The following is a 144,179-nucleotide window of genomic DNA, read 5'->3' as shown; positions in this document are numbered from 1 at the left end:
ATATATTTATATATAGTGATCATATCCCCCTTATATATTTATATATAGTGATCATATCCCCCTTAACTGTCTCTTCTCCAGTGTAACCAATCCCAACTTGTCTTTCCCCATAACTGATCCCTTCCATTCCCTTTATCAGCTTAGTCGCTCTTCTCTGTACTTTCTCTATTTCATTACTGTCCCTTATATATTTATATATAGTGATCATATCCCCTTATATATTTATATATAGTGATCATATCCCCCTTATATATTTATATATAGTGATCATATCCCCTTATATATTTATATATAGTGATCATATCCCCTTATATATTTATATATAGTGATCATATCTCCCTTATATATTTATATATAGTGATCATTTCCCCTTATATATTTATATATAGTGATCATATCTCCCTTATATATTTATATATAGTGATCATTTCCCCTTATATATTTATATATAGTGATCATATCCCCTTATATATTTATATATAGTGATCATTTCCCCTTATATATTTATATATAGTGATCATATCCCCCTTATATATTTATATATAGTGATCATATCCCCTTAAATATTTATATATAGTGATCATATCCTCCTTATATATAGTGATCATATCCCCTTATATATTTATATATAGTGATCATATCCCCTTATATATTTATATATAGTGATCATATCCCCTTATATATTTATATATAGTGATCATATCCCCTTATATATTTATATATAGTGATCATATCCCCCTTATATATTTATATATAGTGATCATATTCCCCTTAACTGTCTCTTCTCCAGTGTAACCAATCCCAACTTGTCTTTCCCCATAACTGATCCCTTCCATTCCCTTTATCAGCTTAGTTGCTCTTCTCTGTACTTTCTCTATTTCATTATAGTCCCTTATATATTTATATATATTTATATTTATATATAGTGATCATATCCCCTTATATATTTATATATAGTGATCATATCCCCTTATATATTTATATATAGTGATCATATCCCCTTATATATTTATATATAGTGATCATATCCCCTTTATATATTTATATATAGTGATCATATCCCCTTATATATTTATATATAGTGATCATATCCCCCTTATATATTTATATATAGTGATCATATCCCCTTATATATTTATATATAGTGATCATATCCCTTATATATTTATATATAGTGATCATATCCCCTTATATATTTATATATAGTGATCATATCCCCTTATATATTTATATATAGTGATCTCATATCCCCTTATATATTTATATATAGTGATCTCATATCCCTTTATACCTTTCTATTCAGGCCTCTCCTATTCATATTCCAGTCTCTTATTCAAATCAGTGCATGGTTGATGGTTCAGATGGCTGAAATTGCAAACTGGAGAGCTGCTGAATAAATAGCTAAATAACTCAAACACCACAAATTATAAAAAATTAAAACCAGTTGCAAATAGTCTCAGAATATCCCTCTCTACATCATACTAACAGTTAATTTAAAGGTGAACATCCCCTTTAAAGGGTGTTTAGTGCATGGGCCACCCCATCTGTGAATGTCCATCAGTAAATGAGGTGCTAAGCAGCTGAAGGCAGAAGGAACACACACGACCCCAGTTATTATCAGCCGGATGGACCATCCTCTCTCTTTCTCTCTATGAACCATCCAGCTGTTTTCCTAATTTACAGGCAGGAGAAGAAAAATGCGACACCCCCCAAACCCTTTTCTCTCCCCACATCCTCTGCCTCGACATGGGGTTCTGATTAAAACTGGTTTATTTCCAACTAGGGCTAAGAGCAGCGAGTGGGGGGGAACAATAATGGATGGACTCAGGAGTGACCCAGGATTTAGGGGACAAAGGTGAGATTTTATAGGCGAGCTTGTTGCTTTTAGCAGCAGTGCATATTAATAAGAATATATACCATTAAAGTCATAGGGGCCGATTCATCAAGCTCGAGTGAAGGATTCGAAGTAAAAAAACTTCGAATTTCAAAGTGTTTTTTGGGCGACTTCGACCATCGAATGGGCTAGTTCGACCTTCGACTACGACTACGACTTCGAATCGAAGGATTCGAAGTATAAATCGTCCGACTATTCGACCATTCGATAGTCGAAGTACTGTCTCTTTAAAGAAAACTTCGACCCCCTAGTTCGGCAGATAAAAGCTACCGAAGTCAATGTTAGCCTATGGGGAAGGTCCCCATAGGCTTGCCTAAGTTTTTTTGATCGAAGGATATTCCTTCGATCGTTGGATTTAAATCCTTCGAATCGTTCGATTCGAAGGATTTTATCATTCGATCGAAGGAATAATCCTTCGATCGTTCGATCGCAGAATTTGCGCTAAATCCTTCGACTTCGATATTCGAAGTCGAAGGATTTCAATTCCTAGTCGAATATCGAGGGTTAATTAACCCTCGATATTCGACCCTTGATGAATCGGCCCCATAGTGTTAAATAAGATTGTGATTTACATGGTAAGCTCTTTGGATCAGGGCCATCTCTACTATAATTCCACTTTCCTCCATTTTCTCAATAATTAGACCACCAGAAAGGCCACCCAAGTGGTGGGTCAAACTCATCTATTCTGATATTTGGCCCACAACCTAAGTAGCCACAATCCAATGATTTCCTTGACAAATGGGACTTTCCCTTCTTATGAGCTAAGGGGGGCCCCACCTGAAGGCCAGTTAGGGGACGATTTGGGGTGAGTGCTTATTTGTACCCTGGAACTATAGCAGGGTGACTGTTACCCCAATGTTTCTATATATCTGTAACCTTGTTATGAGCTAAGGGGGCCCAGTCTGAAGGTCAGTTAGGGGGGGATTTGGGGTGAGTGTTTATTTGTGCCCTGGGTACCCCTGGAACTATAGCAGGGTGACACCCCAATGTTTCTATATATCTGTAACCTTGTTATGAGCTAAGGGGGCCCAGTCTGAAGGTCAGTTAGGGGGAGATTTGGGGTGAGTGTTTATTTGTGCCCTGGGTACCCCTTGAACTATAGCAGGGTGACACCCCAATGTTTCTATATATCTGTAACCTTGTTATGAGCTAAGGGGGCCCAGTCTGAAGGTCAGATAGGGGGAGATTTGGGGTGAGTGCTTATTTATACCCTGGGTACCCCTGGAACTATAGCAGGGTGACTGTTACCCCAATGTTTCTATATATCTGTAACCTTGTTATGAGCTAAGGGGGCCCAGTCTGAAGGTCAGTTAGGGGGAGATTTGGGGTGAGTGTTTATTTGTGCCCTGGGTACCCCTGGAACTATAGCAGGGTGACACCCCAATGTTTCTATATATCTGTAACCTTGTTATGAGCTAAGGGGGCCCAGTCTGAAGGTCAGATAGGGGGAGATTTGGGGTGAGTGCTTATTTATACCCTGGGTACCCCTGGAACTATAGCAGGGTGACTGTTACCCCAATGTTTCTATATATCTGTAACCTTGTTATGAGCTAAGGGGGCCCAGTCTGAAGGTCTGTTAGGGGGAGATTTGGGGTGAGTGCTTATTTGTGCCCTGGGTACCCCTGGAACTATAGCAGGGTGACACCCCAATGTTTCTATATATCTTTAACCTTGTTATGAGCTAAGGGGGCCCAGTCTGAAGGTCAGTTAGGAGGAGATTTGGGGTGAGTGTTTATTTGTGCCCTGGGTACCCCTGGAACTATAGCAGGGTGACACCCCAATGTTTCTATATATCTGTAACCTTTTTATGAGCTAAGGGGGCCCAGTCTGAAGGTCAGATAGGGGGAGATTTGGGGTGAGTGCTTATTTATACCCTGGGTACCCCTGGAACTATAGCAGGGTGACTGTTACCCCAATGTTTCTATATATCTGTAACCTTGTTATGAGCTAAGGGGGCCCAATCTGAAGGTCAGTTAGGGGGAGATTTGGGGTGAGTGCTTATTTGTGCCCTGGGTACCCCTGGAACTATAGCAGGGTGACACCCCAATGTTTCTATATATCTATAACCTTGTTATGAGCTAAGGGGGCCCAGTCTGAAGGTCAGTTAGGAGGAGATTTGGGGTGAGTGTTTATTTGTGCCCTGGGTACCCCTGGAACTATAGCAGGGTGACACCCCAATGTTTCTATATATCTGTAACCTTTTTATGAGCTAAGGGGGCCCAGTCTGAAGGTCAGATAGGGGGAGATTTGGGGTGAGTGCTTATTTATACCCTGGGTACCCCTGGAACTATAGCAGAGTGACTGTTACCCCAATGTTTCTATATATCTGTAACCTTGTTATGAGCTAAGGGGACCCAGTCTGAAGGTCAGTTAGGGGGAGATTTGGGGTGAGTGTTTATTTGTACCCTGGGTACCCCTGGAACTATAGCAGGGTGACACCCCAATGTTTCTATATATCTGTAACCTTGTTATGAGCTAAGGGGGCCCAGTCTGAAGGTCAGTTAGGGGGAGATTTGGGGTGAGTGCTTATTTGTGCCCTGGGTACCCCTGGAACTATAGCAGGGTGACACCCCAATGTTTCTATATATCTGTAACCTTGTTATGAGCTAAGGGGGCCCAGTGTGAAGGTCAGTTAGGAGGAGATTTGGGGTGAGTGCTTATTTGTGCCCTGAGTACCCCTGGAACCAGTGTCAGACTGGCCCACCAGGATACCAGGCAAACTCCAGACGGGCCCAGGTGTCAGTGGGCCTCTTGCTTCTAACCATTTGGCCAATTTTATGGCCATTCCCTATTTCTTTATGGGTAAAAATGCTTAATAATGGAAGAATATAATAAGTAGATATAAAAGACTAGGAGAATAAAGAGGTTGAGTGAGGAGAGGAGGAATAATAGTTTGGAAAGTGGGCCATGGTCTAAGGCAGTGATCCCCAACCAGTAGCTCGCGAGCAACATGTTGCTCTCCAACCCCTTGGATGTTGCTCCCAGGGGCCTCAAAGCAGGTGCTTATTTTTGAATTCCAGGCTTGGAGGTGAGTTTTATTGCATTAAAACCAGGTGCACTGCCAAACAGAGCCTCAATGTAGGTTGACAATCCACATAGGGGCTACTAAATGACCAATCACAGCCCTTATTTGGTACTCCAGGAACATTTTTCATGCTTGTGTTGCTCCCCAACTCCTTTTACTTCTGAATGTTGCTCACGGGTTGTAAAGGTTGGGGATCCCTGGTCTAAGGTCTTCTGGTGGGCCCCTGGCATCCAAGTCCTACACTGCCTGGAACTATAGCAGATGATTTAATGATTTCCCAGGACCCATAAGCTGCAAAACAGCAGCTCAGATCACACTGAGCATGTTCAGTGCCACTAACACATAAAAGACGACCTAACAAGAATCAAGATGGAGAGCTCCTATGAACAAATTTGAAGACCTGGGTCATTACTGTTATGGGGCTGCTGAACCTTTGGGCTGGTGCATTAAGTTCAATGTATAAAATAACTTTGAACCCATATAAATACAGTATGTATTATATTACATTTTATTTCATTAGACAAAAAGCAGTTTGTGGGTGGAGATTTAATTATTTTTCTTTGTCTTCAAGAGGGTCTTGATGGCACATTTTTTGGACCCCAAGCCTCCTGCAGAGCATTCCCTAGTTTTACTGCATTTGCTGTGGCTGTTGAATACCCAAATCCTTAAAGAGGACCTCTTGGAAAAACTGCTTGCCCAGCACTAACCCTGGATATTACAGAAGGCCTCTGAGGACCATTGGGGTGGGCCATAATGTCCTTATCTGCTTTCAGTCCAGTCTCCGGTCACTAACAACCACAACAAGACATATATATATATATATATAAATACAGATTTATAAATCTGCCAAACACTTTTTTATTATTCTCTTATCTCGTCGGATCAGTTGAGACCTCTGAAGGACAAGTCTAACTAAAACAAGATATATTACCGTAAATAGGCTTTTTATTGACACAGCCCCATGGTTGGAGGTGTGTAATAGTGATACTGCCTTAAAGAAAAGTCAAATAAACAGAGAAGAAAAAAACCCAAACATTGAGAGCTTTTCAATTGGTGGCCTGGTGTCCTAGATATTAAAGGAGGTCTGCACCCACAAACTGTTGTTTGTCTAGCAATATTCATATATATATATATATATATAATATATATATATATATATATATATATATATATATATATATCTTTAATTAGGCAAATAATGGACCCCTTTAAACAAGTCAGTCAGGGACCTAGGTCCTCGCAAAGCAGAGGCAGTCAATCATCTGTGGGTAGGGTTGGGTAGGGTTGGAGGTCAGTAGATGGGTAGACACTGCTTTTTGTGGCCAACATCAATTTGTCTGGAGAGGCCTAGTAATGTGAAATGCGTGGGGCTCAGTGGGATGAGGCAGTCCCCTCCGCGGCTCTTTGTTGAGCTTGTTCTGCGGTGAGGGAACCAGGATCTGGTGTTGATAGAACAGTGTTTGTTTTAATCCTTACCTTTGATCTGCGCCTTCTCTGTATAATCCTGAGACTGCATTTACTGCTGCTGACAGACCCATAAGCCTTCCCCGTAATTATAGTCTGACCCTGCAAAATATCATACAAATTGGACACTTGGAACTGGAATCCCTAATTCCCCCCCCCCACAAAAAGAAGTCAAGGGAACGGCTGCAAATTTAACAGATAAGTACTACTATAGTTTAAATAAACAAGCTGCTGTGTAGCCATAGGGGCAGCCATTCAAGCACAGGATACACAGTAGATAACAGATAAGTACTACTATAGTTTATATAATATAAACAAGCTGTTGTGTAGCCATGAGGGCAGCCATTCAAGCGCAGGATACACAGTAGATAACATATAAGTACTACTATAGTTTATATAAACAAGCTGCTGCGTAGTCATGGGAACAGCCTTGTTATATACTGTGTATCCTGTGCTTGAATGGCTGCCCCCATGGCTACAGAGCAGCTTGTTTATATAAACTATGGTAGTACTTATCTGTTATCTACTGTGTATCCTGGGCTAGAATGGCTGTCCCATGGCTACACAGCAGCTTGTTTATATAAACTATAGTAGTACTTATCCGTTATCTACTGTGTATCCTGTGCTTGAATGGCTGCCCCCATGGCTACACAGCAGCTTGTTTATATAAACTATAGTAGTACTTATCTGTTATCTACTGTGTATCCTGTGCTTGAATGGCTGCCCCCATGGCTACACAGCAGCTTGTTTATATAAACTATAGTAGTACTTATCTGTTATCTACTGTGTATCCTGTGCTTGAATGGCTGCCCCCCATGGCTACACAGCAGCTTGTTTATATAAACTATAGTAGTACTTATCTGTTATCTACTGTGTATCCTGTGCTTGAATGGCTGCCCCCATGGCTACACAGCAGCTTGTTTATATAAACTATAGTAGTACTTATCTGTTATCTACTGTGTATCCTGTGCTTGAATGGCTGCCCCCATGGCTACACAGCAGCTTGTTTATATAAACTATAGTAGTACTTATCTGTTATCTACTGTGTATCCTGTGCTTGAATGGCTGCCCCCATGGCTACACAGCAGCTTGTTTATATAAACTATAGTAGTACTTATCTGTTATCTACTGTGTATCCTGTGCTTGAATGGCTGCCCCCATGGCTACACAGCAGCTTGTTTATATAAACTAAAGTAGAGTTTCTGAAACAAACACACCAGTTTTACCAATGCAGAGCAACAGATATATTGTCGTTCATTTAAAACATTATAATGACAGAGAATGCCAGCTCCCACTCATATGTATAATGGAAAATATACATTTTAATCCTGAGCACTGCTGCTGTACTGCCTAAAAACTGGACGATAGGATTTATGTCTTGTGTATACTTTCCCTTTGACCTTGAAACGGTATTCCTCAGTTAACCAACATACCAAACCTCTGCAATCACAGTCATCCCCGGAGCTGTGTTTATATCATTTATCTTCTTTCTAAAGCCATAGTCCCAGACACAGTTTGGGAGATGCGGTGGAGACTGTGCAGAGCCTGCAATTCATTAGCCATGTCTGGTGTGTTCAGTTTTCTGTGGGTCCTTCCCCACTTCTCCAGGCAAGGTCCCTACTGGGTAAGAGGTGATGGAGTCAGATGGAGACTGACCCTGTAGGTTATATAGTTTAACCCTAGTTCTTCTGGAACTCTTCAGCAATCCTCTTGTCTTCCTTTATTCCATCATCATATTCATATTCTTCCACAATGACATATTAGCTGAGGTTGTAAAAAGAGAGTCATCAAGTTCAAAGGAATCTCATCCTTCCATGGGAATAAAGTCCACATTGGGAGGCACATTTATTAAAGTTCCAATTTCCAATTCATGTGAGTTTATTAAAGTCTATTAAATTCGCTTATACTCGAAATTTGAATGGGGGGTTATATATATATAAAAAAATTGAATATCTAAAACTTCCCGACCCATAAAATCAAATTTGATTAAAATTCGACTAAACTCGACTCGAATGTCAGGAAGGCTATTAACAGCATAAAAATGGTCACTGGACCTCTCCCATTGACTTATCCATGAACTCGGCTGGTTATAGGTGGCAAATAGTAAAATTTGAGTTCTTAAAGGGCCAGAGTAGGATAAATCTCAAAATTCGAATTTGAATTAAAACTCGAATCGTGATTGGATAATTCACAATTTGAATTTGAGAGTTTTGACCATATTATAATTTGAAAATTGGAATTTTCAATTCGACCCTTAATAAATCTGCCCCTAGGTGTATTCCTCCATATTGAAGGGGAAGGTTGGAGCACATGCGTGCAACAGTTGGGAGAGCTATGTTGGCTTCCAGCTTTAGCAGTACAGCTGCAAAGGATTTTGGGATTCCGAGGGTTTGCACCCCAAAGTGTAGACTTTGTGATTACATCCAGAAGAGCCCCACAGACAGGGGCAGAGTTGGCCAGTAATTCCCCTGGCTGGAGATACCTGATCCATAAAGAGACTTATTGATGCCAGATGATGGCCCAGAGAACAAAGGTTGTTTACCCCCAAACCTGACCCTGGGGGGCCCTAATGTCTTGTAATGACGTGAGTTCCATTTACAGGTGTTTCTTTTTATGCCGTTTATCCCCTTCCAGTCAGCAAGCAAGACGCTGTCACTTTAACTCCCCCCCCACCATGAACTGCACTGACAGCTTTGTGGTGCAGGATACCATGACATGTTTTTATATAAATGGAATTTAGGTTGTTCCTCCTCATAATGCCTATAATTGCTCTGTCGTAATAATCTCTATTACCCCACAAGCAACCGCGGACGACTCCTTTGAAGGCATTGATATTGGAAGACAGTTCTCAGACTTTGAGTTTAAACTACTATCTGGTTGCTAGGGATTAAATACCCAAGAAACCAGGCAGCAGCTAGAAACGCGGATGATTTCTCTGAAGGCATTGATATTCGAAGACAGTTCTCAGGCTTTGAATTTAAACTACTATCTGGTTACTAGTGATTAACTACCCAAGAACCCAGGCAGCAGCTAGGAACTTGGACGACTTCTCTGAAGACATTGATATTCGAAGACAGTTCTCAGGCTTGAAATTAATACTGCTATCTGGTTGCTAGGGATTAAATACCCAAGAAACTAGGCAGCAGCTAGGAACCAGGACGACTTCTCTGAAGGCATTGATATTCAAAGACAGTTCTCAGGCTTTGAATTTAAACTACTATCTGGTTGCTAGGGATTAAATACCCAAGAAACTAGGCAGCAGCTAGGAACTCGGACGACTTCTCTGAAGGCATTGATATTCGAAGACAGTTCTCAGGCTTGGAATTTAAACTACTGTACTATCTGGTTACTAGGGATTAACTAACCAAGAAACCAGGCAACAGCTAGGAACTCGGACGATTTCTCTGAAGGCATTGATATTCGAAGACAGTTCTCAGGCTTGGAATTTAAACTACTATCTGGTTGCTAGGGATTAAATACCCAAGAAACCAGGCAGCAGCTAGGAACTCGGACGACTTCTCTGAAGGCATTGATATTGGAAGACAGTTCTCAGGTTTTGAATTTAGACTGCTATCTGGTTGCTAGGGTTTAAATACCCTAGACACCAGGCAGCAGCTAGGAAGTTAGACTGAAAGATCAATAAGGGAAGGTTGAGAATATAGGTAAGCATTGGAAAAAATAGAATAAACATGAGGTTTGGTTGCTAGGGTCAGTGACTCCAACAAGCAGATATTAAGCTGCAGCGAATAAAGAGGCAGAAAAAGAAGGCTAATACCACTTATATTGATCAATATCATACTCCTATTACCACATATACTTATCATTGAACTCCTTCCGTTAATGGCCCATATTACTCCATATAACACTCACTATGTCCTGTCCTCCAATCCCTTCCCCATACTTCCCTGTTTGTTCTCTTCCGTCCAATAGATTCTGCTCGACTACTAACATTTGCCAATATAACAGACCCATCCTGTTACCTATGCAATGTATTCACCCAATCAGAGAAGAGCAAGTTTATTCCCAGGATATAAGAGAACTGTGTATTAGACATGGGCACCCCCAGTCTGTGATCCTTCATGTGACAATCAATCCTGTGAGTAACTGGTGCCTCTTTGTATAAATGTTGGTTCTGCTGGAGCCTTCATGTGGTTTGGGCCAGACTGTGTTTTTCAGGGCATAAACACAGAAAGTAATGTATAAAGGATGCACAAGGCTGAGTTATACAGGGAACTCTGAGTATCACTCATGTATTATAAGGGATAATGTACCCCCTACTGTAAATGATAAGGATATTAGAAGTCACTGAGGGGTTGTTCTGTGACCATATAAAGGCACAAGGCTGCAGGCTGAGTTATACAGGGAACTCTGAGTATCACTCATGTATTATAAGGGATAATGTACCCCCTACTGTAAATGATAAGGATACTAGAAGTCACTGAGGGGTTGTTCTGTGACCATATAAAGGCACAAGGCTGCAGGCTGAGTTATACAGGGAACTCTGAGTATTACTCATGTATTATAAGGGATAATGTACCCCCTACTGTAAATGATAAGGATATTAGAAGTCACTGAGGGGTTGTTCTGTGACCATATAAAGACACAAGGCTGCAGGCTGAGTTATACAGGGAACTCTGAGTATCACTCATGTATTATAAGGGATAATGTACCCCCTACTGTAAATGATAAGGATATTAGAAGTCACTGAGGGGTTGTTCTGTGACCATATAAAGGCACAAGGCTGCAGGCTGAGTTATACAGGGAACTCTGAGTATCACTCATGTATTATAAGGGATAATGTACCCCCTACTGTAAATGATAAGGATATTAGAAGTCACTGAGGGGGTCTGTGACCATATAAAGGCACAAGGCTGCAGGCTGAGTTATACAGGGAACTCTGAGTATCACTCATGTATTATACGGGATAATGTACCCCTACTGTAAATGATAAGAATATTAGAAGTCACTGAGGGGGTCTGTGACCATATAAAGGCACAAGGCTGCAGGCTGAGTTATACAGGGAACTCAGAGTATCACTCATGTATTATAAGGGAAAATGTACCCCCTACTGTAAATGATAAGGATATTAGAAGTCACTGAGGGGTTGTTCTGTGGCCATATAAAGGCACAAGGCTGCAGGCTGAGTTATACAGGGAACTCTGAGTATTACTCATGTATTATAAGGGATAATGTACCCCCTACTGTAAATGATAAGGATATTAGAAGTCACTGAGGGGTTGTTCTGTGACCATATAAAGACACAAGGCTGCAGGCTGAGTTATACAGGGAACTCTGAGTATCACTCATGTATTATACGGGATAATGTACCCCTACTGTAAATGATAAGAATATTAGAAGTCACTGAGGGGGTCTGTGACCATATAAAGGCACAAGGCTGCAGGCTGAGTTATACAGGGAACTCAGAGTATCACTCATGTATTATAAGGGAAAATGTACCCCCTACTGTAAATGATAAGGATATTAGAAGTCACTGAGGGGTTGTTCTGTGACCATATAAAGACACAAGGCTGCAGGCTGAGTTATACAGGGAACTCGGAGTATCACTCATGTATTATAAGGGATAATGTACCCCCTACTGTAAATGATAAGGATATTAGAAGTCACTGAGGGGTTGTTCTGTGACCATATAAAGACACAAGGCTGAAGAATTATTGTTTAGCAAAGGCAGGATGGGTTGGACAACTCTAGTCACACACCCTTATGACTATCACTGCACGAAATATATCCCACCTCACCTCTTTCCAAGGTAAAAAGAGCAATATTAGGAAGGGCAGAACAGTCTTCTTCCTTCAGAACAATTCACTGCTGTCATCTTGTTCTTCCTGAGGAAAGATGAACTATAATGAAATCATAATTATGTGTTTAACGCGCCAGACAACCAGAAAATGCTCCAAGGATTAATGTTTTGGGAGAGGAAGCAGAAAAAAATATAAAAATAATAAATAAATAAAATAAGCCATATTTTGCTTCCCTGGTTCAAAGACATACAAATAAAATGACAGGTAAGTGGGAAGAGCCTGTAAGAAATTATTTAAATTAGCTGTTCCTCATATTTAGTGTCTGACCCGGTTGTATTTTAAGGGGACAAATACCCAACACAAACTGAGCAGTGTAAGAGTTGCTTTCTACGTTGCCTGGACACACCAGCAGGGGGCAGACCCATTACACATTCATGAAATTAGCAGTGTACAACTGCTAATATCATGAGAACTAAAAGAATAATAATGAATGTACTCGGCAAATGGTGTCGGTGTATGTCCCCTTTAATCCTACACACTGTAAACAGCAACAAGTTTAACTGCCGACAGTCAGTGGAAAAAAGAAAACAGAAAGTCAGGGGGTTCTCATTCGCTGGAAAGAAAGACGATCCCGCCCCTGTGCCAAATAAAATTGCAATGTTTTGCAATCTCGTTTAACCGCTGTTGTGTGTGATCAGTAAATCGTTTTGTGGCACCGCAGCAAAGACGGAACATAGAGCGAGACAGAACTGGGGCAGAAAGTCTACCAGAAGAGGGGTCACTAACAGGCTCTGACCCTTGGAGGGTTCTGTCTGGACCCACACATATATACACACACAAATATATATACAGTATATATACAGTATATACACACACACACAGATATATATATATATATATATGTATATATATATATATATATATAAAACACAGCCCGTGTCTACAATTGACTCACGTATCCATTACTAGAGAAGTAACTGTACATATGGGAAAGAGAACAAGATAAAGGAAAATAAATAAAAAACACAGCATTGATCCAGTCAAGGAGATGATAAACGATTTCTATCACTGGGTAGAAAGTAACAGCATTTCACTTGCTTCGACTCAGGATCTGGATTTCATATGCATTACGTTTTAAAAGGGATGAGAAACAATGCTCAAATAAGATACTAGGACTATGTGACAAATTGGGTTGCCACCTGGCTTGTGTATCACCACCGGCCTAGCCAATAAAATACAGCCAAGAGCGGAGCAATAGGTGGAATCAGCTTGCTTTATACTATTGTATTTTGTATAACACCCCAGAACCCACAGCAGATAAATACAGGGCCAATTCCATGTATAATACCCCAGAACTCACAGCAGATAAATACAGGGCCAATTCCATGTATAATACCCCAGAACACACAGCAGATAAATACAGGGCCAATTCCATGTATAATACCCCAGAACCCACAGCAGGATAAATACAGGGCCAATTCCATGTATAATACCCCAGAACTCACAGCAGATAAATACAGGGCCAATTCCATGTATAATACCCAGAACTCACAGCAGGATAAATACAGGGCCAATTCCATGTATAATACCCCAGAACTCACAGCAGATAAATACAGGGCCAATTCCATGTATAATACCCCAGAACCCACATCAGATAAATACAGGGCCAATTCCATGTATAATACCCCAGAACTCACAGCAGATAAATACAGGGCCAATTTCATGTATAATACCCCAGAACTCACAGCAGATAAATACAGGGCCAATTCCATGTATAATACCCCAGAACTCACAGCAGATAAATACAGGGCCAATTTCATGTATAATACCCCAGAACCCACAGCAGATAAATACAGGGCCAATTCCATGTATAATACCCCAGAACCCACATCAGATAAATACAGGGCCAATTCCATGTATAATACCCCAGAACCCACAGCAGGATAAATACAGTGCCAATTCCATGTATAATACCCCAGAACCCACAGCAGATAAATACAGGGTCAATTCCATGTATAATACCCCAGAACCCACAGCAGATAAATACAGGGCCAATTCCATGTATAATACCCCAGAACACACAGCAGATAAATACAGGGCCAATTCCATGTATAATACCCCAGAACACACAGCAGGATAAATACAGGGCCAATTCCATGTATAATACCCCAGAACACACAGCAGATAAATACAGGGCCAATTCCATGTATAATACCCCAGAACCCACATCAGATAAATACAGGGCCAATTCCATGTATAATACCCCAGAACCCACAGCAGGATAAATACAGAGCCAATTCCATGTATAATACCCCAGAACCCACAGCAGATAAATACAGGGCTAATTCCATGTATAATACCCCAGAACCCACAGCAGGATAAATACAGTGCCAATTCCATGTATAATACCCCAGAACACACAGCAGATAAATACAGGGCCAATTCCATGTATAATACCCCAGAACCCACAGCAGGATAAATACAGGGCCAATTCCATGTATAATACCCCAGAACCCACAGCAGGATAAATACAGAGCCAATTCCATGTATAATACCCCAGAACCCACAGCAGGATAAATACAGAGCCAATTCCATGTATAATACCCCAGAACCCACAGCAGATAAATACAGGGCTAATTCCATGTATAATACCCCAGAACCCACAGCAGATAAATACAGGGCCAATTCCATGTATAATACCCCAGAACACACAGCAGATAAATACAGGGCCAATTCCATGTATAATACCCCAGAACCCACAGCAGATAAATACAGGGCCAATTCCATGTATAATACCCCAGAACCCACAGCAGATAAATACAGGGCCAATTCCATGTATAATACCCCAGAACCCACAGCAGATAAATACAGTGTCAATTCCATGTATAACATACCTCCCAACCGTCCCGTTTTAGGCGGGACAGTCCCGCTTTTGTCCCCCTGTCCCGCTGTCCCGGAATGTGGCCTTGATTGTCCCGCACTGTGCTTGTGTGAGAGCGGCCGCCCGGATAAGCTCTCGGCCGGGCTTGGTTCTGGGCGGATAGGCATAATGAGATTAACAGGGACATTTGGGAGCTTCCTTGGGATCAGTTTGGGGTGCCCTATTGATCCGGTAGCGGCTAATTCCTATGCTTTCAATCACGTTCTTGCGATCACTCACTTCCTGTTAGAGAGGCGACACTTCCGTTTCCCTTCTGGTCACGTGGGTGCGAGATCACAAAGTGGCGTGTTTAGCGAAGCAGGAATATCGGCAACATGTCTGCGGCATTTAGAAAAGCTCTGAAGTCCCGGCAAAGGGATCACAAGGAGAGATCTCAGGTGGGAATAGGATGGGCAATGGGAAGGGTTCCGGAATGGGGAGATACGTTCTAAGAATGCGGTTCTTTGGGGGTGGGAGTTGTAGTTTAGTGACACTTTGAGACCATGTTATTGGGATAAGGGACCAGTGAAATTGATTGAACTATTCTGCTGTACATCTATTCCAGTTCACCTGTCCCCATTATGGCGTATTGTACTTAGAAATGACTATCGTTTTCACACTACTAAGTTACATTTATTGCAATTGGAACATGTATTTGCTAGAAGAAGCCGGACTGAAGAACACAACATGATAGATGAATACTATCATTTTAAGCTTCCTTTAACTACCCACTGTTTGTTGATGGCACACACTATAAAACGTCACTGTGTGTGTGTCATTATATGTATGTGTTTCACTGTGTGTGTGTATCTGTCTGTATGTGTGTTTGTATGTGTGTGTTACTTATTTACAATTTGTAAAATGAACATGGTAATTAGGGGGTGTGGCCACAAAAATGGGCGTGGCCAAAAAATTGCCGCGCTACGCACGGCACTACTTTTTGTCCCTCTTTTCAGTTCCAAAATGTTGGGAGGTATGGTATAATACCCCAGAACTCACAGCAGATAAATACAGGGCCAATTCCATGTATAATACCCCAGAACACACAGCAGATAAATACAGGGCCAATTCCATGTATAATACCCCAGAACTCACAGCAGATAAATACAGGGCCAATTCCATGTATAATACCCCAGAACTCACAGCAGATAAATACAGGACCAATTCCATGTATAATACCCCAGAACCCACAGCAGATAAATACAGGACCAATTCCATGTATAATACCCCAGAACACACAGCAGGATAAATACAGGGCCAATTCCATGTATAATACCCCAGAACACACAGCAGATAAATACAGGGCCAATTCCATGTATAATACCCCAGAACACACAGCAGATAAATACAGGGCCAATTCCATGTATAATACCCCAGAACCCACAGCAGGATAAATACAGAGCCAATTCCATGTATAATGCCCCAGAACCCACAGCAGATAAATACAGTGTCAATTCCATGTATAATACCCCAGAACCCACAGCAGATAAATACAGGGCTAATTCCATGTATAATACCCCAGAACCCACAGCAGGATAAATACAGTGTCAATTCCATGTATAATACCCCAGAACACACAGCAGGATAAATACAGTGCCAATTCCATGTATAATACCCCAGAACCCACAGCAGGATAAATACAGAGCCCATTCCATGTATAATACCCCAGAACCCACAGCAGGATAAATACAGTGTCAATTCCATGTATAATACCCCAGAACCCACAGCAGGATAAATACAGGGCCAATTCCATGTATAATACCCCAGAACTCACAGCAGATAAATACAGGGCCAATTCCATGTATAATACCCCAGAACACACAGCAGATAAATACAGGGCCAATTCCATGTATAATACCCCAGAACCCACAGCAGGATAAATACAGTGCCAATTCCATGTATAATACCCCAGAACCCACAGCAGGATAAATACAGGGCCAATTCCATGTATAATACCCAGAACACACAGCAGATAAATACAGGGCCAATTCCATGTATAATACCCCAGAACCCACAGCAGATAAATACAGGGTCAATTCCATGTATAATACCCCAGAACCCACAGCAGATAAATACAGGGCCAATTCCATGTATAATACCCAGAACCCACAGTAGGATAAATACAGGGCCAATTCCATGTATAATACCCCAGAACCCACAGTAGGATAAATACAGGGCCAATTCCATGTATAATACCCCAGAACACACAGCAGGATAAATACAGGACCAATTCCATGTATAATACCCCAGAACACACAGCAGATAAATACAGTGCCAATTCCATGTATAATACCCCAGAACACACAGCAGATAAATACAGGGCCAATTCCATGTATAATACCCCAGAACACACAGCAGATAAATACAGGGCCAATTCCATGTATAATACCCCAGAACCCACAGCAGATAAATACAGGGCCAATTCCATGTATAATACCCAGAACCCACAGTAGGATAAATACAGGGCCAATTCCATGTATAATACCCCAGAACCCACAGTAGGATAAATAGACACCTCAGACTGCCCTCCCTGCCCCAGTTGCCCCAGTTGCCCCAGTTGCAACCTCCCTCAAACCCCCCCCCCCCCGCCTCACACCTATCTTTTTGCCTTCTTGAGGGGGAGGTTGGAGAGTGCTTATAAAGGGGCCCACAAGGGCCAGGGGGGCTCAGCTGTTTTTTCCCAGTGTCCTATCAGTCCAGTCCTACTCTGTTGTCAATCAAAGGCCTGCATTCACACGAGCAAAGACAAGCTTCAGTTCCCTATCAGGTCCACCGAGTTGGTCCAACAGTGCAGTGTAATGAGTGTCGCCGGCTCCACAGCACAGACTAGGAAAGGAGCCAGCGGGGAGTGGAACAGATGGATGGCATTAGTAGGATTTTTGGAGACATTTTCAATAAATTCCTTCTAGGAGTATAATGTACTGGCACGCTGGCACATTCTTATTTGATACAGTATATGTCTCCTTTAATTTAAAAGTATTGTGTTTGGCTGTACAGAAACGGGTGCAGTCTGTACCATATCTTTTCTGCTAATTGAACGAGCTAGTGTAAATATGATTCTAGGCATATATATATATCAAACAGACAAGTAAAATAGACAGATAAAATAATCTTTTGGCATAGAGATGATTTGAGTAATAGTAGGGTAATGGTTTCGAAAGGAGTATCTGCCTGGCGGTTTATTTTCTCCACACTGCTGTTTGTGACTCCTGAAAAAATGTAGCAGAAGCCAGCTGATTAACAGGCCTGGAGACTAACTGGTAATTGCTCAGGGAATCTTTTAGTTTTATTTTCACCTATCCTTGGCCGAGCGCCACATTTTATCTCCATCCTGCAAGTCAGAGACTCTAATTCCGTCAGCCACTCCTGATAAGTGAGGTGAGCTCTTTTACTTGTCAGCTTTAATATAATGGGAAAAAAACCTTCAAACTGCACATTCCTTCATTAATGTCTTTAAATATATGGCACCTTGCCAATAACCTTCTCCACTGTTCCGACATTGCAGGGCCCCTCTCCTTGTCTCCCCTAAACTCCCAAATCTATCTGACCCAATCGCTCAACCATAACGGGTCTCTTCAGATCTTAGGGAGCAGTTACAGTCATGCCAGATGCCCCCCTCAATGAGAATGAATTTTGTAAGTAAATAAACCAGGCCGCCAGCTCCTCTAAGTCTGTGACATTTGGAGAAACAGATGACTAATGGAATGAGCAAACAGGACCACATTACTTTGCGTCTGACATTTGTTTGTCCATTAGAAGCTCTTAAGTAAAAAGGATAAGAAAAAAACAAAGATAATGGATATGAAGAAGATCTGGGACAGTCTTTGATTAATGGTAAGCTTTCTGGGACACTCAGGGCAAAATCTCGCCAGTGTGGGAGTTGGTGAGCTTCTAAAGAGAACTTTTGTTCTGAGTCAGCCTTCGTTGGTCATCTAATATGAGTCTCCATCCCAGCTGCTCTGCTCAACCCCCCTCAGACTTTCTCAGAAATAGAAGGGGAGGGCAGCCAAAAGACAAGAGACAGCTGGACTTCAGGGAGAGAAAAACGAGTAGGCATGTTCCAAAAAAATTTGTATTTTGTATACATCCCAAGCCACAGAAGGACCACCGGGGCAAATTTCCATGTTTGAATCCATCTAGAAGTCATGTTCAACCTCATGGGTAATTAAGCATCAGTTAAGGACAACCTATTATCTCCCTAACAATCCCTGACATAGCCTTGTTTTATTTCTCTACAAGAAGAGCTTTCACAGCAACATCCAGAGGTGCTGCACACAATTTGAAATGATTCATGGATCAGTCTGGAGTAGAAAAGCCTCCTCTGTTCACTCAAACAAACTTTGATTCTTTTGGTTAACATCTTGAGTAAAAACAGAACAGCTGGACAGTGACTCATCCACAAACCAGGTAATGACACACAACCCAACCGTGAGATCAACGACCTCTGACCAAGAGCTTCAGATCTTCTGGGATTGATCACTGGTTTGGAGATAGATGTCTACGGCGTCTTGGCTAAAGTCCTGTATGATGGTTTGCAGAGGAAAGGTTAATAAGCTCTAAGCTGGATCCATCTTAAAAAAAAAGGGTTACATGGAAAAATATTTATATATCCACAAATCCCCAAGAAGAAAGGGATCAACCATCCATAGGAGAGTCTACTACAACAAGAAAGGAAACAACATTCCACAAAGTCCAGGACATTTATTTATCAAAGACTGAGAGGTTCTCCCTGAAACCAATCTCAATTAAAAGAGATTTTTCTGTCATTTATCAATATACATCCATATTTTCATAAGCATATGTTCTTTCTCAGAGGTGACAGTGGACTTGGCTCTTCATGATGGCCAATATGGGGAATTAGTAACTTGCTCTATTCATTGAGCCTAGGTAAATAGTAATAGCAATCATCGTATTGGCTGTATATTATGGGCCAGAAGCCTGCAGGGGGGGGCAGGAGGTACATGGGGGCCCATGAGACCCTAGTTAATGAGCAATTTCAATATCTATTTGTCAGGGGGCCTATCGGCTCCCAGCGGGAGAAGTCCGGACCAAGGAGGAAGCCCAGGGATCAAAGTCCAAGTTCGCAGTACAAATAGGAATCAGGAACAATCATAGTAAAAATCCAGGCAAGAGTTCAATAGGCAGGCAGAAAGGTAGCAAGGTCAAAGTTCAGGCAGGGTCAGAAGTCCAGGAATCAGTAATACTTGAATTATAAAGCACCCAGGAATGCACACAGGAAATTCTATAATCAGGCATTGAACCCGTGACCTCTGGGTTTTTTTAACTGGGCACCGCCATCTTGGACACGGCGCAGACGGAGGTGGGAGCACCATTGGGCACTCCTGTCAGTACCCCCTCCCCCAGGGGGGCCATTGGACCACCACATCGTGGTTTCTTTGGAAACTGCTTGTAAAATTCCTGCACCAAACGAGGAGCATGGACGTCAGATTGCTTTACCGAGGAACACTCTTCGGGGCCAAAACCTTTCCACTGGATCAGGAACTGAAGGGACCCTTGAGTCCAAAATCTTCTCCACTTTGTATTCCTGTTGACCATCCACGGTGACAGGAGAGGGAGGAGATTCAGAAGAGAAGTGGTTAGCTATAGCTGGTTTCAATAAAGAGAGATGAAATACATTGGGGATTCGCATCTCAGGAGGGAGTTAAAGTCTGACAGCCACAGGGTTAATAATCTCTTCAACGGGGATTGGACGACCAAACTTTGTATCCAACTTTGGGGAAGGCACCTTGAGATGAATGTTCCTTGTTGAGAGCCACACTTTGTCCCCAACTTTAAATGAAGAAGCAGATCTCCGACTTTGATAGGGATATTTCTTGTGAGAGAGGGTAATTTTCTCCAAACTGGCTTGGGTAGCCGACCAAATGGCAGACATGTGGGCTACGTGATCATCTGCTGCTGGAACATCGGACAAGAGGAAGTCTTGTGGGAAGGCTTGCGGATGCTGCCCATACACTGTCAAAAACGGTGATCTACCAGAGGAGTCATGACAAGCATCGATATGAGAGAATTCCCCCCCAAGGGAGTAGATTGGCCCAATCAACCTGACAAAGGGATACATGATTTCTCAGGAACTGTTCCAGCACCTGGTTTACTCTCTCAGCTGCCCGTTGGGTTGAGGGTGGTATGCAAAGGAGAACTGAAGAGTGATACCCAGGTTTTTATACAAAGAGTGCCAGAACTTGAATACAAACTTAGAACCTCTGTTAGATACAATCTCCGCTGGAAAACCATGAAGTCGGAAGAAGAATTGGATAAACAAGTTCTACCGCTGAGGGGAGTTTCCGCAGAGGAATAAAGTGTGTCATCTTACTGAAGCTATCTATAACCACCCAAATGACAGTGTTCCCTTTTGAGGGTGGTAACTCTAAAATAAAGTCCATAGCTAGGTGAGTCCATGGACGAGAAGGAATGGGTAGAGGTTGTAATACACCACTGGGATGGGTATGGCTAGCTTTGGAGGTAGTACAAACAGTACAAGCTGCAACAAAGTCTTTGACATCTTTTCGAATAGTTGGCCACCAGACTAAACCTGGTAGGAGTTCTAGAGTCTTTTCAGGACCGGGATCTCCGACCTGCCGAGAACAATGGGTTTGTTGCAAAATGGGGAGGTGAATCTCAGGGGGTACAAATGCCATTCCGATAGGAGTATCCGAAGGGGCAGATGACTGACCGGACAAGATTTGACTGGCAAAGTGAGAGAACAATGAGACAATGACTTTTGCGGGAGGAATAACAGGTTCCAACACTTCAGTTTTTAACCGTAATTCTATTAAGTCCTCGGTAGTCAATACAAGGACGCAGACCTCCATCCTTTTTTTCCACGAAGAAGAAACCAGCCCCAGCCAGTGAGGTAAAGGGACGAATAAATCCCCGCTGGAGATGCTCCTGGATATAGTCCTTCATAGCTGAGGTTTCCGCAGGAGACAGAAAGTGCGAGAAGAAGATTGATGGGGCAATCGTATTGACAATGAGGAGGAGGAATTCTGCAGACTTTTTACAAAAGACATCGGCAAACTCCCTGTAGACTGTCGGCAAGTTCTGTCGATGAGATGGTCACCCGGTGGAGAGAAGTAGCAGGTAAAATGAACTCCAACAAGAGATCTGATTGGAGGCCCAATCAATGGAGGGATTGTGCAGATGATGCCAGGGTAATCCCAACACCACAGGAACAGAGGGGCAGGTAATAATCAGGAACGACAATTTCTCTTTATGTAAAGTCCCAACCTGCACAGGTAAGTCCCCTGTTGTCATGGAGATTATCTCAGATATTAATGGTCTACCATCAACTGCTGTAAACCGTAGGGGAGTAGTCAAGTGATACAGAGGAACATCCATGTATTTGGCAAAGAGAGCGTCCATGAAATTCCGACAGCCCTGGAATCAAGGAATGCAGAACCGATGAACGTCTTAGTAGCCAGATGGATCTGTAAAGGCAGAAGGAACTTGTGAGAGTTCTCTTGGGCTTTTGGTGTAACGCCACCCACATGTGACACCCCAGGTTTACTTTGAAGAAGAGACCCTTTTGGCTTCACAGGGCAGGCGTTGGCAAAATGAGCTTGGCCGTCACAGTACAAACACAGGCCGCCTCTGAAGTTTCTCCTGCTCAGAGAGATGTTCCCTTCTGACCTGCATAGGTTCCTCCGGAGGAATAACAGAGGGCAGCTGGGAAGGAGAAGACAACAGGGGTATTTAGAAGCATGGAGCCAATGTAAGCTGAAGTCTCTTGCTGCTCTCCCTGTCGGATTGGTGTTCCCTGAGCCGTGTATCCACCTTGATAGTAAGAGCAATTATGTCTTCCAATAATTCAGGATGATCCCTGGAGACTAAGTCTAAATCTTTGAGTCTGGATGACAAGCCTTGATAGAACACTGCTGTGTATGCCTCATTGTTCCAGCCAGTCTCAGCCATCAAGGTTCTGAAATCAATGGTGTAGTCAATGGCACTGCGGTTCCCTTGCCGAATCTGTAGAAGTCGAGAGGAGGCATTGGCGACCCGACCAGGGGCGTCAAAGACAGTGCGGAAGGCCTGGAGGAAAGCCTTGGCATCAAAGGTCAGCGTAGAATCTTTCTCCCAAAGTGGTGTTGCCCACTCTAGTGGTTTCCCCTCCAAACGAGACATCATGTACCCCACCATGGCTCGTTCACTGGAGTACTGAGGAGGCTGAAACTCAAACTGGATCAAGCATTGCATTGCGAAACCTCTGCAGGCTTGAGGATCCCCATTGTAGCGGGGTGGTGGAGGAATGCGGGGCTCACCACCCGATGAGGCCGCTGTAGGAGAATTACCAGCCGCATGAGGATTATAGGTGAACGGAGACACAGGAGGCATATGGGATAATAGAGTATCAAGTACTTGCCCAATCTAGAACTGCGGAGCTTCATAATCTTCCATGCGGGATGCTAATCCCTGGAGAGCTCTTCCGACATCAGGCACAGCTTCCTCAGAGGGATCCATGGCCCGATTATAATGTCAGAGGGCCTATAGGCTCCCAGCGGGAGTAGTCCGGACCAAGGAGGAAGCCCAGGGATCAAAGTCGCTACCCAAGGCCCTGGGCACCACCATCTTGGACGCGGCACCAACGGAGGTGGGAGCGCCATCGGTCGCTCCGGACACTATTAACCACTGGATATGTTGGGGGCCCTAAAATTATCATTAATAGTTATCAATCATCTAGTTAAGCCACTGGGCTTTAAGGAGAAGTTACACAGTTTATGCCCCTATTATTTTTATTCACTCCTACCCTCTACTGCCCTCTCTCCCCTATCCTAAAACCAAAGCTTCCATACCAGTTACTGTACATATTATAATATGATCTTTTTACTGTTATCTATTCTTCTCCCCTACTGTTCTCTCCTCCCTACCCTAAACCAAAGCTTATAAAGCTGTACATAGTCTGGCTTAGCAGCAGTTAACCAAAAGAAAATAATACTAAGTTAGTCTAATGTGATTTCCAAAGTCTTTTAAGGGCTCACTAGACAAATCATCAACGTGATACAAAACACAGATGCATCACACTTGGCATAAACCATGTGGCTCAGCTGGGAAGGCCAATGGTCCCTACTGGAATCCAAAACAACTCAGAATAAAACAATTGATTAAACAAATGGGTTTCACATTACAGAGTCTCCTCTTTTCTATTACAGCTCTTTCCAAGCTCCGCCCAAGAGGAACGCATTAAGACTGCACGGTTTTATCTTTCAGATTTTAAGGTTAGAAGAAGGTTCGCTCAATTAGAATCAGCTGCCATGGGATGTTGAAGCCCCATTACTGTTATTGTTGTATTTTTGCTGTTACGAGGGGCTGGTGTTGCTGCCTCCAAATAATTGAAACAGCAGAACAGCTGTTCCGATGTCTTTTTTTGTTTGTTTTTGCCTCGTTGGCAAAATTTCATAAAACTTTCCAGCTCTGATGTGGGGGATTGGGAATTTGCTGTAGATCTGGGAATAAGGTGACCATGTCATTTGAGGTCACATGATTTTTATAAAAAGGACAGTCCATTGGCAGTCCAGTGTCCAAAATGGAAAAACAGAGGGGGTTTTGTCTCTTGGGAGGGATCGGAGCTCTCAGGCCGGCCAATCTCTCAGTGGAATTGGATATTCTCATGTCCAGATGAATTCTCGCGGGAAGTCAGAGGCCTTGGGTCTATGGTCCACCCTCAAATTAAACCCACATATCAGACAACGCCAGAACATTTCCTTCCCAATATTATGACAAAGAAACCTGTCAAACCCTGACACTTCATTAATAAACACATTGGAGATTGGTGACACAAACAGGGTTTTTTTTTGGGATGATGGCCCGGAGTGATTGATAGTGTGAAACGGTTAAGAACACTTGGAGTGAGCAGTATTTAAAGCATAAATATTCATCTTGTCTGTGTAATGGCAGACTCCTTGCTTTATAATTTAAACCACATGTCCATATATTTGACATTTTCCATGCATTTTTGCTGAGCTGAAGGGGCAATGTTTTCAGGTTGGGATGTGTAAGAAAGAAATGTTAGTTTTCAGGGATTTTTTTTCCCCAGGGATGTAGTTCTGTCTGGGACTTTGAGAAGAAAATTATGTCTCTTTATCTTCTGATATGATTCATTAGGCATGAAGCGACCATATTAGTTATGAAGCCTTAGAGGCCATATTGAGTTGGGAATAAGCCCAGTGACGTTTTTATTAAGGGAGGTACAACCTGCAAAGGCAGTTGCTGGGAGTTGTAGTGTGACGAGAATCGGAAGACCACAGGTTGTGCGCTCTATCGAACCTATACCCTATAAAAAAACAAAAACATTTTATCCCACCCACCCCTGGAATCCCCCTAACAGGAACCACATGTGAACAATGATACCTAGACACCGCGGGGTGAATTAAGGACAGGACCGTGGTCTTAATGTTAAGCCCCTTGGTGTTTGTGGGATTTATTTTCCTTTATTTTTTTGTGCGTTTCTTTGGCCAATCTCCTGCTGAAAGATTGTTTTTAGACACATTCAGAGGTAGACTCCTTGGTTTTTCCCACTTTTGTTTTACATTATTCATTTTCACAACGGGCACAGCTTCAACAATGCCCACGCGCGCTGCTAAGAGGAGGAATATAGATTCCAGGGTGCATGCAGGGACAGCAGGGTGGGGGTGGTGGGCCTTAAGCATGGCAATTAGCATTGTACAAAATGTGCCGGCTAACAGACATCTCTGCAACTAACCAAATGTTACTTCATGGTGGGCAAGAAAGGCCAAATGGGGGACCGGTGATGAATTTGTCTACAAGGTCCCAAGGAACCAATGAAGTGACTTAAAACCATCAAGAGGCGAAATGAAGATCTTTCCAACACAGAAAGCGGAGGTTAGATATACAGTATTAAAGTCTCCCTAATCATAGTGCTGCACTATTGAGTAGTCAGGCATTGCCATCAGTAGGGGAGCAATATGATTGGTCAGAGGGAGTCAATTGTGCCTGGGGGATGCTGGGAAATCCTAGAGGATCCAGAGGTGTCTGGGTTTGGTGCACAAACCAAGGTTATGAAGGACTAAAGGTCGCCAAACGAGTGGATCTTAACCTTATATGTCTACCAAAGGCAGGGCGATACCGGGTTAATCTGATCATTCAGCCCTAGGGCCAAAAGGGCCAAACAATCATTACAACTAAGGAAATGGGCACCAACAGGACTTGGCTAGTTGATGAGGTCCTCCATTGCCAAAAAAAAAATCAAACCTGCTTAATCGATTTTTGGCCTGATAATGATTGGGAAGACCAGTCGGAACGCCCCCTACATGGGCATATACACTGCCAAGTTGGTCTAACGGACTGATATCAGCAGTTTTAATCTGCCCGTGTATGGCCACCTTAACTCCCCCAAGCACTGCCGACCAGGGCAATGGTGGTGCGTAGAGCACAATTGTTGTGTCAGTGTAGAGTGAGTGGAGTGGCATTGTACCAGGACAAATGGTATTGCCGAGGGCACCAATACTACTTGGCCCTGCTCTGTTGGTCACATTCCTTGATGCAGTCTCATGTAGGTGGGCATTGGGAGACACTTTCCTTGGGTCCTCTTTCCCCAATGATATTAGAGACTGACAAAAAGGGTGCCTGGGCAGCTTGTTAGGTAGGCATGGCCAAGAAAGTATTATAAACTCTAAGCTTTCAATGCACTCTGGACCTACCCCTGTATCTATACCCTGAGAGAGTAGAAGGAGCAGGCGTGGTTGAGGTCTAACTGGGCATGTGGTCTTTATGGGGTGACAGATGTGTTTTCCTTGTTCTAACGTCTCCATAACAGTAAATGTTATCAATGTTACTCAGAGCCAACATGCAGCCTCTAACTGTTCCTAAACCACAACTCCCCGCAGCCTTGCATTTTCTGAGTGGTGCTTGACAGATATCCCACACCAAGCCTTTCCATCTGAATTTGCCTAGCGCTAGCCCTAGCCCCATGGTGGACATAGAAACCAGCTGCAGGCTGAGCTCATGGCCGTAAACCCCTGACTCACAAAGGTATTTTCCATAGCAGTGAATGGTGAGTGACAGCTCGGGGCCCTATGGGGGATACTCAACCTACTTTTTCCCAACCCTTCATTCTTTCACTCCCCTTAATGCTGGGAATCATATCTGATATAAAAACTTATTTTTTCCCACCACCTACAACCCCCCTTATTTATCCTTTTATTGTACAGTATCCCCCCATCCATAATATTATTATTACTTTTTTCATGTTACATTGAATTTGCTGACACACAGCAAAAGGCACAGCTGGAAACAATTCCTCTTGTAAATAGAGACAATTCCTCCCTTTCCAACATGGTTAGAGTCAAAGGGAGAGGGGAGAGGATACACACAGGGTTCTCCTATGACAAATGAGTTTAGGGACATAAAAGGCCGCCTCGGAGATGGTCCCACTAGCTGTGCCAAAAGAACGCAGAGTTATGTGCCCTCCTGCCTTTTCACTCAAATACAGGGCTAATCAGAACTAATCTGCATTTTCTATCAGCTTTTGGCACCACGGAACACAATTATCAGCCGTAACAACGTCTTTTGCCAAAACAATATGGCTGCCAAGTGTTACCGGCCAATAGGAAATGGCTATATTGTCAAGAGCAGATGCTTAATGCTTGACATCCTAATAAGTTACTGATAAACTTGGCAGATGTTAGCGCAGTGGATTACAGACATCTGATATTGGACGTCTGTGATTTAAAGGCAAAATACACCCTTGTTATTCTTCATCAAATGCCGTTCGAATAAAAACAAAATGACTGCAGAACTCACCAATATCTGTTGCATTGTCTTGCACTGGTTCTTGCTTAGAGCCTGCACCTCCCCATCTCTTCAACCAGGGCAAGCAACTGATGTACTGCTTGAGCCAGGGCAAGGGAGCCATGCTCTTCTTGAGCCAGGTCAATCAATATGGCTGCAGTACTTACTGATATCCAATCAAGTGTCCTGCATCTAGCTTGGAGACTTAAACACACTTACTGTTCAGCAATTGGTGCACTGCTTCAGCCAGGACAACTAATAAGGCTGCAGTACTCACTGATATCCATTGCATTGTCCGGAGTCTAGCTTGGAGACTTAGCCCTGTCCATTTCTCAGCTATTGGGGTACTACTTCATTGTGTGCAATCAATATGGCTACAGTACTCACTGATATCCATTGCATTGTCCGGAGCCTAGCTTGGAGACTGAACCCCATTAATTTCTCAGCTATTGGGGTACTGCATCATTGTGTGCAATCAACAAGGCTGTAGTACTCACTGATATCCATTGCATTGTCCGGAGTCTAGCTTGCAGACTGAACCCCATTAATTTCTCAGCTATTGGGGAACTGCTTCATTTTGTGCAATCAATATGGCTACAGTACTCACTGATATCCATTGCATTGTCCAGAGCCTAGCTTGGAGACTGAACCCCATTAATTTCTCAGCTATTGGGGTACTGCATCATTGTGTGCAATCGACAAGGCTGTAGTACTCACTGATATCCATTGCATTGTCAGGAGCCTAGCTTGGAGACTGAACCCCATTAATTTCTAGCTATTGGGGTACTGCTTCAATCAATAGTGCAATCAATATGGCTACAGTACTCACTGATATCCAGGCCCGGATTTGTGGAAAGGCCACCTAGGCTCGGGCCTAGGGCGGCAGGATTTTAGGGGGGCGGCATGCTGCCCAACCACACCCATATTTATTCAAAAACACTGGGGATGAGCAGTAGATACAATCATTTTTTAAATTTCCCCATTTCTCCAGTGCAGATGATGAAAATTTGCACGAATAAAGGGGTGGGGACAGGGGCGACGAACGGCAGTGGGCCTTGGGGTGCCCACTATGTAAATCCGGCCCTGCTGATATCCATTGCATTGTCCAGAGCCTAGCTTGGAGACTGAACCCCATTAATTTCTCAGATATTGCGGTACTGCTTCAGTGTGTGCAATCAATATGGCTACAGTACTCACTGATATCCATTGCATTGTCCTGAGTCTATCTTGGAGACTGAACCCCCTGCTAACTGTTCAGCAATTATTGCACTGCTTCAGCCAGGACAACTAATGCGGCTGCAATACTCACTGATATTCATTCCACTGTCCTGCTTTCAGCTTGGAGACTGAATCCCACTGCTCTCGGTGTGCTACTTCAGATTGGTCATAATCAACATCATCATCAACACAATAGCTTTTCAGGGATCTGCAGAAAATAATTAGAAACACAATGTCAGGGCAGCACTGGGAAGGTTAGTATAGGGTAAAACCAACCAATATGGCAGCAAAATCAAATATACAGATAAATAAAACGTATAGGGCACTGCAGGGGATAATTTTGCCATTAGCCCCCTTCACCCCAAGTGAATGAATTCAATCTAATCCTGATATTGTTGCACATTATCCCTGGGAACACGCAGGCTTGCCTTCTGTAAATTATTTGCATTAGGACTGCAGCACCGGATATCCATTAATAATGGAAGGCAGGATGTCCCCAGATCTCTGGGAGGAGCTGCCATACATACTGACTGCTGTGAATTAGGGACAGATGTGCAAGCTGCACTACAGCTGGAATAGAGAAACTGGGGATTATTGGAGAGGAGGCCTGTCGTGTTTGTATCTGGGTGCATGTGAAGTCTCTGCAGGCTGGAGAACTGACCATTTCCTCCCAACTAGCGGATAAATATGGGATTCCAGAACCTGTATTTTCATTTAACAGGTGGGTTAAAAACATGCCCACCCTCTTCCCCCATGACGGGACTGTCAATATTAATTGTACTAAACCCCATCTCTATCCCACAGACGATCAGTTCAGACTTCACCATAGAAGGAGAGAACACAATGATAAATTGCCATTTCAATCCCCCTGCCTGTATATTTCCATAAAAAGTCTGTCTCTTTCTATTAGCTTGCAAGGCTGCCGAATATATTCAATTTGCTGTAATTATTTTCCTGTCTCCAGCTCATTACAGCAAGAAATGAATAATCTCTCTGTTGTGGGGTCTGATCGGTCCATGCTAGTCTTGGCGTGTCTTCCTTATATACAGTTGGACTGTCCTATGGCCTCTCAGCAGTCACTCAACTAAACCCATTAGACAACCCTCAATAAGGCTGCAGCTGAACTACAATGTTACTATTGTAATCTAGTCCTACTGTCAGTGACGGAACTGGGTGGGGGCGGGCCCTGGTGCGAGCCGTGCCCCGCCCCCACCCTCGTCTGTGCGGCGCTGCAGCCAACTCCAGCCAGCGTGACTGCAGGGGGGCCCTGCGGGGGTGCGGACCCTGGCCCATTGCTCCCCCAGTAGTTACGCCACTGCCTACTGTAGCCATCTTCTGCTCCTGTCACCGACCTGCCCTCCCTGTTTTGTCCTATTGTCTTGTCCTACTGTCTCCATCTTTCCTTACTATCTCTGCAGGCCTGGACTGGGAGTCAAAATAGGCCCTGCCATTCCAAGTACACTACCAGCCCACTATATGGAACCATACAGCAGCCCCTCTGGTATTTGCCAGAATCCACAGATTGCCAGTCTGGGCCTGTATCTCTGTCTCCATCTAGCACTACTATAACCATCTTACTCTACTGTCTCCATCTTGCCCTACTGTCTACATCTTGCCCAACTGTCTCCATCTTTCCCTACTATCTCTGTCTCCATCTTTCCCTACTATCTCTGTCTCCACCTAGCACTACTATAACCATCTTGCTCTCCTGTCTGAATCCTAACCTACTGTCCCCATCTTGTCCAACTGCATGCACCTTTCCCTACTGTTTCTATCTTTCCTATCCCTACTATCTCTGTCTCCATCTTGCCCTACTGTCTCCATCCTGCCCTACTGTTTCCATCTTTTCCATCTTGCCCTACTGTCTCCGTCTTGTCCTACTGTCTCCGTCTTGCCCTACTGTCTTCATCTTGTCCTACTGCCTCCATTTTGCCCTACTGTCTCCATCTTGCCCTACTGTCTCCATCTTGCCAAACTGTCTTCATCTTGCCCAACTGTATTCATCTTGCTCTACTGTCTCTCTTTCGTCTTACTATCTCTGTCTTCATTTTACCCTACTGTCCCCTGCCCTACTGTAACCATCTTGCTCTACTGTATACATACTCTCCTACTGTCTCCATCTTGACTGCCCTGCTGTCTCTGTCAATGTCTCCATCTTGTCCTACTGTCTCTATTTTGTGCTACTGTCTCCATTTACCCTACTTTATTCGTCTCTATATTGCCTTTTGTTGCCAGCTTGCTCTCCAGGTCTTGTCTTACCATCACCATCTTGACCTACTCTGTCTTGACCTGCTGTACCGACTCAATCTTTCCCTACGTTCTCCATCTAGTTTTACCATTGCCAAATTGTCCTACTCCATCTTGTCCTGTTATCTCCATCTTGGACTACTATAACCATTGGTGCGTATATCATCAGCTTGTATTATTGCTGTCCTTTCTCAACATACTATCATCGTATTGCCTTACTATAACCAACTGTTATCCTCTTCCTATGCCAACACTGTCTTTCCTACGGTCTTCATCTTGACCAATTGTCTTCATTTGCATTCTAGTGCCAACTTGCCCAATTGCCACCACCTGGCCAAGTATACTTAGTTATTGCAAAGGGTGTGCAAAAAACACCTTTATTCTGCCCTAATTTTACTAAGTTAATTAGCATGGTGGCATCACCTGCTTACTTAAGAGAAAAGAAGACAATGTGATTGAACCCAACCCCTTCACCATTTACCCCCTTTCCAAATTCATGTAGCGTTTGTTTCATTGAATTATTCTTATTATGTATATGGCACAGACAAGTGAGGGTGCGGGGAGTTGCAGTCTGACACTGCTGGTTCTTATCTTCCCCTGAAGCAAAGTTTTCCTTTGTTGTCAGAGCTAGAGCAAACACATGGGATTCTCAGAAAAGCATGTGGTGGGGGTTGAGAGCCCAACTCCTTTATCTGCCTGAGATCTGAATTCTAATTGCTGTTGTGAGTGGGGATTATGGGGGAAACTGCGGCTTTGTACCATATGATCCTAATGAATTCCCATACAGGGAAAGGATTTCAATGGCTGAACGTTGGGATCTGGCTCCCAGCACTGTATAACATTTTAAATTCCGAATTGTAGATGCTGGGAACTGTAGTTCAATCACAGCTGTGGGAGAGGGCATTGGCTGGACATTTGCCATTAAATTAATTTTATCACCAGTTTTGAGGCCTCAGCTTTTCTGCATTGCATTGAGTTAGGGTTAGCATTGGGCCTCCTCTGCTCCAACATCTGTATTCCAGGGAGAGCAGCACCCTCCCTAATTGTGCTGATTTAAGACCTTTTCCAAGCAGTTCTCCACCATGGAAGTCTCTTCACAGTTACTACAAGAAGGTTTCCAGGGTTCAAGAGCACAGCTGGAAGAGAGAATAACACACTGTCATAAAGACAACACAATGCACTGAAAAAGCTCTTTGGGAGAGAACTCCGGAGGATGATTCTTGGTGAACCAGCGCCTCCCTGAGGAAAAAACATGAACTACAACAAAAGTATAACAGCAGGATCTGCAGCAGATTTAAATAATCTTAAACTGGCCATAATCGTTCTAATTGTATTCGCCATTAATGTTCGAATATCAATCGTACATTTTATTGTAAAACTGACATTTAAACTGTAGGATAAAAGTAGGAAAATAAATCAGACGAAGTTTTGGCCATTAAATTGAAAAACAAATTTATATGAAAGTTATGTCCCAATGTGACACATGGATATTTTCACATACACAAATATTATCATTAGTCAACAGAAACTTTCTAACCCACTGAATGACTAACCAACCGACCACCATGGTACAAAAATAGTCAGGGATGATTATTTGGTGACACTGTCAGAAAATCCTGCAAAATCTCATTTCATAAATTTATAGAATCTATGGCCATCTTTACACATGGGACCTACTAACTGCTCTTCTGCTTTATCCATTTCTCTTCTCTCTTCCTTCTGTTAGAAATACATATTCACTTCTCTATCTACTTCTATCTATCCCTTCCATCTTTTCCTTTAGCTCACGGTATCCTCTTTCTCATATTTTTCACATTGGTCAACAGTGACTGATATGGGAAAGAAGGAGACTTGGTGGGTTGTTCTCTCCCTATGGAATTATGGGATAGGGAAGATGAGGCTTACTTGGCACAGCTCAACACATGGCTGTGTTGGAATGTCAGATCTTATCATGGAAGGGATTGGAAGGGATTGGGTGATGTCAAATTGTCATAGCGTCTAGACAAAGGACTAGGTGACTGACAGCTCTTGTGATCGATGTGGGTCTTTCTATTCTTTTTGTATAGAGGGGGGTAATCTATAATAGGCAAAGGGCTATGTTGTTGACAGGCAGTCTTTGACAAAGTTTTGGAAAGACTTCTTGTGATTGGTTAACTTTGACTGATATGGAAATGAAGGAGACTTGGTGGGTTGTTCTCTCCCTATGGTATTATGGGATAGTGGCGATGTCAAATTGTCATAGAGTCTAGGCAAAGGGCTATGTGACTGACAGCTTTTGTGATAGATGGGTGTGGGTTTTCCTATTCTATTTTTTGGAAGGGGGTAGTCTATAATAGGCAAAGGGCTATATTGTTGGCAGGCAGTCTTTGACATGTGTTGGAATGTCAGATCTTATCATGGAAGGGATTGGGCAATGTCAAATTGTCATAGAGTTTAGGCAAAGGGCTATGTGACTGACAGCTCTTGTGATAGATAGATAGATGGGTGTGGGTCTTCCTATTCTTTTGTATGGAAGGGGTTAATTTATAGTAGACAAAGGGCTATGTTGTTGATAGGCAGTCTTTGACAAGGATTGGAAAGTCCTCTTGTGATTGGTCAACTTTGACTGATTTGGAAATGAAGAAGACTTGGTGGGTTGTTCTCTCCGAATGGCATTATGGGATAGGGAAGTTGAGGCTTACTTGGCACAGCTCAACACATGGATGTGTTGGAATGTCAGATCTTATCATGGAAGGGATTGGGTGATGTCAGATTGTCGTAGAGTCTAGGCAAAGGGTTATGTGACTGACAGCTCTTGTGATAGTTGGCTGTGGGTCTTCCTATTCTTTTGTATGGAAGGGGGTAATCTATAATAGGCAATAGGCAAAAGGCTATGTTGTTAACAGGCAGTCTTTGACATGGATTGGAAAGTCCTCTTGAGATTTGCCAACTTTGACTGATTTGGAAATGAAGGAGACTTGGTGGGTTGTTCTCTCCCTATGGTATTACAGGATAGAGGCAATGTCAAATTGTCATAGAGTCTAGGCAAAGGGCTATGTGACTGACAGCACTTGTGATAGATGGGTGTGGGTCTTCCTATTCTTTTATATGGAAGGGGTTAATCGATAATAGGCAAAGAGCTATGTTGTTGATAGGCAGTCTTTGACAAGGATTGGAAAGTCCTCTTGTGATTGGTCAACTTTGACTGATATGGAAATGAAGGAGACTTGGTGGGTTGTTCTCTCCCTATGGTATTACGGGATAGGGAAGTTAAGGCTTACTTGGCACAGCACAACACATGGCTGTGTAGCAATGTCAGATCTTATTATGGAAGGTATTGGGTGATTTCAAGTTGTCATAGCGTCTAGGCAAAGGACTATGTGACTGACAGCTCTTGTGATAGTTCATTGTGGGTCTTCCTATTCTTTTGTATAGAGGGGGTAATCTATAATAGGCAAAGGGCTATGTTGTTGACAGGCAGTATTTGACAAGGTTTGGAAAGACCTCTTGTGATTGGTCAATTTTGACTGATATGGAAATGAAGGAGACTTGGTGGGTTGTTCTCTCCCTATGGTATTACGGGATAGAGGTGATGTCAAATTGTCATAGAGTCTAGGCAAAGGGCTAGGTGACTGACAGCTCTTGTGTTCAATGGGTGTGGGTCTTCCTATTATTTTGTATGGAAGGTGATAATCTATAATAGGCGAAGGGCTATATTGCTGGCAGGCATTCTTTGACATGGATTGGAAAGTCCTCCTTTGATTGGTCAACTTTGACTGATATGTAAAAGAAGGAGACTTGGTGGGTTGTTCTCTCCCTATGGTATTACGGGATAGGGAAGTTGAGGCTTATTTGGCACAGCTCAACACATGGCTGTGTTGGAATGTCAGATCTTATCATGGAAGGGGTTGGGTGATGTCAAATTGTCATAGCGTTTAGGAAAAGGGCTATGTGACTCACGCTCTTGTGATAGAGCGTTGTGGGTCTTCCTATTCTTTTGTATAGAGGGGGGTAATCTGTAATAGGCAAAGGGCTATGTTGTTGACAGGCAGACTTTGACAAGGTTTGGAAAGACCTCTTGTGATTGGTTAACTTTGACTGATATATAAATGAAGGAGACTTGGTGGGTTGTTCTCTTCCTATGGTATTACAGGATAGTGGCGATGTCAAATTGTCATAGAGCCTAGGCAAAGGGCTATGTGACTGACAGCTTTTGTGATAGATGGATGTGGGTCTTCCTATTCTTTTGTATGGAAGGGGGTAATCTATAATAGGCAAAGGGCTATATTCTTGGAATGCAGTCTTTGACACGGATTGGATAGTCCTCATGTGATTGGTCAACTTTGACTGATATGGAAATGAAGGCGACTTGGTGGGTTGTTCTCTCCCTATGGTATTACGGGATAGGGAAGTTGAGGCTTACTTGGCACAGCTCAACACAAGGTTGTGTTGGAATGTCAGATCTTATCATGGAAGGGATTGGGTGATGTCAGAAAGTCGTAGAGTCTAGGCAATGGGCTATATGACTGACAGCTCTTGGTATAGATGTTAGTGTGTCTTCTGATTCTTTTATATGGAAGTGGCTAATCTATAATAAGCAAAGGGCTATGCTGTTGACAGGCAGTCTTTGACAAGGATTGGTGACTGATATGGAAATGAAGGAGACTTGGTGGGTTGTTCTCTCCCTATGGTATTACAGGATAGCGGCAATGTCAAATTGCCATAGAGTCTAGGCAAAGGGCTATGTGACTGACAGCTCTTGTGATCGTTGTGGGTCTTCCTATTCTTTTGTATAGAGGGGGGGGTAATCTATAATAGACAAAGGGCTATGTTGTTGACAGGCAGTCTTTGACAAGGTTTGGAAAGACCTCTTGTGATTGGTTAACTTTGACTGATATGGAAATGAAGGAGACTTGGTGGGTTGTTCTCTCCCTATGGTATTTATGAAGTTGAATAGCAGTTGGAATGTCAGATATCATGGAAGGGATGATGTCATAGAGTCTAGGCAAAAGGCTATGTGACTGACAGCTTTGTGATAGATGGGTGTGGGTTTCCTATTTTTTTGTATGGAAGGGTTAATCATATAGGCAAAGGGCTATGTTGTTGATAGGCAGTCTTTGACAAGGATTGGAAAGTCCTCTTGTGATTGGTCAACTTTGACTGATATGGAAAAGAAGGAGACTTGGTGGGTTGGGCTTGTCAAATTGTCATAGAGTCTAGGCAAAGGCTATGTGACTGACAGCTCTTGTGATAGATGGGTGTGGGTCTTCCTATTCTTTTGTATGGAAGGGGGTAATCTATAATAGGCAGAGGGCTATGTTGTTAACAGGCAGTCTTTGACATGGGTTGGAAAGTTCTCTTGTGATTGGTCAACTTTGACTGATATGGAAATGAAGGAGACTTGGTGGGTTGTTCTCTCCCTATGGTATTACAGGATAGCGGCAATGTCAAATTGCCATAGAGCCTAGGCAAAGGGCTATGTGACTAACAGCTCTTGTGATAGATGGGTGTGGGTCTTCCTATTCTTTTGTATGGAAGGGGGTAATCTATAAAAGGCAAAGGGCTATGTTGTTGACAGGCAGTCTTTGACATGGATTGGAAAGTCCTCTTGTGATTGGTCAACTTTGACTGATATGGAAATAAAGGAGACTTGGTGGGTTGTTCTCTCCCTATGGTATTACGGGATAGGGAAGTTGAGGCTTACTTGGCACAGCGCTACACATGGCTGTGTTGGAATGTCAGATCTTATCATGGAAGTGATTGGGTGATGTCAAATTGTCATAGAGTCTATGCAAAGATCTATGTGACTGACAGCTCTTGTGATAGATGGGTGTGGGTCTTCCTATTCTTTTGTATGGAAGGGGGTAATCTATAATAGGCAGAGGGCTAGGTTGTTAACAGGCAGTCTTTGACATGGGTTGGAAAGTTCTCTTGTGATTGGTCAACTTTGACTGATATGGAAATGAAGGAGACTTGGTGGGTTGTTCTCTCCCTATGGTATTACGGGATAGGGAAGTTGAGGCTTACTTGGCACAGCGCTACACATGGCTGTGTTGGAATGTCAGATCTTATCATGGAAGTGATTGGGTGATGTCATAGAGTCTAGGCAAAGTGCTATGTGACTGACAGCTCTTGGTATAGATGTTTGTGGATCTTCTGATTCTTTTGTATGGAAGTGGCTAATCTATAATAAGCAAAGGGAAATGCTGTTGACAGGCAGATTTTGACAAGGATTGGAAAGTCCTCTTGTAATTGGTCAACTTTGACTGATATGGAAATGAAGGAGACTTGGTGGGTTGTTCTCTCCCTATGGTTATTACGGGATGGGAAGTTGAGGCTTACTTGGCACAGCTCAACACAACGTTGTGTTGGAATGTCAGATCTTATCATGGAAGGGATTTGGGTGATGGGCTATGTGATGACAGCTCTTGGTATAGATGTTAGTGGGTCTTCTGATTCTTTATAATGGAAGTGGCTAATCTATAATAAGCAAAGGGCTATGCTGTTGACAGGCAGTCTTTGACATGGATTGGATAGTCCTCTTGCTGATTGGTCAACTTTGACTGATATGGAAATGAAGGCGACTTGGTGGGTTGTTCTTCCCTATGGTATTACGGGATAGGGAAGTTGAGGCTTACTTGGCACAGCTCAACACAGGTTGTGTTGGAATGTCAGATCTTATCATGGAAGGGTTTGGGTGATGTCATAGAGTCTAGGCAAAGGGCTTTGTGACTGACAGATCTTGGTATAGATGTTTGTGGGTCTTCTGATTCTTTTGTATGGAAGTGGCTAATCTATAATAAGCAAAGGGCTATGCTGTTGACAGGCAGTCTTTGACAAGGATTGGAAAGTCCTCTAGGTATTGGTCAACTTTGACTGATATGGAAATGAAAGGAGACTTGGTGGGTTGTTCTCTCCCTAGGGTATTACAGGATAGCGGCAATGTCAAATTGCCATAGAGCCTAGGCAAATGCTATGTGACTTACAGCTCTTGTGATCGTTGTGGGTCTTTCTATTCTTTTGTATAGAGGGGGTAATCTATAATAGGCAAAGGGCTATGTTGTTGACAGCCAGTCTTTGACAAGGTTTGGAAAGACCTCTTGTGATTGGTTAACTTTGACTGATGTATAAATGGAGACTTGGTGGTTGTTCTCTCCCTATGGTATTATGGGATAGTGGCGATGTCAAATGTCCATAGAGTCTAGGCAAAGGGCTATGTGACTGACAGCTTTTGTGATAGATGGGTGTGGGTTGTCCTATTCTATTTTTTGGAAGGGGTAGTCTATAATAGGCAAGGGCTATATTGTTGGCAGGCAGTCTTTGACATGGATTGGAAAGTCCTCTTGTGATTGGTCAACTTTGACTGATATGGAAAAGAAGAGACTTGGTGGGTTGTTCTCTCCCTATGGTGTTACGGATAAGGAAGTTGAGGCAACTTGGCACAGCTCAACACATGGCTGTGTTGGAATGTCAGATCTTATCATGGAAGTGATTGGGTGATGTCAAATTGTCATAGAGTCTATGCAAAGAGCTATGTGACTGACAGCTCTTGTGATAGATGGGTGTGGGTCTTCCGAATTCTTTTTATGGAACGGGGTAATCTATAATAGGCAGAGGGCTATTGTTGTTAACAGGCAGTTTTTGACATGGGTTGGAAAAGTCCTTCTTGTGATTGGTCAACTTTGCCTGATATGGAAAGAAGTAGACTTGATGGGTTGTTCTCTCCCTATGGTATTATGGGATAGGGAAGTTGAGGCTTACTTGGCATAGCTCAACACATGGCTGTCTTGGAATGTCAGATCTTATCATGGAAGGGATTGGGTGATGTCATAGAGTCTAGGCAAAGGGCTATGTGACTGACAGCTCTTGGTATAGATGTTTGTGGATGTTCTGATTCTTTTGTATGGAAGTGGCTAATCTATAATAAGCAAAGGGCTATGCTGTTGACAAGCGGACTTTGACAAGGTTTGGAAAGACCTCTTGTGATTGGTTAACTTTGACTGATATATAAATGAAGGAGACTTGGTGGGTTGTTCTCTCCCTATGGTATTACGGGATAGTGGCGATGTCAAATTGTCATAGAGCCTAGGCAAAGGGCTATGTGACTGACAGCTTTTGTGATAGATGGATGTGGGTCTTCCTATTCTTTTGTATGGAAGGGGGTAATCTATAATAGGCAAAGTGCTATATTCTTGGTAGGCAGTCTTTGACATGGATTGGATAGTCCTCTTGTGATTGGTCAACTTTGACTGATATGGAAAAGAAGGAGACTTGGTGGGTTGTTCTCTCCCTATGGTGTTACAGGATAAGGAAGTTGAGGCAAACTTGGCACAGCTCAACACATGGCTGTGTTGGAATGTCAGATCTTATCATGGAAGTGATTGGGTGATGTCAAATTGTCATAGAGTCTATGCAAAGATCTATGTGACTGACAGCTCTTGTGATAGATGGGTGTGGGTCTTCCTATTCTTTTGTATGGAAGGGGGTAATCTATAATAGGCAGAGGGCTATGTTGTTAACAGGCAGTCTTTGACATGGGTTGGAAAGTTCTCTTGTGATTGGTCAACTTTGACTGATATGGAAATGAAGGAGACTTGGTGGGTTGTTCTCTCCCTATGGTATTACAGGATAGCGGCAATGTCAAATTGCCATAGAGCCTAGGCAAAGGGCTATGTGACTAACAGCTCTTGTGATAGATGGGTGTGGGTCTTCCTATTCTTTTGTATGGAAGGGGGTAATCTATAAAAGGCAAAGGGCTATGTTGTTGACAGGCAGTCTTTGACATGGATTGGAAAGTCCTCTTGTGATTGGTCAACTTTGACTGATATGGAAATAAAGGAGACTTGGTGGGTTGTTCTCTCCCTATGGTATTACGGGATAGGGAAGTTGAGGCTTACTTGGCACAGCGCTACACATGGCTGTGTTGGAATGTCAGATCTTATCATGGAAGTGATTGGGTGATGTCATAGAGTCTAGGCAAAGTGCTATGTGACTGACAGCTCTTGGTATAGATGTTTGTGGATCTTCTGATTCTTTTGTATGGAAGTGGCTAATCTATAATAAGCAAAGGGAAATGCTGTTGACAGGCAGATTTTGACAAGGATTGGAAAGTCCTCTTGTAATTGGTCAACTTTGACTGATATGGAAATGAAGGAGACTTGGTGGGTTGTTCTCTCCCTATGGTATTACAGGATAGCGGCAATGTCAAATTGCCATAGAGCCTAGGCAAAGGGCTATGTGACTAACAGCTCTTGTGATAGATGGGTGTGGGTCTTCCTATTCTTTTGTATGGAAGGGGGTAATCTATAAAAGGCAAAGGGCTATGTTGTTGATAGGCAGTCTTTGACATGGATTGGAAAGTCCTCTTGTGATTGGTCAACTTTGACTGATATGGAAATAAAGGAGACTTGGTGGGTTGTTCTCTCCCTATGGTATTACAGGATATTGAAGTTGAGGCTTACTTGGCACAGCTCAACACATGGTTGTGTTGGAATGTCAGATTTTATCATGGAAGGGACTGGGTGATGTCATAGAGTCTAGGCAAAAGGTTCTGTGACTGACAGCTCTTGTGATAGATGGGTGTGGGTCTTCCTATTATTTTGTATGGAAGGATTTAACTCATAGTAGGCAAAGGGCTATGTTGTTGATAGGCAGTCTTTGACAAGGATTGGAAAGTACTCTTGTGATTGGTCAACTTTGACTTATATGGAAAAGAAGGAGACTTGGTGGGTTGTTTTCTCCCTATGGTATTACGGGATAGAGGCAATGTCAAATTGTCATAGAGTCTAGGCAAAGGGCTAAGTGACTGACAGCTCTTGTGATAGATGGGTGTGGGTCTTCCTATTATTTTGTATGGAAGGATTTAACTCATAGTAGGCAAAGGGCTATGTTGTTGATAGGCAGTCTTTGACAAGGATTGGAAGTACTCTTGTGATTGGTCAACTTTGACTTATATGGAAAAGAAGGAGACTTGGTGGGTTGTTTTCTCCCTATCGTATTACGGGATAGAGGCAATGTCAAATTGTCATAGAGTCTAGGCAAAGGGCTAAGTGACTGACAGCTCTTGTGATCGATGGGTGTGGGTCTTCCTATTCTTTTGTATGGAAGGGGGTAATCTATAATAGGCAAAGGGCTATGTTGTTGACAGCCAGTCTTTGACAAGGTTTGGAAAGACCTCTTGTGATTGGTCAACTTTAACTGATATGGAAATGAAGGAGACTTGGTGGGTTGTTCTCTCCCTATGGTATTACGGGATAGGGAAGTTGAGGTTTACTTGGCACAGCTCAACACATGGCTGTGTTGGAATGTCGGATCTTATCATGAAAGGGATTAGATGATGTCAAATTGTCATAGAGTCTAGTCAAAGCGCTATGTGACTGACAGCTCTTGTGATAGATGGGTGTGGGTATTCCTATTCATTTGCATGGAAGGGGGTCATCTATTATAGGCAAAGGGCTATGTTGTTGACAGGCAGTCTTTGACATGGGTTGGAAAGTCCTCTTGTGATTGGTCAACTTTGTCTGATATGGAAATGAAGGAGACTTGGTGGGTTGTTCTCTCCCTATGGTATGACAGGATAATGAAGTTGAGGCAAACTTGGCACAGCTTAACACATGGCTATGTTGGAATGTCAGATCTTATCATGAAAGCGGTTTGGCGATGTCAAATTGCCATAGAGTTTAGGCAAAGAGCTATGTGACTGACATCTCTTGTGATACATGGATGTGGGTCTTCCTATTCTTTTGTATGGAAGGGGGTAATCTATAATAGGCATAGGGCTATATTCTTGGCAGGCATTCTTTGACATGTATTGGATAGTCCTCTTGTGATTGGTCAACTTTAACTGATATGGAAATGAAGGAGACTTGGTGGGTTGTTCTCTCCCTATGGTATTACGGGATAGGGAAGTTGAGGCTTACTTGGCACAGCTCAACACAACGTTGTGTTGGAATGTCAGATCTTATCATGGAAGGGATTGGGTGATGGGCTATGTGACTGACAGCTCTTGGTATAGATGTTAGTGGGTCTTCTGATTCTTTTATATGGAAGTGGCTAATCTATAATAAGCAAAGGGCTATGCTGTTGACAGGCAGTCTTTGACATGGATTGGATAGTCCTCTTGCGATTGGTCAACTTTGACTGATATGGAAATGAAGGCGACTTGGTGGGTTGTTCTTTCCCTATGGTATTACGGGATAGGGAAGTTGAGGCTTACTTGGCACAGCTCAACACATGGTTGTGTTGGAATGTCAGATCTTATCATGGAAGGGTTTGGGTGATGTCATAGAGTCTAGGCAAAGGGCTTTGTGACTGACAGATCTTGGTATAGATGTTTGTGGGTCTTCTGATTCTTTTGTATGGAAGTGGCTAATCTATAATAAGCAAAGGGCTATGCTGTTGACAGGCAGTCTTTGACAAGGATTGGAAAGTCCTCTAGGTATTGGTCAACTTTGACTGATATGGAAATGAAGGAGACTTGGTGGGTTGTTCTCTCCCTATGGTATTACAGGATAGCGGCAATGTCAAATTGCCATAGAGCCTAGGCAAATGGCTATGTGACTTACAGCTCTTGTGATCGTTGTGGGTCTTTCTATTCTTTTGTATAGAGGGGGGTAATCTATAATAGGCAAAGGGCTATGTTGTTGACAGCCAGTCTTTGACAAGGTTTGGAAAGACCTCTTGTGATTGGTTAACTTTGACTGATGTATAAATGGAGACTTGGTGGGTTGTTCTCTCCCTATGGTATTATGGGATAGTGGCGATGTCAAATTGTCATAGAGTCTAGGCAAAGGGCTATGTGACTGACAGCTTTTGTGATAGATGGGTGTGGGTTGTCCTATTCTATTTTTTGGAAGGGGTAGTCTATAATAGGCAAAGGGCTATATTGTTGGCAGGCAGTCTTTGACATGGATTGGAAAGTCCTCTTGTGATTGGTCAACTTTGACTGATATGGAAAAGAAGGAGACTTGGTGGGTTGTTCTCTCCCTATGGTGTTACAGGATAAGGAAGTTGAGGCAACTTGGCACAGCTCAACACATGGCTGTGTTGGAATGTCAGATCTTATCATGGAAGTGATTGGGTGATGTCAAATTGTCATAGAGTCTATGCAAAGAGCTATGTGACTGACAGCTCTTGTGATAGATGGGTGTGGGTCTTCCAATTCTTTTTTATGGAACGGGGTAATCTATAATAGGCAGAGGGCTATGTTGTTAACAGGCAGTTTTTGACATGGGTTGGAAAGTCTTCTTGTGATTGGTCAACTTTGCCTGATATGGAAAGGAAGTAGACTTGATGGGTTGTTCTCTCCCTATGGTATTATGGGATAGGGAAGTTGAGGCTTACTTGGCATAGCTCAACACATGGCTGTCTTGGAATGTCAGATCTTATCATGGAAGGGATTGGGTGATGTCATAGAGTCTAGGCAAAGGGCTATGTGACTGACAGCTCTTGGTATAGATGTTTGTGGATGTTCTGATTCTTTTGTATGGAAGTGGCTAATCTATAATAAGCAAAGGGCTATGCTGTTGACAAGCGGACTTTGACAAGGTTTGGAAAGACCTCTTGTGATTGGTTAACTTTGACTGATATATAAATGAAGGAGACTTGGTGGGTTGTTCTCTCCCTATGGTATTACGGGATAGTGGCGATGTCAAATTGTCATAGAGCCTAGGCAAAGGGCTATGTGACTGACAGCTTTTGTGATAGATGGATGTGGGTCTTCCTATTCTTTTGTATGGAAGGGGGTAATCTATAATAGGCAAAGTGCTATATTCTTGGTAGGCAGTCTTTGACATGGATTGGATAGTCCTCTTGTGATTGGTCAACTTTGACTGATATGGAAATGAAGGCGACTTGGTGGGTTGTTCTCTCCCTATGGTATTACGGGATAGGGAAGTTGAGGCTTACTTGGCACAGCTCAACACATGGTTGTGTTGGAATGTCAGATCTTATCATGGAAGGGATTGGGCGATGTCAAATTGTCATAGAGTCTAAGCAAAGAGCTATGTGACTGACAGCTCTTGTGATAGATGGTTGTGGGTCTTCCTATTCTTTTGTATGGAAGGGGGTAATCTATAAAAGGCAAAGGGCTATGTTGTTGACAGGCAGTCTTTGACATGGATTGGAAAGTCTTCTTGTGATTGGTCAACTTTGACTGATATGGAAATAAAGGAGACTTGGTGGGTTGTTCTCTCCCTATGGTATTACGGGATAGGGAAGTTGAGGCTTACTTGCCACAGCTCAACACATGGTTGTGTTGGAATGTCAGATCTTATCATGGAAGGGATTGGGTGATGTCATAGAGTCTAGGCAAAGGGCTATGTGATTGACAGCTCTTGGTATAGATATTTGTGGGTTTTCTGATTCTTTTGTATGGAAGTGGGTAATCTATAATAAGGAAAGGGCTATGCTGTTGACAGGCAGACTTTGACAAGGATTGGAAAGTTCTCTTGTGATTGGTCAACTTTGACTGATATGGAAATGAAGGAGACTTGGTGGGTTGTTCTCTCCCTATGGTATTACTGGATAGGGAAGTTGAGGCTTACTTGGCACAACTCATCACATGGCTGTGTTGGAATGTCAGATCTTAGCATTGAAGGGATTTAGCAATGTCAAATTGTCATAGAGTCTAGGAAAAGGGCTATGTGACTGACAGCTCTTGTGATAGATGGATGTTAGTCTTGCTATTCTTTTGTATGGAAGGGGGTAATCTATAATAGCCAAAGGTCTATGTTGTTTACAGGCAGTCTTTGACATGGATTGGAAAGTCCTTGGTCAACTTTGACTGATATGGAAATGAAGGAGACTTGGTGGGTTGTTCTCTCCCTATGGTATTATGGGATAGCAGCAATGTCAAATTGTCATAGAGTCTAGGCCAAGGGCTATGTTTCTGACAGCTCTTGAGATCTTTTCTTTTTCCATCCCCCCCCCCCCCCAACTGTTTGGCCTTACTCTCCCCTATCCTCCCTTTTCTCTCCCTTTCTATATTTCTCTTCTCCCCCATTTGTCTCTCCACTCCCTAACCCCCTCTCCTCTCCAACTGTTTGGCCTTACTTTACCCCATCCTTCCTCTTTTCTCCTCTTCTCTATTTCTCATTTTCCCCATTTCCCTTATCTCCTTCAGTCTCTCATCCCCTCTTCTTTCCTTTTCTCCCCCAACTGTTTGGCCTTTCTCTCCCCCCATCCTCCCTCTCCCCTTCTATATTTCTCCTCTTCCCCATTTGTCTCTCTATTCCCTAACCCCCTTTCCCTTCTCTCCTTCTTTCTCTCATCCCCTCTCCTTTTCCATTCTCCCCCAACTGTTTGGCCTTACTCTCCCCATCCTTAATAAATATCTGATGTTCTCTCCATTTTTATCCACAACTCCCTTCCCTTCTACTCTCTTCTTCTCTGTTATCCCGGCTGCTTCCCCTTCTGCCTCTGTTAACTTTTTCACCCTCCTCTTTCATGTCTGACTCAGTTCTCCCTTCCCAGTCAATAAAGAAAATGTAATTTGAGTGGAGTTTCCCTCCAATGTTCTGTAAGATTTGGGGTGAAAATTTACTATCCTAGATACTGTATACTTTGGGACCATGAAAAATTCATTTTGATATACATCTTAAAATCCTGTTATGAACTAAGAGGGTCCTAACCAAGTGGGGGCTTTCATGTAAGAAGTCTAACTCCCTTCTAAGAAATTGATTGACTCTCTATCTAAAAAATTCTGGAACAATTATGGATCAGACTCGCGCCCATTACTAAATAGTCTAAATTTTTAGAAAACCAAGCGCCCCCCCTCTGATTTGGTGAAATCTATATACAATTATAATGAATTCGTCTTAGCAGGGAGTTGGAGGATACAGCAGTTCAAGCTAGCCCACTTAGACTATGGAGAAACTTTTACTAAAGACCTTACTAGACCTTTTCCATTTTGTTCCAAATGTGATGAAACCAATGTAACCCTATTTCAATATCTATGGTATTGTACAACGGTCAGCCATTTTTGGAGAGAAGTCACCAGTTTCTTGAACACTAGATTGAAATTAAAAATAACATTATTGAATCTTAAAAAACCTATTTCCCAAGAAACAATGTAATTTATAACTTTATTAGCTTCATTTAATTACTGGCTAAAACAAAGTCTCCCTCAACAACAGATACCATCTCATACTTAAACGTTAATACTTAAATCAAAAGAGAATAGTTCCAGGGAATCCTTCAGACTTACATGATCTCCTTACTTTGATGCCTGCAAATCCAGTAACAAGATCAAATACTGAGGTTCCTCCGTATGTAAAATAACGACAACCAAGCATTATAACTATTCCGAAAACAACGGGTCTTTTGTTTTTCTTTCTTTTGATTACTTTTACACCCACTGGCTTAGTTAACGTTTAGTTAGTTATTTTTATGTAGTTTCTCCATTTAATGTTATTGATCTTTTGAAAAATAGCATGCCATTGTGTCCATTTTTAACATGTTTTCTGAGTCTGCACGGTATTAGCTGTCATGTTGATTTTTCCTGCTTGTGTTTAAATCAAATAAAATATTTTAAAGGAGAAGGAAAGCTACCGAAGCAGTTTATTGCCAATAGATTAACCACAATAGTGCAAGCTATAACACTATTTATTCTGCAGAATGCTTTACCATAACTGGGTAAACAGCTCTAGAAACTCTATGTTTGTTTGGGATAGAAGCGGCCATATTAGCTTGGTGTGACATCACTTCCTGCCTGAGTCTGTCCCTGCTCACTCATAGCTCTGGGCTCAGATTACAGCAGGGAGAGAGGAGCAAACTGAGCATGCTCAAGCCCTAGCCCTGGAGGTTTAAGCTGAAAACAGTTAGTCTGATACAGAAGCCCATGAGTACACAATAGAAGGAAAGAAATGTGCTGTTTCTTTTGACAGAGGACTCAGAGCAACATTACTTTGAGGGTTTACTGGTGTATTTATATAGACCTTTCTGATCAAGCTTATTTAGTTTTAGCCTTTCCTTCTCCATTAAACATGGAAGAAGTCAGAATTAACCCTTGCAGTGCCATTTACAAACAAGAAGAGTTCATGGTTTCCTAACAGCACTGTGGGAAGATAGGATTTGTGCAATTCCAAGCATGATTGTGGGTTTGGGGGGTTTCCAGCAGCTGTTTGTCTGGGGGGCTGTAGAATTGCAGATGTCTCTCCCATATCCACACAGGGTTAGTAGTGTTCTGCACTGTTGCTTTTCTGACTACCCCCTCAAAAAGAAAGTTATGGAGGAGTATCCCGGGGCGTTCATAAATGCACTTGTTTTGCTTTGAGTACCCCCAATACATCAGCTGTGCACCTCTTAAGTCCCAGCACTAGGGAGGGGTGCATGGAGAATATATTGCATTTCCTCTCTATTATTTGTATCAGCCCCACAGAGCTTTGTACATTGACCCGTAGCATATCCATAGTGTGCTACTGCTTCTAATAAACTGTCTGCTCTGTTCTATTTATTTGTCCTGTTATTTTCTGATCCCTGGCCAAGATGGAATTCCTGGGTCTTTTCCCAATGCATCCCTGGAATTCCAGCAGATTTCAGATGGAGACTCTAAAAACTGTTATGAGAAAGGCAAAGTCCCCCGCGCTGAATTATGTATTTAGGGAACCGAATCCTGATTGGAATTACAGGAAAAAATGAGGAAAAATACTATATTTATAGGCCATTGGGAGTTTTAGTTCCAATGTACAGTTTCAGATTCCAAACTTTAGTAACCAATTAACTTCTAGTATGTTATATAATGGCCTTTCCATGCATCTTTGCAACAGGTCTTCATTATTTTTTTTTTTAGCTTTTTCATTATTTCCCTTCCTCTTCTGCTTCTTTCCAGCTTTTAAAGGAGAATTCAACCCTTTATCAAAAAAACCCTACCCCCCCACCCCTTGTAGACCCGGAAGATGACTGCGGTGAACTCCAATGCGGGGGGAGGAAAAAAATTAGGGGCATTTCCCCGAAGGCAGCTAGGCTGGGGGGAGGAGGGAGGTGGTCTACGTGGGGTGGGGGGGTAGGGTTTTTTTTTGGCAAAAGGTTGAATTCTTCTTTAAATATGGGTCACTGACCCCATCTATTAACAAATGCTCTCTAAGGCTACACATGTATTGTTATTGCTACTTTTTACTACACATTTCTATCCAGGTTTCTCCTATTCATATTCCAGTCTCTTATTCAAATGAATGCACGGTTGCTAGGGGAATTTGGACCCTATCAACCAGATTGCTGAAATTGCAAACTGGAGAGCTGCTGAATAAAAAAAACTAAACAACTCAAAAACCACAAATAATAAAAAATGAAAACCAATTGCAAATTGGCTCAGTATATCACGTTCTACATCATACTAACACTAGTTAATTACTAAGTTAATTTAAAGGTCAACAACCCCTTTTAATAGCTGAAAAACCACAAAAAATTGCAAATTGTCTGGGAATATCAATGTCTACATCATAATAAAAATTAATTTAAAGGTAAACTACCCCTTGTATGAAATTTCAGGCTACACCCTTTGCCCCCACTATTTGACTGTCACTGTACAGTTCCTGTTCCAAATGCCGCTCCCTGAATTGCCATCCTATTTTCAATCCTACATTCAGGAAAAAGATAACCAAAAGGGAAAGAACCCTGTTTGGCAAGAAAATGTGAAATGCACAATCATACCTCCCAACATTTTGGGAAAAAGAAGAGGGGCAAAAAAGTTGACGCGCAAGGCACAGCGACATTTTCTACCACGTGCATTTTTGTGCCCACAACCCCTAATTACCATGTTCATTTTACAAAATTTGGCAGGTTATGAAAGTTTGAACATATTTCTGTGTTTTTATCTGTTATTACAGTTTTGCTAATGAAAGTGAATTGCCCTTTAAAGGCAGGGGCACACCGGCAGATTCGGGGATATTTAGTCGCCTGGCGACTAGTCGCCTCTTCTTCGGGGCGACAATCTCCCTGAACTGCTTTCCCCTGCCATAATGAGAGGAAACTTCAGGCAACTTCGAAAATCGAAGACCCACGAGTGTATTGCCGCATGCGATTTTTCGTTTTAGCAGACGGAAGGCAGGGGGAAAGCAGTTCGGGGATATTGTCGCCCCGAAGAAGAGGGCAACTAAATCTCCCCGAATCTGCCCTTGTGCCCCTGCCCTAAACTGTGAGTTTATCATTTCCCACGGGACCTGCAATCTTATATTTATACAATTACTTATTTTCTTATCTCAAAATGTTTACAAATGTTTCTTATCTTCTGCTCTGGCTGTTCTGGGCTCTCTGCCAAAAGCCAATTAAGTTAGAAACTTTGCTTCTTTTTCTGGCTGTTCAGTGAAGAGAAAAACTGGACTTTTCAGTACAAATGAGGGACAGTAGGTTGAGCTGTCAAAAGAGGGACTGTCCCTCTAAAAACAGGACAGTTGGGAGGTATGCAATGGATTCAGAATTGCACCATTAAAGGGGTTGTTTATCTTTGAGTTAACTTTTAGTATGATGTAGAGCTGCGCTGTCCAACTCTGGTACCGATTTTTTGTCTCCACAACTAAATAGTTGCCCCACCTTGACTTCTCCAATTACTTACACAAAATTGAATTCCCAACAACACAAACCATCTTTTTATACTTCCAACCCCCAAGGCAAGAGGGGTGTAACTACAGGCAGGGAAGGGGCAGGAGGTATAGGGGCCCCACGAGGCCCTTATTCATATACAATTTCAATAAATATTGATAAAACAAGTCAACCTCTAAAAACCTCCCAAAAATAATTTGCTGTGGGGTCCAGTAACATCTAGTTAAACCACTGGTTATTTTCTGCATTGTCATGAATAGGTTTATTGTCAATGGGATGCTCCTCTATGTGATATTAGCTTACTTGCCCACCCTGGAGTGATGTGCGGGCCGACCCAATACCCGCTTGTTTACCCGTGGGTCGGGTGGGTTCGGGTCGACCTCGCAGTGCTCCTTGCGGATGGCGGGCAGGTGCGGGTTGAGCTCTTCTCCTGCTCTACCCACCCGCCACCTTCAAATGCCGGCATTTGACTTCCGGGCTTCCAGTTTTATAGTGACGCATCTGCTCGCCCCGCCCCTTTTGTGATGACATCGATGGGGTGGGTCTATAAAAGGACCCCCGGAAGCGGGTGCGGGCGGGCGCAGGTATTAGCAGGGCGGGTGCGGGTCAGGGGCACATCACTAGTGGCCAGGCATGCAAGGGTCATGGGCCGGCAGTTGGACAGCACTGAAGTAGAGAAGTTTTCATTTTTCAGCAGCTCTAATTGGTTTTCGTCTTGATTTTTCAGCAGCTCTACAGTTTGCGATTTCAGCAATCTAGTTGCTAGGGTCCAATTTACCCTAGCAACTGATGAAGAAACAAATCTGTATAAGAAAATTTTACATGCAGCATTGTCCATGCACTGATGTGAATAAGAGACTGGAATATGAATATGAGAGGCCCTGAATAGAAAGAGGAGGAATAAAAAGTAACAATACATTTGTAGCCATACACAGCATTTGTTTTTTTAGATGGGGTCAGTGAACAACATTCGAAAGCTGGAAAGAGTCAGAAGACGAAGGCAAATAGTTCCGAAATATAAAAAAAAAATTAAGCCCAATTGAAAAGTTGCTTAGCTTTAGCCATTCCCTCACAGAATGACTTTAATACCTCACAAAAAACGAATTCCCTCACAGAATGACTTTAATACCTCACAAAAAACGAATTCCCTCACAGTCACAGAATGACTTTAATACCTCACAAAAAACGAATTCCCTCACAGTCACAGAATGACTTTAATACCTCACAAAAAAACGAATTCCCTCACAGAATGACTTTGAACAACTCAGAAAACGACCAAATTCCCGCAGAGAATGACTTTAATACCTCACAAAAAAGGTAATTCCCTCTCAAAATGACTTTGATACATCACAAAATAACTAAAAGCGGTGGCTTTATAACATTAGCATGCCACTGTACGATTGCATTTGCTTGCTGAACCCGATTACTCCAAAAAAGAATGAATGACTAGATCACCTCACAGAACGAATAAGGGACTGGAGGTTTTATATTATTATTACACCGCTGCCCACATGTAATATGTCACCTCAGGATTCCCAGCCGCGGAAATCAGTCAGCGCGCCCTTTCCCGCTCTAAAGATGGCGGACGATTAAGTATTTTTCTATATTGGCGTGAAGTCATTTGCCTTTCCGGAAGTTCCCAGGTGGCAGTTCTCCGGCGCTGTCAGGAAAGATGGCGGCGCTCAGAGCCTTTGGAAGGCTGCGGGCACCTTCAGGGCTGTTAGGCGGCCGGTGGTTGAAGCTCCCCCAGCCTGTCAGGTGAGAGGAGTCAGGGGGCTCGGCTGTGGCCCGTGTTTCAGGGTTCAGTAGAGGGAGGCGGGTGCTCGGGGCCCAACGTCCTTTCAGAGGTGACCCTGCTGGCAGAGTGTGGTGCTGCTGTATTATATATCCCTGTGTGTTATATATCCCTGTGTGTTATATATCCCTGTGTGTTGTTATATATCTGTGTGTTATATATCTGTGTGTTATATATCCCTGTGTATTATATATCCCTGTGTGTTATATATCCCTGTGTGTTATATATCTGTGTGTTATATATCTGTGTGTTATATATCTGTGTGTGTGTGTGACAGGAATAGTGGATAATACTGACATAGTTACATAGTTAAATTGGGTTGAAAAAAGACAAAGTCCATCAAGTTCAACCCCTCCAAATGAAAACCCAGCCCCATACACACACCCCTCCCTACTGTCACATAAATGATATATACCATATCTATACTAACTATAGAGTTTAGTATCACAATAGCCTTTGTATTATGTCTGTCCAAGAAATCATCCAAGTCCCTCTTATAGTCATTAACTGAATCATCACCCGGCAGTGCATTCCCCAACCTCACTGTCCTCACTGTGATGAACCCCCTACTCTGTTCCTTTAAATGAAACTTCTTTTCCTCTAGTCTGAAGGGGAGGCCTCTGGTACGTGATTCTCTTTATGATATGGGAATGAAAGGTCCTTATACCCAAGTGCAGTCAAAAAGCCAGGGTTGTGCCTTGGCAGATCAGTTTTATAAAGGGCAAATTGTAGGACACGCCACATGGGCAAGTTCCCCCAAACAACAGTGTGTTTTGTTCTATGGCCCAGTACCAGAGTGAAGGGCACACAAAATAATCAGGTTCCCTAAAGATGGATATCAAATTAAAACTGCACTGTGGCCCTGCTACTTGTTCTTGATATTGAACAACTGAGGGGTCTAAGTAGACTGTATCATGGGAAGTCTGATCTTCTCTTGCTTCATATTGCCTTTATTTTGTGTCTCCGTGGGACACACAAGCAGACTAACTGGCAGTGGGACGAGCAGACTAACTGGCAGTGGGACAAGCAGACTAACTGGCAGTGGGACGAGTTAAGGGAAAGCCTTTCTTCCCCCCCCACCAACAATACCAAACTTGTTATGGAGGAGGCTATTTAAAGGGTGTCATTTACTCCAGGCAGTGATTGACTGTTATATTTGCTACTGGGCTGAGGTGTGGGTACTTTATACTTATTGTCAATCATTTTGGTGTCATGCAGTAGACACTCTCCCGTAAGAAAACTCTTGGGCTGATAATTAGATTACATGGAGGGACCATGTAGTTTGACTGATCACATAGTAAGTATCCAGTTCAATGCAGTCGCTAGCCAGCTGGGACTGATCAGTATCAGTTGCTAAATGGGGTCCCATATACATTATTTGGACAAGAGAGGTCAAATTCACACTAACTATCCGGCTTTATTTATACTCCTATAATTCACAAGAGCCATGAATATCCTGTAAATTATATCTTTATAATCGGAGATTAGTGATGTCATTTCTGTCACATGACTCACTGAAACGTGTGTATTATAATAAATAAAGTACCCCCTGTTGCAAAATATGAGGACATTAGAAGTTACCTCAAAGTTCCATGACCTGTATAAAAACACTCGGTAACTTATAATATCCTTATGTTTTACAAGAGGGGCTACTTTATTTATTTAATAATACACAAAAGCCATGAATATCCTGTAAATTATATCCTTATAAACGGTGAGTTCTGATGTAATCGGTTATAAACGGTGAGTTATGATGTCATTTCTGTCACATGACTCACTGAAACTTAATAATAAATAAAGTACCCCCAGTTGTAAAATATGAGGATATTAGAAGTTACCTCGGAGTCCATTGACCTGTATAAAAACACTCGGCCTTCAGCCTTGTACTTTTATATGGTCATCAAACTCCTCGGTAACTTAAAATATCCTTATATTTTACAAGAGGGGGTACTTTATTCACTATTTATTGTATTATTGACGTTCTTACCTTAAGGGGTTGGTCACCTTTAAATTACCTTTTAGTATGATGTAGAGAGTGATGTTCTGAGACCATTCCAATTGGTTTTCATTTTTTATTATTTGTAGTTTTTGAGTTATTTAGCTTTTTATTCAGCAGCTCTCCAGTTTCAGCATTCTGGTTGCTAAGGCTGAAATTCCCCTAGCAACCATGGACTGATTTGTATGAGAGGCTGGAATATGAATAGTAGAAGGCCAAAACAGTAATAAAAAGTAGCAATAACAATCAGTTGGTAGCCTTACAGAACATTTGTTCTTTTAAAGGGGACATAGTATAAATGAAAAAAACCTAATTTTGTAGGCAATTATGAGTAATATATGGTGTTGCTTTTACATGGTGCTAAAAATTGATATTATCTTTAAAATTAGCCCCTTTATTTGAGCTCCCTTTAGGTGTTTCAAATGAGGGGTGGGTATGTCCTAACAGTCCCTGTCAGAGCAAAGTAGGAGGGGGGACAGCCAATCACGGCCCTGCAGTCACTTAAGCAAATACAGGCGTCCGTTCCCTATCAGGTCCTGCTAGCTGCTGATTGGTTCCTGTCCTACAGTTCAGTGAGATGAGTGCTGCCGCTTTTTTAAGGCAGAATTGTAATATATCTAAATAAGTATAACGCAGTGGTATGTTCCTGTTTTTTACACAAAATGTCTCCTTTAAATGGGGTCAGTGACCCCCATTTGAAAGCTGGAAAAAGTCAGAAGAAATTAATTAATTAAAATACTACAAAACAAAAGACAAAGGCCCATTGGGAAGTTGCTTAAAATTGGCCATTCTGTAGTATACTAAAAGTTAACCTAAAGGTCAACCACCCCTTTAAAACCCAGTGTCCTCACATCTTTCAGTAATACATACAGTTGTTCAGATTCTAAACACAGTTTTGTTATTTGTGGGGGAAGAGAATGAAGTTCTGAAACTGCAGCAAGTTCAATAAAATAAAAAAAAGTGAAGAATAATCCTGTTTGTCAAAAAAAAAACCTTTACTACCAATTGCTTTTTTTTCCCGCTCCCAATTGTCACCTGTAATAAAATGAATGAAATCTGCTTACCTGTCTTCTTCCTGCAGAGGAAAGCAATGGCAGCCAGATGTGGAATGGACCGAGCAGTATGCCGGAGCTGTCATGTATCCCAGCGCCATCACAGAGAAATGGGTTCCGGCTCCTTGGAATGGTAATAAGCATAAATATATATATATATATATATATATATATATATATATATATATATATATATATATATATATATATATATATATATATATATATATATATATATATATATATATATATATATATATATATATATATATATATATATATATATATATATATATTTTGTATATACTTTGGCAAAAGGGGATAGTAGGGTTTCTATGGGGAGGGGGGATGTCAGACATTAAGGGGCACATTTACTTAGCTCAAGTGATGGAATAGAGTAAAAAATACTTCGAATTTCGAAGTATTTTTTTTGGCTACTTCGACCATCGAATTGGCTATTTCGTCCTTCGACCACGACTTCGAATCCATCGATTCGAACTAAAAATCGTTCGACTATTCGACCATTTGATAGTTGAAGTACTGTCTCTTTAAAAAAAACTTCGACCACCTATTTCGCCACCTAAAACCTACCGAGCATCAATGTTAGCCTATGGGGAAGGTCCCCATAGGCTGGCTTTCTAGCCAGTTTCTGATCGAAGGAATTACGTTCGGTTGATGGATTAAAATCCTTCTATCGTTCGATTCGAAGGATTTAATCGAACGATTATTCCTTCGATCGAACGATTATTCCTTCGATCGAACGATTATTCCTTCGATCGAACGATTATTCCTTCGATCGAACGATTATTCCTTCGATCGAACGATTATTCCTTCGATCGAACGATTATTCCTTCGATCGAACGAATAGCACTAAATCCTTCGATATTTGAAGTCAAAGGATTTAACTTCGAGGGTCGAATATCGAGGGTTAATTAAACCTCGATATTCGACCATTAATAAATGTGCCCCTAAGGGTCAAAATTTTTGAATTTTTTTATGGTCAACACTGTCAAATTCGACTAGGGAGTTATTCAAGTTTGATTCGAGTTTTTCAAAAAATTCTAATTTGATTTTCAAGATTTATCATACTCTGGCCCTTTTTTCAGAACTTTCGCTACCTAAAACCTGCCAAATTGCTGTTTAAATCAATGGGAGACATTCAGGGATCAATGTGAAGTTGTTTGCAGCATTCCTGACAGTCGAGTTTTTTTAAGAGAAAAAAACTCGAATCGAGTTTTTAAAATTCAAATTGAATTTGATTCTAGTTTTCGATTTTTAGAATAAATTTCGATTACTCGAATTTTGAATTCATGGGAGTTTACAGGAGTTTTAAGAAAAATTTGACCCTTGATAAATGTGCCTCTAAAAATCATTTTTATCTACTACATTTACTTTTATCAGTATTGCATCTATGATAGTGTAAGGGCAGGGGCACACGGGCCCTTCCGCCTGCTAAAATTAAAAAAATCGCCTGTGCCAATGCAATCGCTGCGCTTCGATTTCTGAAGCTGCCTCACGAGGAAATTTAATTGTAGTAAATTGGTTAATTTCTAGTTGGTTTGATATGACTTGCAACTTAATAGCAAATTTACTTTGGTTTTTTGAACTTCCTCGCAAAGACCTTTCCACAGAAAGGGTCCGAAAACTGGATATGTTGTAAGCAAGGGCTGTTTTATTTCCAAATAGATAAGGACCCGCCAGTGGAGAAAGTGGTTTCAAACCTCACCATCAATTTCGGACCCCAGCACCCTGCGGCTCACGGTGTGCTGCGACTTGTCATGGAGCTGAGTGGGGAGTCTGTGAAACGGTGTGACCCTCACATTGGACTGCTGCACCGGGGCACTGAGAAACTTATTGAGTACAAGACCTACCTCCAGGTAACCTCCCCATGGGCTTACTTAGTTAAATAAAATGCAAATAGCATTGAAAGGGGTTGTTCACCTTTAAACGGATACTGTCATGGGAAATCATTTTTTTTTCCCCCAAAACGCATCAGTTAATAGTGCTGCTCCAGCAGAATTCTGCACTGAAATCCATTTCTCAAAAGAGCAAACAGATTTTTTTATATTTAATTTTGAAATCTGACATGGGGTCAGGCATATTGTCAGTTTCCCAGCTGCCCCCAGTCATGTGACTTGTGCTCCAATAAACGTCAGTCACTCTTTACTGCTGTACTGCAAGTTGGAGTGATATCACCCCCCTCCCTTTCCCCCCAGCAGCCTAACAACAGAACAATGGGAAGGTAACCAGATAGCAGCTCCCTAACACAAGATAACAGCTGCCTGGTAGATCTAAGTACAGCACTCAATAGTAAAATCCAGGTCCCACTGAGACACATTCAGTTACATTGAGTAGGAGAAACAACAGCCTGCCAGAAAGCAGTTCCATCCTAAAGTGCTGGCTCTTTCTGAAATCACATGACCAGGCAAAATGAGCTGAGATGCACCTACACACCAATATTACAACTAAATACAGTTGCTGGTTCAGGAATTACATTTTATATTGTACAGTGAATTATTTGCAGTGTAAACAGTGTAATTAAGAAATAAAAAATACGTTATAAAAATCCTGACTGAATCCCTTTAAGTTAACTTTTAGTATGCAATGACCAATTCTAAGTAACCTTTCAATTGGTCTTCGTTATTTAATTTTTTAATGTTTTTTTATTTTCACCCTTCTTCTGACTCTTTCCAGCTCTCAAATGGGGGTCATTGACCCCATCTTAAAACAAATGCTCTGTCTTTTTACAAATTTACTGTTATTGATATTTTTTTACATATCCTTCTATTCAGCCCTCTCCTGTTCTTAGACCAGTCCTTGTTCAAATCAATTAATGATTGCTAGGGTAATTTGGACCCTAGCAACCAGGTTGTCGAAATTACAAACTGGAGAGCTGCTGAATAAAAAGCTAAATAAGTAAAAAAAACACCAATAATAAAAACTGAAAGCCAATTGCAAATTGTCTCAGAATATCAGTCTCTACATCATACTAACAGTAAAGCTCCCCATAGACGCGACGATTCTTCTTGCTGAACGACCGATTTTAGGGAAGCCCGACCAATCCTTCGAAATTATTGTGCGGTTAGTGGGATTCGAACGATCGTACATCTTACGATTTTTTGGCCGACATCTGTCAGGAAATTGATCGGCCAGGTCAAAAAATCTTTGTCGGTCCCAGTGCAATGTATCTATGTCTGCAGGGCCAAGCAGGCAGTACCCCTTTGTTTTCCTGGCAAATTGGTCTTTTTAGTTGATGGTCAAATCGTACGATCGTGGTCTCACGATCAGGATCTGATCTTTTAAAAATCTCAACATCTATGGCCAGCTTAAAGGAAAACTATACCCCCCAAACAATGTAGGTCTCTATCAAAAGATACTGAGTAAAACAGCTCATGTGTAAAACCCTGCTTCATGTAAATGAACCATTATCATAACAATATACTTTTTTAGTAGTATGTGCCATTGGGTAATCATAAATAGAAAACTGCCATTTTAAGAAATAAGGGCCGCCCCCTGAGATCGTAAGATTCACTGTGCACACATACAAACCACATGTAAGGTCACATGAGCCAATTAACAGACAGAGTTGTGTCTTTTGCTTCCTCACTTCTTCCTGTTACAGTTAGTGTTGTAGTATTTCTGGTCAGGTGATCTCTGAGACAGCACAGATAGAGTCACCAAATGGTGGTTCAAGGCAAGAGATGTAAAAGGGCAATATTTATGTAAATATATATTCCAGTTTGGTAAGATTCTTTAATATGTCATTCAATTTGATATAAACTATCTGTTGCTTAAGTATTCATTTTGGGGGTATAGTTTTCCTTTAAATCTCAAAGGTGAACAACCCAAACATCACTCTGATTTCAAAAGATTTGTTTGCCAATGCATATTCTCATTGATTTCCTTGTTTTGCAGGCATTACCTTACTTCGACCGATTGGACTATGTATCCATGATGTGTAATGAGCAGGCTTATTCCCTGGCCATAGAAAAACTGCTGAATATCCAACCTCCGCCCAGAGCTCAGTGGATTCGAGGTAACGACATATAGGACTTCAATTCTTTGTTCTTATGCTGTCTGAGACATCTGCAGTCTCTTTCTCTCCAGGGTCAGGGATAAATGCTAAACTTTCCTACTTTACAGCCCTGTAAGTTTATGGAACACATATAGCACACAGCAGGATGGACACGTGTGCACAGACATCAATTTAAGACCATTACTTTCCTAATTCCAGCAAAGAGAGGAGTATGATTAATCATAGACCTTGTCGGAGCTATTAATGGATTGTAGGTAAATGATGCTCCTCCAGAGAAAAAAAATCTTTATGTTGGATATGGTTTTTATGCTTAGAGTTCAAAAAGATTCTGTTTAAACATCTTTTTTTTTTAAAGTTGTTTTTATTAAAGATTTTCGTAAGCATGTCATACAGCAATGGACCATAAAAGTCCCAGTACCAGTCAACATAGTGAAGGAAGTATGCATGCCATATAGGATATGATACATTTAAAGAAAGAGAAAATAAACAAACATAAAACAAAGCTAGCATAACAGTATATTTTCACGGTTTTGTATTACATATATATCAATATTCCGAGATTGGACACAGATTCCCAGATCTAAAGAGACAGGTTAGGTCTATTTACCTTAAGTAAGACTTGTGGATGTTCTGGTTGTTTAAACATCTTTTATCGGTAACTATCGTTTTGATAATAATCAGCCAGATTGTAGAGGTTTATGAAATCCCTTTTGCTAAAAGTTCTTAATTTGTATGTGTGGGGTGCAAAAGATTGTGTTGAATAGTGTAGGACAAAAACTGTTCATTATAATCAGCACCTACAATTGTCACTTTGTGTGCCAGCATGGGTCCTTAGTTCTCCAGATTGTTTGATCATTTTGACTTTTGATTATCGTTATTGCTGGTCTGTTGCCTTAAAATAACCAAACCTGCCTGTGAAGTTTAACGTACTGCCATCTCTTCTGTTGTTACCTGTTAATTTTTTTTCTAGTACTTTTCGGGGAGATTACTCGCGTTCTGAATCACATCATGGCCGTCACCTGCCACGCATTGGACATTGGTGCCATGACTCCCTTCTTTTGGATGTTCGAGGAGAGAGAGAAGGTGGGTTCTTAGCTATTCTACGCATTTCTGTACCAGATTTGTACAGATTTGTGTTTTTCAGGAAATAACGAATTTCTGTTCCTCTAATCAGAATCTTATCTCTCCCCATTCCTAGTTGTTTGAGTTTTATGAACGTGTCTCAGGAGCTAGAATGCATGCTGCTTACGTTCGTCCTGGAGGAGTGCACCAGGTAGGGTTTAAATATTTACATACTACAATATGTAAAAACAAATAATTGTACTCTAAATTTGCTGCATATTATACTATGCTGGTGAAGCCTGTCAAAGGCTCAGCTGAAACGGGGGTTGAAAGGTGCGGGGCTTACTCAGTCATATGAGGAGTTTCAATAAACCTTACGGTCATCCTAGTTACTAGTACATTGCCACTGCCTATGAGTAGAGATAATTAGATTGCACTATACCCTGTCACTGCTGTATGTGTGTGCGTTTTTTTCATGAGTGCACAGAACATTCTCAAAGGATGCAGGATGTCACAAGATAATGCTGATGTATATAGAATAACTGAGAAGGAAGGGTGCTTAGTATCAGGCTTTGGGAATTATGGGTATAGACACTGTCAGTCACATTCCTCATAACTATCTAGCTACTACCTTTAGGCTGCAAGGTATAATTACATATGAACACATCCAGATACTCCTAAAATGAGCAGCAATTTTAAAATGGTGTAAACTTACCATATAGATTATTTCTCTGCCGTCTCAAGGGGGACACAGGGAACGATGGGGTTAAGCTCCATCCTCCGGAGGCAGGACACTTGAATTATTTAAATTGAATGGGCGTGCCAGAGCAGACTTAACCCCTCCCACTGAACACAGTCTTCAGTTTTTTAAGTGTCCTGCTACCGGGAGGAAGGACATTCAGACATGGAATTCTTCGGTCAGTCTTTTGGCTGACACCCGGGGTGATACCGTAATCAGGGTTCCCTGCTTTACATTGGTTAACCCCCTACGAGGACTTAACCCACCGGGGTCACTTCCCTAGCCCACAGGCTATAACCGACCACCCAGACGATTTCCTGCTCTGTTTTCTTCATTGCAGACGGTCTGGCCGGTGTGAGGGGTAAGTGGCTCATTTACTTATGGGTTCTGGCCTTGGGGGGCACCCTATTGCTGCCACTTGCCCTTACCAACCCCAGCCCCCGCCCTCCCCCGCCTGGGCCCGCTGCCTGCCTGTCCTTGGCTATAGTAATGCCCTCCTGTCTTGCCTGCTGCAGCTCTGTGACCTGGGAGGGTCCTTGGACTGTTGCTACTTACAGCGCCATTGTCAGTTTGGGGGAGAGCGGCTAACTCCGTCGCTCGCAGCGGTTCGCTCCGTGTGGAACGCATCTGCGTTCCAGCGGCCATTTCTTTTTGGCGCGGCAGTCTCCCTCGCGCTTTCGCGCATGCGCAGAAACGCATGCGTTCCGGCGGCCATTTTAGACTTCGCGCCGTTCGCTTCTCACACTGCAGGCGAGACTGAACACGACTCAACCCCTCTCACTGACACTATAATGGCAGAAGGTAGGACAGGGGGGCCATTCACAAGGGCGGGGGGAAGGGCTCCCTCCACAACACAGGTGAGATACCTGGCCTGCACCAAGTGCCAAGTTAAGTTGCCTGGGAGCCATAAGGAGCCTCTTTGCTTATCCTGCACTAGGGGGCAGGGGGCAGCTGCTGCTTCTGGGGGTCCCTCAGAACCACAGGCTGAAGACTTATCACCAGACTTGTCTCCAGACCCGGCACCTGGTCCCTCTGCTGACCCACCACCTCCTCTGTGGGCGGTTCAGCTTTCCCAATCCCTGGCATCATTGCAGGGTTTACCAGCTATTGCTGATACATTAGGGAAGGCCCTAGCACACCTTCAACCTAAGAAAGGTGCCAAGCGAAAACGCTGCGAGGAAACTAAAGCAGTTAATCCTCATTCCCATTCTGATGATTCAGCCGAGGAGCAATTGTCTTCAGAAGGTGCACTTCCCTCTTCAGATGAGTCTTCTGAGTTTGAGGAAGATGACAGGGAAGAAGGCAGGGATAAGGATTCCCCACACGACATAGATAACATTATCAAGGGAGTACTCGAGGTACTTAACTTATCTCAAAAGCCTAAGAAACAAGGTGAAACGTCTTCACTTTTCAAAAGACAACACAAGTTGTCAACCTGTTTCCCTGACCATGAACAGCTAACTAGTATTATCCAAAACAAATGGAATGCCCCTGAACGTAAATTCCAGGCTACCAAGAAGTTCACCAAGTCTTATCCTTTTCCTAAAGAATTGGTCGACAAGTGGTCTAATCCCCCGACTGTGGATGCACCAGTGTCCAGACTTTCCAAATCCACCACACTGCCTGTCACTGACGCAGCAGCGTTTAAGGATCCTTCAGACAGAAGGTCGGAGGGTTTTCTGAGAGCCATTTTTTCCTCAGCTGGATCTACACTAAGGCCGTGTCTAGCGTCAGCCTGGGTGTCCAGGGCCATCCTGGCATGGTCGGAGTCCCTTGTCAGAGACATTCAGGAAGATGTTCCTCGGGATGAACTTTTACCTTTCGCCCAGACTATTGCAGAGGCATCAAGCTACTTATGCGACGCCACCTTAGATGCCGCGCAACTCACCGCGCGCACCTCGGCACTATCCATAGCAGCTCGCAGAACATTATGGCTCAAAAGCTGGTCGGCCGATATAAGTTCTAAGAAAGCCTTAACTTCACTACCATTCATGGGGCAACGACTGTTTGGGGAGGAACTCGAAAAAATTATCTCCCAAGCTACTGGAGGTAAAAGTACCTTTCTCCCCCAAGCCAGAGGGCGCACGTCCACAACTCATAGACGAGGGAAATTTTTTCGTGGCCAAACCGGACGTTTCTCTCGGCGGCATAGCCCCCCCTCAACGCTCCAACTTCCGTTCCAAAGGTAACGAGAAAGGTCGTCCATCATGGAAGAACAACAACAAGGCCTACAACAAGCCATCAGTTGACAAGCCTGCGTCATCATGACGGGGCACCCCCTCCGGAATCGTTAGAAAAAATCGGGGGCAAGCTTCTACGATTCCGGGAGGTCTGGATCTCTCACTCATCAGATGCTTGGGTGAACGAAATTGTTTCGGAGGGATACCATCTCGATTTAACATCTGTTCCACCCAGAACCTTTTTTATGTCCAGGGTCCCGTCGAATCCTGCCAAGTCAAGAACCTTCTTGCAATGCATAGAGAAGATGGCGCAAACAGGAGTCATTGTACCCGTTCCTCCGCCGGAGAGATTCTCCGGTTTTTACTCAAACCTTTTCACAGTTCCGAAGAAGGATGGCACCGTCAGACCTGTGTTAGATCTCAAAGGTCTCAACAAATTCATTCGACATGTACGGTTCAAAATGGAGACACTTCGGTCAGTAATACGGGGAATGGAACAGAATCAACTAATGATGTCTCTGGACATCAAGGACGCCTATTTGCATGTCCCAATTTGGCCTCCTCACCACCGCTATCTTCGCTTTGCGTTCAAGAACAGACATTACCAATTTGTAGCTCTTCCTTTTGGCCTGTCGTCAGCTCCCAGGGTGTTCACCAAGCTTATGTCGGTCACTGCAGCGACCCTACGACTCCAGGGATTATCGGTGACACCTTACCTAGACGATCTTCTTCTGACAGCCGCATCGCCGCAGAAGGCGGAGATGGATCTCAACAAGGCAGTCCTCCTGCTCCAGGATTTCGGGTGGACCATCAATTGGAAGAAATCCAACCCCTACCCAAGTCGCCAAATGACCTTCTTGGGACTAGACTTCAACACAGAGATGCAGATTGTCAGTCTACCAACAGACAAACAGACCAAAGTAAAGAGTCAAGTACAATCCCTCTTATCCAACCGAACCACTACAGTTCGCAAGGCGATGCAGGTTCTGGGAACGATGGTTTCCGTCATAGAGGCGGTTCCATTTGCACAGATTCATTTGCGTCCCCTGCAAGCCAACATTCTTTCCACCTGGAAGGGGGGAGCATTATCACGACCACTTCGGTTGACACAGACCACTCGAGAGGCGCTCCGCTGGTGGCTGGTCCACGAGAATCTTGCCACGGGCCAGTCCTGGGCAACCCCGGATTGGAAGGTGATAGCCACAGATGCCAGCCTTCAGGGCTGGGGGGCAAATTGGGACAATCAGTCAGCACAGGGACTTTGGTCCCAGCAAGAAGCCTGCCTCCCAATCAACATCCTCGAATTGAGGGCAGTAAAATTAGCACTTCATCAGTGGACGAGTCAACTTCAAGGGCAATCTGTTCGCATACAGAGCGACAATGTCACCACAGTGGCATACATAAACCGCCAAGGCGGAACTCGGAGTCAGTTGGCACTGACGGAGGCCAGCCAAGTTCTGCATTGGGCGGAAAGCAATGCAGTGAAGTTGTCGGCGATACACATTCCAGGCGTGACCAACACGAAGGCGGATTTTCTCAGCCGGAACCAGCTGCATTCCGGGGAATGGGAATTGCACCCGGAGGCCTTCGACCTACTTGTCGGGAGTTGGGGACGTCCAAGTATAGATCTAATGGCGTCCAGACTCAATCGAAAAGTGCCAAGGTTCTTCGCTCGCTACCGAGATCCTCTAGCCGCGGGGGTGGATGCCATGACTCAGCTCTGGGACTTCAAGCTAGCATATGTCTTCCCTCCTCTGCCTATGCTGCCACGAGTTCTAAAGAAGATAAAGATGTCCCAGGCAGTAGTGATAGTTGTGGCCCCATTTTGGCCACGGAGGACATGGTTTTCCGACCTCCAAGAAATGTCAATAGCGCCTCCCATTCGGCTGGAATTCCGACCAGACCTTCTACAGCAAGGCCCAATAGTGCATCACAATCCAGGTCTCTTCGCATTGACGGGGTGGCTGTTGAGGCATCCATCTGGCGGAGCAGGGGTGTAACCGAGGACGTCATTCCTACCATGCTCAAGGCACGTAAAGCTTCATCTTCCAAGTCTTACTATAGGCTGTGGAATGCCTACTCTACATGGTGCAGGGCTGCTGAACTCCCCTTCACTCACCTCAACATTCCTAGAGTCCTGTCTTTCCTTCAACACGGATTACAGATGGGTCTGAAGACTAGCTCCCTCAAGGTCCAAGTATCTGCCCTGTCGGTGTTGTTTCAGCATAGGTTGGCCAACGAAGATGCCATACGTACATTTCTTCAAGGTGTTGCTCACATTGCTCCTCCATTCCAACCACCCGTAGCGGGGTGGGATCTCAACTTAGTCTTGGAGGCTCTTCTTGATCCCCCCTTTGAACCGATGAGCTCGATCTCCGATACGTGGGTCACCTGGAAGGTGGTGTTCCTTATGGCTATTACCTCCACTCGAAGAGTTTCAGAGCTTGGCGCTCTCTCCTGCAATCCACCTTTTCTGATCTTTCATAAAGATAAAGCCGTGCTTCGAACTGTCCCGACCTTTCTGCCCAAGGTCGTCTCATCTTTCCACGTCAATCAAGAAATAGTAGTCCCGTCCCTATGTCCAGCACCTAAGAACAGCAAGGAACGTCGGTTACACAGCCTTGATGTGGTTAGAGCCCTCCGTTGGTACATTGAACGGTCCAAGCCCTTCAGGAAGTCCCAGTCATTGTTCATTCTTCCTTCTGGCCCACGCAAAGGTCAGGCAGCATCTAAGATGACCATCTCTCGCTGGATTAAAGAGACAATCAAACATGCCTATCGAGTAAAGGGGAAGAGTCCACCAGACGGTATCCGGGCCCACTCCACTAGAGCGGTGGGGGCCTCCTAGGCGTGGCGAAACTCTGCCTCCCTAGAGCAGATTTGCAAGGCGGCTACTTGGTCTTCCACGCACACCTTTGCTAAATTTTATCATGTTGACACCTTTTCTTCCGCCGAGGCTTCTCTCGGACGGCAGGTGTTACACTCAGTGATTAAGTAATTCTACATTATTGGTCTAGGCTCGGCCCCACCCTGTTGTGTTGGGACTGCTTTGTTAAGTCCCCATCGTTCCCTGTGTCCCCCTTGAGACGGCAGAGAAAACAGGATTTTTTTACTTACCGTTAAATCTGTTTCTCTGTAGTCGATAAGGGGGACACAGGGCTTCCCGCCCGTCGGCGAGCCGTCGACCATGACTTTTGTCAAAACTGAATTCTCCCCTGGTTATCTGTTCTGCCAGTTTTTTGTTATGTATATAGTTCCCGTTAGCGGCTTTGGAACAAACTGAAGACTGTGTTCAGTGGGAGGGGTTAAGTCTGCTCTGGCACGCCCATTCAATTTAAATAATTCAAGTGTCCTGCCTCCGGAGGATGGAGCTTAACCCCATCGTTCCCTGTGTCCCCCTTATCGACTACAGAGAAACAGATTTAACGGTAAGTAAAAAAATCCTGTTATTGGATGGTTGCTTTATTGTGAAAGTCCTCTTATGATAAATGTTCACTTTCACATCCAAGAACATGGGCCCAAAGCGTCCCATTGCCTGACAAGTACTTGCTGGTGATTGCCGTGCAAATGGGCAGGTTTGTTTTTGGTACTAATTAATAAGAAGTGCCTGAATGCACACTGTTTGCTAGTAAAAGGGACTTTCTAGGTTGAACAATTCTGTTTAAGCTGGCTGTATATAAGGACATATAGAAGATAAGACCAGTAGCTCATCCAGATATTTGTGCCATTTGGTCACATGAAAAGCCAGACTGATATAAGGTATATACATGTACAGAATCGGGTCACGATATCAGTGTGCTTTTCTCATGTGGCTCCACAAAAAGATCACACCAGAGGGTAGTCTGCTATGCAGATCATTTTGGGGGCCCACCTGTAGACAAATCATCCTATGGTTAAAATACGCAATGTCTGGAAAACCACCCTGTGATATCTAATTTATTTTCTGTTTTGTGCACTGGCACAAATTGATCTTTATTTGGGGTGGGGTGAGCTCTGCACAGATTGCTCTTTTCATTTATATAATTTGGTGATTCCCCACAGGACATGCCTTTAGGCTTGATGGACGACATATTTGAATTCATAAAGAATTTCTCCATCCGAGTGGATGAAGTGGAAGAGGTAAGCATTGCTTTTGGGTGGGGGTACATGAGGATGCTGGGAGATGTTCAGTGTTTAACAATATCAATAAGAGCTAAGATTGTGGGGTGTGCTTTTTGAAGTTGTTACTTTTTCCTTTATCTGATGTTTCATTTCTGTATTGATGTGGTAACATATATTTTCACAGCCTATTAAGGTTCAAGTTATATATAAATATATATATATATATATATATATATATATATATATATATATATATATATATATATATATATATATATATATATATATATATATATATATATATATATATATTTATAGTGGGGGATCCATAATATTATAACACCTGCTTTACCTCTGCACACTCGCTTTAATGCAAGCCTGACACTTGTCTTCATTTATAGTATTTATTGTACCCAGGGCACAAATAAGGACTCATCCCAAATCTCCCCCTAATTGGCCTTCAGGCCGGGCCCCCTTAGCTCATAACAAGGTTACAGATATATAGAAACATTGGGGTGTCACCCTGCTATAGTTCCAGGGGTACCCAGGTTACAAATAAGCACTCACCCAAATCTCCCCCTAACTGACCTTCAGACTGGGCCCCCTTAGCTCATAACAAGGTTACAGATATATAGAAACATTGGGGTGTCACCCTGCTATAGTTCCAGAGGTACCCAGGGTACAAATAAGCACTCACCCCAAATCTCCCCCTAACTGACCTTCAGACTGGGCCCCCCTTAGCTCATAACAAGGTTACAGATATATAGAAACATTGGGGTGTCACCCTGCTATAGTTCCAGGGGTACCCAGGGTACAAATAAACACTCACCCCCAATCTCCCCCTAACTGACCTTCAGGCTGGGCCCCCTTAGCTCATAACAAGGTTACAGATATATAGAAACATTGGGGTAACAGTCACCCTGCTATAGTTCCAGGGGTACCCAGGGTACAAATAAACACTCACCCCAAATCTCCCCCTAACTGACCTTCAGACTGGGCCCCTTAGCTCATAACAAGGTTACAGATATATAGAAACATTGGGGTGTCACCCTGCTATAGTTCATGGGGTACCCAGGGCACAAACTCTCACTCATTGGAACAAAATAATTGGCTCACTGAAATCCCAGACTGACCCCAGGGAACAGCTTTTAGTCCACAATGAGTAAGCAGAGCACATGGACTGCTTTTGATATCAGTATTGAAGCTTCTCATGTTAAAGTTTTGGGTGATTTCTAGTAGTTGGGTGCAGCACCCACTGTATCTTTGACATTAAGCCAGTGTCCTTACTCCATACCTACCTATTTTTGTGTTCCTCGCAGATGCTGACAAACAACAGAATCTGGAAGAACAGAACTGTGGACATTGGAGTGGTTTCAGCTGAGGACGCTTTGAACTATGGATTCAGGTAAAGTTTCTAAAGCCACTGGGTGGGGCTGCACCAGTATATGTCAGCAGGAGTTCACCTTACTTTTTAGTCAAGTTAAACAGTTCCTGGCAATTACATTTCCCGCTTGCTACTTCTACTTTATCTGGGTGCCAGCATTATACTATTGGTAGTTGACCTTAATCTTTTCTTCTCTCTCACCAGTGGAGTCATGCTTCGTGGCTCTGGTATCCAATGGGATTTGAGGAAATCGCAGCCCTATGACGTGTACGATCAGGTGGAATTTGATGTCCCAATTGGTTCTCGGGGAGACTGTTATGACAGGTGAGATGTATAACATGCTGTGTGTTACCGTTCAGTTATTCAGGGTGCTATGGTAGACGGGCATTTTGTTGATTCTGCCTAATCAGTATGGTAGAGATCTTATATTCGTGTGTGTAATAGGGAGTACTGTAAGGAAGGAGTCGATTGTCTCTCTCCTGCTGCAGATACCTGTGCCGAGTGGAGGAAATGCGACAGTCAATACGGATCATCCACCAGTGTCTGAACAAAATGCCAGAGGGAGAAATAAAAGTGGATGATGCAAAAGTGTCTCCCCCAAAGAGATCAGAAATGAAGGTTTGACGAGTAACTCTGGGTTGAGGTTTGAGCTCATTGGGCAGCCTGGGAAGTGGGAGATGAGGGATCATGCCATGAGGTTGCTGATAGAGGATTCTTTCTTCCGCTCTTGTAGTTAGTCCAGTAACAAATACCTCCAGCCATTAGCTGCATGAAGCATTCAGATAAGGAACACATTTTTTACCCCTCTGAGGCAAATTGTAGAGGCTTCAAATGGGTTGTTTTGCCTTCCTCTGGATCAACTGACAGTTAGGCAGGTTATATATAGACTTAAAGTTGAACTTTTTTCAAACTAATGTAAAATGGAACGGTTCCTGCCCAGTGAGACGACCGCTCTAGTCTTAAAGGGGTGGTTCACTTTTAAGTTAACTTTTAGTACGTTATAGAATGACTTTATTCTAAGCAAACTATCAACTGGTCTTCATTATTTATTTTTTATAGTTTTTGAATTATTTGCATTTTCCTTATGACTATCCCACATTCAAATGAGAGTCACTAATCCCATTTAAAAACCAAATGCTCTGTAAGGTTACAAATGTATTGCTATTGCTACTTTTTATGACTTATCTTAATAAGCAGACCTTTTCCTATACATATCCCAGTCTCTTATTCAAATAAGTGCATGGTTGCAAGGGTAATTTGGATCCTAGCAACCAGACTGCTGAAACTGGAGAGCTCAATAAATCAAAAACCACAAATAATAAAAAATAAAAACCATTTGCAGATTGTATCGGAATATCCCCTCTACATCATTCTAACCGTTCATTTAAAGGTGAACAACCTCTTTAAGTCATGATCTAGTATTCATGCCATAAGCAAGGCAGGGTGGCTTTTAAAGAGATAAAGTAATCTGTGTTTCTTCTTGGGAAGCCTCCCTAACACTGCTGTACTGATCTCTCTCTGCAGCGCTCCATGGAGAGTTTGATCCATCATTTCAAACTTTACACAGAAGGATACCAAGTACCCCCAGGGGCCACTTACACTGCTATTGAAGCGCCTAAGGTAAGAGGGAACCTGGATAATCCCCTGTATTAAAATCTGCTCCTTTACAGGCTCAACGTAACCTTATACCAGATTTCAGATAACGTGATACATTAGAGATGGTGCCATTATGCAGAGAGAGCCATGTAATAGTCTTGCAGTTAAACCAGGGATCTTCATATTTTACCTTTTCAGCTATTCATGGACACATATTCCCAGCATCCTCAGAAGAAGTTGTATCTAAGTAACAGGCGGAGAACTAAAAAGTTGCCCAATCCATGCCTGTGATTTCTATCTACAGTGTTCATATTTTGGCTAGGGATGCACCGAATCCAGGATTCGGTTCAGGATTCGGCCAGGATTCTTCTATTTCAGCAGGATTCGGATTCGGCCAAATCCTTCTCCCCAGCCGAACCGAATCCTAATTTGCATATGCAAATTAGGGATGGGGAGGGAAATCGCATGACTTTTTTGTCACAAAACAAGGAAGTAAAAAAATGTTTTCCCCTTGCCACCCCTAATTTGTATATGCAAATTAGGATTCGGTTCGGTATTCGGCCGAATCTTTTACAAAGTATTCGGGGGTTCGGCCGAATCCAAAATTCCCTAATTTTGGCACCTGTTAGGGCGGGGACAACACGGGGCATTTTGTTGCCCACGTGAAATTGCAGGAGATAAAACGCCCAAAGACGTCTTTCCATTTGAACAGAAAGAAATGACTGTGGCAATAATTAAAAGCATGTAGTGGTTTAATTAGCAGTGACACTTGCTGTACAGTTTGCTGTAGGGATCGATGAGGTTTTGCAGCACTCCTTATACAGGTATAGGATCCCTTATCTGGAAAGCCGATATCCAGAATGGCTGTCTCCCATAGACTCTATTTTATCCAAATAATCAAAATTTTAAAAAATGATTTCCTTTTTCTCTGTAATAATAAAACAGTAACTTGTACTTGACCCCAACTAAGATATAATTAATCCTTATTGGAAGCAAAACCAGCCTATTGGGTTTATTTAATGTTTAAATTAATTTCTAGTAGATTTAAGGCATGAAGACCCAAATTAAGGAAAGATCCGTTATCCGGAAAACCCCAGGTCCCAAGCATTCTGGATAACAGGTCCCATACCTGTTTACATTACCCATCCTAGGGGTAGTAATTATGTAGATATTGCTCACTAACATTACTATATGATTCCCTTCTCCCCAGGGTGAATTCGGTGTCTACCTCGTATCTGATGGGAGCAGTCGCCCGTATCGCTGTAAGATTAAAGCTCCCGGATTCGCTCACCTGGTAAGGAAATTCCCTTTTTCTCATAAACGTATTATTTTCCTTGCAACCATTTATTTACTAGTACAGAATATAAATGACATCAATTGGCCATACACTAGGAGATAAAAGCAGCTGACTCCAGTGCAGCTTATTGGCCCATGTATGTGTGACTGATATTTGGCTGAAAATAGCCCAAATATCTATTGGGCAGGTTAGAAAGTCCCATGTGATGAGGACTGCACTGATGTTCTCTCCAGATGAGTCTCACTAGTTCCTCATGATGACCAGTCAATGACCTGTCAGTCAAATCATTAGTGACTTCATATTTGGCCTGTGATGTCACAGTGTAACTTCTTGAATAGGGTTTTACTCTACTCCTATGTGTATGGAGGGAGCCTTTAAAGCTATTGGTATATGTGCTACTAGTGTGTATAATGAACGTTCTGTTCTCTTTATCAGGCTGGTTTGGATAAGATGTCTCAAGGGCACATGCTTGCAGATGTTGTCGCTATTATTGGTAAGATTTCTTTTATATAATATCCCCTTTAGCCCGTGTCAATTGTCTGTCTGGTGCCACAGATTTCCCATGTTCACAATCTGTATTTTCCCTGCAGGAACTCAGGATATTGTGTTTGGAGAAGTGGATCGATAACCTGATTGGCTCACACCAAAAATATAACCCAACAGGATTGGCCGGGAATGGGCAAAGCATTTTCCCTAATACGACCGTGCGATTGGTTGTGATTCTTCCATCCAGCGTAGACGTAACGTGTCCGTGTATTTAAATTCCCACACGTTTGCTTTGAATATGAATAAATATTACGGTTTCTCTACGAGATCTCCTGTGTATCTGTACTTTTTATTATACAGACCAGCATGCACCTTAGGGAAGCTCTTTATTAGCTTGAACTCTTTTCTCCCATTTTTATTTGGAAAAAGCGTTGGATCTTATTGGGATGTTGTACCTTGCCCTGTGTAGAGCCGCCTGATGCCCCCAAAGTTATGGCCTAGGATTTCAGTCTGGCTGCTGCCAATACTCACTGGACTGATGCTCATCCAGACCCAAAAGCCTTTTCTTGTTAGGGGCAGGGGGGGAATTCGACGAGACTAATTTGCAAGGAAAAGTAGGGTAATAATGAGGGGCAATGTCTCAAGCTTAATAATAATAGTAATATCCCAATACACAAACAAACCAGTCCTCCATAACTAGTGGTTTAGTTGGACCAACAACTGGAGGAACTGCTGGACCTCCCCTGCATTGACAAATTAGATTTTTAACCCTATCCACTCCATAACCTGCCTAATATCCATGAATAACCTGATATAACTAAGGGTCCTTTTGTGTTTGTTTGTGGGGTGTTAGACATATCTCCGTGGGGGATACACTGGATTACTGTAACCACAGCAAAAAGGTGATGCACATAATTTCATAACAGATATGATTTGGGAAAGAAAAGTCCATAAAGTTTAAATTAACTTTAAGTAAAATGCAGAGAGTGATATTCTGAGACAATTTGCAATTAGTCCTCATTATTTTTAGGGTTTCCTAATTATTTAGCTTCTTTCTCAGCTGCTCCCTGGTTTGAAAGTTCAGCAGCTACCTGGTTGCTAGGGATCAATTTAACCTAGCAACCAAACCCTTGATTGAACGAGAGACTTGAAAATGAACAGGGTAGGGCCTGAATAGAAAGATAAGTAACAGAAAGTAGCAATAACAATAAAATTGTACCCTCACTGAGCAATAGGGTTTTGGCTGAAGTCTGAAAACTGGAAAGACAAAGGCCAATCAATACAAAAAAAACTATAAAAAAAGAGCAATGCAATATAATTGGATATTCTATAACATACTTAAAGTTAACTGATCGGTGGACTACCCCCATAGCATTTCAACCAAGTTAAAGCAGCCTAAATCTGATGTTGATCTAGAAAAAGGGAAAAAAATACATAATTTGCCTTGGAATGGGATAAACATTGCACTATGGGTAATAATAACCGGAAACTTTCTGCCAGTTCAACCACTTCCAGGGGAAACTTCCATGACTTTTTTGTTTTATTTCTAACTTTTACTTCAAATTTCAACTGGGAATAAGAGGCTTCAACCACTTCTTTTCATTTGTGGTGTTGTAATATTTATTCACTACGGCTAAAAAAAACTCCCCCCTCTAATACTTGCTATTGAAATTTTGGGGTTTTGTCTGGAGTGTTTGATCTTTAATAAAAATGTTGGTTCTGCTTAATGGGGTTGTTCACATATATTAGAGCATTAGAGCAATTTGCAATTGTTTTTCATTTTTTATTATTTGTGTTTTTTTTTTTTAATTGTTTTGCTTTTTATTCAGCAGCAGCTTTGTATTTCAGCAATCTGGTTGCTGGTGTAGAAATTACAGAGCATTTGTTCTTAGATGGGGGGGGGTCAATGACCCCCATTTTTTAGCTAGAAAGAGTCAGAAGAAGAAGGCAAATAATTCAAAAACAATAAAGAAAAAATGCAGGCCAGTTGAAAAGTTGCTTAGAATTAGCCATTCTATAACATACTAAAAGTTAACTTAAAGCTGAACCACCCCTTTAACTTTATATGAATTATATATGAATTGACTAATGATGTCATAATGCCCCAACATCCTGGTCTTTATTGTCCAGCTTGTTTTTCCAGGTGGGTCATGTGATGTTTACACAGGTGCAGGTGGTTATGTCACAATTGACTTATGATGTCATAATGCCCAACATCGTGGTTTTAGTTGTACAGCTTGATTTTCCAGGTGGTCATGTGATGTTTACACAGCTGCAGATGGTGATGTCATAATGTCCCAACATCTAGGTCTTGACTGGCCAGATTGTTGACAGATCAGTTGGTGTTCAGTCGCAGTAGAGTTAACAGCTCTGCTGCTTTTGTCATCAACTATCTTAGTTTGTGCCAGTGTTATTACTGTGTACCAAACTTCATCAGATTTAAACTTTTTTAGACTTTTATCACATTTCATCAAACTTCATCAGACTTAAACTTCATTAGATTTTCATCAAATTTCATCAAAAGAATTGACATTTAATCAAGTAAGTGCTCGGCTTTCTATGTTCAGGGAAGTAGTGTGAGAGCCTATATTGTGGCCCGCACCTTAGTTCTACTTATAGGATTGCCATTCCCTCATTATAGCAGGCGGAAGGCAGTTCGGGGAGATTGTCGGCCCGCAGAAGAGGCGATTAGTTGCCAGGCGACTAAATCTCCCCGAATCTGCCCGTGTGCCCCTGCCCTTAGAAGCGCAACACTACTTACTACTATGTACAGGGGCAGTTGCTGTTACCATTTCATTACTGACTTTAACTGGGAATAATATAATTGTATTGGGTTGTTTTATCTATGGAAAGTTCCTTTTGTTTCCAAATACAATTAGAGATAATGACCTATTTATCACTGTTTATGTTGCAGGAGTAGAACAATGTCGAGAAGAGAATGTCGATGTTTAAGAATTATCCGAAATGTATTTCGACGTAAAAACGAGGTAAGGCGGCTCTGACCCTTTCTCTGTGTGACGTCAATGAGACTCGGGCGGAATGAAGAGGCTCAGGCTACACCTGATTAAAGGGGCAGCGCAGGGCGATTATTCCTATTAAAGCAAATACTGTTCCCTGAATGTACAGAGATTTCCTACTGACTCCTCTTTATTCTTATTTACAGGTTCATCCTCTGATCATCGATGATACTGTGAGTCCCACTTTTAGCCATTATTACTATTTATATTTCCTTTAACATAAACTGGCACATTTACACTAAGATAGTGACACCTTTATCTCACCCCCAATTTCCACTTACCATTAACAATAATAAACAGAGCAATGTCCATAACTATAAATCATATATAAATATATATATATATGTACATGACACAAAACTGCTGTCTTTATATGTTTCTAACTATATATGATTCTAACAAAATCCCATACGTGTTTATTAAATTCAGAAGCCGATGAACTACAACGTGCCGACCCCCGTGCACCTTTTCCAAGTGTCGCCGGTGATGTGTCCAGAAGCACGGATAGAGAAAGACGAAAAGGAGATCGAAAAAACGGTTATAAAAGAAGAAACCGTAGAGGAAGAGAAAATAGAAATCGAGGTGCTTCTTCCCCACAATAAATCTGATTTATAGATTATAGATAATGTGTCTATGAAACATTGGATTTTGCTCTAAACTCTTTTCTTTTCAACTTTATTTTGTAGGATTGTGAAAGCAGCTTTTCTGACCCGATTCAGATGACTCCTAGTTCTGGAGCGATATTGATGGTCGTACAAGAAGCTGAGATAGAACAAGGTATAGTAGAATTTCAGTAGAATCTGTGTCCTATAATGTTAATCATTGCTGTATTGGCAGTGCCCATACTCTGTGCCCCCCTGATATTAAGTATACACTATACTAGATATTACTGGCTCCCAGTACAAATATTAATATACTCAACACGTTGCACTTGTGCCAACATAGAATCATTGCCCCTTTGTAAATATTCCCTGAGCAATTTCCCTGTTGGTTGGAGCCATGTACTGGTCACTAATCAAACCTCCATGTCCAACACTGCTCAGCCAGCCTCTAACTTAGTTCCCCATGACAAACCTAATGGATTATATATTGGTTCCTACAGAATCCACTTCAGAAATCGCCCCTGCTGTTTCCTTACCAGCCGACTGTACTGAACTGCTGGAGAGATATGCGCGCCGTCAGATGGAAGGAAAAGTAAGTAAATAAAACTTATTGGTACAAAAGCACAACGATCACTTTAAAAAAGTGTCATTTGATTCCCAGGAAACTCCCTGTACAGTTGGGAATCCCAATGTGATCTTTATATATTTCTCTTTCCAGGATCTTACAGATGATTCAGAAAGCAGTACTTCATTGGTGACGGAATATCTAGAAGAGTCAGAAGCAGCAACAGGCAGTGACGATAGCTTAGAATTCCTATCTGAGCCGATTATGATTGATCCAAGCTCCGGGGCAATGCTGATTGTGGTCCAAGAGGCCAAGACAGGTACAGTGTATGATCCATCCCTAGTTCTTGTACTGTCTGTGGCCAAACTACTTAACTATATGTACATTTAGCATGCAGTGTATTTGGAAATTTATATTTGTTGCTATATTGTTCTATTGGCCCAGTGCTGACAAACTCTGTTATTTACTATTTTATTTCATTTTGATTATTGCAGATGAGCCTGAACCACCAGTATTCTGCAAAGGTTTCCATATGCCTTCCCCGGGCTCGGACACTTCTTCATTAGAGATCGAGTATCAGACAGAAGAATCAGATATAAGAGCCGGAAGTGAAAATATAGTAAAGATTGAGTATTCTTCAGAGAGCAATGAAAACACTTCTGATTTGATATCCGAGGATCTGCCTGAAGACTCGTATACCAGACCAGGCAGTGAAAGCAAAGTAATGATTAAGCATCCTTCCGAAGAATCCTCATATTCATCAACAACCAGCGTGAATATGTCAGAAAGCGAGTATCTATCAGGAAGCAGTTACAACACTTCAGTTTCCCTATCCAAGTATCTGCCGATAAGATATTCCGATGTGATATCCGAGCATCTGCCTGAACACTCGGATACCAGACCAGACAACGCAAACATAATGATTAAGCATTCTTCTGAAGAATCATCATATGCATCAACAACCAGCGTGAATATGTCAGAAAGCGAGTATCTATCAGGAAGCAGTTACAACACTTCAGTTTCCTTATCCGAGTATCTGCCGAAAAGAAGTGAAAGTGTCGATGTAGCTGTAGAAGAGAAAGTGTCCTCTGAGCAGAAGACACCTCCAGGTAGAGCATTGATGCATTTTATTCTTCTATGTGCAACCCCTTTCTATTAGAACCCTGCTACTAGTCTATCCCTCAGTCTTCCAATAATATCGATGGGTGGGTGGTTACATTATTCCCCCTTGTTTATTTCAGTATTCCGTGCACCAGTCGACAGTATGGAAGGTTTCGTTGTTAGTTCAAGGAGAGAGCCAGGAATTCCAGAGAAGATACCAGTTCCACTTGGCTCCATCAATGTAAGTTCCAAACTCTGATATATGACTTTAATTGTTCTCATTCAGGTTGTTTTTTGCTTCTCATTTACCATACACATTGGAAAAGCTTTAAAACAATATCAAAAATAATTTTTCTTTTTAGGTTCCCCGAGCTCCTCAAAATTCCTTTGTTCGGGCAGAGAGAGGAGGCACTAGAGGTCCATGTGCACCAGTCGACAGCATGGAAGGTTTCATTGTTAATTCAAGGGGAGAGCCAGGAATTCCAGAGAAGATACCAGTTCCACTTGGCTCTATCAATGTACGTTCCAAACTCTGATATATGACTTTCATTGTTCTCATTCAGGTTGATTTTTGCTTCACATTTACCATACACATTGGAAAAGCTTTGAAACAATATAAAATGTTCTATATATATATATATATATATACATATGTGATTATACACGGCCTGTAGTCTCAGACTTCTGAATTAAATATCATTTTTCTTTTTAGGTTCCCCGAGCTCCTCAAAATTCCTTCGTTATTGCTTGTTCTGCCCAGAGAGCAGCGTTGGCAGAGAGAGGAGGCACTGGCGGTGCATTGTAAGTTAAATCGGTACCAATCGATGAACATAAAAGAATATTTATGCTTTTCTGTGCACTGGTGGAACCACAAACATAGATAATTTAACATTATCCCATTAATTAGTAAACCAGGCTCTTCCCAATGCCAATGTTCCACCCATATAGCCCCTATTTACTCCCACTGGTCCCCATCAGAAGGCCCATGTTGGCTTGTGCTGTTGTACTTCAGAGAAGTTTTTGGGCATTTAGTATAAGCACCTTCAGTGGGAATTCTATAGGCCTAACACTCACGTTTCTTTTCTTTTTCAGTCGTCAGGATTCATTGATCTCCACTGACAACTTCCGGTTCTGCCGATGGCTTGGCCAGGGAACTTTTGGACAGGTGAGTTACTCGTCCCTGGTTAACATTAGGCTGTTAGTTGCCACTTGCAGAGAAATATAAGATTCTCGTTCTCATTCCAGGTCTATCAGGCAGAACATAAGGAAACGAGGAAGATGCTCGCCATCAAACGCGTCGACAAGCAGCATTATTCGGAAAATAATATCGTTGAAATGTTAGTAGCATTTATTCTTTTACTAACAACTGCACTGGAGCAATTTCTCATTGTAACCAATGAAATATTTCACTTACATACAATTAATTGCTGTGGGTGCTGTGTGACCTATACATTCCCTTGGCTCATTCCCTGGCTCTGTCCTGACATGTTGGTTGGCTTCTGTTTCAGGCTTTTCCTGGAGAGAGACATATTGAGATTGGCGAGGAACTCCAGGAACCCTTTCCTTGTGAGTCTGTTCTGCTCTTTCCAGAGTGAGCACCATGCGTATATAGCCATGGAATTCGCCGCTGGAGGCAGTTTAGCGTCCCGGCTGAAGAACGGAGCTCTCCCCTATGAAAGCACTTTGTAAGTATCACTGGGTAACTTCCTGCAATTCCTGTATATTCCCCATCTACTGTGTGTGTGTGTGTGTCTATAACAAGTGATTATGTGTTTATTTCACAGATTCTATTCTGCGTGCATCGTCCTGGGGATCAAGTTCTTACACGAGAACCATATTGTCCACCGGTAAGTACTAGAGAGACAGGCAACCGGCTTGTAGCTCGGGGGTCACATTATATTGGGGCAACTGGGTGTATTTCACTCCATTGATAATCTGTGGGAAATGTCCCCACTTTCTAACATAGGATCTATAAAAGCTATTATGAATGGGAGGCATGTGGATATAAAGGCTGTGCCATTCATAACAGCAGGAGTAACTATGTCAATGGCCTTAACCTTATGTATAGAACGTATATCACTTGGAATGTGCTGGAGCACTGGGGGGAAAGGAGGCTTGTGGGTTCTATGAACATTATGCTGATAGTGGATAGAGGCGACACATAAGGGTGGGGACGGGGGATTCTCTGATTATAGGAAAACACATACTGTGCAGTGGGACCTGAGGGCTGTAACACTACAAAGCACATTATAACCAATAACTTTATTTCTTTCCTTGCAGAGATTTGAAGCCTGATAATATAGTCCTAGACAGCGCTGGTTATGCCAAATTGGCAGATTTTGGACTGTGCAAAACAGGTAGGAAATTGTGTTATAATTATAAAACATATACAGGACTGGCCCTTTAATGTGTCCATATTATCCCAGGCTAAGGCTCCAGCACACTGATCAAGTTAATGCTGGAGTCAATGGAGATATACAATTCTCATGGTAGTTTTAATAATGAGGTTCAGTTAAGGGCATTTTTCTCTATATATTCTATGCACCTTTACACCAGTTAGAAGATAATGACAATCCATTGATTATAAACTAACACACAGTTTTGCTTGTACTTAAGGAATTGACTACGGAACGGAAATGACGCACGCATGTGGGACGAAATGTTACTGTACCCCTGAACTGTTCTGGGGAAAGAGCTATAACAGAACAGTGGACTGGTGGGCTTTAGGCGTCACTATATATGAAATGGCCGTTGGGAAGGTAAGTACAAAGCACCCATTGATTTGAATTGATCCCATTAGACTCTAGAATTCTCTTCCCATAATCCCTTGCAATAATCCCCTCATTATATCCCCTCCATATAATAACAGAATCAGCTCAGAAACGATTGCCCTGCTGTAACCCTGTTGCCCCTGTCCCTAAAGAAATGTCTTTTTGTTTCTGCAGTTGCCATTTACTGGAGTAGATGAGAAGTTGAGTGAAAACGTCAGGTTTGCAGAACCAAGATATCCACCCCGTCTGGATAAGAGAACTGTTGCAATAATAAAAGCAGTAAGTTGTCACATGGTATCACTGACTAACCCACTGGGCTGACATTCCTCTCATATGTCTGTATGAGATATATATATATATACACACACTACTGGCTTTTATTTACACACTAGTTGACACTGTGATTGGGTTGTTAAACTGCGCTATGGGCTTGTGAGTAACTATTATTTTCCTTGTGCAGCTCCTAAAGAAAGAGCCGACATTACGTCTGGGAGCAGATAAAGACGATGGGGAAGAAGTGCAGAAATTCTGTTACTTTGAGGTAAGTTCATGTTTCAGGGCAGATGTATTTGGGAATGGGGGCAGATTTTTTTATTGAGTTTCATAAAACAAATCCCATCATTCAGCAGAAGATAAACCAGCTTTTATTTCTATTTCTAGCCAATAGACTGGAAAGCTCTGGAAGACAGGCAGTTGCCGGCGCCATTTATTCCCAGCCAAGATGTCCATGTTGCACAAGAAGAACAACGTGGTATTGGGGTTGCAACACCCCCACAAGGAATGTGGCCACTTCCCTCAGCCATGCACGAGGCATTCGCAGAATTTGAGGAGTTGCCAGAAGCTTTATAATATATATATATATATATATTTTTGTACTAAATGATATTTATTATATATTTATATTTTTGTAGTAAATTATATTAAATTTATTATATGTATATATATATTTATTTCATATATATATTTGTATATATAAATATATGTAACATGAAATATATCTTTATAATAAACAAAATCTATTTTGATACATGTGTGTGTATTGTATATTATTCTAACAGCGGTCAGTGAATGTTGGGCAGTGATGGAGCCAAATGTTCCCAGCAGGGTCTCTGTCATGGGTTGGGGGGTACACGAGTCAGTGGGCAGGGTTGTACTGATCCTGGGTGGGGTTTTTCAGAATGGGAGTGTCCAGTGTAGTTCAGAGGTGAGGTGTTTCATGCAAGGGAATCATCGGGGCCCTACTGTTCAAGGGGGCCCAGGTGCTAATTAGGCTTGAGTCCTATGTTGGGTTGAGTACTGATATAGAAAAGGAAAATATGCTAAATCAGTACTTTTTTTCCAGTGTATACTATACAGGAGTTAGAGTTCATAGCTGCACTGTTGGCACAGCTCAATGTATGTAAACAAGGCGCCAGGGCCTGATGGCATACACCCCTAGGTTCTAAGAGAGCTTAGTTTAGTTTTAGACCAGCCTCTATTTCTGATTTTCTCAGATTCACTTTCATCTGGTATGGTGCCTATGGATTGAAGGAAAGCTGATGTCATTCCAATATTTAAAAAGGGATTACGATCTCAGCCTGGCAATTATAGGCCAGTAAGTCTGACATCTGTGGTGGGCAAATTATTTGAAGGCTTGTTAAGAGATCACATTCAAAATGTTGTCCTAGTGAATGTCATTATGAGCAACAATCAGCATGGCTTTATTAAGGATAGGTCATGTCAGACTAATTTGATTGCTTTTTATGATGAGGTAAGTAAGATTCTGGACAGTGGGGGGCAGTAGATGTGATCTATTTGGATTTTGCCAAAGCGTTTGATACTGTGCCCCACAAACGACTGCTTTCTAAACTAAGGTCTGTTGGGCTTAATGAAGTCGTTTGCACATGGATAGGAAACTGGCTACAGGATCGGGTACAGAGGGTGGTTGTTAATGGGACATTCTCTACTTGGAGTAAGGTTCTTAGTGGGGTCCCTCAGGGCAAAGTATTGGGGCCACTTTTATTTAACTTGTTCATTAATGACTTAGGGGAGGGTATTGTAAGTAATGTATCAGTGTTTGCAGATGAGACAAAACTATCAGCCCAATTAATTCCATCCAGGATGTGGCACTTGCAACAGGATCTTGACTAACTGGCAATCTGGGCAGCTAAGTGGCAAATGAGATTCAATGTTGATAAATGTAAAGTCCTGCACCTGGGATGTAACAATATCCACTTATAAACTTTTTTTCGCAAACTGAACTCAATGGTTACCACCCTTTACTGGGCAGCTGTAACCCCCCCCCCTGAATAGCAATAAAATCTCTGCAACTCCCAGTAGACGCAGGTGGAATAGCTGCACCCAATCTATACTATTATTACCTGGCCACCAAACTGGTATTCGCTGGATGGTGGGCGGCCCCTTCCACTCAAAATGCAGCCACTAACTTAGAGGTTCAAATTGCCGGATCTTACGAAGTCCTTAAAAATATGCTTTATTGGGGGGACTAAAGTCTATAACACACCTACCCAATTAATGTCGTCCACATTTCAAACATGGAAAGTAGGAGCTTTTCCCCAGAGATGCAGCACACTACTCAGCCAATCTACCCCTCTGGCACAACCCACAAATTGCCCAACTACATACCATTCCTGATCCAAAAATATGAGCCCAATACAATATAAAATACCTGGGGCAAGTATAACCCAAGGAAAACTAATCACATTTGATGACTTAAAAGCTACATTTATACTACCTAATACGGTGTTTTTAAGGTTTTTGTAACTCCGACAAGCTCTCACCACCTTCACCCAAACACCTTACCCAGGCAACTTGAAGAGCTAGCCTTTACACCCAACTTGGCTAAACCAGTGTCACAATACTATGCTTTGCTTAATACGCCTACACAAATTATTTGATAAATGATTACTAGATATCCCCCCATCTCGCCTCAGAAATGTGGAGGGACATTTTAGGATGGTGTTTAGCAAGTGAGGGAATACAGGGTTATGGGAGATAGCTCATAGTACAAGTTGATCCAGGGACTAGTCCCATTGCCATTTTGGAGTCAGGAAGGATTTTTCCCCCTCTGAGGCAAATTGGAGAGACTTCAGATGGGTTTTTTTTTTTTTGCCTTCCTCTGGATCAACTGGCAATTAGGGAGGTTATATTTAAACTTAAGGTTGAACTTGATGGATGTGTGTCTTTTTTTTTATCTAACTTACTATGTACTATGAGTACATGCAATACAGTGGGGTTTTAATTGGAATACCCCTATCTCTTGCCCATGCGGTGGTCCGTGGGTACCCTGCAGGGGGAGTTGGGTAGGATGCAAGCAGCAAAAGATTATATTACTTTCAGGTATGTTTGGCAATCCTCACAGATGTGACATCACTTCTTGTTTTAGTGACATCCCTCTGCGATTACACAACACTCAGCTGGTCATTGGTTGGAAAGTTTATTACAGGCATGGGATCTGTTATCCGTAAAATCCATTATCCAGAAAGCTCTGTGGCTGTCTCCCATAGCCTCCATTTTATTTAGAAAAAAGTTGGTTTGTAGGAACCTTACCAATTTAAACAAATCACTTCCTGAAGGGAGGGAGGTGTGTATCACTTATTCAATTTAAGCTAAGACCAAGAGAAAAGAAGTAAAAACCCCCAACCAATTGGGAATTAAACAAGTGCTTACAGCAATAATTTGATAGGTTGAATATTAAATATGGTACCACTAATTACTGGGTTAAAAGGGTGATATCTATGTGCTTAAATCATCGATTGATTGCTTGTAAAAATATTTAAAAGCGCTGAGTGAGTTAGTTCTATAAGACAATTCTTATATCAGAATTATATAAAACACGAGTCAAACACCAATAAGGGAATACTTTTTAAGTTCTTGTGCCACAACCTACATGCAATCACAGATTGTGAAAACAATTAAGTAAAATCGGTTTTCTGAAAGACAGTCAGAGCTGAAAATAGAGAAGAGGTGGAGAAGTCCCAAGAAACTGCTGCCTGGTTGTTTTTCTAGGCCCTGGGACCCCACACGGGGAGAAAGTAGGATACTGGCTACTGTGGTCTCAAGTCTACCTTGCTGTCTTAAAAGGAGAACTGAGCTTCCCTAAAAAAACACAAATCTACCAATAAAAGGGGTAGAAATGCGGTAAAATCAGGTTCAAATCTCATAAAGTTAAATAGGTTATAAAAGCAATGTTAGGAATCCAATCCTGGTGCTAAAATACTAGAGGTTTGCCAACGCGCGTTTCGCCTTTGGCTTTATCAAGATTTGCCTTGATAAAGCCAAAGGCGAAACACGCGTTTTTTACTTAATGAGACAGCTCTGACTCTTTCATAAAACCAATTTTACTTAATTGTTTTCGCACATTGGCAATCTGTGATTGCGTCTAGGTTGTGGCACAAGCACTTTAAAAGTATTCCCTTTTTGGTGTTTGAATTGTGTTTTATATCATTCTAATTTAAGAATTGTCTTATAGAACTAGCACTCAGTACTTTTACATTTTTTTTTACACGCAATCAATGATTTAAGCACATAGATATCACCTTTTTAACAAAATTACTGGTACCATACTTAATATTCAACCTATCAAATTATTGCTGTAAGCACTTGTTTAATTCCCAATTGGTTTTGGGTGTGGAAGGTAAGGGGGGTTTTACTTATTTTCTCTTGGTTTTAGCAAAGCCTTCATTTTAGCCAAATAATCCAATTTTTTTTTTTTAAAAAAAAAAAATTCTGTGTAATAATAAAACAGTAACTTGTACTTGATCCCAACTAAGATATAATTAATCCTTATTGGAAGCAGAGCTATTGGGTCTGTTTACTGTTTACACTATTTTCTAGTAGACTTAAGGTATGAAGATCCAAATTACAGAAAGATCTGTAATCCAAAAAACCCCAGGTCCCAAGCATTCTGGATACCTGTATTTTTATTTGGCCTCCTGCTCCAGTGATGTTAAAGTTATTCCCTACGGTGTGCAGCAGAGGTCAGTATGACGCATAAAGTCACTGCTATTGCCCCAGCCTGATTGTTCCTCTAGAGCGAAGAACCTTGTTTTCAATTCTTAGAAACTGCCTGGACTGTGCCTTAAACCCACAGCCTTGCCTCATAGGGCAGAGTCTATTACTATAGAAATTTAATCAGGACAGGTTATTTCCAATGATCTTTACCATTATACCATGTGAGGGAAACATTATGGCAGCTCCCACCTTTATGTATAAATAAAAACATACAGAGAAGGATCGGTTGCAACTTTTTTCTTTTTTACTTCTTTTTTTTCCTATTAAAACAGTCGGCAGTTCAACTGCAACTGCGAGTTGTTTCATTTAAAATTATTTTTTTTAAAAAAATGTGATCATGTCCAGAACCAAAATTAGAAAAAAAAGTTGTCTCTGTCCAAATATTTTTGGACCCAACTATATCTATTTATCTATATATTATATATATAAGTACAGTAGGGGTAAGTGCTTTTCCAGATCAGAGTCCAGTCATGTTGAGTGCAGAGGAGGGTTTGTTGCAAAACTGTTTTAACAGGAAAAAAAATAGAAGTAAAAAAGAAGTTGAAGTGAGTGGGGAGGAGAGGGCCGGGCCGAGAGGCAGAATCAGCTTCCTGTGCGGTTTTGGACATAACTCGTCTCTCCAAGTGTCAGGCAGCAATACAGGCTTGTAACCAGCAAGGAGGTAACTGACCGTGCCCCGACATCCAGCCGGCACCCCAACTCTACCTTCCTGCAGCAATGTGGGTTCCTACAGTCATCGTGATCCTTCTCAGCGTGCGAGGAGCAGGTACGACCCCCCACCTCAAATTGTTCCATTTTTTTTCTTTAAGATTAGAGATTCTGGGGGGACAAATATATTAACTGTTTAGAGAAAATGGGTTTCTTTGTATATATCTTACCTGTAACTGGGATCTCTCTCAGCTTATAATTCATGTATAAGCAGAGGGTCACGTTTGTATTCGGGAAGGCGAATTAATGGCGTTTAATTTCGAGATTCCTTCATATTATTCCACTTTTTACTTTTCAGAATATTTAAATACTCCAGCAGTAAAGTTTCAATCAATATTTGCCAAGATTCATACAAATAAACTGATTTGACATTAACAGGTATTAACTTCCAAGTCATCTTTTTTTATGCTCGACAAATTTAAAAACATCTTCTCCAATAGAACATGTGAATGGTACAGTCAAGATCAAAACAGGCAGCAAAGGATTTTCCAGAGCTCAAGGATTTTCTCCCATAAACGTATAAATAAATTGCCTTTTTTTTTTTGTTGTTTCTGTTTATAATAATTCAACCGCTTTATTTTAAATAGCTTTCTTAAAGAATAGTCTCCTAATTTATATCTAAAAGCTTCTTGTAAGCAAACGCTATGGAGATATTTAAGAGCATCTTTTAAAACTGGAGCAGTATCCTTAATCCAATACAAAAAGATGGCCTTCCTAGTAGCTGCCATTGTTAAAAAACAGGAATGAACCATTTCATCGGAAATACCAGGGACAGAATTTTCGTCAGACTCCTGGAGATAATCAGTGAGGTCAAGATGTGCAAATTGTGGAGAAAGATTAAAATCAAAATAAGTTGTCTTGCTTATAAATTCTTGAATGTTTTCCCACAGTAAATTAATGAATTGGTCTAACCATATATAGTGAAAAATGTCTACCTTATATATTTTGCATTTTAGACAATAAGAAACCTTACTAGAGTCAGGATAATTTGAAAAATAGTGTACTAGACGTCATAGTATTCCAATTCTATACAGGATAAATACAGGGCCAATTCCATGTATAATACCCAGAACCCACAGCAGATAAATACAGGGCCAATTCCATGTATAATACCCCAGAACACACAGCAGATAAATACAGGGCCAATTCCATGTATAATACCCCAGAACTCACAGCAGATAAATACAGTGCCAATTCCATGTATAATACCCCAGAACCCACAGCAGGATAAATACAGGGCCAATTCCATGTATAATACCCCAGAACCCACAGCAGATAAATACAGTGTCAATTCCATGTATAATACCCCAGAACACACAGCAGATAAATACAGTGTCAATTCCATGTATAATACCCCAGAACACACAGCAGATAAATACAGTGTCAATTCCATGTATAATACCCCAGAACACACAGCAGATAAATACAGGGCCAATTCCATGTATAATACCCCAGAACACACAGCAGATAAATACAGGGCCAATTCCATGTATAATACCCCAGAACCCACAGCAGGATAAATACAGGGCCAATTCCATGTATAATACCCCAGAACCCACAGCAGATAAATACAGTGTCAATTCCATGTATAATACCCCAGAACACACAGCAGATAAATACAGTGCCAATTCCATGTATAATACCCCAGAACACACAGTAGATAAATACAGGGCCAATTCCATGTATAATACCCCAGAACACACAGCAGATAAATACAGTGCCAATTCCATGTATAATACCCCAGAACCCACAGCAGATAAATACAGTGCCAATTCCATGTATAATACCCAGAACCCACAACAGATAAATACAGGGCCAATTCCATGTATAATACCCCAGAACACACAGCAGATAAATACAGGGCCAATTCCATGTATAATACCCAGAACCCACAGCAGGATAAATACAGGGCCAATTCCATGTATAATACCCCAGAACACACAGCAGATAAATACAGGGCCAATTCCATGTATAATACCCCAGAACACACAGCAGATAAATACAGGGCCAATTCCATGTATAATACCCCAGAACACACAGCAGATAAATACAGGGCCAATTCCATGTATAATACCCCAGAACCCACAGCAGGATAAATACAGTGCCAATTCCATGTATAATACCCCAGAACTCACAGCAGGATAAATACAGTGCCAATTCCATGTATAATACCCCAGAACCCACAGCAGGATAAATACAGGGCCAATTCCATGTATAATACCCCAGAACTCACAGCAGGATAAATACAAGGCCAATTCCATGTATAATACCCCAGAACTCACAGCAGATAAATACAGGGCCAATTCCATGTATAATACCCCAGAACCCACAGCAGATAAATACAGTGCCAATTCCATGTATAATACCCCAGAACACACAGCAGATAAATACAGCGCCAATTCCATGTATAATACCCCAGAACCCACAGCAGATAAATACAGTGCCAATTCCATGTATAATACCCCAGAACCCACAGTAGGATAAATACAAGGCCAATTCCATGTATAATACCCCAGAACTCACAGCAGATAAATACAGGGCCAATTCCATGTATAATACCCCAGAACACACAGCAGATAAATACAGGGCCAATTCCATGTATAATACCCCAGAACACACAGCAGATAAATACAGGGCCAATTCCATGTATAATACCCCAGAACCCACAGCAGATAAATACAGTGCCAATTCCATGTATAATACCCCAGAACCCACAGTAGGATAAATACAGGGCCAATTCCATGTATAATACCCCAGAACACACAGCAGATAAATACAGTGCCAATTCCATGTATAATACCCCAGAACCCACAGCAGATAAATACAGTGCCAATTCCATGTATAATACCCCAGAACACACAGCAGATAAATACAGGGCCAATTCCATGTATAATACCCCAGAACTCACAGCAGGATAAATAAAGAGCCGTGTACAATACTCTTCTTTTTCGCTGCATATTTGGCATTTAGCCAATAAAAGTGCTGATTTGTTCTGTTAAATCTCTACTGATAATCCGATATAGAATTTTGGTACATTGTGGTAATGTAATGCATTATGGGCACGCTTATTTTTCAGCTGTTAAAACATTTTTATTTTCTGGTTTGGGGTTTATTGAAGACCCCCCCCCCCATACAATTATATACAGAATATTTTGTAAATCCATTTGAATACAGTAGCTGCTCTGGCGCCATTATAGACATGATCTTCGAGGGTCCGTTAACCAGTCCAGATGATACACTCTGTACATTTAAAGGAAAACATTTTCTAATTTAATTTTTATAAAATGTTTCAGTAAGAAAAATGTTGCGTGAAAATATAATTGTGTTCGACAAAATTTGCTGCCTCTTCCAAACCACGGAATCATTTTTTCACTTAAATTTCAACATACCTTCGTAAACGTCAGGGACTGTATTGCGACATTATTTATCGCTATAGAGAGGAATGTTTGGTTCACATGTGAAATTTTTGTGGCGCAATAACAACATCATTTTATTGTTTGTAAATTTGGCCCGTATTTGGACAAATTCCTAAAATAACCAATTGCCGCAGGTGAATTTGTTGCAGTTGTGACACTTTTACAAACGGATTTTAGTAATGGTGGAAGATGAAAATAACGGACCAATGTAAAATCCGACGGTTTTTATTTCATGTACGGCGCCTGTGAATTGGCGGGAATTATTCGAGAATTTAATGGAGAATTTACCCTTTAATTTTATTTGCTAAATGTGCTCCATTGTGTTAATCGGGTGGTTAAAATTTCAGCAGAATTTTCCACTCAGCACTTGACATGTAAATCACTCGTTGTGTGCTGCAGCCGTATATACAATAAATAAATATATATATCAGTAATTATATGCCACAGTGACAACCAATGAGCAGAGCTAATGGAAATGCTCCAATTTCTACCTACTTTCATCTTCATAATCTACTATATAAAATGTCATTGGCTGATTTTGGGCGATTATATCAGCTGTAATCATTGGCAGGGCCCTCTACATCCCCTGCATCAATCCGTATATTTGTAAGTTGCATGCTTGCACCCTTCCATTGTACTGCGCCGCCGGGAATATGTTGGCGCCTTATAAATACTTTATTTTTATTATAATAATGAAATATATAATGGTCTGCTTTATTCTAAGAAGCTGCTCTCCAAGAGCCTGAGATCTGCTACATCCTGGATGCAATACTCTTCCTCTATGGCATTGTGCTCACTGCTCTCTACTGCCACCTCAAGGTGAGGGCAACACACACATTCTCTATTTGAAATCTCACAATATGAGAGCAGACAGTAACCCTTCCAACACTTTCCTCTTGTCTCTATATATTAGGTACCTATCCAGTGCTACCAATCCCTATTTCTGTAGGGAAATGAGAGAGAGCAGACAGTAACCCTTCCAACACTTTCCTCTTGTCTCTATATATTAGGTACCTATCTAGTGCTACCAATCCCTATTTCTGTAGGGAAATGAGAGAGAGCAGACAGTAACCCTTCCAACACTTTCCTCTTGTCTCTATATATTAGGTACCTATCTAGTGCTACCAATCCCTATTTCTGTAGGGAAATGAGAGCAGACAGTAACCCTTCCAACACTTTCCTCTTGTCTCTATATATAAGGTACCTATCTAGTGCTACCAATCCCTATTTCTGTAGGGAAATGAGAGAGAGCAGACAGTAACCCTTCCAACACTTTCCTCTTGTCTCTATATATTAGGTACCTATCTAGTGTTACCAATTCCTATTTCTGTAGGGAAATGAGAGCAGAGCAGACAGTAACCCTTCCAACACTTAGCCCTGTACTAGATGATGTACTGTATATATGAATTTCTGTAACTGCAGCATCATGGTACTAAGGGGGTGGATTGGTGCTAGTATATTTGATATGAATGTAGGATGTAATGTTACATTTGAGGTTATATCAGACTGTTGAGCATTTTTCTGTACATTCGTTTCTACAGATACAGACAAAAAAAGCTCAGAAAAACAAACCAACAGGGGCTATTTATGAGGTAGGTCATCATCTTCTGCTGTTTCCATGATATATTTCCATTTCCTATAGTAAATAGGACCGAAATATGCATTGTGGGGTGAGGGGTTGCTCAGCTAGACTCCCTGCCCCTCCCCCTGTAAGCTTCAATCAGAGTGTTTTAGTCCCGCCCACTGCTTGAGTCACAGACTCCTTGCCCCTGCTCCTATAATTTGATATGAACATTGTTCTAATACTGGTTTCTCCATCTGCAGCATTTAAACTACCCCGAAAAACAGATCTATGAGAAGATTGGCGATGGGGCCCAGGTAAGGCTTCCTGTCTCAATTACTGGATGTAAGTATCATGTCATCGATTCCCTAGCAACCAGGCAGCAGTGTGGCAGTTTGAATAGAGGATGAACACAAGAGAATAATAAGCAATAAAATAAAAGAATATCATATCACTTCTTCCATCTCATGATCAGAATAACATGGTTTGATCTCCACACGCTCTGCTCTCTCTCTATAGCTCACCATTTCCTGGCCACATAGCACAGCAGCACGGCTACCATCCCTGGACCAGCCCAAACCACATGTCATTACTCAGACCAGATTAATATGATCACATGAATTCACCCCCTCCCCTCAACCAGCCTAAACTTCCTATGCATGTGCCCAGCCAGAATGTTATACAGATAGCTAGAATCTCAGCTCCCATAAAGCAGGACAGGACTGCTGCTTACAATGGGGATCAGATAGGATCTGTGCAGCCACTGGGACAGAATGTTCTGTTATACAGATAGCTAGAATCTCAGCTGCCATAAAGCAGGACAGGACTGCTGCTTACAATGGGGATCAGATAGGATTTGTGCAGCCACTGGGACAGAATGTTCTGTTATACAGATAGCTAGAATCTCAGCTGCCATAAAGCAGGACAGGACTGCTGCTTACAATGGGGATCAGATAGGATCTGTGCAGCCACTGGGACAGAATGTTCTGTTATACAGATAGCTAGAATCTCAGCTGCCATAAAGCAGGACAGGACTGCTACTTACAATGGGGATCTGATAGGATCTGTGCAGCCACTGGGACAGAATGTTCTGTTATACAGATAGCTAGAATCTCAGCTGCCATAAAGCAGGACAGGACTGCTGCTTACAATGGGGATCAGATAGGATCTGTGCAGCCACTGGGACAGAATGTTCTGTTATACAGATAGCTAGAATCTCAGCTGCCATAAAGCAGGACAGGACTGCTGCTTACAATGGGGATCAGATAGGATCTGTGCAGCCACTGGGACAGAATGTTCTGTTATACAGATAGCTAGAATCTCAGCTGCCATAAATTAGGACAGGACTGCTGCTTACAATGGGGATCAGATAGGATCTGTGCAGCCACTGGGACAGAATGTTCTGTTATACAGATAGCTAGAATCTCAGCTGCCATAAAGCAGGACAGGACTACTGCTTACAATGGGGATCAGATAGGATCTGTGCAGCCACTGGGACAGAATGTTCTGTTATTACAGATAGCTAGAATCTCAGCTGCCATAAAGCAGGACAGGACTGCTTGCTTAACAATGGGGATCAGATAGGATCTGTGCAGCCACTGGGACAGAATGTTCTGTTATACAGATAGCTAGAATCTCAGCTGCCATAAAGCAGGACAGGACTGCTGCTTACAATGGGGATCAGATAGGATCTGTGCAGCCACTGGGACAGAATGTTCTGTTATACAGATAGCTAGAATCTCAGCTGCCATAAATTAGGACAGGACTGCTGCTTACAATGGGGATCAGATAGGATCTGTGCAGCCACTGGGACAGAATGCTCTGTTATACAGATAGCTAGAATCTCAGCTGCCATAAAGCAGGACAGGACTGCTGCTTACAATGGGGATCAGATAGGATCTGTGCAGCCACTGGGACAGAATGTTCTGTTATACAGATAGCTAGAATCTCAGCTGCCATAAAGCAGGACAGGACTACTGCTTACAATGGGGATCAGATAGGATCTGTGCAGCCACTGGGACAGAATGTTCTGTTATACAGGTAGCTAGAATCTCAGCTGCCATAACGCAGGACAGGACTGCTGCTTACAATGGGGATCAGATAGGATCTGTGCAGCCACTGGGACAGAATGTTCTGTTATACAGATAGCTAGAATCTCAGCTGCCATAAAGCAGGACAGGACTGCTGCTTACAATGGGGATCACATAGGGGTGGGTAGTGGAGAGAGTTTAGGAAAGCCTGAGATGGATGATCAGGTTTCATGATTTCCCAGAGCCAGTGGGGGTTGTTTTGGCTTGTGCTGTGGTTATTTCTGGGGAAATATTTCTTCTGCTTTATAGTGGCATGCAATGTTGTAAATAAATTTACTGAGTAAAGCAGCTTAGTGTTGCACAAAGACTTATAGTAAAGAGGATGGACTGTGATTGGCTAAATAATAGGCAGAGTCCCCTCCCATACAGGTTGTTTTTTGTTTGCCCCCCTTTTTCAGGGTTTCTCGTTTACCATTGCCCCAGCCAGAAGTGTAAGAACATTAAGGAGCACAGGGGTGTGTGGAATAGTACAGGGCGCGTGTGTACCCCCAGCCTGAGGAGCACCCCGACCTGTATGAATGATGATACACTAGGGGCCATCCCTGCAAATGTGCTGCCCAACTGTCACGTCTCCCTGAATGCTGAACTGCCTGACTCTGTACCATTCAGTCTGTATAGAGATGCCAAAAACAGGGGGATTTACCAACTCCTGGGCCCCAGTAAACACTAAACAGGGATCAAAGAAGCATTCGGCAAGGTTGAACCCTCTGATCTTACTGCTCTGCTACTGGGACAGTGTGGAGAATGGGTGGCATTTAGCTACAGTTCTATGGTGGCTGAGGGGCAATAAAGCACAAGGGGTTGGAACGGAGGAGGTGAAGTAGGAGAGGGGAAAATGGTTCAATAAATTGGAAATGGGATATCAGTGGAGCACAGTAAGATGGAGAGGAAAGTAGCAGGTACCAATGAGGTATGATGGGGTGTTGGGAAAGAGATAGTGGAGCAGTAGGTACAGTAAGATATGAGGGGATGTTGGAGTAGAAGTACAATTAGGTTGGGAAAGAGATAGTGGAGTACTCAGTACTCAGTGAGTTGGAAACTGGGTGCTGGAACGGAACAATGTGTTGGGAAGAGGATAGTGGAGGAGAGGAGGGTGAAGAGTCACATGACTTAAAAAAGAGGGGGATGTGGAGAAGAGGAACAATACGGTATAGTCATTAGGAAAGGGAAGTGGAGCATGAGAGCAAGGCAGGCATTTCTGAGGAACATGTTGAGTGATTGTGTGCAGTGCCCTGGAACGTAACAATAGTCCCCAATGAAATAGAAAGTAGTTGGTGGAGCAGAGGGAGTAAGGAATCTAAAGGGGGATGAGGTGTAATGAATCAAAAATCAGATGATGGAGGAAAGAAAGACTAGGGAACTATAAGTAAAAAGTGGATTAAGGAGTAGTAGGAGTTGTGAAATGGAAAAGGGACTAGTACAGTGTAGTAAGCTGGAAAATCAGGGTACAGGAGGTGGAGTAGGGTGCAGTGAGGTGGAGAATGGATAGTTGAGGAGAGAAGGAGATTGAGATAGTGAGAGGTTGTGATGAAGCACAGTGAGTTGACAAGTGGATGATGGAGGTGGTAAGTAGGGTTCAACGACTTTAGTAGGGGATATTGGAGCACAGCAGAAGGAGTAGGTGGGAATGATGGGGCAGAGAGAGACTAGGGATCAATAAGGTACTTGAGTAGAGGAGGAGGAGTAGGGTCTAATAGGGAAGAGATAATAGAGGAAAAACTAGGAATCAGTCAGGATGATGGATGAGAGGAGTAGGGTCTAATGTGCAGGACTAGGGATCAGTCGGGATGGTGGAAGAGAAGAGGAGAATCAAATGAGTATGGAAGAGATGAGAGAGAGCAGAGAGGGAGACTAGGGATCAGTTAGGATGATGGAAGAGAGGAGTAGGATCTATTGAGTAAGTAAGAGATGATAGAGCGAGAGATAAAGACTAGAGATCAGTAAGGATGATGGAGGAGAGGAGTAGTAATAATGAGTATCTCCTAATGCTCCACCAGCCGGCAGTTATGTTCATATAGACCCACCCTGACACAAGACATCCATGTAAGTAAATACTGTGTATAACAGATACCCACCCCATATCTCTCTATACAGACCTACTGGCATAATTACCCCCCCCCATACACACACTCGTCCGTTGTAATGTTTATACAAAATATGTATTTATATGTATACACTGTAATACTTATTGTATACACACAGCCCCCCTCTCTACATAAATACTTAGTGTTCTATTATCTCCCTTGTTCTTTACACCCCCCACAAACACTTTAGACAGGAAATCTTAGTCCTCGCCTTGTCAAACCGAAAGAAGGAACAAGAGTTATTTTAGTGACCAGAGATCACTGACCACTTCCTCCTTGTGTTGCCCTCAGGTCTGTCTCCCCCCACTCAGCAACACCCTCCAGCCCATATATATATACTGTATATTGTATAGCCCATATATATATAATTCTCCAATGGGTATCCGCACTCCAAGGCAATATACAATAGGGAGGGGTGCATGGTAATTTTTGCATACACCAATAGTTTCCAAACCAGCACTCCCTTTAGTGAAAAAACGTAATTTTAATTATTACATAGTATCTATTTCCAACATTGGAAATAGATACTATGTAATAATAAAAATTACGTTTTTTCACTAAAGGGAGTGCTGGTTTGAAAACTATTGGTATATATATATATATATATATATATATATACTGTATATACTGTATATACTGTATATTGCATAGCCCCTATATATATATATATATATATATATATATATATATATACTGTATATTGCATAGCCCCTATATATATGCTAAACACTGTAGGACAGTGTTGGACTGGCCCCCGGGATACCAGGGAAACTCCCAGTGGGCCCAGGTGTCAGTGGCCCCTCATGCTGATAAACATTTGGCCGATTTCATGGCCATTCCCTATTTCTATGAGAACAAAGAGGCTAAATAGGTGGAATAATAGATTATAGTATGTAAAGAAAAGAGACTAAGAGAATAGAGGTTGAGTGAGGAAAGCAAGAATAATAATAGTACTGAGAGTGGGCCCCTGGTACAAGGTTTTTTGGTGGGCCCCAGTCCAACACTGTATATATATATATATATATATATATATATATATATATATATATATATATATATATATATATATATATATATATATATATATATATATATATATACTTGATATTGCATAACCTATATATATATATATATATATATAAATATAGTTTAAATATAGTTTAAATAAACCTGCAATTTTTTTCATCACCTTTTGTCTCCTGCATTGAGTGCTGTCATTTTGGCTATTGCATTTATATATTTTGGACTGGCAGCCAAGTCTTTCAGCAAACTCTTGGATGTGCGCTCCAATCCAGTGTTTTTATAAATATACTGTATATTGCACAGCCCATATATATTTATACACAGAAGCCATCAATATCCTGTAATCATTTTCTTATGAACTGTGACTAGTGATGTCATCAGTTATAAACAGTGAGTAGTGATGTCATTTCTGTCACATGACTCACTAAAACTTGTGTATTATAATAAATAAAGTAGCCCTTGTTGGAAAATAGGAGTATATTAGAAGTTACCTCGGAGTTCCATGATCTTTGACCTTGTGCTTTTATATGGTCATGGGACTCCTCAGTGACTTATAATATCCTTATATTTTACAATAGGGAGTACTTTATTCATTATTAGTGTTGGTCCAGCCTTATAAACGTCTAATGATCTGATTGGCAATAGATTGGTCCAGCCTTGTAAATGTCTAATGCTCTGATTGGCTACAGGTTGGCCCAGTCTTATAAATGTCTAATGATCTGATTGGCTACAGGTTGGTTCAGCCTTGTAAATGTCTAATGCTATAGGTTGGCCCAGCCTTTTAAATGTCTAATGATCTGATTGGCTACAGGTTGGTCCAGCCTTGTAAATGTCTAATGCTCTGATTGGCTACAGGTTGGTCCAGCCTTGTAAATGTCTAATGCTCTGATTGGCTACAGGTTGGTCCAGCCTTGTAAATGTCTAGTGCTCTGATTGGCTACAGGTTGGTCCAGCCTTGTAAATGTCTAATGCTCTGATTGGCTACAGGTTTGTCCAGTCTTGTAAATGTCTAATGCTCTGATTGGCTACAGGTTGGTCCAGCCTTGTAAATGTCTAATGCTCTGATTGGCTGCAGGTTGGTCCAAATGTCTAATGCTCTGATTGGCTGCAGGTTGGTCCAGTCTTATAAATGTCTAATGATCTGATTGGCTACAGGTTTGTCCAGTCTTATAAATGGCTAATGATCTGATTGGCTACAGGTTGGTCCAAATGTATAATGCTCTGATTGGCTACAGGTTGGCCCAGTCTTATAAATGTCTAATGATCTGATTGGCTACAGGTTGGTCCAAATGTATAATGCTCTGATTGGCTACAGGTTGGCCCAGTCTTATAAATGTCTAATGATCTGATTGGCTACAGGTTGGTCCAGTCATATAAATGTCTAATTCTTTGATTGGCTACACGTTGGTCTAGTCTTATAAATGTTTAATGATTTGATAGGCTACAGGTTGGTCCAGCCTTATAAATGTCTAGAGAGTGACCGTGTTACTATAAAATGCAAGTAATAAACCAGTCATTTAATAAATTTTTCCCTTTTTCTAGAAAAAAGGAGAAGAGGGCGTGTACACTGTGAGTATGGCTTTTAACCCTTTACCCCTACACCACTGTTATATGAAATATACCGGCTGATGACATCACAATTAAAAGTCAAGGTGGACTGAGCTGATAGACAAGTGGTTTATTGATGTTATTTAATAACATACCGGTCTTTATGTCCCTGCCCATTACATATATATCTATATCTCTATACTTAGTCTTGTTGTCCCCCCGCAGGGCCTGGAGTCTGTGGAAAAAGTCACGTACGAAACCTTAAAGGGCGACAGCAAGAAGAACTGATCCGCTGGACCCCGGCTTTGGTCTTGGGGCCCCACCCACTGTATATAGAAAGTGCCGCACATTCCTGACCCAGGCCAGGGCCCCATTACACTCTGGCATGTAACGTAGGACTGTATGTGGGGGGTGTTTCTCCTGGGCTGTGACTTACTTACTCTGCCTCAAACTGACCGGACCTGTGGCTGCACAAAGCATTCTGGGAAATATATTTTATCCCCCCCTCCCTGCCCACCAGCTCACCAGCCGCTCAAATAAAGCTACAAGACCATATATATATATATATATATATATATCTGCTCTGTAAATGACATCACAGCATGATGTCACATCTCAGTTGATGTCACATCTCAATTGATGTCACAATTTTCCCAGGTTATCTAAAGGGGTTTCTGCTTTGCTTAATCCATGGGAAACTGATTTTGTAAAGGTCAAGTATTTAACTTGCTGATTGGTCCACTGGCCTGACATTAACCCCCCCCACCTGCTTATATATAAGCCCCACCCCGTGTCCCTGTAATAAGAACCCTCTTCCTTCTGCAGCAGCGCTTCACCCCCAAACCAACATTGTACCCTGTAACTGTGTCATTAAACGATAACAAGTCTTCACTGCCTCCGGCCTGTTCCTCATCTCGCCACGGGGATTCCCACGATAATTCAAGGGGAACTTCGCCCAAGAACTGTTCGTAGCTTAACGATATTCTAAACCACTTCCCATTCCTCGTTTTCACTGGGTTTTATAGTTTTGTGAAAATGTCATTGCGGCTGTCAGTCCCATTCTGTTCTCTGCACTGTTGGTTCTGACTCCTGAAACAGCGCTGATTGAAGGCTGCAAGAGACAGAAATAATAATAATGGTGATAATTTCTACCCCCTCCCGTCTCTCCTCCAAGAGTGTTTAATAGGGATAATGATCTCTGTATAAACAAGCTCTTAGCTGTATTGAGATATCACGGATTTACTACACACAATCTCCTCTTCTCCTCCTATTCATGAATTAATTCCTAATTACATTTATATAATGCTTAACGTCCCAACACGCTCAGGGAATTTTTTTTTACAAGATTCTTAAAGGGGTGGTTCATCTTTAAGTTAATTTTTAGTATGTTATAAAATGGCCGATTCTAAGCAACTTTTTTTTTTATAGTTTGTAAGTGATTTGCCTTTTTCTTCTGACTTTCAAATCGGGGTCACTGACCCCATCTAAAAACAAATACTCTGTAAGGGCTAGTCCACACGAGGAGATTTGGGGAGATTTTGTCGCCTGGCAACTAATCGCCTCGTCTTTTGAGCAACTATCTCCCCGAACTGCCTCTGCGTTTTTCCCCATAGGCTACAATGCAAAGTCACCTGCGGTAATGCACATGCGGCGATGCGTTTTCTATAGTCGCCCGAAGTTGCCTCAGTGAGATAGTCGCTCAAAAGACGAGGCGATTAGTCGCCAGGCAACTAATCTCCCCGAATCTCCTCATGTGGCTTTACCCTAAGGCTACAAATGTATTGTTATTGTTACTTTTTATTACATCTCTTTCTATTCAGGCCTCTCCTATTCATATTCCTGTCTCTTATTCAAATCATTGCATGGTTGCTAGGGAACAATGGACTCTAGCAACCAGATGGTTGAAAGTGCAAAGTGGAGAGCTGCTGAATAAAAAGCTAAATAAGTCAAAAACCACAAATAATAAAAACCAATTGCAAATTGTCTCAGAATATCCCTCTCTACATCATACTAACAGTTAATTTAAAGGTGAACAACCCATTTATTAACTGTTACAATCATACAACAGGCAATGAAAACGATATTTTATGGACACATCAGATTAACCACTATAGGAAAATTGTAACAAGCCGAAAATACGAGGTTTGAAGCTAGAATCAATTTGGTCCCAGAATATTGACCAAGTTTCAGTAAATCCTCTTTTTTAGACGGGGTTCTGCTGATTTAACCCTTATTGCTTCTTGCCGGCAGAATTCATTTAAAAGGGGCTGTATATCTGTTAATGAAGAAGTGGATTCAGGCAATTTAAAGGGGATGTTCACCTTTCAACACTTTTTTCAGTTCAGTTGGTTTCAGACCGTTCACCAGAAATAAAGACTTTTTCCAATTACTTACTGTGTGCGCAATCATTTTTCTAAAATTGATGTGTGAGTTAAAATTTTCACCTTTTTAAAGCAGCTCTAGGAGGAGGGTGGGGTCGCCGACCCTGTAAACTGTTCTAAATTTAGTTGATCCATTTCTTATCTTTGTCCCTGCTGAGCAGAATCCTTGAGTTTCATTACAGGCAGCTGTTAGACTTGATACAATAGTTACTGATACTCCAGAGATGCTGCTGAGAAATGGATCAACTCAATGTTGCAAAATTGTAACAGTTCAGAGTCTGCACCTGATTTTGGAAAAAAACTAAAAAATAACAAATAAAAAAAATGGTTAGTATACTCCAAAAAAAAAAAACAACGCATATTAAACTTTAAAATTGCAAAGTCTTTATTTAAAAATAACTTACCGAAACTCCACTTGGGCTCCTCTTCAGAAAAGGCGATCAGGTGATCCATCGTGCGGCGCTCGATTTCTCCTCCCTGGCTATCTCTTATAAGGAAGGCAGGGAGGAGAAATCGAGCGCCACACGATGGATCACCTGATCGCCTTTTCTGAAGAGGAGCCCAAGTGGAGTTTCGGTAAGTTATTTCTAAATAAAGACTAATAAAGGCGATTTTAAAGTTTAATATGTGTCGTTGGTGTTTTTTCATAGTATACTAACGATTTTTTAAAAAACATTTTTTGATGTTACTGGTCCTTTAAGAACAATAATTTCTTAGAAGCAGCTGTAATTGACAAGATTCGGCTGAGCAATAAATCGATTAGGGGTTTGGGTCACGACTTCGGATCGAGTCCTGGAGAATCCAGATGTACTAAATTCGTCGGTTTGTTTGAGAAATTTTAAGGTCACTCTGATTCTGTGAAGAAGAAAGGAAAAGGAAATAAAAAGTAGGTGGAGAAGTCCTGTATAATATATATGATCATTTGGCCGCCTGTGGGACCCCACAACGTGGGAGAAACCGATGAATTTGAAACTTTATTAACTTGTTTAGCACTGCAGCACTTTTTAATTGGAATATAAGGTTATTAAAGGGATCCCGTCATTGGAAAACAAGTTTTTTTCAAAACACATCAGTTAATAGCGCTACTCCAGCAGAATTCTGCACTGAAATCCATTTCTCAAAAGAGAGATTTTGGAAATCTGACATGGGGGCTAGACATTTTGTCAGTTTCCCAGCTGCCCCCAGTCATTTGACTTGTGCCTGCACTTTAGGAGAGAAATGCTTTCTGGCAGGCTGCTGTTTTTCCTTCTCAATGTAACGAATGTGTCTCAGTGGGACCTGGATTTTTACTATTGAGTGTTGTTCTTAGATCTACCAGGCAGCTGTTATCTTGTGTTAGGGAGATGTTATCTGGTTACCTTCCCATTGTTCTTTTGTTTGGCTGCTGGGAAGGAAAGGGAGGGGGGTGATATCACTCCAACTTGCAGTACAGCAGTAAAGAGAGATTGAAGTTCATCAGAGCACAAGTCACATGACTTGGGGCAGCTGGGAAACTGACAATATGTCTAGCCCCATGTCAGATTTCAAAATTGAATATAAAAAAAATCTGTTTGCTCTTTTGAGAAATGGATTTCAGTGCAGAATTCTGCTGGAGCAGCACTATTAACTGATTCATTTTGGAAAAAAAAAAAAATTCCCATGACAGTATCCCTTTAAATTAACCCTTTTGGGTAAAATTATTATAGTACTGGGAATGAATTAGAAGCTAATTTATATATACGTATTTATTCATGAAGTTTATTTATTCACTAATTTAATCAGCTCTTAAGCACTTTATAAATTTCATTAGAAGCCTCATCAAAGGGTATTTAATCCATTTATTTATTGCACTTTGTAGAAGTGACCTTTCTGGTGACAATAAGGAATAAAGAAGCACTTTATTGCTGAGTATTGGTGCTCAGTGTTTTCTTTTCTTCTTTTTTTGCTAGTGGGGGATATACCTTTTTTCTTTCTTTTTTCAACAAATCTTATCACACTGACATATGTCAGATTTCCACCTTTTTTATTTAATTATAAACATTTGTTGTTAGCTCAATGTCCCCTTTAATCTAATGCCAAAACTAGTGAAATAAGTCTACTTATTGCAGCCCCCCCCCGTGGAGCTGACCATTGTGCCCAATATAGACGCACTATAGAGACACTTCCTGTTCCACTTCCTGCCCAAGGGGACGACGCTAAGTGGGTCAGACTGAGAAATGAAAGTTATGACACACACAGACTCTCCGCTTTTTATATACGCCCCCCTCCCCCGACGCTTTTCTGCGAATGACTCTCACAAGGGGATACCTGGTAATGTCACTATGGGGGCACCACTAATTATCATATTTCCCTTTAATGGCGAGGGCTTAAAATGAGTGGGGGAGGGGTTACTGTTTGTACAAAACTTGGTTGTGAAATTCTTCAAAGGAATTATAACTACTAAATTAGTAAAAGTATTTCTCATATATATTTTTTAGGGATGCACCAAATCCACTATTTTCGGGCCAAAACCCACGGATTCTTCACAAAGATTCACCCGAACCCTAATTTGCATATGCTAATTAGGGGTGGGAAGGGGAAAAAAGTTTACTCCCTCCCCGCCCCTTATTTGCATATGCAAATTAGGATTCGGATTTGGTTCGGCCAGGCAGAAGGATTCGGCCGAATCCAAATCCTGCTGGAAAAGACCGAATCTTGGATTCGGTGCATCCCTAATATTTTTATATCCAACACGTGTTTTTTTTGCTTTTATTACTATTTTTTGGGCGTTAATACTCCAAAAGAGGCTTTTCTTGAAATAGGTATTCAGGGAATATAGTTAATATGAGATAAAGCCACAGTTTTTGACCCTTTTCAGTGTTGTTTTTTGTCTCATCCTTTCTTTTATTACTATACTCAGGACCACCATCAGAAATCACAGGGCCCCATACGACAACATTTCCTGGGCCCCCTGGGCTGCACCCACCGCAAGCCCCACCCCACAGGTCCGCCCCCCACCCCACAGGTCCGCCCCCCACCACACCCCACAGGTCCGCTCTCCACCACACAGTAAAAAAACATAAAAAATATTGGTGGCTAGGACCCGACATGAGAAAAGAAAAATTGGTGGCCAGGTCCCCCCCCCCCACATTATGAGAAAATTGGTGGCCAGGGCCCCTTAAACATCCATGCCTTCCTGAAGTCAACAACTCTAAGAAAGATGGGGGGCCCGGCTAATAAAGTAAGTGTGGCGTGGCCGGCCCCCCTTACCCTTGGGGCCCCCTACAACTCCCCCCCCCGATGGCTGCCCTGACTACACTTGCTCTATATTTTCACCTTCGCATTAACTTATGAGATATTATCACTTGTCCTTTTGTTTTCTTTTCATGCTTTATTTGTGTTTGAATTTAACTCCAATTGTGATTGGTTGTTGTATGTATGTATGTATGCTTTTGATTGGCCACAGCCCCTATATAAGGATTGTACAGGGGCGTGTCCTTTAGTCTATGAGTAAGTGCCCCAGCAGGCATGAAACGCGTTAGGTCTCAAGTCCAGATAAATGTTTTTTACTTTTACTAATTCAGTAAAAAAAAAGAATATATATATATATTTATATATATATATATATATATATATATATATATATATATATATATATATATATATATATATATATATATATATATATATATATATATATATATATTAAGTGACTATCATTAAACATCACCCTGAAGTTACCGTATATAATCCATAGAGGTTAGACAGTTACCCATATGCACTTTTAAATGATTCCTTCCCAAAAGCAACATGCTGGCCCCACATATAAATCATAAAAACTATAAAAAATTCTATAAATGACTATAATAAAATAAAACACGGGAGTGGTTGAGTAAGAGGGATAGTGCCATGAAATTGACAAAATTCGGAAGCACAAATAGGTGCAGTATATTTACGATAGTGGAAGTCTAGACAGTAAATTCTGATATTATATATCCTAGGACGAGTATTGTATGTTATGACCGGGAGATGTTTAACCCATGGGCCATGTTAGACCTTTTTCTCAAATTCGACATATTGGTCCTCACTTGCTACTGTGGCACTTTTGGGAAGGAATCATATAAAAGTGCATATGGGTAACTGTCTCACCTCTATGGATTATATACGGTAACTTCAGGGTGATGTTTAATGACAGTCGCTTATTTTATGACCATGTCTCTCTGTAACAATTGCTGTTGGACTTGAATTTAAGCAACATTCACTGTTTGTTAAGATACTCTGAGAAACGTCCGTCCTTAGTTCTTTAATACATTTTTATTTGATATAAGTCCTGTGAGTGCTGATCTCTTTCCATTTATATATAAATATATTCCAATGCATCTGGACTGGGGTGAACTGTGAGTTCTCTTTTTTTTTCACTTTTATTTGTTATTGCACATTCATGTATACGTTTTTGGTAGTGAATATAAATACTTTTTGCACCATTTCGTTACATTTTTGGGTTACTGTTTCTGCGGCGCTTTCTGATCTCTCCTATTTACATGATCACTTGACAAGCGCCTCCAGCCAGCAGTGATGTGAGTATAACAAGTCCTGCCTTTATTCTCAAGGAGTCAGGGAACAATTAATATGGTGATTAGAGAACATTATATGGGGTGAGGATATGAATGAGGGGTCCCTGAAACCCCCAAGATCTGAGCCCAAATGGGAAGTGGTGAAATTCACTTATAGGTTTGTTCACCGACGTCACTCACTAGAGTAAATAGAAAGGGGACTGACAGTAGGTGAATCCTGATGCCTGTTCTTTGCTCTACTGTCTGTCTCTGTCCTCAGCCTGACTCCTGTACTCTGCTCTACTGACTGCTGTCTGTCTCTATCCTCTGAATAACTCGTGTACTCTGCTCTACTGACTGCTGTCTGTCTCTGTCCTCTGAATAACTCGTGTACTCTGCTCTACTGACTGCTGTCTGTCTCTATCCTCTGAATAACTCCTGTACTCTGCTCTACTGACTGCTGTCTGTCTCTGTCCTCTGAATAACTCCTGTACTCTGCTCTACTGACTGCTGTCTGTCTCTATCCTCTGAATAACTCCTGTACTCTGCTCTACTGACTGCTGTCTGTCTCTGTCCTCTGAATAACTCGTGTACTCTGCTCTACTGACTGCTGTCTGTCTCTATCCTCTGAATAACTCCTGTACTCTGCTCTACTGACTGCTGTCTGTCTCTATCCTCTGAATAACTCGTGTACTCTGCTCTACTGACTGCTGTCTGTCTCTGTCCTCTGAATAACTCGTGTACTCTGCTCTACTGACTGCTGTCTGTCTCTATCCTCTGAATAACTCCTGTACTCTGCTCTACTGACTGCTGTCTGTCTCTGTCCTCTGAATAACTCCTGTACTCTGCTCTACTGACTGCTGTCTGTCTCTATCCTCTGAATAACTCCTGTACTCTGCTCTACTGACTGCTGTCTGTCTCTATCCTCTGAATAACTCGTGTACTCTGCTCTACTGACTGCTGTCTGTCTCTGTCCTCTGAATAACTCGTGTACTCTGCTCTACTGACTGCTGTCTGTCTCTATCCTCTGAATAACTCGTGTACTCTGCTCTACTGACTGCTGTCTGTCTCTATCCTCTGAATAACTCCTGTACTCTGCTCTACTGACTGCTGTCTGTCTCTATCCTCTGAATAACTCGTGTACTCTGCTCTACTGACTGCTGTCTGTCTCTGTCCTCTGAATAACTCCTGTACTCTGCTCTACTGACTGCTGTCTGTCTCTATCCTCTGAATAACTCCTGTACTCTGCTCTACTGACTGCTGTCTGTCTCTATCCTCTGAATAACTCGTGTACTCTGCTCTACTGACTGCTGTCTGTCTCTGTCCTCTGAATAACTCCTGTACTCTGCTCTACTGACTGCTGTCTGTCTCTATCCTCTGAATAACTCCTGTACTCTGCTCTACTGACTGCTGTCTGTCTCTATCCTCTGAATAACTCGTGTACTCTGCTCTACTGACTGCTGTCTGTCTCTATCCTCTGAATAACTCGTGTACTCTGCTCTACTGACTGCTGTCTGTCTCTGTCCTCTGAATAACTCGTGTACTCTGCTCTACTGACTGCTGTCTGTCTCTATCCTCTGAATAACTCCTGTACTCTGCTCTACTGACTGCTGTCTGTCTCTGTCCTCTGAATAACTCCTGTACTCTGCTCTACTGACTGCTGTCTGTCTCTATCCTCTGAATAACTCCTGTACTCTGCTCTACTGACTGCTGTCTGTCTCTGTCCTCTGAATAACTCGTGTACTCTGCTCTACTGACTGCTGTCTGTCTCTATCCTCTGAATAACTCCTGTACTCTGCTCTACTGACTGCTGTCTGTCTCTATCCTCTGAATAACTCGTGTACTCTGCTCTACTGACTGCTGTCTGTCTCTGTCCTCTGAATAACTCGTGTACTCTGCTCTACTGACTGCTGTCTGTCTCTATCCTCTGAATAACTCCTGTACTCTGCTCTACTGACTGCTGTCTGTCTCTGTCCTCTGAATAACTCCTGTACTCTGCTCTACTGACTGCTGTCTGTCTCTATCCTCTGAATAACTCCTGTACTCTGCTCTACTGACTGCTGTCTGTCTCTATCCTCTGAATAACTCGTGTACTCTGCTCTACTGACTGCTGTCTGTCTCTGTCCTCTGAATAACTCGTGTACTCTGCTCTACTGACTGCTGTCTGTCTCTATCCTCTGAATAACTCGTGTACTCTGCTCTACTGACTGCTGTCTGTCTCTATCCTCTGAATAACTCCTGTACTCTGCTCTACTGACTGCTGTCTGTCTCTATCCTCTGAATAACTCGTGTACTCTGCTCTACTGACTGCTGTCTGTCTCTGTCCTCTGAATAACTCCTGTACTCTGCTCTACTGACTGCTGTCTGTCTCTATCCTCTGAATAACTCGTGTACTCTGCTCTACTGACTGCTGTCTGTCTCTATCCTCTGAATAACTCCTGTACTCTGCTCTACTGACTGCTGTCTGTCTCTATCCTCTGAATAACTCGTGTACTCTGCTCTACTGACTGCTGTCTGTCTCTGTCCTCTGAATAACTCCTGTACTCTGCTCTACTGACTGCTGTCTGTCTCTATCCTCTGAATAACTCCTGTACTCTGCTCTACTGACTGCTGTCTGTCTCTATCCTCTGAATAACTCGTGTACTCTGCTCTACTGACTGCTGTCTGTCTCTGTCCTCTGAATAACTCCTGTACTCTGCTCTACTGACTGCTGTCTGTCTCTATCCTCTGAATAACTCCTGTACTCTGCTCTACTGACTGCTGTCTGTCTCTATCCTCTGAATAACTCGTGTACTCTGCTCTACTGACTGCTGTCTGTCTCTATCCTCTGAATAACTCGTGTACTCTGCTCTACTGACTGCTGTCTGTCTCTGTCCTCTGAATAACTCGTGTACTCTGCTCTACTGACTGCTGTCTGTCTCTATCCTCTGAATAACTCCTGTACTCTGCTCTACTGACTGCTGTCTGTCTCTGTCCTCTGAATAACTCCTGTACTCTGCTCTACTGACTGCTGTCTGTCTCTATCCTCTGAATAACTCCTGTACTCTGCTCTACTGACTGCTGTCTGTCTCTGTCCTCTGAATAACTCGTGTACTCTGCTCTACTGACTGCTGTCTGTCTCTATCCTCTGAATAACTCCTGTACTCTGCTCTACTGACTGCTGTCTGTCTCTATCCTCTGAATAACTCGTGTACTCTGCTCTACTGACTGCTGTCTGTCTCTGTCCTCTGAATAACTCGTGTACTCTGCTCTACTGACTGCTGTCTGTCTCTATCCTCTGAATAACTCCTGTACTCTGCTCTACTGACTGCTGTCTGTCTCTGTCCTCTGAATAACTCCTGTACTCTGCTCTACTGACTGCTGTCTGTCTCTATCCTCTGAATAACTCCTGTACTCTGCTCTACTGACTGCTGTCTGTCTCTATCCTCTGAATAACTCGTGTACTCTGCTCTACTGACTGCTGTCTGTCTCTGTCCTCTGAATAACTCGTGTACTCTGCTCTACTGACTGCTGTCTGTCTCTATCCTCTGAATAACTCGTGTACTCTGCTCTACTGACTGCTGTCTGTCTCTATCCTCTGAATAACTCCTGTACTCTGCTCTACTGACTGCTGTCTGTCTCTATCCTCTGAATAACTCGTGTACTCTGCTCTACTGACTGCTGTCTGTCTCTGTCCTCTGAATAACTCCTGTACTCTGCTCTACTGACTGCTGTCTGTCTCTATCCTCTGAATAACTCCTGTACTCTGCTCTACTGACTGCTGTCTGTCTCTATCCTCTGAATAACTCGTGTACTCTGCTCTACTGACTGCTGTCTGTCTCTGTCCTCTGAATAACTCCTGTACTCTGCTCTACTGACTGCTGTCTGTCTCTATCCTCTGAATAACTCCTGTACTCTGCTCTACTGACTGCTGTCTGTCTCTATCCTCTGAATAACTCGTGTACTCTGCTCTACTGACTGCTGTCTGTCTCTATCCTCTGAATAACTCCTGTACTCTGCTCTACTGACTGCTGTCTGTCTCTATCCTCTGAATAACTCCTGTACTCTGCTCTACTGACTGCTGTCTGTCTCTATCCTCTGAATAACTCGTGTACTCTGCTCTACTGATTGCTGTCTGTCTCTATCCTCTGAATAACTCCTGTACTCTGCTCTACTGACTGCTGTCTGTCTCTATCCTCTGAATAACTCGTGTACTCTGCTCTACTGACTGCTGTCTGTCTCTATCCTCTGAATAACTCGTGTACTCTGCTCTACTGATTGCTGTCTGTCTCTATCCTCTGAATAACTCCTGTACTCTGCTCTACTGACTGCTGTCTGTCTCTATCCTCTGAATAACTCGTGTACTCTGCTCTACTGACTGCTGTCTGTCTCTGTCCTCTGAATAACTCCTGTACTCTGCTCTACTAACTGCTGTCTGTCTCTATCCTCTGAATAACTCGTGTACTCTGCTCTACTGACTGCTGTCTGTCTCTATCCTCTGAATAACTCGTGTACTCTGCTCTACTGACTGCTGTCTGTCTCTGTCCTCTGAATAACTCCTGTACTCTGCTCTACTGACTGCTGTCTGTCTCTATCCTCTGAATAACTCGTGTACTCTGCTCTACTGACTGCTGTCTGTCTCTGTCCTCTGAATAACTCCTGTACTCTGCTCTACTGACTGCTGTCTGTCTCTATCCTCTGAATAACTCCTGTACTCTGCTCTACTGACTGCTGTCTGTCTCTATCCTCTGAATAACTCGTGTACTCTGCTCTACTGACTGCTGTCTGTCTCTGTCCTCTGAATAACTCGTGTACTCTGCTCTACTGACTGCTGTCTGTCTCTATCCTCTGAATAACTCCTGTACTCTGCTCTACTGACTGCTGTCTGTCTCTGTCCTCTGAATAACTCCTGTACTCTGCTCTACTGACTGCTGTCTGTCTCTATCCTCTGAATAACTCCTGTACTCTGCTCTACTGACTGCTGTCTGTCTCTATCCTCTGAATAACTCGTGTACTCTGCTCTACTGACTGCTGTCTGTCTCTGTCCTCTGAATAACTCCTGTACTCTGCTCTACTGACTGCTGTCTGTCTCTATCCTCTGAATAACTCGTGTACTCTGCTTCTACTGACTGCTGTCTGTCTCTATCCTCTGAATAACTCCTGTACTCTGCTCTACTGACTGCTGTCTGTCTCTATCCTCTGAATAACTCGTGTACTCTGCTCTACTGACTGCTGTCTGTCTCTGTCCTCTGAATAACTCCTGTACTCTGCTCTACTGACTGCTGTCTGTCTCTATCCTCTGAATAACTCCTGTACTCTGCTCTACTGACTGCTGTCTGTCTCTGTCCTCTGAATAACTCCTGTACTCTGCTCTACTGACTGCTGTCTGTCTCTATCCTCTGAATAACTCGTGTACTCTGCTCTACTGACTGCTGTCTGTCTCTGTCCTCTGAATAACTCCTGTACTCTGCTCTACTGACTGCTGTCTGTCTCTATCCTCTGAATAACTCGTGTACTCTGCTCTACTGACTGCTGTCTGTCTCTGTCCTCTGAATAACTCCTGTACTCTGCTCTACTGACTGCTGTCTGTCTCTATCCTCTGAATAACTCGTGTACTCTGCTCTACTGACTGCTGTCTGTCTCTGTCCTCTGAATAACTCCTGTACTCTGCTCTACTGACTGCTGTCTGTCTCTATCCTCTGAATAACTCCTGTACTCTGCTCTACTGACTGCTGTCTGTCTCTATCCTCTGAATAACTCGTGTACTCTGTTCTACTGACTGCTGTCTGTCTCTATCCTCTGAATAACTCCTGTACTCTGCTCTACTGACTGCTGTCTGTCTCTATCCTCTGAATAACTCCTGTACTCTGCTCTACTGACTGCTGTCTGTCTCTATCCTCTGAATAACTCGTGTACTCTGCTCTACTGATTGCTGTCTGTCTCTATCCTCTGAATAACTCCTGTACTCTGCTCTACTGACTGCTGTCTGTCTCTATCCTCTGAATAACTCGTGTACTCTGCTCTACTGACTGCTGTCTGTCTCTATCCTCTGAATAACTCGTGTACTCTGCTCTACTGATTGCTGTCTGTCTCTATCCTCTGAATAACTCCTGTACTCTGCTCTACTGACTGCTGTCTGTCTCTATCCTCTGAATAACTCGTGTACTCTGCTCTACTGACTGCTGTCTGTCTCTGTCCTCTGAATAACTCCTGTACTCTGCTCTACTAACTGCTGTCTGTCTCTATCCTCTGAATAACTCGTGTACTCTGCTCTACTGACTGCTGTCTGTCTCTATCCTCTGAATAACTCCTGTACTCTGCTCTACTGACTGCTGTCTGTCTCTATCCTCTGAATAACTCCTGTACTCTGCTCTACTGACTGCTGTCTGTCTCTATCCTCTGAATAACTCGTGTACTCTGCTCTACTGACTGCTGTCTGTCTCTATCCTCTGAATAACTCGTGTACTCTGCTCTACTGACTGCTGTCTGTCTCTGTCCTCTGAATAACTCCTGTACTCTGCTCTACTGACTGCTGTCTGTCTCTATCCTCTGAATAACTCCTGTACTCTGCTCTACTGACTGCTGTCTGTCTCTATCCTCTGAATAACTCGTGTACTCTGCTCTACTGACTGCTGTCTGTCTCTGTCCTCTGAATAACTCGTGTACTCTGCTCTACTGACTGCTGTCTGTCTCTATCCTCTGAATAACTCCTGTACTCTGCTCTACTGACTGCTGTCTGTCTCTGTCCTCTGAATAACTCCTGTACTCTGCTCTACTGACTGCTGTCTGTCTCTATCCTCTGAATAACTCGTGTACTCTGCTCTACTAACTGCTGTCTGTCTCTGTCCTCTGAATAACTCGTGTACTCTGCTCTACTGACTGCTGTCTGTCTCTATCCTCTGAATAACTCCTGTACTCTGCTCTACTGACTGCTGTCTGTCTCTGTCCTCTGAATAACTCGTGTACTCTGCTCTACTGACTGCTGTCTGTCTCTGTCCTCTGAATAACTCGTGTACTCTGCTCTACTGACTGCTGTCTGTCTCTATCCTCTGAATAACTCGTGTACTCTGCTCTACTAACTGCTGTCTGTCTCTATCCTCTGAATAACTCATGTACTCTGCTCTACTGACTGCTGTCTGTCTCTATCCTTTGAATAACTTGTGTACTCTGCTCTACTGACTGCTGTCTGTCTCTATCCTTTGAATAACTCGTGTACTCTGCTCTACTGACTGCTGTCTGTCTCTGTCCTCTGAATAACTCCTGTACTCTGCTCTACTGACTGCTGTCTGTCTCTATCCTCTGAATAACTCGTGTACTCTGCTCTACTGACTGCTGTCTGTCTCTATCCTCTGAATAACTCGTGTACTCTGCTCTACTGACTGCTGTCTGTCTCTGTCCTCTGAATAACTCCTGTACTCTGCTCTACTGACTGCTGTCTGTCTCTATCCTCTGAATAACTCGTGTACTCTGCTCTACTGACTGCTGTCTGTCTCTGTCCTCTGAATAACTCCTGTACTCTGCTCTACTGACTGCTGTCTGTCTCTATCCTCTGAATAACTCCTGTACTCTGCTCTACTGACTGCTGTCTGTCTCTATCCTCTGAATAACTCGTGTACTCTGCTCTACTGACTGCTCTCTGGACCCCTGCCCCTCTATATGACAGTTGTATTTGACTTTAATGCACCACCAGTCCAACTATATAAACCAATGTGATTCTGCTGTCTGTCTCTGTCCTCTGAATAACTCGTGTACTCTGCTCTACTGACTGCTGTCTGTCTCTATCCTCTGAATAACTCGTGTACTCTGCTCTACTAACTGCTGTCTGTCTCTATCCTCTGAATAACTCATGTACTCTGCTCTACTGACTGCTGTCTGTCTCTATCCTTTGAATAACTCCTGTACTCTGCTCTACTGACTGCTGTCTGTCTCTATCCTCTGAATAACTCGTGTACTCTGCTCTACTAACTGCTGTCTGTCTCTATCCTTTGAATAACTCGTGTACTCTGCTCTACTGACTGCTCTCTGGACCCCTGCCCCTCTATATGACAGTTGTATTTGACTTTCATGCACCACCAGTCCATCTATATAAACCAATGTGATTCTGGCAGTTGAGGACTAGCATTTTGTGCCAGATAGTACCATATCTGGTGGAAGGAGGCCCTCCAAAATACTATTTTTAAAATAAAAAAAAGTGTTAGCTCCCTTTCCTTTGAGGGGAGAGGTCACCTGTATCTGCTCCACCCACCTATATTCTTGCTTTTTAAAACCATGTTACTTACTCATGAATCTGTGCCATTGCAGGGTAGAAGTGGGGCCCATATGAGTAAAAGAAAACACTTTGGCCAAGCTGGGGCCCTCCAGCCTATGATCTCAGCATAAAGTATTGAATAATCCATTTCTGCATAATGTACAGTCACCCTGTGGGAAAACCAGGTAGCCACTGTAATGTGAGGTCATATCCTGCTGTAACTTCCCCTTTAATCAAGGAAATGAGAAGTGTTTATTCAGCTCTCTCATTACTGGAAACTGAATGGGCTGAAACTGATATTTACACACGGAGGAACTGGCCCGTCTATCCTGCCCCCCTAAATACTGACCCCACATGGAAAAGCGGCGGGGGAGTCATGTACTAATAATAGAGTAAATCGTAGCAACCAATCAGACGTCTGACTCAGTAACTGCACAAGGGCCACAGCCCCCTGGGAAACAGCCTGAGCCGCACCCCTAAATGTAACTGCAGTTCTCGTTTCTTTGGATTGGGAAATACATAGTGGGGAACTCATTGAAACACAATTTCCACGACAGTATTGAGTATTAAAGAAACAGGAACTGAGGTCATTTATCTAAAAATGCTCCTCCTTAATAAGGGGGCACCGAGTGGGCAGAGTTTGGGTCTATAGGTGGCAGATAGCGCTCCCTGACCCACAAGGTATGATTGGATCCTTTTGAGTCACATCTCTACAGCCAATCACATTGATCCTCCAGCGTTGACTTCCTGAAACCCCTCAACAGTGCCCCCCAAAAGAACTATTTCCTGCTGACAACACCCCATTACAGCATACCTGCCAGGCCACGCCCCTCCTGGCTTTTATATATGAGGGGTCACAGGTAAGGCTGGGTGCAACCAACTGGACTAAAGGGGAAGTTTTATCAGAATAACACTGAACCTACAGTGACTCATATAGCACAGATGACATCACTGAGCGCAGACTATAACGGATGACATCACTAAGCACTGATCATTTACAGGAGACTGCTGGCACTTGTGTATTAGAGATGTATTAACATTATTAGCGACAGAGTTGCATTTGATGTAGCGGCACCGTCTCTGTTCCCAAATAAATAACCCTTATAATAAAGAGGGTCAATGAAACACTGATGGAAATATATAGGGCCCAGGGCCCTGACAGATAAAACTCTGTTACACTCTGATGGATTATAATCAGATATATTTCACATAATATACTCGCATATATGGCTCCTGCTTTATATGTTTAGTTCTTCTCTCCTTGGTTAAATTGTGGCCTCCTGTAGCCTCAACCCCCACTCACACAGGATCTGCAGACAGGGGAATGGTCACCCCCAATCACACTTGCACTGTATTTATATCTATGGTCAGTGGTGGACAGTGGATTCTGTGTGTTCTCTTTCACTTCTGCTCATCTATATGATCTATATTCTTTCTTTCTTACGAACACTAGGGCAAGATAGAGACAGTAGGACAAGATAGAGACAGTAGGACAAGATGGAGACAGTAGGACAAGATGGAGACAGTAGGACAGGATGGAGACAGTAGGACAAGATGGAGACAGTAGGACAAGATGGAGACAGTGTAGGACAAGATGGAGACAGTAGGACAAGATGGAGACAGTAGGACAAGATGGAGACAGTGTAGGACAAGATGGAGACAGTAGGACAAGATGGAGACAGTAGGACAAGATGGAGAAAGTAGGACAAGATGGAGACAGTAGGACAAGATGGAGACAGTAGGACAAGATGGAGACAGTAGGGTAAGATGGAGACAGTAGGACAAGATGGAGACAGTAGGACAGGATGGAGACAGTAGGACAAGATGGAGACAGTAGGACAAGATGGAGACAGTAGGACAAGATGGAGACAGTGTAGGACAAGATGGAGACAGTAGGACAAGATGGAGACAGTAGGACAAGATGGAGACAGTAGGACAAGATGGAGAAAGTAGGACAAGATGGAGAAAGTAGGACAAGATGGAGACAGTAGGACAAGATGGAGACAGTAGGACAAGATGGAGACAGTAGGACAAGATGGAGAGAGTAGGGCAAGATGGAGACAGTAGGACAAGATGGAGACAGTAGGACAAGATGGAGAGAGTAGGGCAAGAAAATAGGGTAAAATATGGGGCAAGATAGAGGCAGTACCACTTCACATCAGTATTGGCTAAAGTTCATCCCTTCACTTGTTGTTGAAGTACAACTCCCATCACCCACCAACAGTGTCTCATTGCAGGTAGTGCCCTGGTCAGACTCACACCCACCACAGGGCACCCCTAGTTAGTCTGACTGTACATGAGTATTTGGTTGCTGGAGGAACATGGTGGGAGTAAGAGATCACTGGTTATGTCTATAGAGATTCACTTTAAAGCACTTACCTGCCCCAGCAATAATGGTATTTGCTGTGAGCTGCTGGTTGGGTATAACTGAATCCTGGGGACCCCTTATCTTATACTCCTGTTTTTCTACAACTCCCCTTAAACAAACAATGACAATGCACCTTATTAGGGCCACCATCAGGGGCCCGATCTCAGCAAGGAGGCCAAATAAGAACTTGAACCCCCCCCCCCGACAATTAAGAAGAACAAACAGAAAGTTGTATCAGGATAAAAGTGCCCCCTCTCCTGGCACCTGAAGGCCAATTCCCTTTGCTAGTGGCGACACCTACAGGCCACACGGCTGTACTGTAATAATGGTTTAACAATAAAACAGAGAAAATTGGTGGAATTCAGTTTTTTATTATTGTTTTAATTAGTCACATGACTTTGGCCCTACGTGGGGGCCCGGCAGTAAAACAGTGGAGACGCATTGTTCCCTCCCTGTGTCCCATCTGTGATGTAAGGGTACCCCAACCCCCGCACATAAATCCAACCCAACGATATGCAGCAGGGCATTAACATCATGACACTACTATCTACCATCTGCTCCTGGACTGCTCTCCTTCCCATGGTCAGGAAGGGACTCTCTCTCCCCCAGTACTTACCCATGTAGAGAATTATTCTCTGTACTTCATGCTCCTTGGCTGCTCTCTTTCCCCTTGTCAGGAAGGAACCGCCTTCTGGGAAAGTAATTCCTATTACCCCCCCAGTACTTACCCAGGTACAGAGCTCTGATTTTCTGTACTTCCTGCTCCTGGGCTGTTCTCTTTCCCATGGTCAGACAGGAACCTACCCCTGGGTAAGTGAATCCAATCTCCCCCAGTACTTACCCAGGTACAGAGCTCTGATTCTCTGTACTTCCTGCTCCTGGGCTGTTCTCTTTCCCATGGTCAGACAGGAACCTACCCCTGGGTAAGTGAATCCAATCTCCCCCAGTACTTACCCAGGTACAGAGCTCTAATTCTCTCTACTTCCTGCTCCTGGGCTGTTCTCTTTCCCATGGTCAGACAGGAACCTCCCCCTGGGTAAGTGAATCCAATCTCCCCCAGTACTTACCCAGGTACAGAGCTCTGATTCTCTGTACTTCCTGCTCCTGGGCTGTTCTCTTTCCCATGGTCAGACAGGAACCTCCCCCTGGGTAAGTGAATCCAATCTCCCCCAGTACTTACCCAGGTACAGAGCTCTGATTCTCTGTACTTCCTGCTCCTGGGCTGTTCTCTTTCCCATGGTCAGACAGGAACCTACCCCTGGGTAAGTGAATCCAATCTCCCCCAGTACTTACCCAGGTACAGAGCTCTGATTCTCTGTACTTCCAGCTCCTGGGCTGTTCTCTTTCCCATGGTCAGACAGGAACCTCCCCCTGGGTAAGTGAATCCAATCTCCCCCAGTACTTACCCAGGTACAGAGCTCTGATTCTCTGTACTTCCTGCTCCTGGGCTGTTCTCTTTCCCATGGTCAGACAGGAACCTCCCCCTGGGTAAGTGAATCCAATCTCCCCCAGTACTTACCCAGGTACAGAGCTCTAATTCTCTCTACTTCCTGCTCCTGGGCTGCTCTCTTTCCCATGGTCAGACAGGAACCTCCCCCTGGGTAAGTGAATCCAATCTCCCCCAGTACTTACCCAGGTACAGAGCTCTGATTCTCTGTACTTCCTGCTCCTGGGCTGTTCTCTTTCCCATGGTCAGACAGGAACCTCCCCCTGGGTAAGTGAATCCAATCTCCCCCAGTACTTACCCTGGTACAGAGCTCTGATTCTCTGTACTTCCTGCTCCTGGGCTGTTCTCTTTCCCATGGTCAGACAGGAACCTTCCCCCGGATAATTAATTCCAATTGCCCCCCTCCCCCCAGTACTTACCCAGACACAAAGCTCTGATTCTCTGTAGATCCAGCTCCTGGACTGTTCTCTTTCCCATGGTCAAATTAAGGGTGGGGCTTGGTCCTGAACCCGTTCAATGCACTTGTCTATGAAAGGTCTCAATGCAACCAAAATAACCCCCCATGTTGACCAACCAGAGATAAAAAAAGGGATTTGCTTTGACCTCATCATTGTGTGGATGATGTCATAGTCCAATATGGAGCCACATGGGCTGCAATGGGATTGGGTGTCCTATTGGCTCAGTAATCAGGGAGCACTAATCTATTATATGACATCAGAGTTGCAGTCATACAGGAAGTTTGGGGTGCTAGAGACTGACACATACAGACCAGGACTAGGGTTCACATGAGCCAGGGACCCACTTGAGCCCAGCTCTCTACAAGGAATAAAGCCGCGCCCCTGGTGGATCAGAAGCCCCGCCTCCTATCTGCAGCATTGTAACTATAGGGACTATTGCTGCTGTTAATCAATCTCATACTTTCCTGCATGCTGTCTGAAGGCTTCCGGAGCGGGAAAGGGAATTCGTTGATTTACAACCAAAATCATTATTTTTTATTTACAAATAACGATCTATAAATCCTTCTCTACATTTTTTTCGCTGCCAGGCTGCCCAATAGCAACATGGCGGCCACATCCCTTGAGGTGGATAGCGTTGAAGCTCACACCCAGTACCGGATGTTAACATGCCGCCGCCCTTAGTTAAGATGGCCGCCTGCTCACTGTCTCTCCTATGGGACTGAAGCCGAAGTACAGAGAGCGCCAAGGACCAATCATTTTCCAGGACTCCTCCTCTTCCAGCGGCAGTGGTGCCCGGATGTTCCCGACTCCCTGTGCTCCTGCTGATAGAGAAGCTGACGGATGTATAATGGCTGCCCCGTCCTGAGAGCAGAGACACCCGGACCTGCCCGTGGGGCGGCAGCTGCAGCCGGAGGGGTAAGAGACCCGTGAGGAGCCCCCACCCCCTGTCTTTCCCATGATTTCCCAGCAGCCACTTCTCTCTGTGCCCTCCCCCCTACAGTCTGACTGTCCTGGGCCCTCAGATACCCCCCAGTCTGGGCCCCTGTGTCTCCCCTTAATCCTGACTGTCCCCCAATATTGTCACGTTATCTGTCCCCCCAAACTATCCCCACCCCCTGCCCTGACACCCCAAATCCCTCCCTCAGTGTCTGTCTGTCCCTCTATCCCCAGTCCTGCCCTTACACTTCCCCCCAAACCTGCCCCTCACTCACGTGTCTTTGTATTCACCCCCTTTATATACCCCAGTTGTAACCTGCCCCTCCCCCACTATTGCCCCTACAGTCTGGGCCTGTGTACCCCTCAAACCTGTTGTCTCCCACTTTACATTCTATGCTGCTCCCCTAAATCTAACCTAGTCCTGACTATTCCCATGTATATGTGTCCCTCTGTACCCCTAATCATGTACTGCCAAAGTGGCTGCACAGATCCTATCTGATCCCCATTGTAAGCAGCAGTCCTGTCCTGCTTTATGGCAGCTGAGATTCTAGCTATCTGTATAACAGAACATTCTGTCCCAGTGGCTGCACAGATCCTATCTGATCCCCATTGTAAGCAGCAGTCCTGTCCTGCTTTATGGCAGCTGAGATTCTAGCTATCTGTATAACAGAACATTCTGTCCCAGTGGCTGCACAGATCCTATCTGATCCCCATTGTAAGCAGTAGTCCTGTCCTGCTTTATGGCAGCTGAGATTCTAGCTATCTGTATAACAGAACATTCTGTCCCAGTGGCTGCACAGATCCTATCTGATCCCCATTGTAAGCAGCAGTCCTGTCCTGCTTTATGGCAGCTGAGATTCTAGCTATCTGTATAACAGAGCATTCTGTCCCAGTGGCTGCACAGATCCTATCTGATCCCCATTGTAAGCAGCAGTCCTGTCCTGCTTTATGGCAGCTGAGATTCTAGCTATCTGTATAAAAGAGCATTCTGTCCCTGTGGCTGCACAGATCCTACCTGATCCCCAGTGTAAGCAACAGTCCTGTCCTGCTTTATGGCAGCTGAGATTCTAGCTATCTGTATAACAGAACATTCTGTCCCAGTGGCTGCACAGATCCTATCTGATCCCCATTGTAAGCAGCAGTCCTGTCCTGCTTTATGGCAGCTGAGATTCTAGCTATCTGTATAACAGAGCATTCTGTCCCAGTGGCTGCACAGATCCTATCTGATCCCCATTGTAAGCAGCAGTCCTGTCCTGCTTTATGGCAGCTGAGATTCTAGCTATCTGTATAACAGAACATTCTGTCCCAGTGGCTGCACAGATCCTATCTGATCCCCATTGTAAGCAGCAGTCCTGTCCTGCTTTATGGCAGCTGAGATTCTAGCTATCTGTATAACAGAACATTCTGTCCCAGTGGCTGCACAGATCCTATCTGATCCCCATTGTAAGCAGCAGTCCTGTCCTGCTTTATGGCAGCTGAGATTCTAGCTATCTGTATAACAGAACATTCTGTCCCAGTGGCTGCACAGATCCTATCTGATCCCCATTGTAAGCAGCAGTCCTGTCCTGCTTTATGGCAGCTGAGATTCTAGCTATCTGTATAACAGAACATTCTGTCCCAGTGGCTGCACAGATCCTATCTGATCCCCATTGTAAGCAGCAGTCCTGTCCTGCTTTATGGCAGCTGAGATTCTAGCTATCTGTATAATAGAACATTCTGTCCCAGTCCTCAAGACACTAAAGACAACTGCACCTGTCTGGATATTGGTGAAATACATCTCCCAGCATCCTCAGCTGGTTGTAGAGCCAATTGTAGTTCATGTTGTGTTCCATGCGCAGGACCAGCTGACTGTAGATTTGGGAGAGCTCAGAGGGAGCAGCTTGGATACAGATGTGTGTTGCAGTTACGTGTCAGCAAGTCCCGGGGAAGGGATGGGATCTGAGGAACAGAATTTGTGTGGCGCATGGGTTTTCTGTCTAAGTTTGGCTCATGACTTGTGCAGAGATTACCTGATTTACCCCTCATCATTGTGACTGATAACTTTTATATCACTTCTGTTCCTTAAGGGGAAGTTGCCCTTTAAGATGTTAATCTATTGTAGGAGTTTTCTGTCATTGTGTGTAACTGCCTTTCCCTTCTGAACTGAATTTAAATATTCATGGGTCAGTGACCCCCTCAGCAGGGACTCCAATGTAAGGTTATCTTGTATAGGACGTACTCCATTCATCAGATCACCTCTGGTTTCCATGGTTAGTGACCGTAGCATCGTATCCGTGTTTTAAGCATCAGACTTGAGCTACAGCAGAACCATTTATATTGACTAACCTGAATCCAGAGCATTAGAACTTCCCCAGTACTGATGTGACCCCCACCCACCCACTCCTTACCACCAACCACCCACCCACCCACTCCTGATCCGCCCCCCACCCCACCCTGCAAACCATTATTATATACTTACTCCTGACTCATTTCCCATTTCAGATGTCACCAGAGGAGGCAGGTGAGAGTATTTAAATAATTAGGGACAGGTAATGCTATGTGCAGGGCCTGCCCAAAACACATCCGACTTGTGAGTTAAAGGATAGTTCATTAATCCACAGGGTAGGAGGTGCCATATTGATTCCCTTAGACAGTACAGTATGAGGGTATAGCTTATTGTGTGCCCAGAACATTCCTTCTCTGTATATTTGTATTTATACATATGGGAGGCTTGTTTTCCTGCACCTTTAATTCTTTCCCATTTCTGTCTGTAGGTTGCCGATAGGCTGGGAGATACCATTAGCACGGTGGGAGGGGACTGGGAGGAGCTGTTGAACTCTTGTTATGGCCCATTTGAAGAGGAGTCGGGAGGAGGCGTGGCCAGAAGAGAATGGGGATCGGGAGCATGGACTGTACAGTCTGCACCACATGTTTGATATTATTGGGACTCACCTGACTCACAGGGACGTGCGAGTTCTCTCCTTCCTTTTTGTGGACGTTATTGATGACTATGAGAGGGGGATGATTCGCAGTGGGCGGGACTTCTTGTTGGCTCTGGAAAGGCAGGGCCGCTGCGATGAGACCAACTTCCGGCAGGTCCTTCAGCTCCTGAGGATCATCACGAGGCACGACCTGCTGCCTTACGTCACGCTCAAGAGGAAGAGGGCGGGTGAGTGGAAAGAAACTCCGGTGGGAGCTGCCATATTGTTTGCCGGGCAGTTCTACCACACGGCTAATTGTGTCTCAGAAATGGCATTTGTAGAACTTCCCAAAAAAGCCTCATCTGTTCAGAAAAAGCAGAGCTACTTCTTAAAAGCAATCTGTGACCAGGAGCATGCTCAGATGGAACCAGATCCTGATTGGTTTTAAATGCCTTGTTCACCTTTAAATTAACTGTTAGTATGATGTAGAGAGGGATATTCTGAGACAATTTGTAATTGGTTTTCATTTTTTATTATTTGTGGGTTTTGACTTATTTAGCTTTTTATTCAGCAGCTCTCCAGTTTGCCATTTCAGCCATCTGGTTGCTAAGGTCCAAATTCCCCTAGCAACCATGCATTGATTTGAATAAGAGACTAGAATATGAAAAGGGAGAGGCCTGAATAGAAAGATGAGGAATAAAAGTAACAATTACAATATTGTATATTGTACAATATTTATATATTTGTAGCTTTACACAGCATTTGTTTTTAGATGGGGTCAGTGACCCCCACTTGAAAGCTGGAAAAAGTCAGCAGAAGAAGGCAAATAATTGTAAAACTATAGAAAATAAAAAATGAAGACCGACTAAGAAAGTTGCTTAGAATATGCTTATTAAAAATGTCCTTAAATGTGAACCACCCCTTTAATGTGAAACTCCTGGTGGGGCGGGAAGATCAGATGCCCCGCCCCCTCGCTACTCTGATCTTCCTGAATAACTAAAGACAATGAGCCCTATATGAGACTCCCTGGCCATTCACACAAATACTGACCTGACAATCCAATGAGCAATAACGTGGGCAGGTTTCATGTGAGTCGACAGTTATAACTGACATTACAATAGGACGTCCCTCCTGTGAGCTGATTGGTCAGATGCCAGCCCAATTAGCTGTCACGTTCTATCTGTTGCCTAGCAGCCAATTACGACAGGCCTGGAGTTACCTGGCCCCTCCCCTCCACACATCCAAAGCAGAACAGTTGCATGATGGGCCGTTACCTTCCCAGAATGCTCTGCAGAGACTCATACACGTGACTGGCTCTGTAGGCAACAGCAAACTGCACCCCCTGTTCTCACTAAAAGATAATTGAAAATCACAGTAAGCTCCTCTATAATATCCCAGGCTGCCCATGATTTCAAAGGGTAAATAAACCCTATGCTCAAGACCAACAACTGCAACCTGAGTGGGTACAATTCCCCTGCACAGCCCAATGGGGATCCAGAAAAGCTGATACTGAGAGATCATTGGCTAGATTCAAAGACAAACATGTTCCCTCCCGGCTGTATAATTGCCCTTCCCTAAATATTTAATTTCAGGGCAATGCATTGGCAGCCAATGTGAGTGGAGTTAGGAATGCTGGTGCTGCCACATAGCTCCGCTTTAATGGAACTCTCTTTTCTTTCTCTATCTCTCTCACTCTCTCTTCTCACTTCTCTTTCTCACTTCTTAATTTCTCTCACTTCTGTCTTTCTCTCACACACACTTCTCTCTCTCTGTCTCTCTCTTTCTCACTCTCTCACTTCTCTTTCTCCCGCTCTCACTTCTGTCTCTCTCTCTCACGCTTCTCTCTTTCTGTTGCTCTCTCTCCATACATATTACATCTGTGGCAAGGGAGGGGGAATAAAAGTGGGAAGGTCCAAAGTTCAGGAAGTGTGTTTAGTTGTCCTTTAAAGTAGTGAGAGTTTGTGTTTAAAGGAGAAGGAAAGGTTAAAACTAAGTAAGCCTTATCAGAAAGGCCCATCTAAATATACCAGTAAACCCCCAAAGTAATGCTGCTCTGAGTCCTCTGTCAAAAGAAATACAGCATTTCTTCCCTTCTATTGTGTACTCATGGGCTTCTGTATCAGACTTCCTGCCTTCAGCTTAAACCTCATTGCCCTGGGCTTGAGCATGCTCAGTTTGCTCCTCTCCCCCACCCCTCCCTTCTCTACTGTAATCTGAGCCCAGAGCAGGGAGAGACTCAGGCAGGAAGTGATGTCACACCACATTAATACTGCAGCTCCTATTCTAAACAAACAGAGAGTTTCAAGAGCTTTTTACTTAGGTATGGTAAAACATTCTACAGAATAAATATAGCATTCTAGCTTGTACTGTTGCAGCTAATCAATTGGCAATAAAATGCCTCTGTAGCTTTCCTTCTCCTTTAAAGGAGAAGGAAAGCTACTGAAGCAGTTTATTGCCAATAGATTAACCACAATAGTACAAGCTATAAGACTATATTTATTCTGTAGAATGATTTACCATACCTGAGTAATCAGCTCTAGAAACTCTGTTTGTTTAGGATAGCAGCTGCCATATTAGCTTGTTGTGACATCACTTCCTGCCTGAGTCTCTCCCTGCTCACTTATAGCTCTGGGCTCAAGGGGAGGGAGGAACAAACTGAGCATGCTCAAGCCCTAGCCCTGGAGGTTTAAGCTGAAAACAGGAAGTCTGATACAGAAGCCCATGAGTACACAATAGAAGGGAAGAAATATATATATATATACACCTTACTTAGTTTTAGCCTTTCCTTCTCCTTTAAACACTGTCCCTGTCACTAGCGCCCATGTTACACAGTAGTAGTAGTGGCCCCTATTCTGTGGCCCTGTTACTGTGCTTGGGAGTGTTACCCAGTGATATAAAGTGTCATTAGCCAGTCAGATTGTGGCCAGTATAGTGGTGGCACCTCATTAGGTCTGACCCTGGTATATCCGTGTATAGGAGGTCAGGTGAGTGTATTATATTGGGTGTCGTTATTGTAGTTCAACATCTTCTCTTCCTCCTTCCCTTCAGTGTGTCCGGATCTGGTGGACAAATACCTGGAAGAGACGTCCATTCACTACGTAACGCCGAGGGGCCACAGCAGTACAGAGGCCGACGGTGACCATCCGCGCACGCCAGGTAACGAGTATTACGCCGCAGGGAGATGGGAGGGGCAAAGCCGGCCTCTTATCTCATCAACCAATCAGCAACAATCGTTTACAGGTCGGCTGTTTGAAGCAATGCTACTGGGGGAAATGTGCCCTTTGTTGTTATTGGTGTGTTTGTGGGGCGGAGCTGTACTATTTAAAGGGGTTGTTCACCTTTAAATTAACTGTTAGTATGCAGTAGAGAGGGATATTCTGAGACAATTTTGACTTATTTCGCTTTTTATTCAGCAGCTCTCTAGTTTGCAGTTTCAGCCATCGGGTTGCTAGGGTCTAAATTCCCCTAGCAACCATGCATTGATTTGAATAAGGGACTGGAATATGAATAGAAGAGGCTTGAATATATTAGAAGTAACAATAACAATAAATGTGTAGCCTTATAGAGCATTCGTTTTTTTTAGATGGGGTCACTGACCCCCCCCCCATTTGAGGAAAGAGTCAGAATAAGAAAAAAGCAAATAATTTAAAAATGATAAAAAAAGAGAAAATGAAGGCCAATTAAAAAGTTGCTTAGAATTAGCCATTCTATAACATTGTAAACGTTTACTTAAAGGTGAATCACCCCTTTAACAACACATAGGTCGGGTCTATGGCTTTTTCCAGCTCCCGTACTAATCAGACATGTTTGTTTTATAACATGAACTCCTTTTTTATTCCCTCTCCCAGCACCTCCTCACCACCCTGTCGTCTGCTCCTCCCCGTCTGGACCCCAGATCTGCACAAAGCGACCCGTCCGGGGCCGACCCCCGCTCAGCAGCCAGAGGAAGAGGAGGAAGTCCGTCACCCCTGATCCCAAGGAGAAACAGACCTGTGGTGAGAATCACAGCGCCCCCTACAGGCTCAATTTCTCATACTATATAAATAGAACATTCAGCTTAAAGGGGGTTCTTCACCTTTAAATGGACTTTTAAGTGGGATATTCGGAGACAATGTTCAATTGGTTTTCATTTTTTATTATTTGTTTGTTTTGACTTATTGCACAGTCTAAAAAAGTGAATCAGGATGCATTTCACTGCATGTTGTTCTTGTATAACTATGCATGTGACAAATAAAGAATCTTATCTTAAAGGGATACTGTCATGGGAAAACATTTTTTTTTTTTTCAAAATGAATCAGTTAATAGTGCTGCTGCAGCAGAATTCTGCACTGAAATCCATTTCTCAAAAGAGCAAACAGATTTTTTTATATTCAATTTTGAAATCTGACATGGGGCTAGACATATTGTCAATTTCCCAGCTGCCCCAAGTCATATGACTTGTGCTCTGATAAACTTCAGTCTCTCTTTACTGCTGTACTGCAAGTTGGAGTGATGTCACCCCCTCCCTTTCCCCCCAGCAGCCAAACAACAGAACAATGGGGAGGTAACCAGATAGCAGCTCCCTAACACAAGATAACAGCTGCCTGGTAGATCTAAGAACAACACTCAATAGTAAAAATCCAGGTCCCACTGAGACACATTCAGTTTTCTCTTTTGAGAAATGGATTTCAGTGCAGAATTCTGCTGGAGTAGCACTATTAACTGATGTGTTTTGAAAAAAACATGTTTTCCGATGACAGGATCCCTTTAACAGCTCTCAATTTTGCAATTTCAGCCATCTGGTTGCTAGGGTCCAAATTCCCCTAGCAACCATGCACTGATTTGCACAGAGAAAAGTAGCAATAACGATTACAGAGCATTTGTTTAATGGGGTCAGTGACCCCCATTTGAAAGCTGGAAAGAGTCAGAAGAAGAAAGGAAATAATTCAAAAACTATAAAAAAAATAAACCATGACCAACTGAAAAGTTGCTTAGAATGGACCATTTTATTACATACTAAAAGTTAAGGTGAACCACCCCTTTAACTGTCATTCCTTATTGGGTTAGTCTGGCATCATTTCCCATCATCCCCTGTGAGTATCTGTGCAGATTCCAATATGATGTGACTGTTCCTATTTGTGACCCCCAGATATCCGGCTGCGAGTGAGAGCAGAATACTGTCAGCATGAGACCGCCCTCCAGGGAAACGTCTTCTCCAACAAGCAGGACCCTCTCGAGCGACAGTTTGAACGTTTTAACCAGGCCAACACCATCCTCAAATCCAGAGACCTCGGCTCCATCATCTGTGACATCAAATTCTCCGAGCTCACCTACCTGGACGCCTTCTGGCGCGACTACATCAACGGCTCTTTATTGGAGGCCCTCAAGGGCGTCTTCATCACGGACTCGCTCAAGCAAGCCGTGGGCCACGAGGCCATCAAACTGCTGGTCAACGTGGACGAGGAGGACTATGAGATCGGCCGCCAGAAACTGCTGCGAAACTTAATGGTGCAAACGGCTCTGTGAGGCCGAAACCCACGGGAATATAAAAAAAAACACTTACAAAGGCGACTTTTGCCCAGCAGGAATAAACCGCCGATCACCGGGGGTTAACTCTGCTTAGTAAATGGCCTTTAAAGGATAAGTAAACCTTTAAAATAAGTGAATGTAAAATTGATGAGGGCGTCCTTTACATTCATTATTTATTTGGTTTTAATTCCAAGATATTAAGGGATACATGTACTGACAACTTCCTTGACTACTTGCTGGTCAGACTGGTGGGAAACTGACCAGCAGGTGGCGCTGTTGTAACAAAACTCATTTAAATTAAAAGGGTTGTTCACCTTTAAATTAACTGTTAGTATGATGTAGAGAGGGATATTCTGAGACAATTTGCAATTGGTTTTCATTTTTTTACATCTCTGGTTTTTGACTTCTTATTTTTATTCAGCAGCTCTCCAGTTTGCAATTGCAGCCGTCTGGTTGCTAGGGTCCAAATTCCCCAAGCAACCATGCACTGATTTGAATAAGAGACTGGAATAGGAGAGGCCTGAATAGAAAGACGAGGAATAAAAAGTAGCAATAGCAAAAAATGTGTAGTTCTAGAGAGCAAATGTTTTCAGATAGGGTCAGTGACCCCCCCATTTGAAAGCTGGAAGGAGTCAGAAGAAAAAAGGCAAATAATTAAACTATAAATAAAGGAGACCAATTGAAAAGTTGCTTAGAATTAGCCGTTCTATAACATATTAAACGTTAACTTCAAGGTGAACCATCCCTTTAAGGTATGAAAATTAAAATTACGGAAAGATCTGTTATCTGGAAACCCCCAGGTCCAGAGCCTTCTGGTCTCATCCCTATACCCTGTACTTGATCCCAACTTAATCCTTCTTGGTGGCAAACCCCCCATTTGAAAGCTGGAAAGAGTCAGAAGAAAAAGGCAGATGATTAACTATATATAAAGGAGACCAATTGCAAAGTTGCTTAGAATTGGTCTTTCTGTAACATACTGAAAGTTACTTTAAAGGCAAACCACCCCTTTAACTGCACATTAGTGATGTGCGGGTGGGTAAAATTGTACCCGCACCCGACCCTAACGAATCTGGCTTCCATCTTAGGGCCCACGCCGACCCACCCCGCCGATGACGTCACAAAAGGGGTGGGGCAGGAGGCGTGCGTCTTTAAAAAATGGAGCCGTCCGTTCAGAGCAGGAAAAAGAGTTTAACCCGGACCCGCCACCCGCAAATGAAGGTGCGGGGTCGGCCCTAACCCACCCGACCCCCGGGTATCAGACCTGCCCGCACATCACTACAGTACATGTATCCCATAATATGTTGGAATGAAAAACAAAGTAAATAATGAATGTAAATGACAAAAGTGCTTAGAATCGCCCCCTCATCAATTTTACATTCAATTCTTTTAAAGGTTTACTTCTCCTTTAACCATGAGTTCACCCCCATTATTTTTCAGTACTTTTTTTTGATAAATAACTATAAAAAAAAAAAAAAAGGAAAACAATCCAAATGTATTGAAGGGTATCACTGTGTTGCTTGTGAGGCGGTGAGACGAGGAGCGAACCTCCACGCTGTGACGTAACGCGAGTATATATATTTCTGTACAGATTTATAGATATATATATATATATAGAGATCAATATGGAACCTTCTCACCACAAATGGCTTTATAAGTTTAATAACGACATCGTGTGACTTACAAAGTCTCTCTTTTTGTGTAATTTATAATAATGGACAATATTCGCCAAAAAACAGTTCCGGCCCTTTAAATATCCCATCATTTTCGCTCACACGTCTCTTCCATGGGGAAAAGAAAAATAATCACAGAAATTCCATTTTTGGTTGTCAAACTTCCAGTCTGTAAAGAAACATGTAGCAGTGATAACGTTGCCTTAAAACCCCTCCGTTTTTTTTGTTATTTATCTCCGACCCCCGAAAAAGAAGAGTTTACATTCGATATTGTTACGTCTGACTCCATCCGACTCCATTTCCTAAAGGGGAAGTTCACCTTGACGTTAACTTTTAGTACGATCTAGAATTTTTATTAACAGAATTTGGGAATTCGGTTTTCAAATTGGGGGTCGCTGACCCCAGCAGCCCAGAAAACGATTGCTCTTTAAGGCTACAATGTATAGTTATTTCTATATTTAAGCCTTTCCAGCCTCCACTGCAAACTGCTGCCTGGTCGCTAGGGTAAATCCCATCCTAGCAACCACAGTCACTTTTATCAATAAAAACAAAAAAAAAAAACAGAAGTTAATTTACAGGTGAACTAGCCCTTTAAATAAATTGTATTGTTAATAAAACGTTTACACTTTTTGCGGCTAAAATGGTTAAAAATACATTGGAAACAAAAATTAAAAAATTGCTTTTTGATCTGAAAAAATGTAAACAGAATTTTTTAGAAAACCCATTAAAAAAAACTTGCTCGCTGTTTTTAAAGGGCAGTCTGGAAGTCATTTAAAGGCGAACTAACCCTTGAAAAACAGCGGCTAACATTTTGTTTTTGAATTCCGTTTACATTTAGCCCAATAAAAACAGCAAGCCAAACCGTTTTTTTTTTTTACTTTTTAACATTTTCATTTACATTTTTCAGGGCAAAAAAATGTAAACAGAATTCTTATTTTTTTTTGTTGCTGTTTTTAAAGGGCCACAGCCGATAATCTGGAGATCTGGAATCTGTTTAGTGAATTGCTATTGGTTACAGGTGATCAAGCCCTTTCAAAACAGCGAGTTTTTGTTTTAAAAAAATTCTGGTTACGTTTTTTTTTTTTTTTGCCTGAAAAACGTAACCCCCCTCGTTTTTTCCCGAAATAAAACCGTTAAAAGCAGAAGGTTCCCGTGCCGCTGTTTATAAAGGGCTACAGTCCGTGACCGACGCGTCTGTTGAAGCAGAAGCGGCCATTTTTTTCCCAGCATTCTCTGCCACTTTAGGGCACTTAGAAGATCCCAGGACTGGCGGCAGAACTGCGTCCTGGGAATAAATAATAAAGCAGGAATTTATGATTGTATGTTAATGTTCAGGATGTGTGTGCAAATAAATGTTGACATTACTGGTGCACTTTTTAGGATAAAAACGGATTTATTTGGACTGGACGTTCATGTCTGGGATCTGTCTGTGTTTGTGTCCCCGTTCCACTTCCTACTCTTCTCTTTTGCTTTACTTTGCTGCGGATCTAGAGTGCGCCAGGCCCTCCCGCCAAAAAAAACCTTAAGAGTGGCCCCATACACTCTTATCCCCTTCCTCCCGCCCACTTCCTGCCCATCTCTGACCAAGGCCCACCCTGACTCCACCCACATCCTGCCCCGACCCCTCCCACATCCTACCCTGACCCCTCCCACACCCTGCCCTGACTCCTCCCACATCCTGCCCACCACATGCTCTGTGCTGCTGTCACTTACTGAGCTTAGGGAGCCACTCACAATATACAGTACACATAGAATAGAAATGTCACAATATAAGGCTGATTAGTAATTAATACACATAATTACTACATGGCAGCACAGAAACCTGTGCAATTAGCATCAGAATTGAATAATCAGCAAACCTGTAGCATCAGCTTATATTACAGCCAGGGAAGCTCATTTTCTGCTGGATAATTAGTGACGAGCCCTAAGCTTAGCTTCTCAACAGCCAATCAGAGCCCACTGAGCATGTGAGTGTCACAGACACTTTCCAAGATGGTGACCCCCTGTGACAAGTTTGAAGTCCTGGATCATTGCTGCTATTGACAAGCTCAAACTTTAGCCTCGTGCAATAAGTTCACTCTATAAAATAGGACATTTTTAGCCACATTCATTTAAAGGGATACTGTCATGGGAAAAAAAAATTTTTTCAAAATGAATCAGTTAATAGTGCTGCTCCAGTAGAATTCTGCACTGAAATCCATTTCTCAAAAGAGCAAACAGATTTTTTTATATTCAATTTTGAAATCTGACATGGGACTAGACATTTTGTCAATTTCCCAGCTGCCCCAGTCATGTGACTTGTGCTCTGATAAACTTCAATCACTCTTTACTGCTGTACTGCAAGTTGGAGTGATATCACCCCCTCCCTTTCCCCCCCCAGCAGCCTAACAACAGAACAATGGGAAGGTAACCAGATAACAGCTCCCTAACACAAGATAACAGCTGCCTGGTAGATCTAAGAACAACACTCAATAGTAAAATCCAGGTCTCACTGAGACACATTCAGTTACATTGAGAAGGAAAAACAGCAGCCTGCCAGAAAGCATTTCTCTCCTGAAGTGCAGGCACAAGTCACATGACTTGGGACAGCTGGGAAATTGACAAAATGTCTATCCCCATGTCAGATTTCAAAACTGAATATAAAAAAATCTGTTTGCTTTTTTGAGAAATGGATTTCAGTGCAGAATTCTGCTGGAGCAGCACTATTAACTGATTCATATAACGGAATATGTCAATGGTGGGGAATGTGGAATCGCCCAATAAAGGCTTCTCACCAGATCGAGGGCTGGATTTTCATTAGGGATGCATCAAATTCAGGCTTCTGTTCGAGATTCAGCCTTTTTCAGCAGGATTCGGCCGAATACTTCAGTCCAGCCAAACCGAATACTAATTTGCATACACAATTTAGGATTCGGTTTTGGTATTCGGCCAAATCTTTCACAAAGGATTCGGGGGTTCGGCCTAATCCAAAATAGTGGATTGGGTGTATCCCTAATTGTCATTTGGTGCCACAATAGACCCCCCAGTGCCTCCCCGTCTGGTACTTGGTGCTCTCTGCCAGTTTAAGCCGTAAGTCTATCACAGGGCAATTTCTATTGGCACCCGTGGACTATCCCTTCTCAAGCTGCTGCTGACATAAGCCCATGGGTGCCTCTATACCAGTATGGGATCTATTATACAGGAAGCTCTGAATTACAGAAAGTCTGTCTCCCATAGACTCCATTTTATCCAAATGATCCACATTTTTAGAAATGATTTCCTTTTTCTAATTTTTCAGGATTTATTGTACCCGGACCCTGGAAATAGCTCAAATTCGAAAATTCATCTAAAAGCTGTTGAGCTAATTACCCTTTATATGGTACCAACATCATTGTGCAGGAAGTCCCACCCACAAGGAGCTCCATCTCCACATATTGTTATATTACCCTTTATATGGTACCAACATCATTGTGCAGGAAGTCCCACCCACGAGGAGCTCCATCTCCACATATTGTTATATTACCCTTTATATGGTACCAACATCATTGTGCAGGAAGTCCCACCCACGGGGAGCTCCATCTCCACATATTGTTATATTACCCTTTATATGGTACCAACATCATTGTGCAGGAAGTCCCACCCACGAGGAGCTCCACCTCCACATATTGTTTTATTACCCTTTATATGGTACCAGCATCATTGTGCAGGAAATGATTTCATTTTTCTGTGTAACAATAAAACAGTCGCTTGTACTTGATCCCAACTAAGATATAATTAATCCTTATTGGAGGCAAAACCAGCCTATTGGGTTTATTTAGGGGTTTGTTTATCAAAGGTCGAGTGTTACTATTTTATATTTCGAATGAACTTGCAACTTGAATGGTATCCTATTTAAGAAAAAACTCATAATGGAAAAAAACTTAATTCTGCGAGTCTCCCTATTGTGCAGAAAGCCCCTCCCACCAGGAGCACCATTTATTTGTACATGTGACCTCCAGTCTAATTCTCTGCCAGTAAATATATAGACCTACCCCCGAATACCAATCCTTCCACCTCCCAGCAATACAGAACACCAATCATAGTTGACTGATCTGATGTTTTGAGTGTTTAGACCCATTTTAGGTGGCTTTTTTTTGTCCGTATCCATAAAGAGGTGTCCCCTAAATTGAGGAGTTATTGGAGTAGATCTGAGAAAAGGCAGCAGCTCCTGTAGCCCAATCAGCAGCCAGAGGTGTAATGATTAACATTGAGCACATTGGCACTAACGCAGTGATCCATGGCAACCAATCACAGTTTTGGATTCCATCGTTCTACCTCCAGCTCCTAAACAAAGCTAACACCTGATTGGTTGCAGCTTAGGTGCAAACTTGGCCACTCAGAAGCAGCTTGTTACAGAACATTTGCCCTTCTTACTGAGCCAATGAAAAGTTTCACTGTCTGGTCTGCATTTGACATTATGCAGGAAGTCCCACCCACGAGGAGCTCCATCTCCACATATTGTTTTATTACCCTTATATTGTACCAGAATCATTGTGTAAAAAGTCCCACCCATGAGGACATATTGTTTTATTACCCTTTATATGGTACCAACATCATTATGCAGGAAGTCCCACCCACGAGGAGCTCCATCTAGACATATTGTTTTATTACCTTTTATATGGTACCAACATCCTTATATTGGGTATCAGTATAAATTGGATGGGGGTTAAAGCACTACCCTGAGCCAATGGCACTCACACATAACACATTGGGAGCTGGTGTCCCATAAAACACACGTGTCACTCCCATGGGTATAATTATAATAACATGGCGGATACTCAACTTCCCTTGGGCTCATTCATTGGCTTCACCTGCCTGAATAAGTCTCACGGCACATGGGGAGAGACAGGGCCGCCATTAGAAATCACGGGGCCCCATACAACAACATTTTCACCCACCCTGGCGCCCTAGCCCCACCCCTGATCCCGCCCACTCCACATCACAATTAAAAGACCACACACACATCAACGCTACATCCCCCCATATATTGATGGTCAGGGCCCCCTTATAAGGTAAAAAAAAAAACATTGGCACCAGGGCCCCCCTAAAAGTTTGTTTTAAAAAAAGCATTGGTGCCAGGGCCCCCCTTACAAGTTAAAAAAAATTGGGGCCACAAAAATTGTTTTTAAAAAAAACCTTTGCACCAGGGCCCCCCTTACAAATTAAAAAAAATTTATTAAAATAAAACATTGGTGGTCAGGGGATTAAAAACAAAAAAACACACATTGGTGTCGGTAGAATTGAACTCGTCGCTTTGGGACTTCAACTTCGCCATCTTTCGTGACTTCGGGTCTTTTCCTCGATTCGGAACGTTGGCTTTTCGGGACTTCAGGAGAGGCGATTCTGCGTGGTTTCTGCGCTGTCAAGGGGCCCAGCAATTTAGAAATGTCGGGCCCCCCATCAGGCCTGAACCCGGTATAGTAGCACCCCCTGTGCCCCCCTGATGGAGGCCCTGCTCCCAACATTAAAAATATAAAGAGGGACAAAAAGATTTGCTAGCACAGTGATATTTTGTTGGCCACACCCTTTTTTTGCCCACACCCCTTAAATTCCACATGTATTTTACTAAATTTGTCAGGTTATGGAAAGACTGAACACATTTTTGGGTGTTTTCGGGTCACGTTGTTTATTTTATTACAGTTTTGCTAATGAAGGTGAATTGCCCTTTAAGCTGTGAGTCTCAGATCTCCCAAGAGACCTGCTTATTTTATTAGTTACAATTGTATCAAAGTGCAGGTGCCAAAGATAAAAAATATGTAATTAAGGTTCAGAAACTTTGTATCTTTTTCTGGCGTCTGTCCAGATCAAAGAGAAACTCGGGACATTTTAATTAAAATCCGGGACTGCGGGCTGAGCTGTGAATATCGGGACTGTTCCGAGAAAAACATGACAGTTGGGAGGTATGCTGGAGTGTTCACACTGATAGTTTGTTTCAAATATTGGGAGTTAGTTGCCCTTTAAACCAAATGCAAGGTGCAAGGGTTGGTGTGCAGCCGTGTGTACATATGAGTGCAATGCTCACCCTCCCCTCACCCGCACTCTAATCCTCAGCAAACAACACAAGTGTCACATCATTCACTGGCCATTCGGTGAAACAATAGTCGTGGCGTTGGGGCGGTTACTAAGGTGCCCGTACTTGTTGGACATTGTCTTTGTGCCAGGGAATTGTGGGAGTCCCTTGTTAAGGGAACACGAACCCTTTGAACCCTTTAAGTAAACGTTTAGTATGATGAAGAGAGCGATAGTCTGAGACTGGAATATGAACAGGAGAGACCTGAATAGAAAGATGAGGAATAAAAAGTAGCAATAACAATATATTTATAGTCCTACAGAACATTTTTTTTTAGATGGGGTCAGTGACCCCCATCTGAAAGCTGGAAGGAAAAAGGCAAATAATTCAATAACTAACTATAAAAAATAAAAAATGAAGGCCAAATGAAAGGTAGTTTAGAATGAGCCATTGTTTAACTTACTAAAAGTTAACATAAAGATGAACGTCCCCTTTAAGCCAAAGTAGACATATCCTTCCATGTTACTTAGTGCAGTTTCTGGCTTTGGCCACTAGAGGTGGAGATGCTCCTTAAATGAACCCAGAGAGATCAGTGAAATAGATAGATGTCCTACTTTCTCCATCTTGTCCTACTGTCTCCATCTTGCATACTGTCTCCATCTTGTCCTACTGTCTCCACCTTGTCCTACTGTCTCCATCTTGCATACTGTCTCCATCTTGTCCTACTGTCTCCATCTTGCATTCTGTCTCCACCTTGTCCTACTGTCTCCATCTTGTCCTACTGCCTCCACCTTGTCTTACTGTCTCCATCTTGTCCTACTGTCTCCACCTTGTCCTACTGTCTCCACCTTGTCCTACTGCCTCCACCTTGTCTTACTGTCTCCATCTTGTCCTACTGTCTCCACCTTGTCCTACTGTCTCCATCTTGTCCTACTGCCTCCACCTTGTCTTACTGTCTACACCTTGTCTTACTGTCTCCACCTTGTCCTACTGTCTCCATCTTGTCCTACTGCCTCCACCTTGTCCTACTGTCTCCATCTTGTCCTACTGTCTCCACCTTGTCCTACTGTCTCCACCTTGTCCTACTGTCTCCACCTTGTCTTACTGTCTCCATCTTGTCCTACTGTCACCACCTTGTCCTACTGTCTCCATTTTGTCCTACTGCCTCCACCTTGTCTTACTGTCTCCATCTTGTCCTACTGTCTCCACCTTCTCCTACTGTCTCCAGCTTGTCCTACTGTCTCCATCTTGTCCTACTGCCTCCACCTTGTCTTACTGTCTCCATCTTGTCCTATTGTCTCCACCTTGTCCTACTGTCTCCATCTTGTCCTACTGCCTCCACCTTGTCTTACTGTCTCCAGCTTGTCCTACTGTCTCCATCTTGTCCTACTGCCTCCACCTTGTCTTACTGTCTCCATCTTGTCCTACTGTCTCCACCTTGTCCTACTGTCTCCATCTTGTCCTACTGCCTCCACCTTGTCTTACTGTCTCCATCTTGTCCTACTGTCTCCACCTTGTCCTACTGTCTCCATCTTGTCCTACTGTCTCCACCTTGTCTTACGGTCTCCATCTTGTCCTACTGTCTCCACCTTGTCCTACTGTCTCCAGCTTGTCCTACTGTCTCCATCTTGTCCTACTGCCTCCACCTTGTCTTACTGTCTCCATCTTGTCCTACTGTCTCCACCTTGTCCTACTGTCTCCATCTTGTCCTACTGCCTCCACCTTGTCTTACTGTCTCCATCTTGTCCTACTGTCTCCACCTTGTCCTACTGTCTCCATCTTGTCCTACTGCCTCCACCTTGTCCTACTGTCTCCACCTTGTCCTACTGTCTCCATCTTGTCCTACTGTCTCCATCTTGGACTATTGTCTTCACTTTACCTCACTTTCATAATTTTGCCCTATTGTCTCCATCTTTCCCTGATCTTCGCTAGTGTTAACATCCAATTCTCTGTTTGGCACAATCATCTGTAAAACAATGTGTTTAGGTTTAGGGGCAGATTTATCAAAGTTCAATCAGGGATTCTTGCATTTCCAGCGCATGGAATTTAAAGCGTAATTAACACTATCCTGGCTGTCAGGAAAGCCAATTGTACCAGTCAATTAAAGAAATACAGCTGCCCACTAACAAAACGCTTTTGAGAAGATTATCAGAAGAAGTTTATCAGGTTTTGTTGAATACAAATAAACGTCTTTATTTTGCACCACTCCTACTCCGGTCCTAAAGGACATTCTATTAACCCCTTGGTAACCGAGGTGAGGGCAGGACAGATGTGTCTACATTCCTTCTCCAGATCAGCCCTACCAAGGTCTCACTGTGGGGCCCAGCTAATTGGCATCAGGTTAAAAGAAAAATAGGATTTCTTTTTTTTATGTTTGCTGACCCTTCTTTCTAATTCATTACTTTATTTGCCAACTGCACTGGGAGTCTTTCCCTGGTACTGACTACTCCTTCTAGAACAGACACTGTTTTGCATTAAAGCAACCCAACTAACATCTCGCTCCTATCGCCATTCATTTTTTTTTCGTTTGCTGGATTTCTAATTATAGGCTTAACTTGCCCTTTAGAAAAAAAGGAAGGGAAAGAGAAGAAAAAAAAAAAAGCACAAGCTCTGCCGCTCCTCCTCCTCCTCTTCGTCAGGGCTAATCCAGGAAGAGAGAATTGGACTGAGATGGCTGCAGAGAGAGCTCCGAGCCGGAGAAAGCAGTGCATATTCCGAAGGGCTTTCCAGAGATTCCCATTCGGCAAATGCGAGAGGAAATCCAGGTGTAACAGCAGTTACGGTAAGTGGTACCAGAAGCACCGGCAGCCAGGTAATTCCCTAATCCCTATGTACTCTAATGTTCATGAACTACAGGAATAGGGAAAGGGAGAGAGAAAGACTTTCAAAAAGCTAAAATCTGAAATAGTATGCTGCTTAAAGAGTAGTAGATAGAGGGAAGTGTCTTCCATCTGAGATCATAACAAACTGCTTGGCGTACCAGAAAGTGGGGGGAGGGGATTCATGGCACAGCCTGGCCATAGAGGTGGCAGATCTAATAAGTGATAACTCAGCACTTTTTGTTGTGGGCTAAGATACCACTGTGAGCTGGCTTAGATTGTAAGCTCTTGTGCACAGTGTAAATCAATGTATAACATGCCAGTGCTATATGGATTTTAGGACCTAAAAACTACTCTTGGGTGAATTTATTCTGCCTGGAACAATCATCGAGCAGTAATTTACAGATCTCCACTTAAAAATGTCTCATTCCTCGTCAGCTGCGACGTTATTTACCCAGAGGCAATTCATTTACCCAAGGCAAAAAGTCTAAATCAGAACTGACAAATAAACCTCGAGGAAATGATTAACAATATTACTAGACCAGGGCCAATTCCATGTATAATACCCCAGAACACACAGCAGGATAAATACAGGGCCAATTCCATGTATAATACTCCAGAACCCACAGCAGATAAATACAGTGTCAATTCCATGTATAATACCCCAGAACCCACAGCAGATAAATACAGGGCCAATTCCATGTATAATACCCAGAACCCACAGCAGATAAATACAGGACCAATTCCATGTATAATACCCCAGAACACACAGCAGGATAAATACAGTGCCAATTCCATGTATAATACCCCAGAACCCACAGCAGATAAATACAGTGCCAATTCCATGTATAATACCCCAGAACCCACAGCAGATAAATACAGGGCCAATTCCATGTATAATACCCCAGAACACACAGCAGATAAATACAGGGCCAATTCCATGTATAATACCCAGAACACACAGCAGATAAATACAGGGCCAATTCCATGTATAATACCCAGAACCCACAGCAGATAAATACAGGGCCAATTCCATGTATAATACCCCAGAACCCACAGCAGATAAATACAGTGTCAATTCCATGTATAATACCCCAGAACCCACAGCAGATAAATACAGTGTCAATTCCATGTATAATACCCCAGAACCCACAGCAGATAAATACAGTGTCAATTCCATGTATAATACCCCAGAACCCACAGCAGATAAATACAGTGTCAATTCCATGTATAATACCCCAGAACCCACAGTAGGATAAATACAGGGCCAATTCCATGTATAATACCCCAGAACTCACAGTAGGATAAATACAGGCCAATTCCATGTATAATACCCCAGAACTCACAGCAGGATAAATACAGGCCAATTCCATGTATAATACCCCAGAACTCACAGCAGGATAAATACAGGGCCAATTCCATGTATAATACCCCAGAACCCACAGTAGGATAAATACAGTGCCAATTCCATGTATAATACCCCAGAACCCACAGCAGATAAATACAGGGCCAATTCCATGTATAATACCCCAGAACTCACAGTAGGATAAATACAGGCCAATTCCATGTATAATACCCAGAACTATCAGCAGGATAAATACAGGCCAATTCCATGTATAATACCCCAGAACTCACAGCAGGATAAATACAGGGCCAATTCCATGTATAATACCCAGAACCACAGGTAGGATAAATACAGTGCCAATTCCATGTATAATACCCCAGAACCCAAGCAGAGATAAATACAGGGCCAATTCCATGTATAATACCCCAGAACTCACAGCAGATAAATACAGGGTCAATTCCATGTATAATACCCCAGAACCCACAGCAGATAAATACAGTGCCAATTCCATGTATAATACCCCAAGAACTCACAGCAGATAAATACAGGTCAATTCCATGTATAATACCCCAGAACTCACAGCAGGATAAATACAGGTCAATTCCATGTATAATACCCAGAACCCACAGCAGGATAAATACAGTGCAATTCCATGTATAATACCCCAGAACCCACAGCAGATAAATACAGTGCCAATTCCATGTATAATACCCCAGAACTCACAGCAGATAAATACAGGGTCAATTCCATGTATAATACCCCAGAACCCACAGCAGATAAATACAGGGCCAATTCCATGTATAATACCCCAGAACTCACAGCAGATAAATACAGGGCCAATTCCATGTATAATACCCCAGAACCCACAGCAGATAAATACAGTGCCAATTCCATGTATAATACCCCAGAACTCACAGCAGATAAATACAGGGTCAATTCCATGTATAATACCCCAGAACTCACAGCAGATAAATACAGGGTCAATTCCATGTATAATACCCCAGAACCCACAGCAGGATAAATACAGTGCCAATTCCATGTATAATACCCCAGAACACACAGCAGTATAAATACAGGACAAATTCCATGTATAATACCCCAGAACCCACAGCAGATAAATACAGGGTCAATTCCATGTATAATACCCTAGAACACACAGCAGATAAATACAGGGTCAATTCCATGTATAATACCCCAGAACACACAGCAGATAAATACAGGGCCAATTCCATGTATAATACCCCAGAACCCACAGCAGATAAATACAGGACCAATTCCATGTATAATACCCCAGAACCCACAGCAGATAAATACAGGACCAATTCCATGTATAATACCCCAGAACACACAGCAGATAAATACAGGGCCAATTCCATGTATAATACCCCAGAACTCACAGCAGATAAATACAGGGCCAATTCCATGTATAATACCCCAGAACCCACAGCAGATAAATACAGGACCAATTCCATGTATAATACCCCAGAACACACAGCAGATAAATACAGGGTCAATTCCATGTATAATACCCCAGAACACACAGCAGATAAATACAGTGCCAATTCCATGTATAATACCCCAGAACCCACAGCAGATAAATACAGGACCAATTCCATGTATAATACCCCAGAACCCACAGCAGATAAATACAGGACCAATTCATGTATAATACCCCAGAACACACAGCAGATAAATACAGGGCCAATTCCATGTATAATACCCCAGAAACTCACAGCAGGATAAATACAGTGCCAATTCCATGTATAATACCCCAGAACCCACAGCAGATAAATACAGTGCCAATTCCATGTATAATACCCCAGAACACACAGCAGATAAATACAGGGCCAATTCCATGTATAATACCCCAGAACTCACAGCAGATAAATACAGTAGCCAATTCATGTATAATACCCCAGAAACCACAGCAGGATAAATACAGGGCCAATTCCATGTATAATACCCAGAACTCACAGCAGATAAATACAGTGCCAATTCCATGGTATAATACCCCAGAACCCACAGCAGATAAATACAGGGTCAATTCCATGTATAATTACCCCAGAACACACAGCAGATAAATACAGGGCCAATTCCATGTATAATACCCCAAGAACTCACAGCAGATAAATACAGTGCCAATTCCATGTATAATACCCCAGAACCCACAGCAGATAAATACAGGGTCAATTCCATGTATAATACCCCAGAACCCACAGCAGATAAATACAGGGTCAATTCCATGTATAATACCCCAGAACCCACAGCAGATAAATACAGGGTCAATTCCATGTATAATACCCCAGAACACACAGCAGATAAATACAGGGCCAATTCCATGTATAATACCCCAGAACCCACAGCAGATAAATACAGGACCAATTCCATGTATAATACCCAGAACCCACAGCAGATAAATACAGAGCCAATTCCATGTATAATACCCAGAACACACAGCAGATAAATACAGGGCCAATTCCATATATAATACCCAGAACACACAGCAGATAAATACAGAGCCAATTCCATGTATAATACCCCAGAACACACAGCAGGATAAATACAGTGCCAATTCCATGTATAATACCCCAGAACACACAGCAGATAAATACAGTGTCAATTCCATGTATAATACCCCAGAACCCACAGCAGATAAATACAGTGTCAATTCCATGTATAATACCCCAGAACCCACAGCAGATAAATACAGTGTCAATTCCATGTATAATACCCCAGAACTCACAGCAGGATAAATACAGGGCCAATTCCATGTATAATACCCCAGAACCCACAGCAGGATAAATACAGGGCCAATTCCATGTATAATACCCAGAACACACAGCAGGATAAATACAGGGCCAATTCCATGTATAATACCCCAGAACACACAGCAGATAAATACAGGACCAATTCCATGTATAATACCCAGAACCCACAGCAGATAAATACAGGACCAATTCCATGTATAATACCCCAGAACACACAGCAGGATAAATACAGGGCCAATTCCATGTATAATACCCCAGAACTCACAGCAGATAAATACAGGGCCAATTCCATGTATAATACCCCAGAACACACAGCAGTATAAATACAGGACAAATTCCATGTATAATACCCCAGAACCCACAGCAGATAAATACAGTGTCAATTCCATGTATAATACCCCAGAACCCACAGCAGATAAATACAGTGTCAATTCCATGTATAATACCCCAGAACCCACAGCAGATAAATACAGTGTCAATTCCATGTATAATACCCAAAACCCACAGCAGGATAAATACAGTGCCAATTCCATGTATAATACCCCAGAACCCACAGTAGGATAAATACAGGGCCAATTCCATGTATAATACCCCAGAACCCACAGTAGGATAAATACAGGGCCAATTCCATGTATAATACCCCAGAACTCACAGTAGGATAAATACAGGCCAATTCCATGTATAATACCCCAGAACCCACAGCAGGATAAATACAGGCCAATTCCATGTATAATACCCCAGAACTCACAGTAGGATAAATACAGGGCCAATTCCATGTATAATACCCCAGAACCCACAGTAGGATAAATACAGGGCCAATTCCATGTATAATACCCCAGAACCCACAGCAGGATAAATACAGGGCCAATTCCATGTATAATACCCCAGAACCCACAGCAGATAAATACAGGGCCAATTCCATGTATAATACCCAAAACCCACAGCAGGATAAATACAGTGCCAATTCCATGTATAATACCCCAGAACCCACAGTAGGATAAATACAGGGCCAATTCCATGTATAATACCCCAGAACCCACAGTAGGATAAATACAGGGCCAATTCCATGTATAATACCCCAGAACTCACAGTAGGATAAATACAGGCCAATTCCATGTATAATACCCCAGAACTCACAGCAGGATAAATACAGGCCAATTCCATGTATAATACCCCAGAACTCACAGCAGGATAAATACAGGGCCAATTCCATGTATAATACCCCAGAACCCACAGTAGGATAAATACAGTGCCAATTCCATGTATAATACCCCAGAACCCACAGCAGATAAATACAGGGCCAATTCCATGTATAATACCCCAGAACTCACAGCAGATAAATACAGGGTCAATTCCATGTATAATACCCCAGAACCCACAGCAGATAAATACAGTGCCAATTCCATGTATAATACCCCAGAACTCACAGCAGATAAATACAGGGTCAATTCCATGTATAATACCCCAGAACTCACAGCAGATAAATACAGGGTCAATTCCATGTATAATACCCCAGAACCCACAGCAGGATAAATACAGTGCCAATTCCATGTATAATACCCCAGAACCCACAGCAGATAAATACAGGACCAATTCCATGTATAATACCCCAGAACACACAGCAGATAAATACAGGGCCAATTCCATGTATAATACCCCAGAACTCACAGCAGATAAATACAGTGCCAATTCCATGTATAATACCCCAGAACCCACAGCAGATAAATACAGTGCCAATTCCATGTATAATACCCCAGAACACACAGCAGATAAATACAGGGCCAATTCCATGTATAATACCCCAGAACTCACAGCAGATAAATACAGTGCCAATTCCATGTATAATACCCCAGAACCCACAGCAGGATAAATACAGGGCCAATTCCATGTATAATACCCCAGAACTCACAGCAGATAAATACAGTGCCAATTCCATGTATAATACCCCAGAACCCACAGCAGATAAATACAGGGTCAATTCCATGTATAATACCCCAGAACACACAGCAGATAAATACAGGGCCAATTCCATGTATAATACCCCAGAACTCACAGCAGATAAATACAGTGCCAATTCCATGTATAATACCCCAGAACCCACAGCAGATAAATACAGGGTCAATTCCATGTATAATACCCCAGAACCCACAGCAGATAAATACAGGGTCAATTCCATGTATAATACCCCAGAACCCACAGCAGATAAATACAGGGTCAATTCCATGTATAATACCCCAGAACACACAGCAGATAAATACAGGGCCAATTCCATGTATAATACCCCAGAACCCACAGCAGATAAATACAGGACCAATTCCATGTATAATACCAGAACCCACAGCAGATAAATACAGAGCCAATTCCATGTATAATACCCAGAACACACAGCAGATAAATACAGGGCCAATTCCATATATAATACCCAGAACACACAGCAGATAAATACAGAGCCAATTCCATGTATAATACCCCAGAACACACAGCAGGATAAATACAGTGCCAATTCCATGTATAATACCCCAGAACACACAGCAGATAAATACAGTGTCAATTCCATGTATAATACCCCAGAACCCACAGCAGATAAATACAGTGTCAATTCCATGTATAATACCCCAGAACCCACAGCAGATAAATACAGTGTCAATTCCATGTATAATACCCCAGAACTCACAGCAGGATAAATACAGGGCCAATTCCATGTATAATACCCCAGAACCCACAGCAGGATAAATACAGGGCCAATTCCATGTATAATACCCAGAACACACAGCAGGATAAATACAGGGCCAATTCCATGTATAATACCCCAGAACACACAGCAGATAAATACAGGACCAATTCCATGTATAATACCCAGAACCCACAGCAGATAAATACAGGACCAATTCCATGTATAATACCCCAGAACACACAGCAGGATAAATACAGGGCCAATTCCATGTATAATACCCCAGAACTCACAGCAGATAAATACAGGGCCAATTCCATGTATAATACCCCAGAACACACAGCAGTATAAATACAGGACAAATTCCATGTATAATACCCCAGAACCCACAGCAGATAAATACAGTGTCAATTCCATGTATAATACCCCAGAACCCACAGCAGATAAATACAGTGTCAATTCCATGTATAATACCCCAGAACCCACAGCAGATAAATACAGTGTCAATTCCATGTATAATACCCCAGAACACACAGCAGGATAAATACAGGCCAATTCCATGTATAATACCCCAGAACACACAGCAGATAAATACAGGGCCAATTCCATGTATAATACCCCAGAACCCACAGCAGATAAATACAGGGCCAATTCCATGTATAATACCCAGAACCCACAGCAGATAAATACAGGGCCAATTCCATGTATAATACCCCAGAACACACAGCAGATAAATACAGGGCCAATTCCATGTATAATACCCCAGAACCCACAGTAGGATAAATACAGGGCCAATTCCATGTATAATACCCCAGAACCCACAGTAGGATAAATACAGGGCCAATTCCATGTATAATACCCCAGAACCCACAGTAGGATAAATACAGGGCCAATTCCATGTATAATACCCCAGAACTCACAGTAGGATAAATACAGGCCAATTCCATGTATAATACCCCAGAACTCACAGCAGGATAAATACAGGGCCAATTCCATGTATAATACCCCAGAACCCACAGCAGATAAATACAGGGCCAATTCCATGTATAATACCCCAGAACTCACAGCAGGATAAATACAGGCCAATTCTATGTATAATACCCCAGAACTCACA

The 144,179-nt window shown here is 42.5% G+C and overlaps 5 protein-coding genes across 8 annotated transcripts; all 5 read left to right on the top strand.

Moving 5' to 3' along the window:
* The first annotated feature begins 51,406 nt into the window (after positions 1-51,406).
* On the top strand, positions 51,407-71,857 carry ndufs2.L (NADH:ubiquinone oxidoreductase core subunit S2 L homeolog). Its single transcript, XM_018231704.2, has 14 exons — positions 51,407-51,563; positions 54,678-54,781; positions 56,335-56,525; positions 58,564-58,684; positions 59,655-59,767; positions 59,883-59,957; positions 66,707-66,784; positions 68,086-68,171; positions 68,355-68,474; positions 68,639-68,768; positions 69,675-69,770; positions 70,957-71,040; positions 71,479-71,536; positions 71,634-71,857. Exons 1-14 carry the CDS (start codon positions 51,478-51,480, stop codon positions 71,669-71,671), a joined length of 1,380 nt encoding a protein of 459 aa, XP_018087193.1. The 5' UTR covers positions 51,407-51,477; the 3' UTR covers positions 71,672-71,857.
* A 1,711-nt stretch (positions 71,858-73,568) lies between these two features.
* Positions 73,569-76,122, top strand: LOC121397258. Its single transcript, XM_041573744.1, has 6 exons — positions 73,569-74,516; positions 74,693-74,719; positions 74,976-75,128; positions 75,233-75,323; positions 75,649-75,740; positions 75,867-76,122. Exons 1-6 carry the CDS (start codon positions 74,454-74,456, stop codon positions 76,101-76,103), a joined length of 663 nt encoding a protein of 220 aa, XP_041429678.1. The 5' UTR covers positions 73,569-74,453; the 3' UTR covers positions 76,104-76,122.
* A 123-nt stretch (positions 76,123-76,245) lies between these two features.
* LOC108705938 (serine/threonine-protein kinase N1-like) lies at positions 76,246-80,450 on the top strand. Of its 2 annotated transcripts, XM_041573743.1 has the most exons (13): positions 76,246-76,822; positions 76,955-77,055; positions 77,177-77,332; positions 77,527-77,615; positions 77,907-77,979; positions 78,060-78,151; positions 78,323-78,499; positions 78,599-78,661; positions 79,095-79,171; positions 79,431-79,573; positions 79,760-79,864; positions 80,046-80,126; positions 80,246-80,450. In XM_041573743.1, exons 1-13 carry the CDS (start codon positions 76,246-76,248, stop codon positions 80,432-80,434), a joined length of 1,923 nt encoding a protein of 640 aa, XP_041429677.1. In that variant the 3' UTR covers positions 80,435-80,450. The 2 variants fall into 2 exon arrangements, with proteins under 2 accessions (XP_041429677.1, XP_041429676.1); XM_041573742.1 differs by having other exon boundaries at positions 78,060-78,499.
* A 4,738-nt stretch (positions 80,451-85,188) lies between these two features.
* Positions 85,189-97,915, top strand: fcrg.L (FcRgamma subunit L homeolog). 3 transcript variants are annotated; one of them, XM_018228531.2, is made up of 6 exons: positions 85,189-85,364; positions 89,447-89,541; positions 90,264-90,314; positions 90,547-90,628; positions 97,023-97,049; positions 97,254-97,314. In XM_018228531.2, coding segments are annotated over exons 1-5 (279 nt in total). In that variant the 5' UTR covers positions 85,189-85,315; the 3' UTR covers positions 97,025-97,049; positions 97,254-97,314. The 3 variants fall into 3 exon arrangements, with proteins under 3 accessions (XP_018084020.1, XP_018084019.1, NP_001121202.1); XM_018228530.2 differs by having other exon boundaries at positions 85,197-85,364; positions 89,450-89,541; positions 90,547-90,600; positions 97,254-97,915; NM_001127730.1 differs by having other exon boundaries at positions 85,255-85,364; positions 90,547-90,600; positions 97,254-97,336.
* Positions 97,916-117,230: 19,315 nt separating this feature from the next.
* On the top strand, positions 117,231-127,240 carry dedd.L (death effector domain containing L homeolog; the record flags this gene model as incomplete). Its single annotated transcript, NM_001094769.1, is given in 5 exon segments — positions 117,231-117,335; positions 120,110-120,504; positions 123,305-123,412; positions 124,105-124,251; positions 125,385-127,240. Coding segments are annotated over 4 exon segments (957 nt in total). The 3' UTR covers positions 125,762-127,240.
* Positions 127,241-144,179: the final 16,939 nt, after the last annotated feature.

Source organism: Xenopus laevis, chromosome 8L (genome assembly GCF_017654675.1).
Source record: "Xenopus laevis strain J_2021 chromosome 8L, Xenopus_laevis_v10.1, whole genome shotgun sequence".
Lineage (NCBI taxonomy): Eukaryota > Metazoa > Chordata > Amphibia > Anura > Pipidae > Xenopus > Xenopus laevis.
The sequence above is the reverse complement of the archived record's forward strand: the minus strand, read 5'-3'. Positions and strand labels throughout refer to the sequence as shown.

Bases quoted from the DNA above. Each gene is read 5' to 3' on its own strand.
- ndufs2.L (XM_018231704.2), top strand. From the start codon at position 51,478: ATGGCGGCGCTCAGAGCCTTTGGAAGGCTGCGGGCACCTTCAGGGCTG. The intron at 68,475-68,638 runs GTGAGATGTATA...CTCCTGCTGCAG, and splicing joins CGGGGAGACTGTTATGACAG to ATACCTGTGCCGAGTGGAGG. The intron at 68,769-69,674 runs GTTTGACGAGTA...CTCTCTCTGCAG, and splicing joins CAAAGAGATCAGAAATGAAG to CGCTCCATGGAGAGTTTGAT.
- LOC121397258 (XM_041573744.1), top strand. From the start codon at position 74,454: ATGTCGAGAAGAGAATGTCGATGTTTAAGAATTATCCGAAATGTATTT. The intron at 74,720-74,975 runs GTGAGTCCCACT...TATTAAATTCAG, and splicing joins CTCTGATCATCGATGATACT to AAGCCGATGAACTACAACGT. The intron at 75,324-75,648 runs GTATAGTAGAAT...TGGTTCCTACAG, and splicing joins AGAAGCTGAGATAGAACAAG to AATCCACTTCAGAAATCGCC.
- LOC108705938 (XM_041573742.1), top strand. From the start codon at position 76,246: ATGCCTTCCCCGGGCTCGGACACTTCTTCATTAGAGATCGAGTATCAG. The intron at 77,616-77,906 runs GTAAGTTAAATC...TTTCTTTTTCAG, and splicing joins GGAGGCACTGGCGGTGCATT to TCGTCAGGATTCATTGATCT. The intron at 80,127-80,245 runs GTAAGTTCATGT...TTCTATTTCTAG, and splicing joins AGAAATTCTGTTACTTTGAG to CCAATAGACTGGAAAGCTCT.
- fcrg.L (NM_001127730.1), top strand. From the start codon at position 85,316: ATGTGGGTTCCTACAGTCATCGTGATCCTTCTCAGCGTGCGAGGAGCA. The intron at 90,315-90,546 runs GTAGGTCATCAT...CTCCATCTGCAG, and splicing joins CAACAGGGGCTATTTATGAG to CATTTAAACTACCCCGAAAA. The intron at 97,050-97,253 runs GTGAGTATGGCT...GTCCCCCCGCAG, and splicing joins GAGAAGAGGGCGTGTACACT to GGCCTGGAGTCTGTGGAAAA.